At 41.7% G+C, this 117610-nt stretch overlaps 3 protein-coding genes and 1 pseudogene across 12 annotated transcripts; 2 read left to right on the top strand and 2 right to left on the bottom strand.

The window, feature by feature from the left end:
- Positions 1-9826: 9826 nt before the first annotated feature.
- On the top strand, positions 9827-63457 carry Stt3a (STT3 oligosaccharyltransferase complex catalytic subunit A). 5 transcript variants are annotated; one of them, XM_045145553.1, is made up of 19 exons: positions 9853-9924; positions 10606-10712; positions 14059-14185; positions 15657-15717; positions 28795-28916; positions 29244-29389; positions 33336-33426; positions 37876-37982; positions 40486-40650; positions 43460-43640; positions 45665-45820; positions 50599-50690; positions 52692-52847; positions 53058-53246; positions 55963-56079; positions 56176-56278; positions 60698-60886; positions 61795-61910; positions 62910-63457. In XM_045145553.1, exons 3-19 carry the CDS (start codon positions 14098-14100, stop codon positions 62946-62948), a joined length of 2118 nt encoding a protein of 705 aa, XP_045001488.1. In that variant the 5' UTR covers positions 9853-9924; positions 10606-10712; positions 14059-14097; the 3' UTR covers positions 62949-63457. The 5 variants fall into 5 exon arrangements, with proteins under 5 accessions (XP_045001487.1, XP_045001488.1, XP_045001485.1 ...); XM_045145550.1 differs by having other exon boundaries at positions 10606-10716; XM_045145551.1 differs by having other exon boundaries at positions 10606-10763.
- A 7276-nt stretch (positions 63458-70733) lies between these two features.
- Positions 70734-103145, top strand: Chek1 (checkpoint kinase 1). Of its 6 annotated transcripts, none has more exons than XM_045146389.1 (13): positions 70734-70971; positions 71620-71709; positions 73237-73460; positions 76248-76312; positions 76428-76497; positions 85193-85276; positions 86520-86624; positions 90185-90280; positions 92966-93074; positions 93967-94144; positions 94366-94497; positions 98314-98415; positions 102296-103145. In XM_045146389.1, the coding sequence occupies exons 2-13, from the start codon at positions 71645-71647 to the stop codon at positions 102389-102391; spliced, it is 1326 nt and encodes a 441-aa protein (XP_045002324.1). In that variant the 5' UTR covers positions 70734-70971; positions 71620-71644; the 3' UTR covers positions 102392-103145. The 6 variants fall into 6 exon arrangements, with proteins under 6 accessions (XP_045002324.1, XP_045002322.1, XP_045002320.1 ...); XM_045146387.1 differs by having other exon boundaries at positions 70737-70971; positions 71604-71709; positions 85088-85276; XM_045146385.1 differs by having other exon boundaries at positions 70737-71057; positions 71604-71709; positions 85088-85276.
- LOC123459542 lies at positions 99895-100439 on the bottom strand (annotated as a pseudogene).
- Positions 103146-107037: 3892 nt separating the features above from the next.
- Positions 107038-116017, bottom strand: Acrv1 (acrosomal vesicle protein 1). The gene is made up of 4 exons (XM_004670576.2): positions 115969-116017; positions 112309-112842; positions 110356-110475; positions 107038-107162 (listed from the first exon to the last, which is right to left on the bottom strand). Exons 1-4 carry the CDS (start codon positions 116015-116017, stop codon positions 107038-107040), a joined length of 828 nt encoding a protein of 275 aa, XP_004670633.2.
- Between the last annotated feature and the right edge of the window lie 1593 nt (positions 116018-117610).

Here is a 117610-nt window from a genome sequence, read left to right as displayed (position 1 = left end):
GAGGGAATTACCATGGGATATATTTTATAATCATGGAAAATGTTAATAAAAATTAAAAAAAAAGAAATAAAGAAATGAACTGGTGTGTACAGAGGGATATGGCACAGAAAGAAAAATCTTTGGGTGAACTGTTGCCCGTTCAGCTGCAACTGAGAGATAACAACCTTTGAGACTGGGCTAGCTGACCTGCGCTGGGGCAACAGGAAGAATGTCAGCTCTTTTGAAGGGGTCTGGGTGCTCAAGGAGTGCCCTGTTCTTCAAAGTCTGCTTTATTCCCCCCTGGATTAACAAATTGGCACCTACCTGGTATCGTGGAGTATAAAATGCTGGAAAGAGGGTCATTGAGTTTGCAACATGGTCTTGTGTTTTGGAAATGGCCATGGGCAGTGTGAAGCGGGTTTGCTGGTTGCCTGCATAGAGACCCCATGGGGCCATGAGGATGAACCGTGGCTTGCAGTGGAGACCCAGTGGAGATGCCGGGACCATGAGATGGCTGCCGAGGAGCTGCCGGCCCTGATGAAGTTTTCCAGGACTGTGAGTAGCCTAGCTGGAGGGGCGGAATTGGAATGCCAGAGACTTGTTGCTGGTTAGAATTATCGGACTTGAAGATTTGTCACTGGTTTGAGTTGCTGGACTTGAAACTACAGAGTTTGATGTTTGCCCTGGTTGTTTTAAATCTTGCATTGGTTGAATGTTTCTTTACTATGCCCAATGCCATCTTTTGCAGTGTGAATATTTATTCTGTGTCATTATGGGTTTTTTTGAGGTTATATTTTGGTATTATGGCTCAGTTAAAAGATCTTGAACTATGGAGATGTATGGACATCATTGGGATTGATAAAAAAACTATGGGGACTTTTAAAGTCAGACTGAATGCATTGTATTTTACATCATGCACAGATATCAGTTTATGGGGGCCAGGGGAGGAATGTGGTGGTTTGATTCAGTTGTCCCCCATAAACTTAGGTGTTCTGAATGCTAGGTTCCCAGCTGATGGATATTTGGGAATTAAGGTCTCCTGGAGGGAGTGTATTGTTGGGGGCAGGCTTATGGGCTTTATAGCCAGTTTCCCCATGCCAGTGTTTGGCACACCCTCCTGTTGCTGTGGTCCACCTTCTGTTGGCCAGGGGGTGATGTCCACCCTCTGCTCATGCCATCGTTTTCCCCTGCCATTGTGGAGCTTTCCCTTGAGCCTGTGAGCCAAAATAAATCTCTTTTTCCCAGAAGCTGCTTTTGGTTGGGTGATTTCTAACAGCAATGCGAACCGGACTGCAACACTGAGTCACTGTAAGTGCTGAGGATCTGAGCTAATAATCTCTGTCAGCAGTTGGGAAAATCTCAAGGATTTGTCTAGAAAAAAACCCAGAGAGTTGATGAGGAAGGACTTTTTAGACTGAAGCAGAGTAAAGAAACTCATGGTTAGGGCCACCCAAGTACAGGAATGATTGATATGCATGTTTTAAAAAAATGCTTTGAGAGCCGGGAATGGTGGTACATGCCTTTAATCCCAGCACTAGGGAGGCAGAGGTAGGAGGATAGTCATGAGCTCAAGGCCACCCTGAGACTACATAATGAATTCCAGGTCAGCCTGGGCTGGAGTGAGACCCTACCTCGAAAAACCAAAACAAAACAAAAAAAGTTTTGAAACCAATATAGTTCCCACAAGCTAGCTCAGCTAATTGCTACTTCTCGCTTTTATAAAACCCAGCTACTCTGTTCACCCCTGCCCACTGCTATAAACACCATAAAATGAAAGTAAAATCTCAACTCTGGGCCTGAGCTTCTTTTCTTCTCAAGCTTTTCGGGCCCAGGGTAAATAAACTCCTACTTTCCCTCATACTGGCATTGGAGTGATCTTTTCAGAGAAGTTCCCCAACAGCCCCAGGGCCTCAACCTTCACAAGCACCTCCAGCCTTTCATATCTGGATCCTTAGCATTACTGGAACAGCCCCTCAGATTGACCGCATGAACCTCAAAGTGACAGGAGAAGGGACCCAGAAGTGGCCAAAGAGGTTCTCATTCAGCCCAGGCAAGCCTCGTGAGAAGTGTGGCCTGCAGACACAACACTCTACCCTCACCTTTTCTGTGCCATATCGAGGCCTTCTTCTGGGAGGGAATGGTTGGCAGTGGCACTCTTTCTTAAGCCTTCTTGGAGAACCACAGGGGCGCCCAGCGTGATTCTGGCAACTGAAGAGAGAGCCTTTGATGTTGACAGAGGAGGGCAGGACCTGAGAAACTAATTGCCAGAAGGTAGGCGTGCCATCCCCACCTACTACCCTAGGACAGTTTCCCTTTTTAACTTTCCTTTTAGCACTCCCTCCCCTAGCACTTTTGTATGGGGGCAGAGAGGGAAACCCAGGGCAGAACTTTTCATGCCCCTTTTCTTGAGCTAGCCTACTTACTATTGGAATCTCGCTTCTAAGTACACACACACACAGACAGTTCAAGATCGTCCTTAACTATACACCATATTTGAGACCAGTTTGTGCTACATGAGACTGCCTCAAAAAATAAGAGGAGGGCTGGAGAGATGGCTTAGCAGTTAAGCGCTTGCCTGTGAAGCCTAAGGACCCCATTTCAAGGCTTGATTCCCCGATTCCCCAGGACCCACGTTAGCCAGATGCCCAAGGGGGCTCTGTTTTCAGTGGCTGGAGGCCCTGGCACGCCCAATCTCTCTCTATCTGCCTCTTTTTCTGTCACTCTCAAATAAATAAATAAAAACAAACAAAAAAATTAAAACAAATAAAGAGGAAAATAAAAAGAGGAAATATCAATAACAATACAACTTTGAAAACACACTTAGAAGAAAACAGATACCAATATCCCAGGGTATTATAGATGAGATGGAGGTTTGAGCTTCTTTTGATCCATGATGATATTATAGCCTCCCTCCTTACCTCCTTCACTCCCATCTTCTTTCCAGTTATTTTATTTCATTTTATTTTTCCAGAGGTAGGGTCTCACTCTAGCCCAGGTTGACCTGGAATTCACTATGTAGTCTCAGGGTGGCCTCGAACTCATGGCGATCCTCCTACCTCTGCCTGCTGGGTGGGATTAAAGGCGTGTGTCATCACACCAGGCCTCCAATTTTGAGGATCACATTCAGGGCCTTACACATGCTAAGCTACCACTGAATTATACCTCAAAGTCCCTGCAGTTTGAATAGTAAATTGCAAAATATCCCTTAAAGATACACATGTTGACAGTTTAATTCACAGCCCCTGACCCTATTGGGAGTGGAGGAACCTTTAGTAGGGAGGCCAGTAGAAGGAAGTTGGGTAATGGGAGTATGCCATTGATGAAGAGGATATTAGCTCCTCTTCCTCCCTCTTTAGTTTTCAGCTGTCATCATCAGGTGAACAGGTCTCTACCTTGGGCTCTTGCCATGATGTACTGAGCCACCACTGGCCAAAGAAACAGATTCAAGTGATGAAGTGATGATGGACTGAAATCATAAGCCCAAATAAGTCTTTCCTCCTCTTAAGTTGATTGTTACAGGCATTTTGTCATAGTAATCAAAATCTGGGCCAGGCATTCTGGCACATGCCTTTACTCCCAGCACTTGGGAGGCAGAAGTAGGAGGATCACCATGAGTTCAAGACCACTCTGAGACTACATAGTGAGTTCTAAGTCAGCCTGGGCTAGAGCGAGACCCTGCCTTAAAAATGAAAACAAAAACAAAACAAAAATCAGAGTCATAACTCCTACAAAACATTTTTTTACTTCTGTCATTTTATTTTGAGAGAGAGAGAGAGAATGGGCATGCCAGGGCCACTAGACACTGCCAAGGAACTCCAGCCACATCCACCACCTTGTGCATTTGGTTTAAATGGGACCTGGAGGGTTCTTAGGCTTCACAGGCAAGCACCTTAACAGCTAAGCCATCTCTCCAGTCTTACTTCTGTCATTTTTATTATAATTATGTCATATGAATTATATACCTTTAAGGACTCACTACATTTCCATACATGTGTACATCATGCATTGAGCACACCCATCCACTTTTGTACCTTCTCACTTTCTTCCCTCTTACCATTCTCTGGGTCCTAGATTTTTTCCTTTAATCACAAAATGACATTCAGTGCTTGTCTTTCTATTATTGGACTATTTAATTTGACATGATGGTCTTCAAAAAAAAACATTTAATAAAAAAAAGTTGGGCTGGAAAGATGGCTTAGCAGTTAAGGCACTTGCCTGGGAAGACTAAGGACCCAGGTTCCACTCCCCAGCACCCACAAAAGCCAGTTTCATAAAGTAGTGGATGCATCTGGAGTTTTTGTACAGTGGCTGGAGCCCCCGGCACTCCCATTCTCTTTATTTTCCTCTCTCTCTTCAAAAAATTAATAAATAAAGCGTTTAAAGCTGGACATGGTGGCGCACACCTTTAATCCCAGCACTTGAGAAGCAGAGGTGGGAGGATTGCCATGAGATTGAGGCCACCCTGAGACTACATAGTGAATTCCAGATCAGCCTGGAGAAAAAAAATTAATTACCTTGAGAAAAAAAAATTAATAACATGACGGTCTTCAGTTCCATTCATTTTTCATTTTCTTTTTTTCTTTTGAGTTAGGGTCTCACTCTAACCCAGGCTGACAGAAAACTCTGTAGTCCAGGCTGGCCTCAAAATCATGGTGATCCTCATATCTCTGTCTCTTGAGTGCTGGGATTAAAGGTGTGAGCCACCATACCTGGCCTTCTATTCTTTTTTTTTTTTTTTTTTTTCGGATTTTAGAGATAGAGTCTCACTCTAGCTCAGGCTGACCTGGAATTCACTCTGTATTCTCAGGATGACCTTGAACTCACTGTGATCCTCCTACCTCTGCCTCCTGAGTGCTGGGATTAAAGGCATGCACCACCATGCCTGGCCCATTCATTTTTTTGAATGATAGGATTTGTTTGAATAATACTTCTCTCTATATTTCATATTTTCTTTGTCCATTTATCTTTTGTTGCACACTTAGGTGGTTCTTAATCTTGGCTATAGTCAACAGTGCTGCCAAAAATTACTTTGGTTTGTGTATATGTGTGTTTATATGTGAGCATACATGTGGAAGCCAAAGGACATCCTTGGGTGTACTTTTTTTTTAAAATTTTTATTAGCATTTTCCATGATCATAAAAAAATATCCCATGGTAATTCCCTCCCTACCCCCCCACACTTTCCCCTTTGAAATTCCATTCTCCATCATATTACCTCCCTATCACAATCATTGTACTTACATATATACAATATCAACCAGGTGTCCTTTCTTATAGGTTTTGTCCACCTTTAAAAAAAATTATTTATTTATTTATTTATTTATTTATTTATTTATTTATTTATTTATTTGAGAGAGCAAGAGAGAAAGGCAGAGAGAGAATGGGTGCACCAGGGCCTCCAGCCATTGCAAACGAACTCAAGATGCATACACCCCCTTGTGCATCTGGCTTATGTGGGTCCTGGGGAGTTGAACTGAGGTCCTAATCACTAAGCTATCTCTCCAGCCTTTTTTTTTTTTTTTTTTTGAGATTAGGTGCCACCATGCTGGGCTTTTTTTGGGGGTTGGGGGGAGAAAGAGAAAGAGGGAAACTCCAGACACAAAATGGCCTGGATATCCATGGCCTCACAGTGCCTGACACCACCTGCATAAGATCATCATAAGAGGAGGAAAAGATCATGGCATCAAAAGTAAAAGAGATGATATTGTATATATGTAATTACAATGATTGTAATGGGGAGGTAATATGATGGAGAATGGAATTTCAAATGGGAAAGTGTGGGGGTGGGGAGGGAGGGAATTACCATGGGATATATTTTATAATCATGGAAAATGTTAATAAAAATTAAAAAAAAAAGTAAAAAGAGAGTGATTGAGATGAGGAGAGGGTATGATGGAGAATGGAGTTTCAAAGAGGTAAGTGGGGGGAGAGAGGGTATTACCATGGTGTATTTTTTTTTATAATCATGGAAGTTGTTAATTAAAAAAAAAAAAAGAAAGAGGGGGAGAGAGAGAGAGAGGGAGAGAGGGAGAGAGAGAATGGGCATGCCAGGGTCTCCAGCCACTGAAAATGAACTCCAGATGAATGCACTACCTTGTGCATTTGGTTTTATGTGGGTACTGGGGAGTCAAACATGGGTCCTTAGGCTTTATAGGCAAGTACCTTAAATGCTAAGCCATCTCTCCAGCCCCAGCCTTTTCTTTTTTTATATCAATTTTAATTTTATATAAATTGTAATACGTTATTCTCTTTTATCCCCTCACCCCTGCTTTTATTATCCTGGAGATCCTCCTCAGTAGGATTATGGTATTCACTGTAGGGTCATGAAGGCCTTAGTCAGTCCCTGTGGGGCAGCAGGGGACCGTGCCTCAGAATATTTCTACCCATTTTGAGGCTCTTGCACTTTTTGCTCTTCTGCAATGTTCCCTGAGCCATAGCAGGCCTGTTGGCAGTCTGATTTAGTGTTTTCTGTAGCCTCTGGACTTCCGTTTTGATACCGTTTGATTGATCACTGTGCTTGTCACCATCAACCTGGAGCTGGTTGTCAGGCTAGCAGTAAGCAGTGTTCATGTTATCACTTCTTCAATTATTCCTGGGCCATGCAGATGTGGTAGAGGTGGCATATCTCATGGTGGGCAGTTGGCTAACTTACTGATGGATTTTGGTTCTCCTCCATTTTCTCTGCCATCTATAAAATAAAGCAAGTTCTCCAAACAAGAGTGAGAACAGCTTTAGTTTAAAGGAAGTAAGCATATTTGAGGGTTTTTTTTGGGGGGGGTGTTGTTTTTTGGTGTGAAAACCATTCTTCTTTTCCAGAGAGCAGTGGGGGAGGGCTTCTCTTGAATCTATGAGTTACCTGACAATGTGATTCTAACTTGGTTTCCAGTACCAGATATAAGTTCTCTCCTACTGAGCAGGCCTCATGTATAATCAGAAAACAGTTGTATACTGCAGAGGCGTGCCACTATCGCACAACTGTGTACATTTTTAAAAGTATTTTATTTTTATTTATTATTTATTTGAGAAAGAGGGAGGGAGGAAGGGAGAGAAAGGGACGGAGGGAGAGAGAGAATGAATGGTGTGCCAGGGCCTCCAGCCACTGCAAACAAACTCCAGACATGTGCATCCCCTTGTGCATCTTGCTAACATGGGTCCTGGGGAATTGAACCTGGGTCCTTTGGCTTTGCAGGCAAATGCCTTAACCACTAAGCCGTTCCTCCAGCCCAAGTGTGTACTTCTTAACAGGGGCTGATTCTGTAGTCTGCCTGGTCTCCTGTTTATTCATGTTGTTGATGATCATTGTCTTCCAATGGCTCCTACAAGGCTTTCCAGTACTATGAGGGCTAAACAGGTGGGAGCTAGTTTCCCATTCCATTCCAGCATGATCCTCTGATGTCCTGTGAATGCAGCCAGTGGTGTCTTTGGCAATAGGGCCTTACCTTTTACCTCTGGCAGGTAATCAAGTGTTTTAGCAATTTTAACAATGGTTTGTATTGTTTGGGGGACTAATTAGTTTTTTCTTTAAAATATATTTTATTTATTTGCATGCAGAGAAAGACAGAGAGAAGGGGGGAAGGAAGGAGGAAGGGAGGGAGGGAGGGCAAATGGGTGCACCAGGCCTTCAGCTACTGCAGACAAACTCCACATGTGTGCACCATGTTGTGCACCATGCTGTACCTAGGTACTGGGGAATCAAAATCCGGTTAAGGCAAGCACCTTAACCGCTGAGCCCTGTCCAGCTCTAATTAGCTTTTCCTTTTTCTTAATTAACAGAGAAAGAGGGAGAGAGAGAAATGGGTGTGCAAGGGCCTTCAGACATTGCAAACAAACTCCAGACGTGTGTGCCCCCTTGTGCATCTGGATAACGTGGGTTCTGGGTAATGGAGCCTGGATCCTTTGGCTTTGCAGGCAAATGCCTTAACTGCTAAGCCATTCCTCCAGCCCGCTAATTAGCTTTTTCTTATGGCTTCATGCCACTCCACTCATGCCATTCTTTTTTGGTTTTTCGAGGTACTCTAGCTCAGGCTGACCTGGAATTCACTATGTGGTCTCAGGGTGGCCTCAAACTTTGGGTGATCTCCTACCTCTGCAACCCAAGAGCTGGGATTAAAGGCGTGCGCCACCACACCTGGCTTTATCCCATTCTTTAATTGTAGTAATTTATTTTTTAGTCACTTGATTTCTTTCTTTTCTTTTCTGTTCTTTCTTTCCTCTTTTCTCCTCTGCTCATGTAATCAAGAATGGCCAGGAACTGGAGTCCTCTCTCAGTCTGAGTGCTAGGTATAACAGGTGTACACTTCATGTTTCCTGTTGTTAAAGTAAAACTGCAGGGAAGGTTTATTATAAAAACAAAGGACATAACTGGGCGTGGTGGTGCATGCCTTTAATCCCAGCACTCGGGAGGCAGAGGTAGGAGGATTGCCGTGAGTTCAAGGCCACCCTGAGACTACAGAGCTAATTTCAGGTCAGCCTGGACCAGAGTGAGACCCTACCTAAAAAACAAAAACCAAAAAACAAAAAACCCTAAACTAAAAACAAAGGACAGGGCTGGAGAGATGGCTTAGCGGTTAAGTGCTTGCCTGTGAAGCCTAAGGACCCCGGTTCGAGGCTCGATTCGCCAGGACCCACGTTAGCCAAATGCACAAGGGGTGCACGCGTCTGGAGTTCGTTTGCAGTGGCCAGAGGCCCTGGCGCGCCCATTCTCTCTCTCTCTCTCTGTCTCTCTCAAATAAATAAATAACCAACCAAAAAACAAAACAAAGGACAGCTATTTAATTCTAAGGTCTTCGGGTAAAACTGGCCTTGGCAATCACTTGAGGAAAGACTTGTGGTTGTGGAACACTGATTTAAATAACGCGTTTTCTGTAAGGTTCGTTGGTTCCTTTTGATGAGTAAACGGGAAGATAAGGGTATTGGCACCACACCCAGCAGATGCTTCAATCTTCATGGTGTAGCATTTCCTCATGGGTGAAGTGCGAGGATGCATCCTTGTTTACTTTTACGTCTGTCACTGACCCCTCCCCATGCTCATAGGGGCAGTTTTTTGGGCATTTGTGTGTGTGTGTGTGTGTATGTCGGGAGGGGGGGAATCTTATGAAGGCGTGAATGCTTGAGAGGCAGCCTGCCCCTGAAGAATTTTGCCCTGATGCAGAGGGCTGTCCTTTGCCAGTCAACGGAAGTTTTTCTCGCCCAGCACCAGCACGCCTTTTAGGCCTAGGCACATTCACATAGAGCTGAAGGATGTGAAATATTTCGTGGAATCTGTCAAGACCACTTCATCGAAGTTACTAAAAAATGTAGTAAAAACAAACATACCAACAACAACCAAACAGAGCTAATTAGCTGACAAATCCTAAACAAGATGGATCTGTCTCGATCAGCCATGCCTAAGACTTCTGGGAATCAGAACATCCTTCCCTCTGCTCCTTCAACCGTACAGCGATCCAAGTCTACACTGAGCCCACGGAAAGAAGTAGCTTCACTGTCCAACTACGGGTTTCATAGAGGCGGCCGGTTTCTTGGCGTATTTCCGCTTCTGGTCACATGACCAGACAAACGGGCCACGCCTCCTTACCGTGACTCCTTCCCGGTCCGCATATCGACACGTCACTCCTCGGTCCTCAACCTAACACGCAGAGCTCGTTCCTTGGGCGCGCATCGCTCTCCGCGCCGGCCTATGACAGCTCGATGGAAGCTCGTCGTCCCGCCTCCCGGCTGCTAAGTGGCAGCTTCATTGACCAGTTAGAAGGCGGGAGCAAGCTTGGTCCACGCCTGCGGCCCTGACAGACAGTGCCAGGATCCTATCGTTCTTCTCAAGCGTTCTATTGGCCCGGAGCCAGCCAATGCTGAACGGCAGAGGAGGCCGAGCAGGCGGTTGCCAGGGTTGGGTGCGCCGCCGAACGGATGGCACGGGGAGCCTAGTGGGCTCCTGAGGACCGTCTGCCAGGTGAGCAGGCCGTGCAGTCGGACTCGGAATTAGCGGCCGGTGCAGTCCAGTTGTAGGCGGACCTGATCGAAGTGCGGGAGGCAGAGCTGTGCCAGGCGATGGGGAGCCGGGCTTACGGCATTGCAGAGGAGGGGGCGTGGGGTGCTGTGTGCTGTGGGGACCTCCAGGAGTGGTAGGATGTGACGGCGCGGGGCGGGCAGCTGGGGAGGGTCCCGGGCTTGCAGCGTGGGAAAAGGCTGGATCCTGGGGCTAGGGTGCAGGGGCAGCGCGTAGTGTGAGGTTGAGGGGGTGGGGAGCCCCCTCAGAGGTAGTCAGCCCCGTGAGGGTGCGGGGGAGAAGGTTGCAAGGACCTGCTGGAGGGGGAGGGCAGTGAAGCGGCGGCGGGAGAGGATGTGCAATCGCGTGCAGGAAAGAAAACCGGGCTGGGGAGGTCCAGTCTTGCTAACTACAGTTAGGGCGGGAGAAGGTGTCGCAGCCCGCCGGACACAGTTGTGGAGGGATGCCCACGAGTAGGAAGAGTGTCTTTCCCCTTACTTGCCTTGGCCGTGCGTGAAGATTAGCAGATAGCACATGATTAAAAAAAAAAAAAACCTCCTTCTACTGGACTTTAAATTACTGGCTTCTTTACTCAGTTTTCAAGTGCAGGTTCCAACATTCTCATTTTTTCTGCTTACTCTTTAGGTGGCTATTATATCGACTCAGAAGTGTCAAGTTCTTTTCTGTTTCAGCCAATTCCAGAAAACAGCTACACACCTGAGAGATGAGACTGCATTGTTGACTTCCTGGAGTTAGGTCTTTGCACGATAAGGCATCCCTCTGGAATTACAATTAAAACACATGTATCTAAAACTGCTCTTCTGGGACGGTTGACTATAGAAAAGATGTTTAACTTCTCAGTGTTAGGCCTAGGAATGTGAATGTTTTATATGTCGTTTAATGTAGTTTTTGTCCAACCCCCCCCGCAAAAAAAAGGCACAAGAGAGTAAAAAGATTAGGAGTAATGGTGGTTCTTTTTTCCCCTGCTTAGTTTTGAACAGTGCTACATGTCCTCTGTTAATTTCTTTATGCCTCAGTCCAACAGACGGCTTCCCTCAACTGTTTTTTGGTTTTTCCAGGTAGGGTGTCTCTTGCTCTAGCCCAGGCTGACCTGGAATTCACTATGTAGTGTCATGGTGGCCTTGAACTCATGGCGATCCTCCAACCTCTGCCTCCTAGTGCTGGGATTAGAGGCTCCATTCCTGACTCCCTCAACATTTTACTTTTAGTTTCCCCCCCCCCCCCTGACATTTTTGTGGCAGTTGGAAAATTTCAGTGTATCTTCCTTCCAGATGATCATCTGGTGAATTGACCCTGTGTCATGGAATCAGTTGCTTAAGTCTGAAGGGTCAGTTACAGAGATGCATGATTTGGAAGAAGAGATATGAGCATTGGTTATAGTGGAGTCCTTGGGTAGTTTGTAATTAATGTTTATCTCCTCTTGAGTACATGATTGCATTTGAATTAATGATCAGTGTGCTCTTCAGTTAGTCATGCAGCCCCACTAGAATTTAAGCAGAATCAGTTGAAGCTTAAATTTAAGGCTAAAAATTGTGCCTATTAGTCTTGATTTCTAGTTTCCCTTTTTACTTTCTCATCTGTATTTAATGTACATCCTCAGTCTCCACTTTGTTTTGAGGCAGGGTCTATTTTAGCCTAGCCCAGGCTGACCTGGAACAACTCAGGGTGATTCTCTTACTTCATATTCCAGAAGCATGCACACCATTGCATGCTTGTGCAACCCCTTGTGCGCATGTGCACCCTTGCATATGTGTCTCACTGCATCTGGCTTACCTGGGGCCTGGAGAGTTGAACATGAGTACTTAGCTGTGCAGGCACGTGCCTTAACTGCTAAGCCGTCTCTCCAGTCCTAAAAAAATATTGTGTTATACATATGGTATAGTGGCTCACAATCTCAGCACTCAGGGAGTTTGGTTGCAGTGGTTGGAGGCCCTAACATGCCAATTTTCTCTCCCTTTCTCCTATTCTCTTACTCTTGCATAAAAAAAAAAGGCAGTCTGGGCCAGTCATGGTGCCGCATACCTTTAATCCCACCACCGGGGAGGCAGAGGTAGGAGGAGCGCCAGGAGTTCGAGGCCACCCTGAGACTACATAGTGAATTCCAGGTCAGCCTGAGCCAGAGTGAAACCCTACCTCCCGGGGGTGGGGTGGTGGAGGAGGTAGTTAGGGGGGAAAGCAGTCTGCTGGGCTTACCTCAGAATAATAATAATGAAAAATTTCTCTTTGTATTTTTGTTGTTGTTGTTTATTTTCAGCAGAGAGAGCTGGAGAGAGGAAAGAGACAGATAGAGAATGGGCAAGCCAGGGCCTCTAGCCACTGCAAACGAACTTCAGATTCATGTGTCCCTTGTGCATCTGGCTTTCATGAGTCCTGGGAATCAAACTGGGGTCCTTTGGCTTTGCAGGCAAATGCCTTAACCGCCAAGCCATCTCTCCAGCTCTCCCTCCCATTTTTAATTATTTACTTGCAAGCGGAGAGTGAAAGAAGAGAAGAGAGAGAATGGGCATGCCAGGGCCCTCTTTCTGTCCCTCTCTCAAATAAAAATAAATATTTTTAAAAAGGCTTATTTTTATTTATTTATTTATTTGTTTATTTATTTATTAGAGGAAGAGAGGGAGAAAGTGAGAATGGGCATGCCAGGGCCTCTAGTCACTGCAAATGAACTCTAGATGTATGCACCACCATGTGTATCTGGGTAATCCCACCTGAACCCTTAGATTTTGTAGGCATGTGCCTTAACTGCTAAACCATCTCCCCAGGTCTTATTTTAGAGAGAGAATGAGAGGGAGGGAGGGATAGAGAATTGGTGTGCCAGGTCCTTAGCCACTGTAATTGGACTGTATACACTTTTGCCATCTAGTGGGCATGTGCTACCTTGTGCTTGCCTCACCAGTGTTTCTGGTTTATGTGGTGTCTGGAGAGTTGAACATGGGTCCTTAGGCTAAGCCATCTCTCCAACCCTATTTTTAATTTTTTTCTTAATTAAAAAAAATATTTATTTTTTTGAGAGAGAGAAGGAGGCAGAGAGAGAGAAAGAGAGAGAGCACACACACCAGGGCCTTTAGCCATTGCAAACACACTGCAGATGCATGCACCCCCTTGTACATCTCGCTTACGTGGGTCCTGGAGAGTCGAACTGAGATCTTTTGGCTTTGCAGGAAAATGCCTTAACCACTAAGCCATCTCTCCAGCTCCCTATTTTTTGTTTTTTAAAATATTTTATTTTTGTTTATTTCAGAGAGAGAGGCAGATAGAGATAATGGGTGTGCCAGGGCTTCTAGCTACTGCAAGTAAATTCCAGATGCATGCTCCACCATATGCATCTGGCTTAGTTTGGTACTGGGGAATCATACCTGGGTCCCTAGGCTTCTCAGGCAAGTGCCTTAATTGCTAAGCTGTCTCCAGCTCAGTTTTTAAATATTTTATTTATTTACTTATTTGTGAGCAGAGAGAAGAGAGACAGAGAATGGATGCACCAGGACCTCTAGCCATTGCAAATAAACTGTAGATTTACGTGCTACTTTGTGCATCTGGCTTTACGTGGGTACCAGGGAGTTGAACCTAGATCATTGGCTTTGCCTTAACTGCTGAGCCATTTCTCTAGCCTCCACTCTCTTTTTATTTTTGTTTTTTGAGGTAGGGTCTCAGTCTAGCCCAGGCTGACCTGAAATTCACTGTGTAGTCTCAGGACGGCCACAAACTCATGGTAATTCTCCTACCTCTGCCTCCTGAGTGCTGGGATTAAAGGTGTGTGCCACCATACCTCCTCTCCCCTGGTTTTTGGAGATAAGGTCTCTAGCTCATTCTGGCCTTGACCTCACAGCAATCCTCCTACTTCTGCCTGAGTGGTATAGTTTGATTACTCCTTTTATTATTGATACATAAACCTAATTATATTTGCTCCTTGCCAGTACATCCCACTTGAGATGAAGCTTGGATATTGGTATTAGCCTCTCTGGTGTTTAACTAGCACATACATACTTTATCATTCTTTCTTATGATAAAAAAAAATCAAAGTTAATTTAAGCAAATTGAAAGTGTTCAATATCCTATGGTCTTGATTTTTTTCCATTTCAGCTGTTTGAATATTGTCTGTTGCCACTCACTAATGTCAAGATGACTAAGCTGGGATTTTTGCGGTTGTCCTATGAGAAGCAGGACACACTTCTGAAGCTTCTCATTCTGTCAATGGCTGCAGTATTATGTGAGTACACATAGGGGCCACACTTAAGGGATTGAAAATCTTGAGAAGCACACACACCCATACGTACACATATATAAGTGTGTGTATGTGTATTTGTTTGAGAGAGAAAGGGGGGGAGAGAGAAAAGGAGGGAGAATATGAACATGCTAGTGCCTCTAGCCACTGCAAATGAACTCAAGATGCATGCACCACCTTGTACATCTGGCTTACATGGGTACTAGGGAATTAACCCTGGGTCCTTAGGTTTTGCAGACAAATGCCTTAACTGCTAAGCCATTTCTCCAGCCCCCTAAAAAATATTTTAAAGAACCAGGTGTGGTGGTACATGGAGGCAGAGATAGGAGGATTGCCGTAAATTTGAGGACAGCATGAGACTTTATAGGGAATTCCAGGTCAGCCTTGGTAGAGCAAAACCCTATCTTGAACAACCAAATAACCCCCCCACAACAAAAAATACTTATGTATGTATGTATGTACGTACGTATGTACGTATGTACGTACTTGTGTGTGTGTGTGTGTGTGTGTGTGTGTGTGTGTGTGTGTGGGAGAGAGAGAATGAGAATGAGAGATGGGTAAGCCAAAACCTCTTGCCAATGCAAATGAATTTATATGTGGTTGCTTGGGGGAGTTGAACCTGGGCTAACAGGCCTTGCAACCAAGTACCTTTAACCACTGTGCTATCTCAGCCCCCTAAAATGGCTTTCTTAAAATGTCATCGTCATCTTTTTTTTTTTTTTGTATGTGTATGTATATTATGTTGTGTGTATGTGTGGAAGCCAGTGGTCAAAATCTGATACCTTCCTCAATTGTGCTCCATTGTATTTTACTTAAATGTTTCTTTCTTTCTTTTTTTTTTTTGTCCCGAGGTAGGGTCTCACTCTAGCCCAGGCTGACCTGGAATTCACTATCTAGTCTCAGGGTGGCCTTGAACTCACGGCGATCCTCCTACCTCTGCCTCCCGAATGCTGGGATTAAAGGCGTGTGCCACCACACCCGGCTAGATTCAAATGTTTCTTAAAATTAATTATTTAGTTATTTGCAAGTAGAGACAGAGAGATAGAAGAGAGAGAGAGAGAGGATGGGTGTGTCTCTTTCTCAAATAAATAAGCAATATTTAAATAAAAGATGACCTAAAGCCAGGTACATACCTTTAATCCCTGGAACTATAGAGTGAGGTCTAGGTTGGGATGGGCCAGAGTAAGACTCTACCTCGAAACCTCCCCTTCCCCAAAACAAAGATGGACCTACCTTCAGTATTAGTAGGTAAATAAATGTATGTATAGTACCTAAGTGGAAAATGTAGATGCAGACTTGTTTCCCTTATGTGGGGAGAAGTGTATAAAGACTTTATTCAGGATTTATTTTGTATTTGCTGTGATTCCAGAATTAAATATTTCTGTAGTATTACTGTGTACCTTCTTCCCTTTGATGACACATTACCATTAAGATACTCATTTTCTGGATTTTACAGCTTTTTCTACTCGTCTCTTTGCTGTCCTGAGATTTGAAAGTGTTATCCATGAGTTTGATCCGTGAGTATTGTTTCTTGATTTGATATTTCCTTCTGGAAGCAGTCCAAGTTCAGGGTTTCACATTCAAATTCCTGTCAGTTCTCAGTGATGGGAATGTTCCTTAAGTGCATTTTAAAAAAGAACCCTTCAAGGTTTCCAAAGGAAACATCTGGAGGCACTGGCCAAAGTGAGTTTTCTGAACTCAAACAATGTGAAAGGCATGACTGTTATGCCTACCTCTTTAGATCTGGCTTGTCTCAGTTTGATCAAGAACAGCTAAGCAGATCAGATTGCAGGAAAGGGGCCTAGCATATATTCAAGGCTTTCACAAGAATCACAAGTCACAAATTTGAGATCTATGCTGCTTTTAACCCCTTCTAACCATTTATGTAGTAGAAATTGGGCTTATTGTTAAATCCTTCTTTTTTTGTGTGTGTTTTTTTTTGAGGTAGGTTCTCCCTCTAGCCCAGGCTGACCTGGAACTCACTATGTAGTCTTAGGGTGGCCTCAAACTCATGGCGATCCACCTACCTCTGCCTCCCAAGTGCTGGGATTAAAGGCGTGTACCACCACGCCCAGCTTTATTGTTACATTCTAAGACATATAGAAATATTAAGTGTATGAAAAAACTAAATGTATGAAAGCTGTACATGATGGGCACATGATTATAATCTCAGCACTCTGGAAGTAGAAGAAGAAGGGATAGCCAATTTGATAGCCTTGGCTACGTAGTAAGATTGATCTCAAAAATACTGAAAAACACAAGAGGCAACCAAAGGGACCCCCAAAACAAAAGCACCTTATGATTTTGATTAAAGATTTTATTGATTAGAATAAGAAAGATATGGTAGGACTGGAGAGATGGCTTAGTGGTTAAGGTGCTTACTAGCAAAGCCTAAGAACTCATGTTTGAATCTCCCGGTCCCACATAAGCCAGATGCACAGTGACGCAATGTTGCACATGTGCACAAGGGAGCACATGCATCTGGAGTTTGTTCACAGTGGCTGAAGGCCTTGGTGCACCCATTTTCTCTGTCTCTCTGAAATAAATAAATAAATAAATGGAAAGATATGGTCAAACCCTTAGTTGTAGTCATAACTAACATTAGCTGGACGTGGTAATCCTAGCTCTTCAGAGGCTGAGGTAGAAGGATTGCAGTGAGTTTGAGGCCAGCTTTGGCTACATAGCAAAGCAAGTAACAGATCATCCAAGGCTGTAAGACCCTGTTTCAAAAAAACAAAACAAACCCCAAAAAGGTCAGGTGTGGTGGTACATGCCTTTAATCCTAGCATTGGGGATGCTGAAGTAGGAGGATTGCCATGAGTTCAAGGCCAGCCTGGGACTGCAAAGTGAGTTTAAGGTCAGCCTGGGCTAGAGTGAGACTCTACTTTGCAAATAAAAGCAAAAACAAGTGCTGGGCAGGTAGCTTAGATGCATCTTGTCTAAAAAAACTCTATTTGTTTATTTATTCTGAAGGAGGGAGAGAGTCAGATAGAAAGAGAATGGACTTGCCACGGTCTCCAGTCACTGAAAACGAACTCCAGATGCAGGCACCACCTTGTGTATCTGTCTTACATGGGTACTGGAGAATCAAACTTGGGTCCTTAGATTTCATAGGCAAGCAAGCATTTTCACCACTAAGCCATCCATCTCTCCAGCCCTCAGTCAGGTTTCGTTTGTCTTGCAAGCGTTAGGATTTGAGTTTGATCCCTAGAACCCTAATTAAAAAAACAACCCAGGGCTGGAGAGATGGCTTAGCAGTTAAGCGCTTGCCTGTGAAGCCTAAGCCCCGGTTCGAGCCTCGGTTCCCCAGGTCCCACGTTAGCCAGATGCACAAGGGGGCGCATGCGTCTGGAGTTCGTTTGCAGAGGCTGGAAGCCCTGTCGCGCCCATTCTCTCTCCCTCCCTCTATCTGTCTTTCTCTCTGTCTCTGTCGCTCTCAAATAAGTTAAAAAAAAAAACCAAAAAACCCAAAAGAACTACCATTTACCGAGCATTGTTTTTTTCCTGGGTACTGTTTGTAGATTCTCTCTACATCCTTGCAACAACCTTATGCAGTATAGGTATTACCCTTTTTTTTGTTTGTTTACTTTATTTATTTATTTGAGAGTGACAGGCAGAGAGAGAGAGAGAGAGGGGGGGGGGGAGGGAGGGAGGGAGGGGAAGGAGGGGGAAAATGGGCTCACCAGGTTCTCCAGCCACTGAAAATGAACTCCAGATGTATGCGCCACCTTGTGCATCTGGCTTACATGGGTCCTAGGGAATTGAGCCTTGAACTGGGGTCCTTAGGCTTCACAGGCAAGCGCTTAGCTGCCAAGCCATCTCTCCAGCCCAGTATTATTACCCTTTTTGTACATGAAAAGACAAGCTGGGAGAGGTTGTCCAGGATAAGACATTTAGTAAGTGGAGGAGTCAAGATTTTTGAATGTCGGTTTGTCTAACGCCACAGATTTGAGTTACTCTGTTATACTGCCTTTCTGAAGTAAAGGCTTTTGAAATGTTGGGAACCAGAATCATAGGTTCTTGAGGGATCCACACCTTAAAGACAGCATCTTCACTTTGTGGAGATGCAAACATTTTGTGGATTGTGCTTGGTTTGCAGATTTCGAGCATTTCACATGTTTTTTGCATCTCCAGAAGTAATTTATATTTTAAAGTTTATACTTTTTTGTCATGAATGAGAAAACTGATAGCCTATTTTTTCCCCTGTTTTTTTTTTAACTTTTATTTATTTGTAATTTTTTTTAATTAAGTAGAAACATTAAAACTTTGTATGGATGCATCATGAGTTAGTACCATCATTTCCCTCCTTCCTGCCCCCATTCTGTTGAGGGCCTTCCTTAGTGGGTTGCTGGTATTCCCCCTGGGGTTGTGGGTTATGAGATACGAGAGCAGCAGTCAGTCATTGTAAGTGGGGGGACAATACCTCTGGATATTGTCTTCCACTCTGTAGCTCTTAAAACCTTTCCACCTCTCTTCTGCAATAGCCTGTTGTTTATTTCCTTCTTTTTTTGTGTGTGTGTGGGGGGGTGCATTTAAGCCTCACTGTAGCCCAGAAGTTTAGAACTCACTGTGGCCTTAAACTCACATCGATCCTCCTATCTTAGCCTCCCAAATACTGGGCAAGTGCTGGGGCTAAAGGAATGTGACACCATGCTTGACTATTTTCCCTTTTTATTTTTTTAAATATTTATTTATTGGTTTTTCAAGGTAAGGTTTCACTGTAGCTAGGCTGACCTGGAATCACTATGCAGTCTCAGGGTGGCCTTGAACTCATGCGATCCTTATATTTGTGGCTCCTGAGTGCTAGGATTAAAGGTGTGTGCCACCATGCCCAGCCTTATTATTTTTTATAAAGAGAACTTCATGTAGTTTAAACTGGCTTCCGTTAGTTAGCTGAGGATAACCTTGAATCATGATTCTTGTGCTTCCATCTCCTAAATGCTGGGATCATAGGCATTTACCACTATGCCTAGCTTTCTTTTGGTTTCTTTTTAAAATTTTTACTTGTGTGTGTGTATGGTTTTTGGACATGCCTAGGTCTTTTGCTGCTACAAACAAATTTTTTCAGACTCACACCACTTTTTGAATCTGGCTTTATGTGAGTGCTGGAAAATGGAATCACGGCTGGCAGACTTTACAATCAAGTCCCTTTAACCACTGAGCAATCCTTCCATCTCCTTTTTCAAAAAAATATTTTGGACTGGAGAGATGGCTTAGTGGTTAAGGCTTTTGCCTACAAAGCCAAAGGACCCGGGTTCAATTCCCTAGGGTCCATGTAAGCCAGATACACAAGGGGCACATTTGTCTGGAGTTTGTTTGCAGTGGCTAGAGGCCATGGCGTGCCCATTCTCTATCTGTCTCTCTTCTCTCTATCTCTCTCTGCTTGCAAATAAGTAAAATTAAAAAAAAAATTACATTTTTTTTTATTTGAGAGAGGGAAAGAGAGTGACTATGGACATACCATGGCCTCTTGCCATGGCAAATGAACTCCAGATGCATGCTTCAGTTTGTGTATCTGGCTTTATGTAGGTGCTGGGGGATTGAACCTGGGCCATCAGGCTTTTAGACTTTTAGGGCTGATCCATCTCTGGCCCCTACTTTTGTTTCTTTTCATTTTCTTTTTCTTTCTTTCTTTTTTTGGTTTTGAGAGATAGAGTTTTGCTGTAACCCAGGCTGACCTGAACTGGAATTTACTATGTAGACTCAAGGTAGCCTCAAACTCACAGCGATCCTCCTACCTCTCTGCCTCCTCAGTGCTGAGATTAAAGGCGTCCACTGCCATGCCCAGCCCTTCTCCTTCTCCTTCTCCTCTCCTCTCCTCTCCTCTCCTCTCCTCTCCTCTCCTCTCCTCTCCTCTCCTCTCCTCTCCTCTCCTCTCCTCTCCTCTCCTCTCCTCTCCTCTCCTCTCCTCTCCTCTCCTCTCCCCTCCCCTCCCCTCCCCTCCCCTCCCCTCCCCTCCCCTCCCCTCCCCTCCCCTCCCCTCCCCTCCCCTCCCCTCCCCTCCCCTCCCCTCCCCTCCCCTCCTTTCTCTCCTCTTCTCTCCTCTTCTCTCCTCTTTTCTCTTCTCTTCTCTTCTCTTCTCTTCTCTTCTCTTCTCTTCTCTTCTCTTCTCTTCTCTTCTCTTCTCTTCTCTTCTCTTCTCTTCTCTTCTCTTCTCTTCTCTTCTTCTTTCTTAGTTATTTGAGAATGAGAAAGGGGCAGAGAGAGAGAGAATGCCACACCAGGGTCTTTAGCTACTGCAAATGAACTCCCAAATGCCTACACCACCTTGTGCATCTGGCTTATGTGGGTACTGGGAATCAAATCTGTGTCTTTAGGCTTCACAGGCAAGTACCTTAACCACTAAGCCATCTCTCCAGCCCTTTTGTTTCTCTCTCTTTTTAAAATTATTTTGTCTTATTTTTGTTTATTAGAGATAGAGAGAAAGGGAGAGAGAAAGATGGAGAGAGTAAGAATGGGCACTCCAGGGCCTCTAGCCACTGCAAATGAACTCCAGGTGCATGCTCCATCATGTGCATCTGGCTTACATGGGACATGGAGAACCAAACCTGGGTTCTTAGGCTGTGTAGGCAAGCGCTTTAACTGCTAAGCCATTCCCCCAGCCCCTGTTTCTCTCCTTTTCTTAAAAAAATTTTTTTTTATTTATTTGAAAGAGGCAGAGAGAGAGAGATAGACATACAGACAGAGACAGACAAGAATTGGTGTACCAGGGCCTTCAGCCATTGCAGATGAACTCCAGACGTGTGTGCCACCTAGTGCATCTGTGTGACCTTGCACTTGTGTCACTTCGTGTGTCTGGCTTACATGGGGCCTGGAGAATTGAACATGGGTCCTTAGGCTTCACAGGCAAGTGCCTTAACCACTAAGCCACCTATCTGGCCCCTTCTTTTGTTTCTTTTTCTTTTTTTTTTTTTTAATATTTTTTTGTTCATTTTATATTTATTTATTTGAGAGTGACAGACACAGAGAGAAAGACAGATAGAGGGAGAGAGAGAGAATGGGCGCGCCAGGGCTTCCAGCCTCTGCAAACGAACTCCAGACGCGTGCGCCCCCTTGTGCATCTGGCTAACGTGGGACCTGGGGAACCGAGCCTTGAACTGGGGTCCATAGGCTTCACAGGCGAGCGCTTAACCGCTAAGCCATCTCTCCAGCCCTTTTGTTTCTTAATCAGACCATTAAAACTTCTATCTTACATCTTCTAGGTGAGCAAGTATTGACTGAGCCAGGCAAGGAAAACAAAGGTTTTCTCTGTAGTCATAGAACTAGAGGGTAACTGTAAAGGTGATGTGAATTAACCATTCCTTTAGCAGAGGAGGAAACAGGTCCATAGTGTGACCTCATTCCCACTTACACTTCTTTCTCACTCTGATTCCTATTGGTAGGCAAAGGACACATTTCTGACAGGTTAATTACCTTCTCCCCTCCTCCCTTCTGACTTGGACATTTAAAAAATAGCATTAATCACAAGGAACAGAAGGATAGAGATTTCTCCCATCTGCTGCTTCTCCTTACTTTAAACTTCCAAAGCTCACTGACCAAGAAAAAAATAGGGAGGTAGTCAGAGGCCTGCATATCTGAAGAAATAATCGAACTATTCCTGTTTTGAAACCTATTTGTTTATTTTTTTTTACATTTGCTTCATTACTTTTGTTTCTTTAAAATGAGAAACTTAGGGCAAGGGCTTATGAAGCTTGCTCTTATAGAACTGTGTCTTTCCGTGTTTGCTGTAAGCATTTTATACTATACATTTTTTTTTTTTTTTTTTTGTTGTTTTGAGGTAGGGTCTCACTCTAGTTCAGGCTGATCTGGAATTCACTATGGAGTCTCAGGGTGGCCTCGAACTCATGGTGATCCTCCTACCTCTGCCTCCCAAGTGCTGGGATTAAAGGCATGCACCACCATGCTTGGCTTCATACTATAAATTTTTATGTGATGCATAATTTTATGCTTCGATGTAGGTGGCATTCAGGCATTTTTGAAATAACAACATGAGTGGACCTTGTTAGAAGTTTAAAGACTCATTAAGAAATTCTTGCTGTGGTGTGGGCTAAAATTTTTCCATCCTGCATATGGTGTTATACCAACATCTTTAAAGATGTTCTTCACTTGAAATTACCCATGTGTTCTTATGTGGTATAGAAAGATAAAAAATGTCTTCCTCCCAGGCAGGCATGGTGGCACATACCTTTAATCACAGCACTCCGTAGGCAGAGGTGGGATGATTACTATGAATCTGAGGCCATCCTGAGACTACATATTGAATTCCAGATCAGCCTGGGCGAGTGTGAGACCCTACCTCAAATAAACAGAAAAACAAAGTCAAGCAATGGGAGATTCTGAGGTAGTGGGGACATCAGACCTCACACTTGGGTTGTGGCTTGTAGTATTGGAACCTTAGTTATACCACAGTACACCTATAATTACACTGACTGGTTTCATTTTGACAAGTGGCAAGTGTCAATAGTTTTTATTTATTTTTTGTTTCTAGTTAATATCTTATTTTGTTTTTCCCTTAGACATATTATTTATTTATTAATTTTTTTTTTTTTTTTTTTTTTTGGTCTGGAGAGATTGCTTAGTGGTTAAATGCTTGCCTGTGAAGCCTAGGGACCCTGGTTTGAGGTTCAATTCCTCAGGACCCATATAAGTCAGATGCACAAGATGGCACATGCATCTGGAGTTCATTTGCAGTAGCTGGAGCTCTGGTGCACCCATTCTCTCTCTCTCTCCCTCCTTTTCTTCCTCTTTCTCTCTGTTACATAAACAAATTTTCAAAAAAAATTTTTTAATTGACAGTGTCCATCCATATTTACAGACAATAAACCATGATAATTCTGTCCCCCACTTTCCCTTTCACAAATCCACACTCCGTCATATCCCCTCCCTGGCTCTACTAGTCTTGCTTTTATTTTGATGTCTTCGTCTTTTCTTCCTATTATGAGCACCTTGTGAAGTTAGTTCTAAGCTCTGTGAGATCAAGGATATGGAGGCCAATTTCTGTCTGGACGATTGCATTGTAAGCAGTCATACCCTTCCTTTGGCTCTTATATTCTTTCCACAACATCTACAATGGACCCTGAGCCTTGGAAGGTGTGATAGAGATGTTTCAGTGCTGAACACTCCACTCACTTCTCAGCACTGTGTTGCCTTTTCAGTCTTCCTAGTGGTCATCACTCTCTGAACAGAGAAGCTTCTCTAGCCAAAAGTGAGAGCAGCATTCATATATGGGTATGAATTTTAAGTAAAGTGCTTAAAGAGCAGTTTGTTGAGTATAATACATGTATTTAGTCAGACAACAGCAGGCATTATACCTTTAGGGCTCATGAACTACCTCCGCTATAGGCTTTTGATTTGATTTTCAGGCATGTATTCTGTCCCATACAGCGATCCTCTGGTCCAATTAGAGCTGGTTTCTCCCATTACAGACTTGCCACTATTGTACCTGTTCAGTCATTCAGCCTGGTTGGCCACACTTGAGGCTTGCAGTGCCAACTCTTTCACTGCTGATGACTTATGTTTCCCATAGGGCTGCATGCAGCATAGCCTTTCCAGCTTATGTCAGCTGGTCTACAGGTAGGTTTTCAGTTCAGCCTCAGCTTGATTTTTCAATGACCTTGCAGCCCAGGTGTGGGGAGTCTTCAGCAGTAGGGTCTTACCACCTATTTCTAGTAGGAAACCAAAGCCTTGGCAATGGCCTGTAATGTTTTGGGGGAATCAGGGACCTTCCTAGCCAACAACTCACTGGAAGGTATCCCATTCCTGGCACTGAAATTTTTCTAGTAATAGTCTTTGGTGTCTGGGTGTGCCATTGTCTAAAAGAGTAGGTTTGACTTACTGTGTTTTTCATTTCTACTATTCCTGATTGGTTTTTCTTCAGTATTCCTATTTCCTTACTCATGTCTTATATTGGCCTTCTTATTTCATTAAATTGGTTTTCTGTGTTTTTTTCAATTCCTTTGATTTCTTTGAACATAGTTATAATTACTCTTTAGAAATCTTTCTCAGGCATTTCATTTAAATCAGTCTCACTGGAGGTCATTTTTTTTTTTTTTAGACTTTTTAAAAAAATTATTTATTTATTTATTTATTTGAGAGCGACAGACACAGAGAGAAAGACAGATAGAGGGAGAGAGAGAGAATGGGCGCGCCAGGGCTTCCAGCCTCTGCAAACGAACTCCAGACGCGTGCGCCCCCTTGTGCATCTGGCTAACGTGGGACCTGGGGAACCGAGCTTCGAACCGGGGTCCTTAGGCTTCACAGGCAAGCACTTAACCGCTAAGCCATCTCTCCAGCCCTTTTTTAGACTTTTTTATTTAATTTTTTTATTAACAACTTCCATGTTTGTAGATAATATCTCATGGTAATGCCCTGCCTCCCCCCACTTTCCCCTTTGAAACTCCATTCTCCATCATAGCCCCTCACCATCTCAATCAGTTTCTCTTTTATTTTGAAGTCATGATCTTTTCCTCCTATTATGATAGTCTTGTGTAGGTAGTGTCAGGCACTGAGGTCATGGATATCCAGGCCATTTTGTGTCTGGGGGAGCACCTACCCTTCCTTTGGCTCTTACATTTTTTCCGCCTCCTCTTCTGTAATAGACCCTGAGCCTTGGAAGGTGTGATAGAGATATTACAGTGCTGAGCACTCCTGTCGTTTCTTTCCAGTACTATGATGCCTTCTGAGTCATCCCAAGGTCTCTGACATCTGAAAAGAGAAGGTTCTCTACCAAAAATGAGAGTAGCATTAATACATGGATATGCACATTAAGAGAAGTGCTTACTGAGCAATTTGATAAGCATAGTATATACATTTAGCCAGACAGCAGCAGATGTTACACCTCTAGGGCTCATGACTACCCCTGTTTTTTTTTTTTTTTTTTCCTGAGGTAAGGTCTCACTCTAGCCCATGCTGACCTGGAATTCACTATGGAGTCGCCTTGAACTCACGGCGATCCTCCTACCTCTGCCTCCCGGATGCTGGGATTAAAGGCGTGTGCCACCATGCCTGGCTACCCCTGTTTTAAGTTTTCAATATCAGGGAGGGAGCAGACCTCCAGTCCAATTAGAGTGCAGTTGGTTTCCACCATGACAGACTTGCCACTATAGCACCCATTGGCTCATTTGGCCTGGCTGGCAAAATATAAGGCTTGCAGTGTCCAATGCTGAGCATCTTCACTGGTGATTTCTCTCTCTCCCATTGAACTGCATGCAGAATGGCTTCTTGCAGCTTTCTGTCAGCTGGTCTACATGGAGGAGGTTATTAGCTCAGTTCCAGCAGGATTTCTCTGTGACCTTGTAGTCCAAGTATGTGGGGTCTTCAGCAATAGGGTATTACCATCTATTCCCGGTGGGAAACCAAGGGCCTCAGCAATGGCCTATAATGTTTTGGGGCATCAGGGACCTCCCTGACCAACAACTCACGGAAGGCATCCCATTCCTGGCACTGAACATTTTCTAGCAACAATATATGGCTCCGGAGTGTTCCATTGTCCAAAAAATTAGGTTTCCATATGATTTATTTATATCCTCAAAAAAATTTTTTTTTGAGGTAGGGTTTCACTCTAGTCTAGGCTGACTTGGAATTCACTATGGAGTCTCAGGGTGCCCTCAAACTCATGGTGATCCTCCTACCTCTGCCTCCTGAGTGCTGGTATTAAAAGGTGTGTGCCACTATGCCCGGCTATATCCTTTTAAATTTTGATTAGCCCTCCCTCCACCTTTCCCTTACTTAATCTCTTCCCCTGAACTGGAGGTCATTTCTGATGAATTTACAATTTTTGGTGGAACTATATTGTCTTGATTTTTTTGTGTTTCTTGCATCTTGGGTTAATTTGATGCTTGGGTTTCCTAATTATCTGCAATATTCTGAGATGTGTAAATCTGACATTATATATCTTCCGGGTGAGAGCTTAAGGTGCCACGTATGGGTCTTAAATGACTCTTAGAGTAATAGCAAAAATGACCCTAGGTGTTGGTTTTGCCTACTATGTGAGTATTCTAGTAAGCTGAGTGGAGTAAAATACAGACAAATTCTAAAATTAACTTGAACAATATATACATTCAATCAAAACTAGCATGGAGTATTTATGTAAGAGTGGGTATTAAAACAAACATCATCCAACATGGTCACAGTCCCTAAGGATGTGTGTTGCTCCACACTCTTAATCCTGCCAACTGGGATGCTGAGATTTTTGGTCTGTAATGGGTTCCGGGTCAACCAGTGATTGAGTGAAACCCTGCCCCCATGAATGACAGAAGAGACAAAGGTACTACAAATCAGGAAACCACAAGGGACAACCCCAAAATACAGCTTATTTAACAATGCAAATCCTACCATCCATCAGATTTAACATACAAATTGCTCAGACATGGAAGTTGTGATTAGCACTTCCAATGCAGGCCTATATACCAGGCTTTTTTGGCAGGTAGTAACCTGGTGCAGGTAGGCCCTATTACCTTTTGGGATGGCTTTGGTCTCAGCTATGTGACATGTCTGTTTGGGTCCCTCTTGACTGTGCTGTGGGCTCAGGTAGGCTGACTGGTCCTTTGCTGCTCTGATCACTTGTGCTGTGTGCTGTGTAGCTGAGTTCCCTTCTCCAGGTCTCTGGTGTTGGCAGGTGCTGGCAGCTGGGAGAGGAGGCTGTGGAGGGTGCCGGAAGTTGTACCGGAGCTGAGTGGCTGGTCCCTGCGATCTTCCTCACGAGTCGCTCAGCTGGTCCCTGTTGCCTTCTCCTTCAGCATTTTGAGTTTGGGAGGAGGCTGGTGTGAATGGAAAATCCCTTCACCTGGGTTCTCCTGAGGCTCAAGCAGAGCCTGGTGTCCGTCCGCGAGAGGCCACACTGTTGCTGGAGTGGCTTTTGCCTGTTTGTGAGGTCTCTAGAAGCTGTAGATCTCTCCTCTTTATCTGCTGTGGTTGATAATTTCTTGTACACCTTCACTTTTTGGTAGAAGAGTGTATTTTGTTGTTTTTCTGCTTATTTCCCCTCTAGTCTGGTTTGGTATGGCTTCTATGCTGCTGTCTTACCTGGAAGTCTTTTTTTTTTTTTTTGGTAGAAATGAATAAGCATGGTTTTCCCTGTTTTATTTGGTGCAATAAAGTACAGCAGATAACATGGGGATGTGTAAATTGTCACCTTTAACAAGATTTAATTTTTAAATGGTTTTGTATATTTGTTTTTTTTTTTAATTTTTTTTATTTTTATTTATTTATTTGATAGTGACAGAGAGAGAGAGAGAGAGAGAGAGAGAGAGGCAGATAGAGAGAGAGAGAGAATGGGCGCGCCAGGGCTTCCAGCCACTGTAAACGAACTCCAGATGCATGCGCCCCCTTGTGCATCTGGCTAACGTGGGTCCTGGGGAACTGAGCCTCGAACCGGGGTCCTTAGGCTTCACAGGCAAGCGCTTAACCGCTGAGCCATCTCTCCAGCCCTGGTTTTGTATATTTGGAATTGTTTAATTGGTTTTGCTGCAACAGAATTTTACTCTTGAGATACTATTGAATGCTAGTTTAAAGAAAGGTTCTTGAAATTGTTTTTTTTTTAAAAAAAAATCTGAGCTGGGCACGGTGGCACACACCTTTAATCCCAGCACTCAGGAGGCAGAGGGAGGAGGATTGCTGTGAGTTCGAGGCCACCGTGAGACTCCATAGTGAATTCCAGGTCAGGCTGGGCTAGAGTGAGACCCTACCTCAAAAAACCAAAAGATAAATAAATAAATAAAACCTGCCAGGTATGGTGGTGCACACCTTTAATCCCCAGCACTCGAGAGGCAGAGGTAGGAGAATCACCGTGAATTCAAGGCCACACTGAGATTACATAGTGAATTCCAGTCAGCCTGGGCTATAGTGAGACCCTACCTCAAAAAAAAAAATTTTTTTTTCTTCCCTTCACTTAAAAAGGGCCAAAATCAGGGCTGAAGAGATGGCTCAGCAGTTAAAGTACTTGCCTGCAAAGCCTAATCACCTGGGTTCAATTTCCCAGTACCTACATAAAGCCAGCTGTACAAAGTGGCACGTGTGTCTGGAGTTAGAGGTCCTGGTGCACCTATTCTTTTTCTTTCTCTCCTTGCAAATAATTTTTTTTTCTCTTTCTCTCTCTCTCTTTTTTTTTTTTTTTGGTTTTTCAAGGCAGAGTCTCACTCTAGCTCAGGCTGACCTGGAATTCACTATGTAGTCTGAGGGTGATTCTCCTAACTCTGCTTCCCGAGTGCTGGGATTAAAGGCGTGCGTCACCACACCCAGCTAGGTTTTTTTTTTTTTTTTTTTTAAGAAAAACGGGCCAAAATCCATTGGTGCCCACATCTCAGTGGTGGTGTCTTCTGGGTACTTGAGTTCCTTGATTGTTTTACTTCCACTTTGTGTTGACATTAGGCTTCAGACCATTTCTGTTATAGAAAAGCAATGCTTTAGTTGGAACAAGCATGGAATAAAAATGAGACTTAATATTGTAATTGTCATGGCGTAATTGTTACCAAACGTTAGTCAGGCACTGATACTTTTGTTATTGGCATAGTCTGAGGAGTAGTATTCATTGCAGGGTAGTATAAGTATTTGAGTAGGGAAAGGAAGAGACATAGTTCTGTTCTTTCTTGCTCTAGGTACTTTAATTACCGGACTACCCGGTTTCTGGCTGAAGAGGGGTTTTATAAATTCCATAACTGGTTTGATGACCGGGCCTGGTACCCTTTGGGACGAATCATTGGAGGAACAATTTACCCAGGTGAGGGGAACTGGATTTTCATTTCTTACAATAAGGTATATAGTATTTGTGTGCTATAAAACAGTTTTGTCTTGGAATTATCTATTGGATTATCTATTTCTGAAAGTGTATATAATACAGAAGAATATGTATGGAAAAGTGCAGATGGGTAATTTTTCATTCATTCTGGAATTTGAATCCTTAGGAGAGGTTTAGAGCCTTATTGTAGTTTCTGTATTAGTATTTCTGGTGCTTTGTCAAAACCACTTTACTGATTCTTGGATTGACCCTTTTCCCCTTAACTTGTCTTACCAGGGCAACTTAATGAATTTCCTTTTCCTGTTACAGGCTTAATGATCACTTCTGCTGCAATCTACCATGTGCTCCATTTCTTCCACATCACCATCGACATTCGGAATGTCTGTGTCTTCCTGGCCCCTCTCTTCTCCTCCTTCACCACCATCGTCACATACCACCTTACCAAAGAGCTCAAGGTGAAGGATTCAGGGTAACAGGAAGTTTGGGGTGAACGTTGTTGAGCTTCTCCAATAGATGGTGCAGGGGGTGGTTACTGAGAGGTTGCTTTTAAAGGTCAGGGAGCCAGAAACCAAGGACTGTACCTCCTGAGTATTAAAGAAAATTACTCCAAATCTTCCCTTAGCTATGTGTTTTCTTATCATTTGCAACAGTTTGCTCTTATGCGAGGACATTTGAAAGTCAAATGTAAATTGATAAATGAAGAAACCCTTAACCTGTAAAATGTGAGGTTTAAAATTTGAAATCCTCACTAAATGTAAGGAAGAGGGGAAAAAAACTGCATAAAGTTTTCTAAAGTGATTAGTTATTTGTACTGGAGATAGGTCCTTATCATTTATTTGGGTGTATGTTTATGTGGGGGTGTGTGTTAGAAAGAGGGAGAGAAAAGTTTATATATTTCTGTTTTTATGTATTGCGTACGTGTGTTTATGTGTATGATCGTGGATGTGTCAGGGTCTCTTGTCACTGCAAGCAAACACTAAATGCTTGTGTCACTTTTTTGTGTCTGTTTTACATGAGCAGCTTGAGAATTGAACCTGGGCCAGAAGCTTTGCAAACAAGTGCCTTCAACTGCTGAGCCATCTTCCCAGCACGTGTGTGCATGTGTGTGCGTCCCTTTTGTTTCAAAAAATTTTTTTTCTCATTTTTTTCCCCATAGGTTGGGTTTCACTTTAGTCCAAGCTGACCTGGAATTCACTATATAGCCACAGGGTGGCCTCAAATTCATGGTGATCCTCCTACCTCTGCCTTTCAAGTGCTGGGATTAAAGACACGCACCACCACGCCTGGCCAAATTTTTTTTCTAAAAAGTATTTTTATTTATTTATTTGCAAGTACAGAGAAAGAGGGAGAGAATGGGAATGCCAGCTCCTCTAGCCTCTACATATGAATTCCAGATGCATGTGCTACTTTGTACATCTTACTGGGGAATCAAACATGGGTTGCCAGGTCATTAGGCTTTGCAGGCAAGCACCTTGACTGCTAAGCCATCTTTCCAGCCTTATTTCGTTCATAAATATATATTGTTTGTTTGTTTTCTGAGGAAGAGGCTCACTCTAGCCCAGGCTGACCTGGAGTTCACTGTGTAGTCTCAGGGTGGCCTCAAACTCACAGTGATCCTCCTAACTCTGCCTCCCAAGTGCTGGAATTAAAGGCATGTGCCACCACGTCTGGCTTATTTCAAATATTTTATTTATTTATTTATTTGAGGGGGCAGATAGAGAGAGATAATGGGTGGACCAGAGCCTCCAGCCCCTGCAAATGAACTCCAGAGGCATGTGCCACCTTGTGCATCGGGCTTACATGGGTACTGGGGAATCAAGCCATCAAACCTGGGTCATTAGACTTCACAGGCAAGCACCTTAACTGCTAAGCTATCTCTCCAGGCCTGGTTTTTTTTTTTTTTTTTTTTTTTTTTTTTGAGGTAGGGTCTTGCTCTAACCCATGCTGACCTGAAATTCACAGTGTAGTGTCAGGCTGGCTTTGAAGTCACAGTGATCTTCCTACCTCTGCATCCTGAGTGCTGGGAGTCAAGGCATGCACCATCAGCCTGTTTTTTTTAATTTGCAAGCAGAGAGAGAAGAGAGTCAAAGAGAATGGGTACACCAGGGTCTCCAACCATTGCAAAGGAACTCCAGACACATGTGTGCCACTCTGTGCATCTGTCTTATGTGGGTCCAGGGAATTGAACCTGGGTCCTTAGGCTTCACAGGCAAGTGCCTTAACTGCTAACCCATGTCTCCAGCCCCCTGGTATTTTAAAAAAAATTTTTATTTATTTATTTGAGAGTGACAGAGAGAGAAAGAGACAGAGAAAGAGATAGAGAATGGGTGCGCCAGGGCCCCCATCTACTGCAAATGAACTCCAGATGGTGTACCCCCTTGTGCATCTGGCTAATGGTCCTGGTGAATCAAGCCTCGAACTGGGGTTCGGGCTTCACAGGCAAGCGCTTAATCACTAAGCCATCTCTCCAGCCCCTCCCGGTATTTTTAATTTAAATAATACTTTTCTCCCTTTTTAAGTATTGAATTTATTATTATTGTTATATTTGGTTTTCTGGGGTAGGGTCTCACTCTAGCTCAGGCTGACCTGGAATTCACTGTGTACTCTCAGGGTGGCTTTGAACTCACGGCAATCCTCCTACCTCTGCCCCAAGTGCTGGGATTAAAGGCATGGACTACCACGCTCGGCAAATATTTTAATTTTATTTATTTAGTTGAGACAGAGAAAGAGGCAGAGAGAGAGAGAGAGAAAGAGAGAGAGAGACAGAGAGAGAGAAGGGGAGGGAGAGAGAGAATGGGCTTGTCAGGGCCTCCAGCCATGGCTAACATATTCTAGATGCATGCACCACCCCTGTGCATCTGCCACCTTGTGCATCTGGCTTATGTAGGTCCTGAGAAATCGAACTGAGTTCCTTTGGCTTTGCAGGCAAGCTCCTTAACTACTAAGCCATCTCTCCAGCCACCCTTTTTAAAATTTATTTTTATTTTTATGTATTTATTTGAGAATGACAGAGAGAAAAAGAGGCAGATAGAGAGAGAATGGGAATGCCAGGGCTTCCAGCCTGTGCAAATGAACTCCAGATGCATGCTCTGGCTTACGTGGATACTGGGGAATCGAGTCTCGAACTGAGGTCCTTAGGCTTCACAGGCAAGTGCTTAACCGCTAAGCTATCTCTCAAGTCCCCCCTCCCTTGCTTTTCTTTTTCATTTTTTTATTTTTTTAAAAAATATATATTTTTTTTATTTATTTATTTGAGAGCGACAGACATAGAGAAAAAGACAGATAGAGGGAGAGAGAGAGAATGGGCGCGCCAGGGCTTCCAGCCTCTGCAAACGAACTCCAGATGCATGCGCCCCCTTGTGCATCTGGCTAACGTGGGACCTGGGCAACCGAGCCTCGAACCGGGGTCCTTAGGCTCCACAGGCAAGCGCTTAACCGCTAAGCCATCTCTCCAGCCCTCCCTTGCTTTTTTTGAGGTAGGTTTTCACTCTAGCTCAGGCTGACCTGGAACTCACTATGTAGTATCAGGGTAGCCTTGAGCTCATAGCGATCCTCGTACCTCTGCCTCCTGAGTGCTGGGATCACAGGTGTGCTTTACCATGCTGGCTCAATTTTTTCGCTTTGATTATTGTTATGTTTTGTTTATGTGTGAGTGCTATGAGTATGCATATGAGCAGATGTGTGTACTCTGTACATGCAAAGCCACAGAAAGACATCAAATGACCACTACTACTCTTCCACTTTACTTTTCTGGACAGTCACTGAACCCAGTGCTTCCTTTTGTTCTGGTTAGACTGTCTGACCAGGGAGTTCCAACCATCTTCTTGTCGCTGGTCCCCTCAGTGCTGGAGTTATGGGCATTGTGACTGCCTCACTTTTTATGTGGGTGCTGAGGATCAAACTCAGGTCTTGTGTGGACAAGAATTAACGTTTGCTGTGAAGTAGTCATTGTTAGGGGAAGAAACTGATAAGCCTGCATATACTTGTAGCTGTACAGCCCATCTGGAGGAAGCTCTGGTTTTGAGAAGCTCACATGACTTTTGTTGTGTGAAGGAGGTGGTATGTGTTTGTTTATTTTATTTAGAGACATGGTCTTGCTACACAGCCTAGGCTGGCCTTGCATTTGAAATCCTTTTGCCTCAACCTCCTGGGATTATAAACATGTGCCACTATGCCCAGCAGCTCCTATGGCATATCTTAATATCTGTGTTCACTTTTAGACCTGGTGTCCTCATGAAGAGTTAGTTGTGAAGTGTTTAGATTTTTTTGTGCTGTGTGCATTTCTAATGACTCACATCAACTTTGGAAACTGCTGGACTATCTTGTATTCTCATAAAAAGAGGGATCTAGTGGGTTTGTCAAAGGCATGTCAGTGTTAACTGCTTCTTACCTCTCTCATAGGATGCAGGAGCTGGGCTTCTTGCTGCTGCCATGATTGCTGTAGTTCCTGGATACATTTCTCGATCTGTAGCAGGTTCCTATGATAATGAAGGTAAGACTTAAGATGCTGAAGGGGATCTATTAACTTCATTATCCAGTAAAACTTCACAAAGTACAGGAGTTGGGTCCTGTTAACCCATCTAGAAAGGTAACCAGAACTTGTTACAAGCCTTTGTTTCATCTCCAGCTCATACTTAGCTGTTATTTTAACATTATCATAGTTTGCTTTATTTTCCTAGATGAGGAGGATTGGTGTCTTTAAAATTATAATGTCAACTTTTTTTTTTTTTTTGAGGTAGGGTCTCACTGTATCCCCAGGCTGAACTGAAATTCACTATGTAGTCTCAGACTGTCCTCAAACTCATAGCTATCCTCCTATCTCAGTCTCCCAAGCGTTGGAATTATAGGGAAGTACCATGTCCACCATGTCCAGCTATAAAGTAATTTTTTTAAAATTTACTTTTGAAAGAGAGAGGGAGAGAGGGAGGGAAAGAGAGAGTGGGTACACCGAAGCCTTTAGCTGCTGTGAATGCTGTGAACGAACTCCAGGCAGGTGTGCCCCTTTGTGTGCCCATGTGACATTGAGCTCTTGCATCACTGTGCATCTGGCTCTGTGGGTCCTGGAGATTCAAACATGAATTCTTAGGCTTCACAGGCATGCACCTTAACTGCTAAACCATCTCTCTAGCACTATAAAGTCATTTTTGACTTATTTTCAATTGTACATATATTTGTTGAATTTACTAGGAAAACATAGTGTTAAATGTTATAAAAATAAGTGATCTTGGGACGACTGAAGGTATCATGGTGCTGGAAAAGAAGTGACCCGAGTGCTCAGTACTGTAATATCTCTCACATCTTCCAAGGCTCAGGGTCTAATGTGGAAGAGGTGGCGGAAAGAATGTAAGAGCCAAAGGAAGGGTAGGACTCCTTACAACATGCTTCCCCCAGACACAAAATGGACTGGATATCCATGACCTCACAGTGCCTGACACTACCTACATAAGACTATCATAAGAGGAGGTTAAGATCATAACATCAAAAATAAAAGAGAGACTGATTGAGATAGGGAGGGGATATGATGGAGAATAGAGTTTCAAAGGGGAAAGTGGGGAGAGGGACGGTGTTACAATGGGATATTTTTTTATAATCATGGAAGTTGTTAATAAAAATTAAAAAAAATTAAAGTGTTGAAGCCTTAAAATAAATAGATAATGAATAATTTATTTTGTTCTATATTTTAAAAATGGGAGGGGAACCGGGGAGATAGCTCAGTGGATAAAGTGCTTGCCATGTAAACATGAGGAACTGAGATCGGATTTTTTTTGTATATTTGTTTTTAAGTTATTATTTAAATTTTTTTTGTTTATTTATTTATTTATTTGAAAGTGACAGAGAAAGAGGCAGAGAGAGAGAATGGGCACGCCAGGGCCTCCAGCCACTGCAAACAAACTCCAGACATGTGCGCCTCCTTGTGCATCTGGCTAATGTGGGTCCTGGGGAATTGAGCCTTGAACTGGGGTCCTTAGGCTTCACAGGCAAGCATTAAACCGCTAAGCCATCTCTCCAGCCCTAGATTATTTTTTTTATTAACAACTTCCATGATTATAAACAATATTCCATGGTAATGCCCTCTCTCCCACCACTTTCTCCTTTGCAACTCTATTCTCCATCATATCCCCTCCCCTTCTCAATCAGTCTTTTATTTTGATGTCATAATCTTTTCCTCCTATTATGATGGTCTTGTGTAGGTAGTGTCAGGCACTGTGAGGTCATGGATATCCAGGTCATTTTGTGTCTGGAGGAGCATGTTGTAAGGAGTCCTACCCTTCCTTTGGCTCTTACATTTTTTCTGCCACCTCTTCCATGATGGACCCTGAGCCTTGGAAGGTGTGATAGAAAAATTACAGTGCTAAGCATTCCTGTCACTTCTTCCCAGCACTGTGATGCCTTCTGAGTCATCCCAAGGTCACTGTCATCTGAAAAGAGAAGGTTCTCTACCAAAAGTGAGAATAGCATTAATATAAGGGTATGAACATTAAGAGAAGTGCTTTCTGGGCAGTTTGGTAAGCATAGTATATACATTTAGCCAGACAGCAGCATACATTACACCCCTAGGGCTCATGACTACCCCTGTTTTAAGTTTTCAGTAACAGTGATGTATTCCCTCCCATGGAGCGAGCCTCCAGTCTGATTAGAGGGCAGTTGGTTTCCACCATGAAAGACATGCCACTATTGCACCCATTGGCTCATTTGGCCTGGATGGCCAAATATAAGGCTTGCAGTGTTCACTGTTGAGTATCATTGCTGGTGATTTGAGATTGGATCTTTAGAACCCATGTAAAAGCTGGGCACTGGCAAGCAGGTGTAATCCCAAGCAAAGACAGGAGAATTTCCTGGAAGGTCATAGGCTACCTAGGCTATTTAATGCAGTGGTGAACAACAGTGAAATATCCTGACTATCAAATAAGGTAGAAAGCAGACTAAAATCTTTTCCTTTACCTCCTTCTACTCCCCTTTTTCTCCCTCCCCTTCTCCCCTTCCTCTTTCCTTTCCTCTCTCCCTCCCTCCCTCCCTTCCTTCCTTCCTTTCCCCTTTTCTATTCCTATTCCTGTTTCTTTCTTTTATGGTTTTTTTGAGGTAGGGTCTCACTCTAGCCTAGGCTGATCTGGAATTCATTATGTAGTCTCAGGGTGGCCTTGAACTTACAGCAATCTTTTACCTCTGTCTCCCAAGTGCTGGGATTAGAGGCCTGTGCCAACATACCTGGCTTCTGTTTTTAGTTTTTCGAGGTAGGGTCTCACTTCACCTCAGGCTGATCTGGAATTTACTATGTAGTCTCAGGCTGGCCTTGAACTCACAGCGATCCTCCTACTTCTGCCTTCCAAGTGCTGGCACCATCACGCCTGGCTTGTTTTGTTGTTTTGAGGCAGGGTCTCACTCTACCCCCCAGGCTGAACTGGAATTTACTATGTAGTCTTAGGCTGGCTTTGAACTCACAGTGATCTTCCTACTGCCTCCCATGTGCTGGGGACCAAGTCTAATGTTGGCCATCTTTTAAGGAAGATAAAATTGAACCAATAAAAATAATTTCAAGCTGGGCGTGGAGGCACACGCCTTTAATCCCAGCACTCAGGAGAAAGAGAGTGTTCTTGCCATTGCAGATGAACTTCAGATGCTTGCACCACTTTGTGTATCTGGTTTTACATAGGTACTAGGGAATTGAACCTTGGATGGCAGGTTTTGCAAGGAAACATCTTTAACAGCTGAGCTATATTTCAGCCTGAGAGAGATCTATTTTTTCACCCCCGAGGTAGGGTCTTGCTCTAGCCCAGGCCAAACTGGAATTTACTATGTAGACTCAGTGTGGCCTTGAACTCATGGAGTTCCTCCTACCTCAGCCTCCCAAGTGCTGGGATTAAAGGTGTGCGCTACTACTCTCAGCTCATTTTGGATTTGGGGATGAAGGAAGGCTTTTTAGAAGTAGTTGAAGATGATCTGGGTCTAAAGGTGGGAATTCATGAGACAGTTGTGTTTGTGCATGTGTGAACACAGTATTGAGGATTGAACCTGTGGTCTTGTGCATGTTAGGCAAGTGCTCTACCACTGATCTACAGCTCCAGGTCACTAGGGATATATTAAGGAGTGTAGCAATAAGAACAAAAGGGCTAGTTTGTGTTAACACAAGCATGATAACCTTGGATATGTTTAGAATTAGCAGTTAATTTGTGCCTGGAAAGAACATGTATGAAGTGCTTTTTGTTTACTAGGTACTAATCCAAGTGCTTTGTGTGCACTAATTATATTGGTTTTCACCATGGTATTAAGAGGTAGTACGGGGGCTGCAGAGATGGCTTAGCGGGTAAGACCTTTGCCTGCAAAGCCTAAGGACCCAAGTTCAATTCCCCAGTACCTGTGCAAACCAGATGCATAAGGTAGCAGATGTTTGAAGTTGCTAGAGGCCCTGGTGTGTGTATTCTTTCTCTGTTTCTCTTTCTCAAAAAAAAAAAAAAAGAGCCAGGTGTGGTGGTGCACGACTTTAATTCCAGCACTCGGGAGGCAGAAGTAGGAGGATCGTTGTGAGTTTGAGGCCACCCTGTGACTACATAGTTAATTCCAGGTCAACCTGGACCAGAGTGATACCCTACCTCGAAAAACCAGAAAAAAAAAAAAATAAATAAAAATTTTTAAAAAAAGGTAGTATGACTATGAACTCCATGGGCTGGGTATATAACATAGTGGTAGAGCATTTGCCTAGTGTACATGAGGCCCTAGGTTCAGTCCCCAGCACTGGAACATGAACAGATTTATACTCATTCTTTTTTTGTGGGAAACAGAGGCAAAGGGAAGTAAAATAACTTGGTGAAAATTATACTTTCACTGGGTAGCAGACCAAAGAATGTAGACATTGGGTTCCAAAATTGTTCTAAGCCCCTATGTTAGCAAGGCCTCGTTTTTTGAAATTTTGTGGTGTGTGTTTTTTTTTTTTTTTTTTCTGTAGGGATTGCCATCTTTTGTATGCTGCTTACTTACTACATGTGGATCAAGGCAGTGAAGACTGGTTCCATCTATTGGGCAGCCAAGTGTGCCCTTGCTTACTTCTACATGGTAACGTAAATGTCTTCTCACTTGCTTTCTGTCTCTTTGTGGTTTAGGGAATTGAGCTCCATGTCTCATGCATACTAGGAAACTGATGTGCCAGTGAGCTGCACCTCTAGCTCCTCTACATGTTTTGGTTTTTAAAAATATTTATTTATTTAGTTATTTGACAGGGAAAGAGGGAGAGACAGAGTGAGAGAGAGAGGGAGAGAGAGAGGGAGAATGGGCGCACCAGGGCCTCCAGCCACTGCAAATGAACTCCAGACGTGTGCGACCCCTTGTGCATCAGGCTAATGTGGGTTCTGGGGAATCAAACCAGGGTTCTTGGGCTTTGCAGGCCTTAACTGCTAAGCCATTTCCCCAGCCCTGTTTTTAGTTTTTATTTGTCCATGTCTTTATGGGTGAACCAGAGTCTCTTGCTACTGCAAATGAACACCAGATGCATATACCATTTTTTGCATCAGCCTTTATGTGGGTGCTGGGGAATTAAACCTGGGTTATAAGACCTTACAAGCCAGTGCCCCTAACTGGGCTATCCCCCCAGCCTCTCTCTCTCTCTTTTTTTTTTTTTTTTTTAAATTTATTTGAGAGCAACAGACACAGAGAGAAAGATAGAGGGAGAGAGAGAAAATGGGTGTGCCAGGGCTTCCAGCCTCTGCAAAGGAACTCCAGATGCATGCGCCCCCTTGTGCATCTGGCTAGCGTGGGACCTGGGGAACTGAGCCTCAAACCGGGGTCCTTAGGCTTCACAGGCAAGCGCTTAACCGCTAAGCCATCTCTCCAGCCCTCCACCCCCCAGCCTCTCTTTATATGTCCCTCCACTCCTAGGGACTCACTCTTATCCCCAGCTGACCTGGAATTGACTATATAGTCCCAGGCTGATCTCTAATTCTTGGTGATCCTTCTATCTCAGCCTCCTGAGTTCTGGAATTAAAAGTATGCACCACCATGCCTGTCCTTTTATGTTTTTTATTTTCTTTCAAGCTAGGGCTTCACTTTATCTCAGTCTGACCAGAAATTATTCTGTAGTCTCAAGCTGGCCTTGAACTTAGTTATATTCCTACCTCTGTCTCCCAAGTGCTGGCATTAAAGGCTTAAGCCACCATGCCAAGCTGTCTCTATTTTCTTTTTCTTGAGGTAGGGTCTCCCTTTATCCCAGGCTGACCTGGAATTCACATGCAATTTCAGGCTGGCCTCGAACTCCCAGCGATTTTCCTACCTCTGCCTCCCATGAGCTGAGATTAAAGGCATGTGGCTCCACACCTATCTCTTGTTTTTTTTTAGACAAGGTATCATGTGTCCTCGGTTAGCCTCAGACGCGTCATGTTGTACAAACTCACTTGAATTTCTGATCATCCTGCCTTCACTTCCCAAGTGCTGAGATTGCAGAAGTGTGCCACCATACCCAGTTTATACAGTACTGGGAATCAAACTCAGAGCTTTGTGCATGCAATGTAAAAACTCTGCCAACTGAACTACATTCCCAGCCTTTTTCTTTTTCCACAAAACATTTGTTCATAGTTTTTCAAGTACTGTACCCCCTGTGTGTACATGTTAATTTTCTTGCCTTCTTTTTTGCTCTGTGCCCTTGAAACATTTCCTTTTCCAATACATTTTTTTCTGTCAGTCTTACATGTGGACTTAGGCTTTGTTTGCTTAGTGCTTCTGCTTGCTCATATGTTCCTAGTGAGTGTGACACTACAGTTGCTGTTATCATATAGATGAACCCTGAAGCTTTGCTACATCTTGTTATGTGGTCATGTTGCAGTAGCCATAACAAGCCACAGGTTAACTTAACAGAGGATTTCAGTATGAGTTCTCTATGTGCAAAATCAGTTTTTTTTTTTTCTTTTTTCTTCAAGCAGAGTCAGAGAGAGAATGGACAGAAAATAGGCACTCCAGGGCCCCCAGCCACTGCATATGAACTCCAGATGCATGCACCACTGTGCATCTGGCTTTATGTGGGTACGGGGAAATTGAACCTTGATTGTTAGGCTTTGCAGAATTGTGCCTTAGCCACTGAGTTATCTCTCCAGCCCCCAAATCAGTTGTTTTTAAATATTTTAATTTATTTGTTAGAAGGAAAGGGAGAGAATGGGCACACCAAGGCCTGTATCCATTACATATAAACTCATGCATGAGCCACTGTGTGTATCTGGCTTACATGGGTTCTGGGGAATCAAACCTGGGTTCTTTTGCCTTGTATTCAAGTGCCTTAACCACTAAGCCATTTCTCCAGCTCCAAATTATTTTTTTTTAACCCTGTAAGCCACTTGGCATAAATAATAGTATAGTTGCTGTAAAGAGATGTGCTTTTAAAAGGTTACAGATCTGCAAAGCTTGGTGGTACTCATCTATAATCTCAACACTTGGTAGGCTCAGGCAGGAAGATTGAGGATTCAGGGTCTTCTCAGCAACATGACACTCTTGTCTGTAACATGGTGACAGGTGATATGCTAAGGAATGGTAGCAGTAATGATCATAGAGATTGATCTTTTCTGTCTTCTCACAGGTCTCTTCATGGGGAGGTTATGTATTCCTGATCAACTTGATTCCTCTCCATGTCCTGGTGCTGATGCTAACAGGCCGTTTCTCTCACCGGATCTATGTAGCCTACTGCACTGTGTACTGCTTGGGCACCATTCTTTCCATGCAGATCTCCTTTGTGGGTTTCCAGGTGAGTTGTAGATTTTGTTGTTTGTTTATTTTACTTTGTTTTGGTTTTTCGAGGTAGGGTCTTGATCTAGCCCAAGCTATCCTGGAATTCACTCTGAAATCTCTGGGTGGCCTCGAACTCATGGCTGTCCGCCTATCTCAGCCTCCTTAGAGCTGAATTTAAATGTATACACCACCATGCCCTGGTATTTATTTTATTCATTTGAGAGATAGTGAGAGAAAGAGCTAGATACAAAGAGAATGTGTGGACCAGGGCCTCTAGCCACTGCAAACGAACTCAAGATGCATGCAACCCTTGTGCATCTGCCTCTTTGTGAGTACTGGGGAATCAAACTTGGGTCATCTGGCTTTCCATGCTGAGCCATCTCAAGGCCAACCTTAGATTTTGTAGGAGTTTCATCTACTTTTTTCAGCCACCCCAATTAAGTTGATGTATCTGGGATTCTCTTTTAAGGAGAGTATGAATTACAGCTGTGCTCTTGGGCTTCTTTGTTAACTGAAACAATAGAATCATTGGTTATTAGAGTATACTTCCAATAGACTATTAATATTTGCTGCATGCATTTTGCTGCATGCATTTTGAAATAAATTGCTCATTGACTTAGGTTTGTGGGAGGAAGAGGGACAGTTTGATTGAACTGAGTTGATGTGAGTGATTAAAGTTAAAATTACCAGCCCTTCTAGTGTGGATTACATAATTTAGTAGTAATGAATCCCAGCCTGCTAAATGAGACCTTCAAGAAACAGCATGGACTGGAGAGATGGCTTAGCAGTCAAGGCACTTGCCTGCAAAGCCTAAAAACATTTGTTTGAATCTCTAGGTCCCATGTATAGCCAGACTCGAGAGTGATGTAAGTGTGCAGTATCGCACATGCACACAAGGGGGTGCACATGTATGGTGTGTGTTCACAGTAGCTGAAAGGCTCTGGCATGCCTATTTGCTCTCGCTATTTCCTTTTCCCTCTCTCTGTCTCAAAAATAAAATAAAAATAAAAAAGAATTTAAGGATTTGTAAAAGCTGGGTGTGGTGGTGCATGCCTTTAATCCCAGCAGTTGGGAGGCAGAGGCAAGAGGATCACTGTGAGTTCGAGGCCACCCTGAGACTACATAGTGAATTCCAGGTCAGCCTGAACTAGAGTGAGACCCTACCTCAAAAAAACAAAAAAACACAAAACAAAACAAAACAACAACAACTAAAAAAACAAAACAAAAAACACAGCACAAGGGCTGGAGAGATGGCTTAGTATTTAAGGTGCTTGCCTGCAAAGCCTAAGGCCTCATATTTGACTCTTTGGCTCCTGTGTAAGACACATGCACAGTGATGCTAGTGCACAAGGTTGCACATGTGTATAGGGGTACACATGTTTGTAATTCAGTTGCAGTGGCTGGAGGCCTTGGTGTGTCAATTCTCTCTTTTGCATTAGAAGAAAAAGAAGTCTGTTGGGCTTGGCTCAAAAAAAAAAAAAAAGAAAGAAAGAAAGAAAGAAAAGCAAACAAAAAGCAAAGTACAGGACAAATATTTTAACCTACATTATTGTGTAGGGTTAACAGACATATTTAATTACAGACTATTATGGTATTTTTTATTTTTTCTAATTTACGTATTTGAGAAAGAAAGAGAGAATGGTCACACCAAGGCCTCCAAACGAACTCCAGATGGGTGTATCTGGCTTACATGAGTATTGGAGAATTGAATCTGGGTGTTTAGGCTTTGCAGGCAAGTGCCTTACTGCTAAGTCATCTTTCTGCCCCCCCCCCCTTTCTTTTTTACTCTAGCCCAGGGTTGACATGGAATTCACTATGTAATCTCAGGCTGGCCTCAGACTCACAGCACTCTTATCTTTGCCATCCTAGTGCTAGGATTAAAGGTGTGCAACATCACACCTGGCTGGTACTTTTGATTTCTTGTGCAAAATTCTCTATTAAGGGATAAATACCTATTTTACTACTGATAATCTACTATATGTAATTTGCTAATGACTGAGAGGTATAAAGAGGATACAAATGTGTTATAGTTGTCCAAGAAAGTAGGAGAAAGAAGTACATACAGCTACCTGTAGCCTATAGTGTGGTGATTACTGAAGGTAGCTTCTAGACCAGTTGCATTAGCAGTGCCTGGAAACTTGTTAGAAGTGTACTTTCTATAGTGGCATCAGATTCAGAAGTTTAAGGCTAGCCTTGACTACATAGTGAGTTTGAGGTCAGTCTGGTGTATATAAGATCCCATCTCAAAACAAAAACAGAACCATATTAAAAAAAACAAGCTGGTGTAGTGGCACATGCACTCGGGAGGCAGAGGTAGGGCTATCACCATGAGTTTGAGGCCACCCTGAGACTACATAGTTAATTCATAGTGAATTCCAGGTCAGTCTGGGCCAGAGTGAGACCCTACCTCGAAAAAAACAAAACAAAAAAACAGACCTATAGAGTACAGAGTTGGGACTCAGCAACTAATTAATATTCCCACTGGTTCTGATGCCTACTAGAGTTGGAAAACCACTGATGTTTAAGGCAACAAGTGAGGAAATACTAAGAATCTCAAGTGCTATGGAATATAGAGGAGTGAGTGATTTGTCAGATTAGGAGATGGTATTTGCATTGGGTTTTGAATTATGAAAATTGCAGCTAATGTGAATTTAGGGAGTTTGCAGTCTATGCTGAGGCAGTAGCCTAAGCAGACAGCAGAATTATGACCTATAAGGGCCATCATTCCTTTGGGAACCTCTGAACGCATTTGATCCTTGGTCTGAAGTAGATAAGGATAATGCAGTCCTAGGCTGAACTCATTCTCCTCTGCCATCCCCCAACAGCCTGTCCTTTCATCAGAACATATGGCAGCCTTTGGAGTCTTTGGTCTCTGTCAGATCCATGCCTTTGTGGATTACCTGCGAAGCAAGTTGAATCCACAGCAATTTGAAGTTCTTTTCCGGAGTGTTATTTCCTTGGTCGGCTTTGTCCTGCTCACCGTGGGAGCTTTACTTATGCTGACAGGTACGGAATACTGCGTACTGTTGAAGCAAGTGGGTGCCGACGGAATAAATGGAGAAAACACAGAGTATACTTTTCTACTTTTAGTTCAAGCACTAAAATTCTATTTTTTTTAGGTTGAATTCACTTGTCTGTACAGGGTTGGGATTCAACATAGTAGAGAATGTATTCTTAGAGCTGCTCTTAATCAAAGCTGCTTAGAGGACTGTGACTCACCTTACTAATCATTTTCTTTCTTTTTAAAACTTAAAAAAATGTATTTTGGCACACATCTTTAAGCCCAGCCCTTTAAGCAGAGGTAGGAGGAGCGCCATGAGCTCAAGGCTGCCCTGAGACTACTGAGTGAATTCCAGGTCAGCCTGGGCTAGAGCAAGATCCTACCTCAAAAAACCAAACAAAAAAACTTATTTTGGAAGCAGAGACAGAGAAATAGAATGAATGGGTGAGCCAGGGACTCTTGCTACTGCAAATGAACTACAGATGCTTGTACTCCTTTGTGCATCTAGCTTTACAAGGGTTCTGGGGGAACCAGCCTAGACATATAGGCTTTGCAAGCAGCACCTTTAACCACTGAGCCACCTCCCCAGCTCATCTTTTTAAAAAAATGTAATTAATTAATGTGAGAAAGGCAGATAGAATGGGTGTGTCAGTAGCCACTACAAATGAACACGTGTACTACCTTGTGCATCTGGTTTACATGATACTAGGGAATTGAACTTGGGTCCTTAGGCTTCTCAGGTAAGTGCATTAACTGCTAAGCCATCTCTCCAGCTCCTAGCCCATCTTTTTCTTGTAACTTTTTTCTTTCCTATGGTTGCATAATAAAAATCCTTACACCATTCCTTGTTGTATCTTACCTTATGACACATGTTTAAGCCTAAATCATGGCTGTTGAGTTTAAGTGTATTCAACATTTTTATTCTTCTCCATTTTCTTCACTTACATTCCTCATAAGTTACTGCAGAGGGGAAGTTGGTCTTTTTTTAGATAGTTACAAACGTATTTTTATGTATGTAAACACATACACACAGTGTTTATATGAAATCCTTATAAGCATAAACATTCAACAGAAATTATAAGCAACATAATAAAGCTTACTTGAGCACATTGGCTTGCTTTTTTTGTGGGTGGGTGTATACGATTTATCAGGTAGGGTCTCTCTGTAGCCCAGGTTGACCTGGAATTCACTATGTAGTCTCAGAGTGGCCTCGAACTCATGACAGTCCTTCTGCCTCTGCCTCCCAAGTGCTGGGATCAAAGGCATGTGCCACCATGCCTGGTGGCCTGCTTTTTGAAACTAACTAAAACAGGGCTGGAGAAATGACACAGTGGTTAATAAGGCCTTGCAAATCCTGAAGGCTGAACCACCTGTCTCCCCCAATCAAATGAGCTCAAATCCTCCCTGAGCTTGCTTGAATACGTCAAAGATGGTGAAAGAGGTGTTGCTTTTGCTTTCCACAATGCACCATGCTGTCTTGCTAAGAGATTGGGAACAGAGCTCTTCCCCAGAGCTGAGCCCAAGGGCCCAGTGAGGCTCCTCCTGGAGGTGGGAAGTGATCATCATCTTTTTTTTTTTTTTTTTTTTTTTTTTGGTTTTTCAAGGTAGGGTCTCATTCTAGCCCAGATTGAAGTGGAATTTACTCTATATTCTCAGGGCGACCTTGAGCTCCTGGTAGTCCTTGTCCCTCTGCCTCCTGAGTACTGGGATTAATGGTATGTGCCACCACGCCTGGCTTGGAGGTGATCTTAATTTGATCAGATTAGATTTACAATCCTAACATGTAGCTTTGCTCCCTTGCTTCTCTCTGAATTGCTGTACAGCCAGTTTTACTCTCTTTGCTATATTAACAAAAATACTGTCAAGTAAGGAAAGAAAGAAGATGTGGAACTGGAAATGTTTATTGGTAGTGTTGTATCAAAAGTAGGTCCTTTCTTGGAATTTTATTAAAATGGGATGCCTTGGCTAGTTAGTATATTGGACTGCTTCAGGAATATATATAAAATCTTTATTACCTCTTTACTTCCAGGAAAAATATCTCCCTGGACGGGTCGTTTCTACTCACTCCTGGATCCTTCCTATGCTAAAAACAACATCCCCATCATTGCGTCTGTGTCTGAGCATCAGCCTACAACCTGGTCCTCCTACTACTTTGACCTGCAGCTCCTCGTATTCATGTTTCCAGGTCTGTCTCCTTTTTTTTTTTTTTTAATATTTTTTTATTTATTTGCAAGCAGAGAGAGAGAGAAGAGAGAGACAGACAGACACACAGACACACAGAAAAAGAATGAGAGAATGGGTGAGCCAAGGCCTTTAGCCAGTGCAAATGAGCTCCAGATGCATGTGCCACTGGCTTTACATAGGAACTGGGGAATTGAACCTGGCTAGGCTTTACAGGCAAGCACCTTAACCACTCAGCTACCTCTCTAGCCCTGCTTTGTGTTTTTCTTTTAACATTTGTATTCCATAATCCAACTTCCATAAGACAGTCAATCATAATTCCCTCCCACCACTTTCCCCTTTACAAATCCACTCTCCATCATATCCCCTCATCTCAATCTCTGTTCTATTTTGATGTATTCATCTTTTCCTCCTATTATGAGGGTCTTGTGTATTAGTGTCAGGAATTGCAAGGTCATGGATATCCAGGCCATTTTGTGTCTGGAATATTGCATTATAAGCAGTCCCATCCTTCCTTTGGCTTTAACATTCTTTCTGCCACCTCTTCCTCAATGGACCCCGAGCCTTGGAAGGTTGATAGATACGTTTCAGTAGTGAACACACTTCCTTCATTTCTTCTCAGCACTATGGTACCTTTTGAATCATCACAGAGGTCACCATTTGAAAAGAGAGCTTTCTCTAACCAAAAGTGAGAGTAGCATTAATATATGAGTATGAACGTTAAGAGAAGTGCTTACTGGACAGTTTAGTAAACATAACATATGCATTTAGCCAGATACCAACAGGTGTTACACCCCTAGGGTTCATGACCTCCCACATCATAGATTTTCAGTATCAGGCATGTGGGCCTTCAGTCCAATTAATGAGCATTTTGTTTCCCCCATAACAGATGTGCCACTATTGTACCTGTTGGCTCATTTGGCCTGGCTGGCAAAGCTTATGGCTTGCAGAGTCCACTGTTGTTTATCTCCACTGATGACTTCTGTCTCCTATAGGGCTGCATGCAGCATCACTTTTTCCAGATTTTTGTTAGCTGGTCTATAGAAAGGAGGTTTTTAGCTCAGTTCCACCTTGATTTCTCAGTGACCTTGTAGCTCAAGCTTGTGTAGTCTTCAGCAGCAGGGTCTTACCATCTATTATTAGTGGGAAACCAACAGCCTTGGCAATGACCTATAATGTTTTGAAAGTATCAGTAACCTCCCTGGCCAACAGCTCACTGGAAGATATCCCATCCCTGGTACTAAAAATTTTCTAGTAACAGTCTATGGCTTCTGAGTGCACCATTCTCCAAAAAAGTAGGTTTCCATACGACTTACTTATACCCTCTTAGATTTTGATTAACCCTTACCCTCACCCTTCCTTCACTCAATCTCTACCTGTCCCAGTTAGCCCATTCCACCCCTAGTGTACTTACATATATACAATACCATCCCCTTAAAGTCCTCGCCTCTCCTCCCTCTGTTATAGCCTCTTTCTAGTTTACTGGCCTCTGCTATGAAGTTTTACCCCAACTCACATACAAGTCTAAACATTTGTAGCTAGGATCCATGTATGAAAGAGAACATAGGACATTTGGCTTTCTGGGTCTGGGTTACCTCACTTAGTATAATCCTTTCCAGATTCACCCATTTCCATGCACATTTCATAATTTAGTTTTTCTTTAATGCTGAATAGAAAGAACTTCATTGTATAACTGTATCACATCTTCATTATCCGTTCATCAGTTGAGGGACTTCTAGGCTGGTTCCATTTCCTAGCTATTTTGAACAGAGTGGCAATATACATGGTTGAGCAAGTATCTCTAAGGTAGTAAGACAAGTCCTTAGGATATATGCCTAGGAGTGGTATAGCTGGGTCAAATGGTAGATCTGTTTTTAGATGTCTAAGGAACTGCCATGCTGATTTCCACAATGGCTGGACCAGCATTCCCACCAATGGTGTAGAAGGATTCCTCTTCTTCTGCATCCTCGCCAGCATTTATTGTCATTTGTTTTCTGGATGGTAGTCATTCTGACAGGAGTGAGATGGGGTTTCAAAGTAGTTTTAATTTGCATTTCCCTGATGGCTAAGGATGTAGAACATTTTTTTTTAGATGGATATGGGCCATCTGTATTTCTTCTTTTGAGAACTCTATTTAGTTTCATATCCCATTTTAAAATTTGTTTGGTTGATTTCTTCTCATTTAGTTTTTTAAAAAAATAATTTGTTTTTAAGCTGGGGGTGTTAGTACACACCTTTAGTCCCAGAACTCAGAAGGCAGAGGTAGGTGGATTGCCTTGAGTTTGAGGCCACCCTAAGACTACATAGTGAATTCCAGGTCAGCCTTGGCTAGATTGAGATCCTACCTCAAAAAACAAGAAAACAAAACAATAATTTATTGATTTAAGAGAGAGAGAGAGAGAGAGAGAGAGAGAGAGAGAGAGAGAATAGGCACACTAGGGCCTCCTCCAGCCACTGCAGAAGAACCTTGGATGTATGTGCCCCCTTGTGCATCCGGCTTACATGGGTCCTAGGGAGTTGAACCTGGTTCTTTGGCTTTGCAGGCAAGTGACTTAATTAGCTAAGTCATCTCTAGCCCATTATTTAGTTTCTTGAGTTCTTTGTATATCCTGGATCTTAGTACTCTGTCAGATGTATAGCTGGCAGAGATTTTCTCCCGTTCTGTAGGTTGCCTCTTTGCTTTATACACAGTGTCCTTCCCTCCCTCTCCCCCAGCCCAGGTAGGATTTTGCTCTAGCCAAGGCTGACCTGGAATTCATGATGTAGTCTCAGGGGTCCTCAAACTCATGGTGATCCTCCTACTTCTGCTTCTTGAGTGCTGGGATTAAAGGTGAGCATCACCATGCCTGGCTCACAGTGTCTTTTGTTGTACAAAGCTTTTTAATTTCATGAGGTTGATTTCATGGTTGATTGGAATTTTTTAAAATTTAATTATTTTTATTTTAGTTTAAATTTTAATTAATTAATTTGATGGTGAACGAGGGAGAGAGAGACAGAAAGAGAGAGAATGGGTACTCCAGGGCCTTCAGCCACTGCAAATGAACTCCAGGCAAGTGCGCCCTCTTGTGCATCTGGCTAACGTGGGTCCTGGGGAATCGAACCTGGGTCCTTTGGCCTTGCAGGGAAATGCCTTAACTGCTAAGCCATCTCTCCAGCCCAAATTACTATTTTTTTTTAGAGAGTGAGAGACCCAGCGAGGTGGGGGGGATTGGCGCACCAGGGCCTCAGCCACTGCAATCGAACTTCAGATGCTAGTGTCACCTAGTGGTCATGTGCAACCTTGTGCTTGCCTCACCTTTGTGTGTCTGGCTAACGTGGGATCTGGAGAGTAGAACATGTGTCCTTTGGCTTTGCAGGCAAGCACCTTAACTGTTAAGGAACTGGGGTTCCTGCTTTGTTATTTGAAGTGACTTCATAAGAACCATCCTCTAGTTCCAAATAAAACTATCCTGTCCTTTTTGAATTTTTTTTTTCAAGTTAGGGTCTCACTCTAGCCCAGGCTGACCTGGAATCCACTCTGTATTCTCAGGGTGGCCTCAAATTCATGGTGATCCTTCTATCTCTGCCTTCTGAGTGTTGGGCTAAAGGCATGTGCCACCACACCTGGCTTAAATTTTTTTGTTTTTTTGAGGTAGGGTCTTGCTCTAGCCCGGGCTGACCTGGAATTTACTCGGTAGTCTCAGGGTGTCCTCGAACTCAAGGCAATCTTTCTGCCTCTGCCTCTGAGTGCTGGGATTAAAGGCGTGCGCCACCACGCCTGCCATTAAATTTTTTAAAAAGATTTATTTATTTTTATTTGAGAGAGAAAAATGCATGCACTAAGGCCTCCAGCTGCTACAAACAAACTCCAGATGCATGTGCCATCTTGTGCATCTGGCTGAAGTAATAAATACTAACAAGCTCAGAACCCTAAAATTTAATGTTCATTTGTGTTCTTGTTAAAATTCAACTTTAATTTTTATTTGGTTCTTTAACCAATGAACCATTTCGCCAGCCCTAATTTTTACTGAGTTCTTTTTTTTTCTTTTTTTTCGAGGTAGGGTCTCACTCTAGTCCAGGCTGACCTCAAACTCACGGTGATCCTCCTACCTCTGCCTCCCGAGTGCTGGGATTAAAGGCATGCGCCACCATGCCCGGCTACTGAGTTCTTTTTTTTTCTTTCAATTTGTAATTTTTTTTATTTTTCAAAGTAGGGTCTCTTTCTAGCCCAGGCTGATCTGGAATTCACTAATTCACTATGTAGTCACAGGGTGGACTTGAACTCACAGCAATCTTTCTATCCCTGAGTGCGGGGATTAAAGATGTGTGCCAGCATGCCCTGCTACATTGTGGGCTTTTTTTGTGTGTGTGTGTGAAAGCAATTTGTATATTGTTTAAAAAAAAAAAAGCGCTGGAGCACAATTCCCCAGCACCAGAAAAAAAAAATTCTGTTTAATCTTTATGGAAATATTTACAATATATCATTAGGTTTTTTTTTTTTTTCATTTGCAGAGATGTACACAGACGTGGAAGAGGGCAAATGGTGTATAACATGTATTTTAATGTATTCCATATTTAAAATACACTCTACTTAACTACCTCCTTTTAGTTTGTGTTTTCTGTATTTAACAAAGAATGCTATAGTAAACATCTTCACATTTCTGTGATTTTTAATTTTTTTTTTTTAGGATAAATTGCTGGGTTAAATGAGTGGAATTGCCCAGTCATAAAGTGAACATATTTTCCCTTCTAGGTTTCTGCCTACAGGGCTCAGCTGCTTACTTCTCCTTCCCTCTTTTGTAGTTGGCCTCTATTACTGCTTTAGCAACCTGTCTGATGCCCGGATTTTTATCATCATGTATGGTGTGACCAGCATGTACTTTTCAGCTGTAATGGTGAGGATCCCCTCAGCCCTAGCCAAACTTTCACCACTAACTGTGAGGTGCTCATTTGTTTTTGCCTGGCACGATTCAGAAAGTGTTGATAATTGTGCAGGTGCTCCCTGCTGAACATTTGAGGGGCTGTTGGTTCTTCCTAGGCATTCAGTTCTGCCTGTGGGATCTGACTTTCTTGGGTTCATAACTGTGTATTAGGCTCAATTTTTACATATTTTTATTTATTTATTTGAGAGAGAGAGAGAGGAAGAAAGAGGCAGAGGGAGAGAGAATGGGTGCACCAGGGCCTCTAGCCATTGCAGACAAACTCCAGCTGCATGTGCCACCTTGTGCATCTGGCTTAAGTGGGTACTGGGGAATTGGATCTGGGTCCTTAGGCTTTGCAGGCAAGGGCCTTAACCGCTAAGCCATCTCTCCAGCCCCCACCTTTTTTTAAGTTTTTTTATTTTTATTTATTTATTTGAGAGATAGAGAATGTGCACGCCAGGGCCTCTAGCCACTAGAAATGAACTCCAGATGCATGCACCTCCTTGTGCATGTGGGTTACGTGGGTACTGGAGAATTGAACTGGGTTCCTTTGGCTTTGTAGACAAATGCCTTAAAACCACTAAGCCATCTCTCCAATCCTAGCCCCCACCCTTTTAAAAAAGTTTTATTTATTTATTTGAGATAGAGGGAGAAAGAGGCAGATAGAGCGAGAGGTGTTAGGCTCTTTTTTACTTCAGTGGAGAATTTGAACCTTGGTAATTTTAAATGGGAGATGATATTTTGTTTTCTTAAACTCCTGGAGATATTACTGCTATTTTGTTAAAAGAGGAAGGATTTTATATAATATATGAATACAATGATTCTCATGCTGTTTTGGTCCCAAATAGTAGTTAAAGTAATATATTTCAGGGCTGGGGATATATGTCTGTTGGTAGAGTGCTTACCTAGCATACATATAGTCCCGAGTACAGTCCTCAGTGCTTTATAAACCTGATGTGCTATACCTGAAATCCCAGCACTAATGAGGTGGTGGCAGGAAGATCAGAAGTTCAAGGCCAAGGTCACCCTCAGATATATAACAAGGGTGAGACCAGTCTGGATACATGAGACCTTATTGTTAAAATACATATGTGTGTGTGTGTGTGTGTGTGTGTGTGTGTGTGTGTGTGTGTGTGTGTATGTAACCAAATAAGATGGGGCACATTTGTAGTTCCAGTACTTGGAAAATGTAGTGGCAGGAGGATCATTAGCTCTGAGCTGGAGCCTAATCTGAGCTCATAGCTAGTCCGTGTCTCAAAAACAAATAAACAAAAGTAAAGAAGTAAAAAATTAAAAAGTTGCTGGGTGTGATGGTATACACCTTTAATCCCAGCACTGGGAAGGCACAGGTAGGAGGATTGCCGTGAGTTTGAGGCCACCTTAATAGTGAATTCCAGAGTGAGAGACTACTTTGAAAAACCAAACAACAAAAAAAATTAAAAAGTGGTAGTTTATATCATTACTTAAAGACACACACATGCATACATACCAAGAGAAGAGTTTGTTTTTAAAAATATTTATTTATTTATATGTGTGTGTGTTTGTGTGCGTTGCACCAGGGTCTCTTGATGCTACAAACAAACACCAGATGCATGTGCTACTTGTTGCATATGGCTTTACATGGATGATGAGAAACTGAACCCTGGCTGGTATGCTTTGCAAACAAATTCCTTTAACTGCTGAGCCATCTCTCCAGCCCATATTGGTGGTGGTGAGGGGTGTTTATTTTGGGAGACAAAATCTTACTACTATATATATATAGCTCAGTCTGGCCTTGAATTTTTGATTCTACTACCTCAGCCTTCTGTGTGCTGAGATACAGGCCCATAGCATCACACCTGGAAGAAATTAATGCTTCTGTTACAGCTGTACCAAGTATTTCCTTTCATTGAAATGCCATGTTTGATGCCATAGTCTCTAGTGGGTTATAGTCTGCTATTTGTTTGGACTGGCCATAATTCCTGTCTCTTTTAGGTGCGCCTAATGCTAGTGTTGGCACCTGTTATGTGCATTCTTTCTGGAATCGGTGTCTCCCAGGTGCTGTCCACATATATGAAGAACCTGGACATAAGTCGCCCAGACAAGAAGAATAAGAAGCAGCAGGACTCTACTTACCCTATTAAGAATGAAGTGAGAATTAAACAACATTAGTATAGGTTTGGGAAATGCGTGTGTATGTATGTGCACATGCTCATATTTGAGTGGGGTAGTAGACCACTGTTAGAGGACGTCAGCCTCACTTTCATGCATTTCATTTATATTCCTGACTGCATGTATACAAAGCTGTTCAGTGTTGTATACATTTAGTTTGACTTAACTGCACAATTCTTTCTTGTATAGGTGGCAAGTGGGATGATACTGGTCATGGCTTTCTTTCTCATCACCTACACTTTTCATTCGACCTGGGTGACCAGCGAAGCTTACTCTTCTCCCTCCATTGTTCTGTCTGCCCGTGGTGGGGATGGCAGCAGGATCATTTTTGATGACTTCCGGGAAGCATATTACTGGCTTCGTCATAATACTCCAGAGGTGAAAATTTGGGAGGAGTGGGATTGTGGAAGTGGTGGGGACATTTGATACTGGAGTAAATCTTTAGATGGGGAGGAATTTTGAAGACATTGGAAATTTAGAAACTTAGCCTTTTTTAAAAATGTTTTATTTTATATTTGAGTTTAGAGAGAAAGGCAGAGAGAGAGAGAGAGAGAGAGGGAGGGAGGGAGGGAGGGAGGGAATGAATAGGTGTGCCACAGCCTCTGGCCACTGCAAACAAACTCCAGATGCCTGTGCCACCTTGTGCATCTGGCTTATGTAGGTCCTGGGGGATCGAATCTGGGTCCTTTGGTTTTGCAGGCAAGGGTCTTAACCGCTTAGTAATTTCTCCAGCCTGAAACTTAGTCTTAAATAAGTTTTAAAGATGAGCAGCCAGTTAATCCAGCTGTTTTTTTCTGTAGTGACTCTTAGTGAAGTACCTAGAAATTGCTTGGATCACTTTCATTGATATAATGGTGGTGGTTTTAATGAGGTAGACAATCTCAGTTAAGTACATGTCACTGTAAAAGAACACAGATTCAAGGAAAACAGCTATCACCTATAACTATTTCAAACATTTTGGGTTGTATCTTTTGAGGATTGACAGTGATCTTTTGCAATAGCTATAGAGAATAGCATTTCTGAGTAAGATATGTTGAGCCAAAAGTATCTTAACCAATAATCCCACTGAGGAAGGCCCTCAGCAGAATTGGAGTAGGGGAGAGGGGATATAAAGGTACAACCTTTATATCAAAAAAATTAAAATAAGAAATTTAAAAAAAAAACCTATCTTTTAGTATTCACCATGGAGTCATGAATTCATCAGTGAGTCTCTGTGGGGAGAGAAGGGCCGGAACAGTGCTTCAGGATACTCCTTCCCACCCTGTAGCTCTCACAGTCTTTCTGGCCCCTCTTCCACATTGTTCCTTCAGCCTTGGCGAGTATGCTATAAGTCTGTTTTTAGTATGTAGCTCTCTGTAACCTCTGGCTTTCTGCTTTGATGAGTTTTGAGTTTCCTCAGTGTTTATCTCCATCTCCAGGGGAGAGGGGATACAGGAGGGTAACACAAGTGTAATGTGACCAATATGTGATTTATTTGTACAGTAAAGTTCATAATTAGGGGCTGGGGTGGGTGATGGCTCAGAAATCAAAGGTGCTTGCTTGTACCTAGCTACCCATATAAATCCGGATGGGCACTTATTTGCAGAAGCCAGATGTCCTGGTGTACCATAAACACACACACACACAAATAAATAATTTTTTAAAAACTGTTTTAAGTGCTGGGCATGGTAGCTCACGCCTTTAATCCCAGCACTCAGGAGGCAGAGGTAGGAGGATCGCTGTGAGTTTGAGGCCACCCTGAAACTCCATAGTGAATTCCAGGTCAGCTTGAGCTAGAGTGGGGGTAGGGGGGTAGTATGTTTTTAAAAATATTTTAAGCTGGACATGTTGGCACACATCTTTAATCCTAGCACTCTGGAGGCAGAGGTAGGAAGATCAACATGAGTTTGAGGCCACCCTGAGACTACATAGTGAATTTTAGATCAATCTAGGCTATAGCGAGACCCTATCTCGAAAAATCACACAAAAAGTTTTCTTAAAGGTTTTTTGTTTGAAAAAAAAAAAAAGATTTTTTGTTTGTTTGTGTTTCAAGGTAGGGTCTCGCTGGTCTCACTAGCCCAGGCTGACCTGGAATTCACTATGTAGTCTCAGGGTGGCCTCAAACTCATGACGCTCTCCTGCCTCCCGACTGCTGGGATTAAGCACCACCAGGCCTGGCAAGCCTTTTTTTTTTTCAAAGCAGTGCTGAGAATTTGAACCCAGGGCCTTGCATGTGCTAGGCAAACACTCGACCACTGAGCCATCACCCTAGATCCCAAATTAACAATCTCTTTAATCCTTAACTAGTTTTGTAATATCACTAAAGGATGTTTAATTACTTAATGATGTTGCTGGGCATGGTTGCACACACCTTTAATCCCAGCATTTAGGAGGCTGAAGGAGGTGGATTATTGTGAGTAGAGTGAGATCCCACCTCAGAAAAATAAACAATTGCCAATTAATGATACTGCCAGGCCTATCCAACTGAAATTTAATGAAAATCAAAAGCTGGAAAATCCTCCAAATGTCAGGGCAACCATGGTTAAGATTTTGGCCAGCATCCAAATAAGAGCAAGATAGGAAAAGTTACATATTTTGAATTGGAGCTGAGAGAAGTATGTGGGCCTAGAAGTGAGGATCTGAGAACAATGGCCTCTATACCCACAACATTCCCATTAACAGTCTATACTTAAGAACCGTGCAATTGCATTACAACAAAATCTCTTTAATTAAGTGTATGATTTTTGTGTTTAGCTGCATTCATAGCTACACGTGGCACATGTGACTGCATGTAGCCCATAAACCATGGGTTGCATATGCTTGCAAGTTAGTTATTTGGCTATATTGCATTGTCCACTGGCCCTCCTGTTCCTGCATGTTTCTTTCTGTGGTCTTGGACTGAGGAATTGAGCATGCTGGGCTGTACATAGTTTGTTCTGTTTATTATATAAATGGAGGAGCAGTGCTTCAGGTTGTCTTCTTGTTAGGAGTGCATTACTGTGTAAAGAAAGGATTTATTTTTCTGGGTCTCACTCCAAACAGATTTGTACTCCTTGCATTTGATTTCTGCAAGTAAAGAAATAACTGTTGCTTCCATTTTTCATTGTTATTTCAGGATGCAAAGGTCATGTCATGGTGGGATTATGGCTACCAAATCACAGCAATGGCAAATCGGACGATTTTAGTGGACAATAATACATGGAATAATACTCACATTTCTCGTGTAGGGCAGGTAAGGTAAAGGGATCTTTTGAACGTTTGTTATGCAAGGTCTGCTGTCCATGTGGAGTCACGTGGCTTGAGGTTCTGCTTTTATTTATTTTTCTAGGCAATGGCTTCTACAGAAGAAAAGGCCTATGAGATCATGAGAGAACTTGATGTCAGCTATGTGTTGGTCATTTTTGGAGGTCTCACTGGTTATTCCTCTGATGGTAAGATACTTAATTCTATTTTTAGCTGTAGGGCATAGATTCCAAGAAAACTTGCTATCTTTCTCTGGTATTTAGAGACAGGTTCTCATGTGGCCTAAGTTGGCTTTGAACTTGTTATGTTGCCTAGGATAGACCTTGAATTCTCATCCTCCTTCCTCTGCCTCACAAGTGCTGAGACAACAAGCAAATATACCATATGTCCTTCTTCTTCTTCTTCTTATTTTGTTTGTTTTCCAAGGTAGGGTCTTACTCTAGCTCAGACTGACCTGGAATTCACTATGTAGTCTCAGGGTGGCTTTAAACTCACAGCAATTCTCCTACCTTTGCTTCCCAAGTGCTGGGATTAAATGGCTATGTCACCACGCCCATCTTTTATTATTATTATTATTATTATTATTATTATTATTATTATTTGTTCATTTTTATTTATTTGAGAGTAACAGAGAAAGAAAGAGGCAGAGAGAGAGAGAGAAAGAATGGGCGCGCCAGGGCCTCCAGCCACTGCAAATGAACTCCAGACACGTGTGCCCCTTGTGCATCTGGCTAACGTGGGTCCTGGGGAATTGAGCCTCGAACTGGGGTCCTTAGGCTTCACAGGCAAGCGCTTAACCACTAAGCCATCTCTCCAGCCCAGCTTTTGTTTTTAAATGTATAAATTTTTTGTTGACAACTTCTGTATTTATAGGCAGTAAACCATGATAATTCCCTCCCCTTACCCACTTTCCCCTTCACATCTCCACTCTCCGTCATATCCCCCTACCCCTTTGATTAGTCTCTTGTTTTGATGTCATTGTCTTTTCCTCCTAATATGACAATCTTGTGAAGGTATTGCTAGGCACTATGAGGTTGTAGATATTGAGGCCAGTTTCTCTCTCTGGACAGTTGGATTGTAAGGAGTGCTGCCCTTCCGTTGGCTTTTACTTTCTTTCCACCACCTCTCTGCAATAGACCCTGAGCCTTGGAGGGTTTGATAGAGATGTTTCAGTGCTGAGCACTCCTGTGTCACTTCTTAGCACTATGTTGCCTTTTGGGTCATCCCAGTGGTCACTGCCATCTGAAAAGAGAAACTTCTCTATCCAAAAGTGAGAGTAACATTAATATATGAATATGAACAGTAAGTGTAGTGCTTATAGGGCAATTTGATGAGCATAATACATGCATTTAGCCAGACCAGAGCAGGCTTTATACCCCTAAGGCACATGACCTTCCCTGCCATAGGCTTTTAGGTTTTCAGTACATGTATTCCCTCCCAATGAGCACGCCTCCAGTCCAGTTAGAGAGCAGTTGGTTTCCCCCAGAGCAGACATGCCACTATTGCACCTGTTTGATCATTTGTCCTAACTGGCCAAACTTGAGGCTTTAGTGTTCACTGTATTCACTGCTTATGATTTCTGTCTCCCAAAGGCTACATGCTTTCCCCAAGTTGCAGTCGGATGGTCTACAGGGAGGAGGTTTTCAGCTCAGCCCCACCTTGATTTCTTAGTGACCTTGCAACCCAGGCATGTGGAGTCTTCAGCAGTAGGGCCTTACCATTTGTTTCTGCTGGAAAACCAAAGGCTTTGGCAATAGCCTGTAATGTTTTGGAGGTAACAGGGACTTCCCTGGCCAACAACTCACTGGAAGGTATCCCATCCTTTGCATTGAAAATTTTCTAGTAACAATCTATGGCTTCTGGATGTGCCATTATCTAAAAAAGTAGGCTTTCATGTGAAAATATGTCTGGCTTCAGTTTATTAAAAATATATATATTTGTTGGTGTTATTTATTTCTTGGAGAGAATGGGTATGCTAGGGCCTCTAGCCACTGCAAGCAAACCCCAGAGGCATGTGCCATTTTGTGCATCTGGCTTACATAGGTTCTGGGGAATTGAACCTGGGTCCTTTGGCCACCTGAGACTCCATAGTGAATTCCAAGTCAGCCTGGGCTAGAGAAAGACCCTACCTTAGAAAAATAAAAACAAGCAAAAAAAAAAAAAAAACAAAAACAAAAACAAAAAAAATCACAAAAAACAAGAAAAGTTCTAAAACAATAAAAGTTAGGCTGGGCATGGTAGCACACATCTTTAGTCCCAGCACTCGGAAGGCAGAGGTAGGAGGATTGCTGTGAGTTCAAGGTTATCCTGAGACTACATAGTTAGCCTGGTTAGAGAGAGACACTACCTGGAAAAAACAACCAAACAAACAAAAGTTCAGCTGGGCATGGTGGCACACACCTTTAATTCCAGCACTCAAGAGGTTGATACAGGATAATTGCTGGGTACTAGGGAATCAAATTTGGTTAACAGCTGTGCCATCTCTCCAGCCCCCCAGTTTCATTTTTTTAAATACTTTATTTTTATTTGTTTATTTGACAGAGAAAAAACGAGCACGGTAGGGCCTCCAGCCACTGCAAATGAGCTCCAGACATGTTTGCCCCCTGTACATCTGGCTAATGTGGATCCTGGGGAATCGAACCTTGGTCCTTTGGCTTTGCAGGCAAACGCCTTAACCGCTAAGCCATCCTTACAGCCCCCCAGTTTCATTTTCTATGGACATATCTCTTTATTTGTCACAATTTTTTTTTTTTTTTTTAAGATTAAAGTGTTCTTAATTTGCCAGGTGTGGTACTGGATGTCTTTAACCCCAGCACTGGGGAGGCAAAGGTAGGAGGAGCACCATGAGTTCGAGGCCACCCAGAGAATACATAGTGAATTCCAGGTCAGCCTGGGATAGAGTAAGACCCTATTAAAACAAAACAAAACAAAACAAAACAAAATCTTTAAATTAAGAGCCTTTTTGTTGTTGTTGTTGTTTTTGAGGTAGGGTTTTACTCTAGTTCAGGCTGACCTGGAATTCATTATGTAGTCCCTGGGTGGTCTCGAACTCAGCTATCCTCTTCCCTTTGCTTCCTGAGTGCTAAGGTTAAAGGCATGAACCACCACGCCTGGAAATTTAAAATTCTTTTAAACGTTAATGTCACGGACAATATTTTTCTCTTTTGCAAGTTTTTTTTAAACGTTTTGTTTATTTCTTGTTCACTTCCTATTGAATAATTATGGAGGCCTAAAATAGATTTGATCATAATACAGATTCTCTTGTATTAAGTGTTTGATGCTTTAGCCCAAGCTAGCCATGAATGCACAAAACTCCTACCTCTGCCACAGGTATGTGCCAGTACATCTAACACTCATTGTATATTTTACTCTTAATTGCCTTAATTGGGACTAGCCATATTTGAAGGCCTTACTTAGCTACATGTCTATTGGATACTGTGTGCAATAGCTCAGTCCCAGCTAATATCTACAAATAATTTCATTTGTGACTTATGTCTGTACCAATAGCATACTTCTATCAGTTAATGATTTCTAATAAAAATGGCATGTTTTATTTTTTTTCAAGGTAGGGTCTCACTATAGCCCACACTGACCTAGGACTCACTGTGTAGTCCCAGACTGGCATTGAATTTACAGCAATCCTCCTACCTCCTTCAACCGAGTGCTGGGATTAAAGGTGTGCACCACCATGCCTTGCTCAAAAATTACATGTTTTAAGGAAAAATATTTAAAAAGATTTTTTTGTTTATTTTTATTTATTTATTTGAGAGCAACAAGCAGAGAAAGAGGCAGACAGAGAGATAGAATGGGCCAGGGCCTCCAGCCATTGCAAACGAACTCTGCCCCCTTGTGCATCTGACTAATGTGGGTCCTGGGGAATCGAGCCTCAAACTGGGGTCCTTAGGCTTCACAGGCAAGTGCTTAGCCACTACGCCATCTCTCCAATATTTTGTTCACACATTGTTTTTCCTGTTTTTTTAAAAAATATTTTTATGTATTTATTTGACAGAAAAAGAGGAAGAGAGAGAATGGGCACATCAGGGCCTCTAGCCACTTCAGACGAACTCCAGATGTGTGTACCTTGTGTATCTGGCTTATGCGGGTCCTGGAGAATCAAGCCTGGGTCCTTTGGCTTTATAGGCAAATAAATGCCTTAACTGCTAAGCCATCCCTCAGGCGCCCCACCCTTCCTTTTTTTAAAGATAGACTTTTGCTCTAGCCAGGCTAACCGACCTGGAATTCACTATGTAGTTTCTGGGTGACCTTGAACTCATGGCAGTCCTCCTACCTCTGCCTCCTGAGTGCTGGGATTAAAGGCATGTGCCACCATGCCCAGCTTTTCCCTGGTTTTAAAGTTACATGGTATAATTCTCCCTCAGTAAAATATGATAGAAAATTTCTTTTGATCCTTTCATTAGATTATTTAGATCCAGCTATATTTATGATGCAGCAGTCTTATTTTATGGTTTTTCGGGGCAGTGTCTCACTGTAGCCCAGGTTGACCTGGAAGTTACTCTATAGTCTCAAAGTGGCCTTGAACTAAGGTGTACGCCACCACGCCTAGCTCCTGATGCAACAGACTTAAGCTTTTATTTGTTTTTCTCCAGATATTAACAAGTTTCTTTGGATGGTCCGAATTGGAGGGAGCACAGATACAGGAAAACATATCAAGGAGAATGACTACTACACTCCAACTGGGGAATTCCGTGTGGACCGTGAGGGTTCTCCCGTGCTGCTCAACTGCCTCATGTACAAAATGTGTTACTACCGCTTTGGGCAGGTCTACACAGAAGCCAGTGAGTGATTCATAGTGTTAACAACATAGTGATGGTGATAGCGGTAGCTCATACAAATACCTGGACACTGCTCTATGTACCCTACATCTTAATTCATTTAACCCCCATAGCAACCCAGGAGAAACTAATATATGGTATCATCCTTTTATATTAGGAAATTAAAGTAATAATGGACTGGCTAAAATCACATGACCATTGGTAGAGTCAGGATTCAAAATTGGGTAGTCTGGCTCCAAATTCTGCACTTTAAAACATTATTTATTATGTTTCAGGAAAATTCCTGTAGAAAGGAAAGGAATAAATGGATAGAGAAAAGGGACTTTAAATTTCTTCAGGTGAATACATTGAGAGGGATTTGATCAGTTTAATTTTTTTCCTTTGGATTTTAGTTTGTTCTTCTGCCCTAGGGAGATTCTGAAGTAGGTATAGGTCTTTGGCTTCTGATAGGTTTTCTCTGGTCTCTGGAAGGCTCATTTACTAGTGTGATACAGAGGCTTAGCAGTCAGCTTGCAGGCTTAGGAGTTAGGGTGACACTTGATTTCCCTCTACCAAATGCTCTTTTCTGCAGTTGAATTAAATTGGCTGAGAAATAATAATTGATATAGAAGTGATACATGGAATTACTCTTCTGTCTTTACGAAATCAGCAAGTAGAAGTATTCTTTTTTTTTTAAGTATTTTAATTTTATGTATTTACTTATTAGAGTGGGGGTGAGGGAGAAAGAATGGATTGCCAGGGCCTCTGCCCACTGCAAATGAACTCCAGATACATGTGCCACCATGTGCATCTGGCTTACATGGGTTCTGGAGGATCAAACCTGGGTCCTCAGGCTTTGTAGGAAAGTGCCTTATGTTCTAAGCCATTTTTCCAGCCCAAGAAGTGTTCTTTTTTTTTAAAATCTCTTCTAGAGCGCCCTCCAGGCTTTGACCGTGTCCGAAATGCTGAGATTGGGAATAAAGACTTTGAGCTTGATGTTCTGGAGGAAGCCTATACCACAGAGCATTGGCTGGTCAGGATATACAAGGTGAGTGGATGTTGCTATCTTAGAAACCCAGCTTTTCTTTTTGGAGATTGGTTCTTTTGCTTCAAAAATGGACCATAACTTTCTCAAATACAGACATTTCTAGTGGCACCTGTATCTGACAAATTGCAACTGACTCAGAATTTTATGTATTTTAGATTATTTTTAGAGAGGCAGCATCCTAGTTGGCTTCCATTTTGGCAATACCTTTGTTTGTTTAGAGATGGGGTCTCAATATATAGTCTAAGGCTGGTCACTGCTTATCCCAGCTTTAAACTCATGATTCCATTTCTGTAGTTTCTGGAGTGCTGGCGTTCCAGATGTGAGCACCACATGAGGTGTAACAATACTTTTCTAGGGGGTCTTGACTGATGTTTCAGTATTAATCTGGCTTTGAAGAATAAAAGAAAAATATGTTAATATGTTTGTGTTTTTGAACTACATTTTCTGTTTACTGAGGATTTTTTTTCTTTCAGTTTTTTGAGGTAGGGTTTCACTCTAGTCCTGGCTGAGCTGGAATTCACTATGTAGTCTAAGGGTGCCCTCAAACTCATGGTAATTCTCCTACCTCTGTCTCTTAAGTGCTGAGATTAAAGGTGTGCTCCACCACGCCTGGCTGTACTGAAGAATTTTTGACAAAGCCACATGATGTTATGGAGTGTGTTACATGAGAAAATATTGAGCAGGTGTAATCCTGCATTCTCAGACTTGGGTGGCAGAGTAGGAGGATTGGAAGTTTGAAGCCAGCCTGGGCTGCATAGCAAAACCTGTCTTAAGATTGAAGCTGTTTGGGCCCTGTGAAGGATTGTTTATACTGTTTACCAGAGGTACTTTAAAAGGCTCAGCAGATACTAGCTAGTCTCTAATACGTGAAGATTTAGACACAGTGCCAAACTAGGCAACAGAACCTATTATAATCCTCCCTGCCCCAAATGAACCAGTACAAGAGCTTTCCAAAGTTGGCTTGATGGTAAATTCTAAATTGACATCTTTATGTTGCAGGTAAAGGACCTGGATAATCGAGGCTTGTCAAGGACGTAAATGTCATGCTGAGCTCTGATTTGCTTCGCACTGAGCGCGTCATATTTAGGACGCTGAAGATTTTTTTATATACAGTTGATAAGAACAGAGCCGGATAGGATTAGAATTGTCTGGAAGTTTTGCCCTAGACAGTATGGGGCTGGGTCAAATGGAATGATTTTTATAATTCTGAGCAGGTTACCAAATGAAATGCCATGGCTTTAATTTGGCCAATTAAAGGGGGGATTTTTTTTTTTAAATGTGCCTTATTTGTTTTGACTTAAACTGGCTGAGTTGAGGCATGAAAAAAATTGTGCTGGGCTGGTAGACCTTATCCATGTTCTAGTTCTATAAATGAACCAAATAGGGGCATTCTTTCTCTTCCCTATCAGGCTATCAGGAAAACTCAAGGACTAGCTCTGATTCTACATATATAAAAAACTTTGTCATACTTTCTGTATTGTGGTACCCAGTACAATGCTTTGCACATATTGGGTGCTTAATAAATTTTTATTAAATGAATAAATGTTTATGGGACCAGAGAAGTGCTATTTCTGGGAAAGGAAGGCAGCCTTCTTGTTACTATGTCTCTGTTCGTAATGTCTCTTGTTTTTAGAGGTAACTTGATTTTATAAGGACAGGAAATTGCTAGGTAGTCCTGATCTCCCAAGTATTCTTTAAAATTTTTTTTTTTAATTATTCATTGGAGGGAGGGAGGGAAGGAGAAAGAGAGAGAATGAGAATGGGTGTACCAGGGTCTCCTTCAAATGTACTCCAGACACATGTGCCACCTTGTGTATCTGTCTTACATGGATTCTGGGGTCTTTAGGCTTTGAAGGCAAATGCCTTAACTGCCCAGCCCATAAGTACTCTTGAATTAGTGAGGGTTTTAATTTTTTCAGAGCAGTAGTAAACCAAATGTTATTAAACCAGTAATTCTGAAGACTTAGTGAAATTAATACCAGTTGAGAGGAAGACACACCTCCAACATTAAGTGTACAGGTTGATGGTCTGGAGATGTCTCTGAACCAGCTTAAATGTCATTGTGTACACCTATATGAAATTTAAGTTTTCAGTACTCACACTTAACCCATGTCACAGTAGATGCCTCTTACTTCCTTCAGGCCTTGTACTAAAACTTCTGGGGCTATTCTTTTCTTTCTTGGTCTCAGCCTATTTGTTGTGTTTATATTCCACTTTAAGTTTGATTATTTGGTTTTGAAGCCTTGCTAAATATACAAATTAGAAGGGAGATGCGTTGCCATCAATAGTACCTTGACATCATTGCCAGTTTGCAAGAAAAGAGAAGCTTAAACAACTTTTAACTCCAGTGCACAAAAGTTCCATAGCTATTTCTCCCATGTCAAGATAAAGAGCTTACTTTTCAGCACAGTAGGACATTTCATGTCAACACTGATGTATATAAACTGTAAATCTTTTTTATCAAATAGTTTTATTTATTATTTGTAAGCAGAGAGAGGGAATGGACATGTCAGGGCCACCAGCCATTGCAAATGAACTCCAAATCATGCACCACTGCACATCTGGCTTTACGTGGGTCCTGGAGAATCAAACCAGGGTCGTTAGACTTTGCAGGCAAGTGCCTTAACTGTTGAGCCATCTCTCCAGCCCTGTAAATCTTTGTAAGGAGTCTTGTGTTACCTGTTTAAGAAAGCAGGAGGAATTACTTTGTTTTTAGATAGTCAAAATGATATTCAGATATGCTTGGATATACTTGATACCCTAAGGATTTACTTTCCAAGCCTATTTCTTTTCCATGTACTTCAACCATGGTTGAGGTTTATATTTAATAGATTTGATTTCCTTGTGGTAAATATGTTACTTAGTTTATACAGAATTATTCCCTAGTGGAAAGTTTATTCTGAAACTAAACATAATTAAATTAGAAATAACTAGAGTTTTCTCTGTGTTAGAAACAGGATCAGCCTTGAAGGTTTTTTTTTTTTTTTTTTTTTAATTCTGAGGGAAGATTTTGTTACTTTCCAGTCTACATGTAGCTGTGTTGAAAAAAGTGACTCACTTTTTTTTTTTGTTTGTTTGTTTTTTGTTTTTTGAAGTAGGGTGTCACTCTAACCCAGGTGACCTAGCACTTACCCTTTAATCCCAGCCGGCCTTGAACTGACAGTGATCCTCCTACCTCTGTCTCTGGAGTGCTGGGTTTTAAAGATGTATGCCACCACACTCTGCTCACTTTTAGTTATAATGCACAATATTTAAAAAAAAAATTCAGAGACCAACAATGGCTTCCATTCACCCTTTTCCCCCAGGACTGTTCTCAGTTTTACTGCTTGCCTCTTAGTCATTAAATTGCTTGCTTGGTTTAGTTACATCTTGTAGTACATTTGGTGTTTCTGTTTTTGTCATCATTTTTTTTTTTGAGTTCTGGGGATAGAAATGGGACTTAGGACTTTATCACCATTTTTTTTATCTTGGGACACATTTATTTATTTTAAATATTTGCATACATGTTTGTATGGGTGTGCCAGGTTTTCATGCTTCTGCAAATGAACATTAGATACCTGGGCCATTTTTCCATCTGGCTTTACATGGGTCCTGAGAAAATAAATGTAGGCCTGCAGACTTTGTAGGCAAGTACCTTTACCTGCTGGGACATCACAGCCCCTACGGTATTAATTTATGTATTTAGTTGGCTTTTTGAGGTAGTGTCTTTCTTACTCTACTCCAGACTGACCTGGAATTCACTGTGTAGTCTCAGGGTAGTCTCACAGTCTCCTACCTCTGCCTCCACAGTGCTGGGATTAAAGGCATGCACCACGACTGGCATTTTTTTTTTTTTCTTTTCCCAATTTATTTGAGAGAGTGAGAGCAAGAGAAAGAGGCAGATAGATGGATAGATAGAAAATGGGTGCACCTGGGCCTTCAGCCACTGCAAATGAAGCGCAGATGCATGCGCTGCTACCTTGTGCATCTGGCTTTATGTGGGATCTGGGGGATTGATTATGGGTCCTCTGGCTTTGCCAGCAAGTGCCTTAACCATTAAGCCATTTCACCAGCCCTCATTTTGTTTATTTACTTAATAATTTTATTTTTAAATTAATATATATTTAACTTTTTAAATTACAACTTCAATAATTGTAAACAATATCCCATGGTAATTCGCTCCCTCCCCCCACTTTCTCTTTTGAAAAAAATATGTTTTTTGGTTTTTTGAGGTACGGTCTCACTCTAGCTCAGGCTGACCTGGAATTCACTATGTAGTCTCAGGGTAGCCTTGAACTCATGGTGATCCTCCTACCTCTGCCTCCCAAATGCTGGGATTAAAGGCATGTGCCACCACACCTGGCCTGAAAAAAAAAAAAAAAGTGTGTGTGTGTGTGTGTGTGTGTGTGTGTGTGTGTGTATTTATTTATTTCTGAAAAGAGAAAGTTCTGTAGCCAAAAGTGAGAATAGCATTAATACATGGGTATGAACATTAAGAGAAGTGCTTACTGGGAAGTATGGTGAGCATAGTATATACTTGTAGCCAGACAGCAGCAGATGCTACACTCCTATGGTTCTTGACTACCCCTGTTGTAGGTTTTCATTATCAGGGATATATTCCCTCCCATGGCTTCCCCCATAACAGACGTGCCACTATAGCACCTGTTGGCTCATTTGGCCTGGCTGGCCAAATATAAGGCTTGCAGTGTCCACTGTTGAACTGTATGCAGCATGGCATTTTCCAGCTTTCTGTCAGCTGGTCTACATAGAAGAGGTTTTCAGCTCTGCAGCAGTGTTTCTCAGCCCAAGTATGCACAGTCTTCAGCAATAGGATCTTATCATCTATTCTTGGTGGGAAACCAAAGGCCTTGTCAATGGCCTGTAACATTTGGGGGGCATTAGGGACCTCCCTGGCCAACAACTCACTGGAAGGTATCCCATCCATGGCCCTGAAAATTTTCTAGTAACAATCTATGGCTCCTGTGTGTTCCATTGGGGTCTGGACTTTTTTAGTTGGGAGATTTTTATAACTACTTGGATCTCTCTACTTGTTATAGGTTTATTTAAATGGTTTTTCTCATGTTGATTTAATTTTGGTAGGTCATATTAACCAAGGATATCATCCATTTCTTTCAGATTTTCAAACTTCGAGGCATATATATTCTTAAAGTATGTCCTTATAATTTTCTGAATTTCTTTGGTATCTGTTATAATGGTGCCTTTTTCCTCTCTGGTTTTATTAATTTTTGTCTTTTTCTCTTCTGGTCAGATTTGCTAAGTGTTTATCAATGTTGTCTATCCTTTCAAAGAACCAATTCTTTGTTTCATTGATTCTTTGGATTGTTTCTTCTTCTTCTTCTTCTTTTTTTTTTTTAAGGTAGGGTCTCACTATTCCAAGCTGACCTGGAATTCACTGTGTAGTTTCAGGGTGGTCTTGAACCCTATCTCTGCCTCCCAAGTGCTGGGATTAAAGGTGTGCGTCACCACACCTGGCTTGGATTGTTTTTTGTTTTGATTTCTATTTCATTAATTTCTGCCCAAATCTTTACTGGTTCTTCCCATCTATTAATTTTTGGTTTGCCTTGTTTTTCTTTTCCCAAGTCCTTAAGATGAAGCATTAAAGTGTTTACTTGTGAACTCTCTTAATTTCCTTTTTTTTAAAAATAGAATTATCTTTGTTTTTTCAGTTATCCTATACTTTTTGAGGTTTGCTTTGTGTCCTAATATATGGTCTGTTTTAGAGAATGTTCCATGGGCTGCTGAGAAAAATGTATATTCTGCAGCATTTGGATGGAATGTTCTGTAGATATTTGTTAGATCCATTTGTTCCATGACATCATTTAATTCAGATGTCTCTGTGTTTATTTTTTGCTGGGATGACCTGTCAAAGCTAACCACGGAGCTTTACTGCGGAAGCCCCCTGCACCGGATGGAGGCGCCCCCATCCGCCTATGCCTTGCGCACTGCCACATTATTATTACTTTTTACTTTTTTCCTTTTTTTTTTTGTTTTTTCGAGGTACGGTATCACTCTGGTCCAGGCTGATCTGGAATTAACTCTGTAGTCTCAGGGTGGCCTTGAACTCACGGCGATCCTCCTACCTCTGCCTCCTGAGTGCTGGGATTAAAGGCATGTGCCACCATGCCTGGCAACTTTTTTCCTTTTCTTGAGCTAGGGTTTCGTGTGGCTTTTAAACTGGCCTTGATATTGATAATGTGGCCATGAATCAATCCTCCTGCTTCCATCTGAATACTAGGATGGTTTTTCATCAGTCATACAGGAACTGCATGATCTAAAAAACTTTCATTACAGAATTCTAAACTGACATCAAGGTTTAAAAACCACATGTAGGCTGGAGAGATGGCTTAGCAGTTAAGGCGCTTTCCTGCAAAGCCTAAGGACCCAGATTTGGTTCTCCAGGTCCCATATAAGCCAGATGCACATGGTGGCGCATGCCTCTGGAGTTTGCAGTGGCTAAGAGCCCTGACGTATCCATTCTTACTCTCTCCCTGTCTCTAATAAGAAAATAAAATGAATCTTTAAAAACTACACATAGGCATTTGTAGGTGTTTCACTCTTGATTTTTAAATTTTTTAAAAATACTATATTTTTTATTTGAGAGAGAGAGGAAGAGGCAGAGAGAAATAGAAAATGGGCGCACCAGGGTCTCCAGCCATTGCCAATGAACTCCAGACACATGCACCCCCTTGTGCATCTGTCTTACGTGGGTCTTGAGGAATTGAACCAGGGTCCTTAGGCTTTGCAGGCCAGCACCTTAACCAGTAAGCCTTTTCCCCAGCCCTAAAATATTTTATTTCTATTTATTTATTTGAGAGAGAAAAAGGAAGGGGGGAGAGGGAGAAAATGAGAATGAATGGGCTTGCCAGGGCCTCCAGCCACTACAAAAGAACTCTACATGTGTATCACCTTGTGCATCTGGCTTACGTGGGTCCTGGGGAATCAAACTGTGGTCCTTTAGATTTGCAGGCAAGCGCCTTAACCACTAAGCCATCTGTCCAGCCCTCACACTTGATTTTTTTTTTTTTAAAGCATTTTTATTTATTTATTTGAGAGCGACAGACACAGAGAGAAAGACAGATAGAGGGAGAGAGAGAGAATGGGCGCGCCAGGGCTTCCAGCCTCTGCAAACGAACTCCAGACACGTGCGCCCCCTTGTGCATCTGGCTAACGTGGGACCTGGGGAACCGAGCCTCGAACCGGGGTCCTTAGGCTTCACAGGCAAGCGCTTAACCGCTAAGCCATCTCTCCAGCCCTCACACTTGATTTTTGACCCTTTGCATTTTTTAGTATTTTATTTATTACAGAGAGAGATCGAGAGAGAGAGAGAGAGAGAGAGAGAGAGAGAGCAAGCAAGCGAATGGGCTGAGCACGCCACAGCTTCCAGCCACTGCAAACGAACTCCAGATGCATGTGCCTCCTTGTGCATCTGGCTTATGTGGGTCCTGGGGAATCAAACCAGGTCCTTTAGCTTTGCAGGCAAACGCCTTAACCGCTAAGCCTCTTCTCCAGACCTTATTTTGCATTTTTAAAACAGATGTGTTGGTGGTATGAATGTAGCTCAGTGGTAGAGCACCTGGCTAGCATGCCCTAGGTTTGATTCTCAGCATTGCAAAACAAAACCCTGATGTGTCTCTGTAACCCGTATTACTTTTATTAGTACCACAGTAGTAATGCTGAATATATATGCCCATTTTGACGACAACATTTAATGGAGGTGGCCTTGCCTTATATCCCAGTCCTGTTTACCTATGGCAGTTTTTCCTTTTTCGAGGGGAGGGGAAGGGGAGCTGTGTACATACTAGGCAAGCACTCTGCCATTGAACCACATCCCTAGCCCACTTACACCAGCATTTAACACCCCTCTCCTTTTTAAATGCAAGGCCACACTAGCCCAGACTAACCTGCAACCAGTTATATAGCTTATGGTAGGCCCCAATAAGCATTCCCAGCTTTTATTTTATGGAGATAAGGTCTTGCTATGTAGCCTAGGGTAGCCTCAAACTCCGTTGCTCCTGCTTCAGCCTCCTGAGTTCTGGGAGTACAGGTGTGGGACATACACTTTAAGAATGAGAAAGCTGGGCGTGAAAGATGGCTTAGCGGTTAAGTGCTTGCCTGTGAAGCCTAAGAACCCAGGTTCGAGGCTCGGTTCCCCAGGTCCCACGTTAGCCAGATACACAAGGGGGCGCACGCGTCTGGAGTTCGTTTGCAGAGGCTGGAAGCCCTGGCGCGCCCATTCTCTCTCCCTCTGTCTTTCTCTCTGTGTCTGTCGCTCTCAAATAAATAAAAAGAATGAGAAAGCTGGTAGACCTAAGTTCGACAGAGCTGCTCTTCTTTCTGAAGGCTAAGGCTGAACCAGTATTTTGGAACAAACAAAATTGGTAACCCTGGCATGACCTCGACTTAAAAAAAAACATGTATTCTGGAGATCTGCTTGTCTGGTGGTGTGGTCATTTTTGAATCCCCTTTTTAGATTTTTATTCAAGGGTCTTGGTCTCCCTTTGAAGATCAGAGCCCAGCTGGTCTTTAACTTGCCTATCCTCCTGCCTTTCAAGTGCTGGGATCACAGGCTCTGCTCTCCTTCCATCCTTTTAACAGGATCAATTACCAACAGCTGCGGCCACCTCCTCAGCTCGTCTTCAGGTGCAGCATACTGTTTGCCGACCACTTTGCGGCTTTTACTGGGCTTGAGCATCACAACCCTGCCAGGCAGCTGAGCTCACGGGCTGGAGGGTTTATGTAGATCGTGCAGCCTTTTCCTGCTAACACGTTCCCAGCAACCCAGTCCGCTGGAGCTTCGGCTTCGCCAGGGATGATAATTTACAAATCTCTTCGGGCAGTATCTGTCCGGACCACAAAGGAAGCCCATGTCCGGAACTGCTCAGTATGGAGCTGGTGGGGGAGGGGAAGGTCGCCTCAATGCGCAGGTCCGCTGGATATTCGGTACCGCGCGACGCTTCGCTTTACGGCAAGGGTGAGAACTTGCGACATCATGACGCAAGCAAGTTTTGGCGGGAAAAGCGCTTCATTTGGATTCCTGTGGTGGTGCACAAAGGATAGCCAGGTGAGAAGAATAGCCAGGACGGTCGGTACGGTGGGATGGGACAGTGGCGGAGGACGTGGAGGTCTATATTGGCTTGGAGGAGCACGGTAAGGGGTCATCATAGCGAGCGGAGAGGGGAGGCCCTCCGGCAGAGCGGCAGTTTTGGAGTGTGGGATAGTAGAGTCAGGGTCTCCTTTGTAAAGCGACGACCCGAGAAAGGACCTGTTGCTGGCCTGTAAGCCTTCGAGGTCCCAGGCTCTTCTTCCGCTTCTCGGGGCATCTTGGCCCCGCCCCGTTCCTCCGGGCAGTCGGGGCGCGGGGCGGTGGGGTTGGAACTGGAAATGAGTCAGTGGGAGGAGGGGCTGGGAGGCCGGCGCCCTCGGTTGCCCGCTGGTCACCTCCCCTCTCCTCCGCAGCCCTTCACCTGGCTGCCCTGGGATGCCGGCTCCTTACTAGTGTTACATTTCGCGGGAGGGCAGATTAAGTCCTCGGTGTGCGTGGGCATGCCACTGTGACTTACCGCTACAAAATGACTCAATTTAGGCATGTGATTTAGACTTGTATGAATATGGAACTAAAGTTTTGGGGAATCATGGCAAGTGGGTTTACAGGTGATCGGAGTTGACACATACCCCTCACTCGTATTTTCTGAGATCTTGCCTCTTACAGCCTAGCCTCTGTGCTTGGTGGAGCCATGGCAGTGCCCTTTGTGCAGGACTGGGACTTGGTGCAAACCTTGGGAGAAGGCGCCTATGGAGAGTGAGTTCGAGCCCTAGTTTTATCTTTCCTTCTTGCTTGCTTTAGTTTTTCTGTTGTTGCCCAAGTATGCATTTTGAATTGGTAAGCCAAGACTGATAGCACATAAATTTAAATATTCCCCACCCGCCTTTTTTTTCTCCCCCTGTTGTTATGATACTGGGAATCAGGACCTTGCACATACTAAGCAAATACTGACCTATATTTTCAGCCCCTATTAAAACAGATGTCTGTTCTTTTTCTTTTGTTTTGATACAGGGTCTTGTTAAGTTGCCTAGGTTGGCCTAGAATTTGTTAGTCTCCCAAGTAGCTGAGATTATAGGCCTGAACCACCAGGCACTTGCTTTTATTTTATTGATTGATTGTAAAGAATTAATAAAGACGTTTCTCCAACAAAACACTTAGCCTTGTGATTTAAGCCTAGTGACTAAATGAGCAAATGAATAGTCTTTGGAGACATTCTAACCTGGTTTCTGATCTTCACTTTATCAGATACTGGCTTGTTTTGTGATCTTGGGCACATAGTCTAATGTCATAGTGTGCCTCCTTATCTGTAGGATAGTGATGATGGTACCTACTCAGAGGTGCTTAAAATAATTACCATAGGCATATATATAGTGTGAGATTAATAAATGAAAGTGGGGAAATGCTGTTGAATGAGTAGATTATGTGTGTAAGTGATGTGATCTAGGATTGCTGTTATCTCAGTTTGGTTAATTTTATCAAGCACTTGTTAAATGTCTTAGATGCACAAGATAACTACATTTTTGGAGTATAAGCTATAGTTCTCATTTCCTTTTCTTTGAGAACATAGTAGAAATGATTTCCTTTTCCTTGGTGGAGAAATTAGTAAAGGTAAAACAGTTTTGGATATGTCATATTTACTTAGTTTTTTTTTTTTTTTTTGTGGTAGGGTTTTGCTCTAGCCCAGGCTGACCTGGAATTCCCTATGTAGTCTCAGGCTGGCCTTGAACTCATGGTGATCCTCTTACCTCTGCCTTCCAAGTGCTGGGATTAAAGGCATGCACTACCATGCCTGGCTTGAATTTACTTTATTATTTACTTATGAGAATGCAAATAAACTCCAGATGCATGTGCCACTTTCTGCATCTGACTTTATGTGGGGATGGGGAAATTGAACCTGGGTCCGTTGGCTTTGCAGGCAAACGCCTTAAGTGCTAAGCCATCTCCCTAGTCCTGAAGTTTTTTGTTGCTTGTTTTTGTGGTAGTTTCTCACTTTGTAGCCCAGGGTGCCCTTGGCCTTGGATACTGCTGTGCAAATGCTTCCATCTTGCTGTCATTACAGACATAAGCCACTTATCTTTTGAAGTTTTAAGAGAAGTAGACTTCAGATGTCAGTGTTATAACTCTTCCTTTTTCTTTTTCTACTTTTTTTCTTTCTTTCTTTATTTTATTTATTTTAAATTTTTATTAGCATTTTCCATGATTATAAAAAAATATCCCATGGTAATTCCTACCCCCCCCCCCACTTTCCCCTTTGAAATTCCATTCTCTTCCTTTTTCTTTTAGAGTTCAGCTTGCTGTGAATAGGATAACCGAAGAAGCAGTTGCAGTGAAGATTGTAGACATGAAGCGTGCCATAGATTGTCCGGAAAATATTAAGAAGGAGATCTGCATCAATAAAATGTTAAATCATGAGAATGTAGTGAAATTCTATGGTCATAGGAGAGAAGGCAATATCCAGTATCTATTTCTGGAGTACTGTAGTGGAGGAGAACTTTTTGATAGAATAGGTATGGAAAACATTTAAGATACTTATTTCAAACAAGTTTCTTTTATTTTTCTTGTGACATTGGGAATCAAACCTAGGACCTTTGCATTGGTTAGTCAAGTGCTCTACTGTCAAACCATATTCCAAACTATATTTTCAATCCTACTTATTTATTTGAGAGAGAGTAAATGAGAGAGAGAGAGGAAGAGGCAGATAGAATGGGCACATCAGGGCCTCTAGCCACTTCAAACAGACTCCAGATGCATGTACCACATTGTGCTTCTGGCTTTCATGAGTACTCAGGAATCAAACCTGGGTCCTTTGGGCTTTGCAGGCAAGTTCCTTAACTGCTAAACCATCTCTCTAACCCTGTATTTTCAATTTTAGTTAAGCAATTAGTTCTTTTGTGTATGTATATGTGTGTGTATATATATATATATATATTTTTTTTTTTTTTTTTTTTTTTTTGAGGTAGAGTCTCGCTGTGGCCCAGGCTGACCTGGAATTCACTATTTAGTGGTTCTCCTCAATCCTAACTGCCTCCCAAGTGCTGGGATTAAAGGCATGTACCACCACTCCTGGCTTAGGCTTTTGCTTGTTTTGAGTTGATTATGCAACAGTGTAATTAGAATAATTATCTTTTTATTTACAACTTGTACTAATTCATGAAATAGAATCACTGAAAGAAATTCAAGTTATATTAGTAATAAATTTTTTTTTGGTGGTTTTTCGAGGTAGGGTTTTACTCTTGTCCAGGCTGACCTGGAATTAACTATGTAGTCTCAGGGTGGCCTCAAACTCACGGCAATCCTCCTATGTCTGCCTCCTGAGTGCTTGGATTAAAGGCATGTGTCACTACGCCCGTCCCAGTAATAATTTTTTGAGGTAGGGTCTCACTCCAGCCCAGGCTGATCTGGAATTCACTATGTTGTCTCATGGTGGCCTTGAACTCATAATGATCCTCCTACCTCTGCCTCCTGAGTGCTGGGATTAAAGGTGTACACCACCATGCTTGTGATTTTGTTTTATAAGCTAGTTTTGTGAGAAAGTCTCATAAATGTAATACATCATTTGCCTATGTACTTTTTTCATTTTAGATGTTCTAGTTACATGCACTTATTGCATGTGTTTACAGATAAAATAATAGACTTTTATTTTTCCTTTAAGAAAAATAATTTTGAATTTCCTAGGGTTGCCCATATATAATTAAGTAAACTCTGTAGGTTTACTAATTATTCTGTATAGATTTAAAAGCATGACAGACTGAATAGTACTGAACAGTAATAATGATACCATGGATCTAAGTTTATTGTTATTAACATTTTTTATTTTATTTTATTATTTGAGAGAGAGAGAATGAATAAATGTGCATGCTTGGGCCGCCAGCCATTGCAAATGAACTCCAGATACATCTTGTGCATCTGGCTTACATGGGTCCTGTGGAATTGTACCTGGGTCATTAGGCTTCATAAGAAAGTGCCTTAACCTGCTAAGTCATCTCTCCAGCTCAACATATATATACACACCTAGTTCAGGCTGACCTGGAATTCACCATGTAGTCTCAAGGTGGCCTCAAACTCACAGTGGTCCTCCTACCTCTGCCTCCCGAGTGCTGGGATTAAAGGTGTGCACCACCATGCCTGGCTTCAACATATTTAAAAAATATATATTTATTTATTTGTATGCAGAAAGGAGATAGAGAAAATGGGCATGCCCGGGCCTGTAGCCACTGCAAACAAACTCCAGACACATGGGCCACCTTGGGCATCTGGTTTACATGGATACAGGGGAGTTGAAACTGGGTCCTTATGCTTCCCAGGCAAGTGTCTTAACCAGTAAGCCATCTCCAGCCCCAACATACTGTTTTGAGACAGAGTCTTGGTATGTAGCCCAGGCTGTTCTCAAACTTGTAATCTTCCTGCCTCAGCCTCCTGAGTCCTAGAATTATAGCTGTGTACCACTACATGTGCTTGGCTATGAATTTTTTATTTAAACAGGATTTTACTATTAAATAGTAACCACTAGAATCTCTAATGCTGATTTTTGAGTTGAGGAATGAAAGGAATCAATAATTGAGGGTTAGAAAGATGGCTTAGCTGTTAAGATGCTTACCTACAAAGCTGAAGGATCCAGGTTTGATTCTCCAGTACTTATAAGCCAGATGCACATGGTGGCACACGCATCTGGAGTGTGTTTGCAGTGACTAGAGGCCCTGGCATGCCCATTCTCTCGCTCACTGCTTCTTTTTTTTCTTTCTCAAATAAATAAATGAAAATAATTTTTTTTTAAAAAAAGAATGAATGAGAGACCAAAAGATAACTGACAGTAGAGCACTTCTAAATAAAATGTTTCCTGAAGGAATTGAAAAGGCACTCATGTCTTTGTAGTCTGAATATGATTTAAATCTGATAAAATACTGAAATTGGCTTAGGCAGTAATAGACTTTTTCATTGATACTAATATTTTAGCACTGGGAAGGATAGGGTTGTGAAGAATTGTAAGAAAGGAAACCCAAGTAGGTTAGGGTTAATATAAGCAAAATAGAAGTTTCCAAGGCATACTTTGTATTCTTGGTTTGGATGATAATTTTTATTTTTAAAATTTTCCTGTTACGTTAGTTTTTTTTTTTTATATATAAGGAATGGGAAAATGTGAGTTATTAAGTAATGTATTGCTATTGAACTTGAGTCTTGTCTATAGTATAAGTTTCTGTTTGATTAAGTACCATTATAGGTGTCTAGACAGGAATTGTTATATGGTTGGTGCCTGATTATATTTTTCAACAAACTATTATAATTAATTCTTACAGAGCCAGACATAGGCATGCCTGAACAAGATGCACAGAGGTTCTTCCATCAACTCATGGCTGGGGTGGTAGGTACAGTCTGAGCCATCTGCCCAGCTCCTGAGCTGCCTCTTTTCATTTTACTTAAAATCCTTAACTATAAATAAAGTGTCAAATTCTTGTGGGTCTCTGTCCTCCCCTTAGGTTTATCTGCATGATATGGGAATAACTCACAGGGATATTAAGCCAGAAAATCTTCTCTTGGATGAAAGGGGTAAGTTTAGCATTTTGTTACTGTTTTCATATAGGTCTGATCAACATTTTCATTTTATTGAAATTTCAGGACAGAAAGATCTGAGAAGTCAAGGAAGTTTGGGAGCTTCAGTATACTTGGACTTCACAGGGTTTTCATGATGTAGTTGTGGATGAGGTAGAGAAATCTGACTTAAAACAATGGAAGTTCATTTGGCCTCGAACTCATAGCAATCCTCTTGCCTCTGCCTCCTGAGTGCTGGGATTAAAGGTGTGTGCCACCATACCTGGCTAGAACAACTTTGTGTATACATGTATGTGGGTATTCATGTGTATGCATGCACATATGCCATCGCATACATTTGGAGGTCAAAAGAGAACTGTGTGGTGCTGGTTCTTGCCTTCTACTTTGTTGAAGGCAAGGTCTCATTGTTTACATTGTTCATTGCCATGTTCACTAGACTACTTGGCCCAGGAGCTTCCAGGTGATTCTCCTGTCTCAACCTTCCTTCTTGCCCTAGGCATGCTGGGATTACAGGTACTAGTGCTACTGTGTCCATCTTTACATGGGATCTGGGGAATCCAAACTCAGGTATACACACTTGCACAGCAGGGACTTTATCCGCTGAGCCAGTTTCTAAATATAAGAATTTTTTTAAAAGTCTTTTCCCAAACAATCATTATCTATAAAACATTATCTATTTTATTTTTTCAAGGTAGGGTCTCACTCTAGCCCAGGCTATCCTGGAATTCACTATGTAGTCTCAGGCTGGCCTCAAATTTATGGCAATCCTCCTATCTCTGTCTCCCAAGTGCTGGGAATAAAGTATACTACCCCGCCCGGCTCACTATCTTTTTAAACTAGGGCTTGGATACCCGAAGTTTAATTTAGGGTCTCATGTATTGCTGGCTAGCCTTGAACTTGCTATGTTACTGAAGATGACTTAAATTTCTTATTCTCCTGTTTCTCCCTCCTGAGTGCTGGGATTGCAAGGCATGTGCCACCATGCTCAGTTTCATGTATTAGTGGGATCAAATCAATCCAGGGCTGTGCAGTCTGGGTAAGTAACCTACTGACTGAACTTCATCCCAGCACCTAGGTTCTTTAAGATGGTGCCTGTCCACAGCCCTCTGAGTCATGTGGGGTGACAAAATGGGATTCCTTTCCATGGCTGAGCTCTCCTGCTGGAGGACTGTTACCACTAGCCATGATTGGATTTGAGGCTTGAGCTAAGGAGACATTTGAAGTTCAGTATAATTTAGATCATCTCATTTTTTTAAATAATTTTTTTAAACTTTATTTTTATTTATTTATTTGAGAGAGAGAGAAAAAGAGGGAGAGAGAGAATGGGTGCGCCAGGGCCTCTAGCCACTGCAAACAAACTCCAGATGCATGCACCTCCTTGTTCATCTAGCTTACATGGGTCCCAGAGAATCGAACCAAGTCCTTTAGCTTTGCAGGCAAATGCCTTAACTACTAAGCCATCTCTCCAGCCCCCACTTTTTCCCCCCAGGTAGGTTCTCACTCTACCTGTAGTCTCGGAGTGGCCTTCAACTCAGAGCAGTCCTCCTACCTCTGCCTCCCAAGTGCTGTGATTAAAGATGTATCCCACCATACATGACTTAATTAAAGAAAATTATTATTTGAGAGAGAAGGAGAGAGAATGAGTGTGTCAGGGTCTCTATCCACTGCAAACAAATTTCAGATGAATGTGCTACCTTGTGTATCTGACTTATGTGGGTACTGGAGAATCGAACCTGGGCCCTTAGGCTTTGTGGACAACTGCCTTAACCAGTAAGCCCTCTCTCTAGCCCAGGTCATCTCATTCTTGATGCGTGGCATTGAGTAAGCTGCCTAATTTGTTAAATTTTTCATAGTTTGTACCTGGCATTTAGCAAAAAGATATTTATATTCACAGATACATGATGTATTTTTGACAAAGTTGGCACATAGGAGGAAAATGGTAGGTATATGAAATTCAAGGTAAATTAGATATAGAACAATGTCCCCTGGCACTGGGTATTTATATACATACATATACATGCATGTATATATGTATATATATTTTTTAATTTTTTTGTTCATTTTTTTATTTACCTATTTGAGAGCAACAGACACAGAGAGAAAGGCAGGGAGAGAGAGAGAGAGAGAGAGAGAGAGAGAGAGAGAGGGAGGGAGGGAGGGAGGGAGGGAGGGAGGGAGGGAGGGAGGATGGGCACGCCAGGGCCTCCAGCCACTGCAAACGAACTCCAGATGCGTGCACTCCCTTGTGCATCTGGCTAACGTGGGTCCTGGGGAATCGAGCCTTGAACCGGGGTTCTTAGGCTTCACAGGCAAGCACTTAACTGCTAAGCTATCTTTCCAGCCCTTTTTTTTTGAGAGAGAAAGAGGCAGAGAGAAAGAGGGAAATAATGGGTGCCCCAGGGCCTTCAGCCACTGCAAATGAACTCCAGATTTGTGCATCTGGCTAACATGGATCCTGGGGAATTGAGCCTCGAACTGCAGTCCTTAGGCTTCACAGGCAAGCACTCAACTGCTAAGCCTTCATTCCAGCCCCTGGCACTGGATATTTAATGCAAGTGACATTCTACTGAGCTATATCCCTGGCCTCTTTTTTTTTTTTTTGCATGTGTGTGTGGCTGTGTATGGGTGTATGTGCATGTGGAACCAGGGTTTGGTATAGAGGATATTCCTTAATTTCTCTCCACTTTATTTTCTGAGACAGGGTCTCACACTGATCGTGGAGCTCACCATGTGGCTAGCAGTATGCCCTAGGGATATTTCACCTTATCAGTACTGGATTATAAGCACACAATACCATACCTAGCTTTTATGTGGGTGCTAGGATCCAAATTCAGGTCTTCATGCTTTTCCAGCAAGCACCTTACAGCCTCAACTTCAGTCCTGCCCTCCAGCTTCTATATACTTTTTCTTAAGTATATTGAGCATTTGCTATTTGCTGTCCTAAATTTTTCTTCTTTTTTTTCAAGGTAGGGTCTCCCCCTAGCCCAGGCTGACCTGGAATTCACTACTTTGCCTCAGGGTGGCCTTGAGCTTACAGTGATCCTCCTACCTCTATCTCCTGAGTGCTGGGATTAAAGGCGTGTGCCACCACGCCCAGTGCTGTCCTAAATTTCTGTCTGTTTTTCTGCTTATTTACTTTATTTTGAGACAGGGTCTTACTCTGTAACCCAGGCTGGTCTTGAAATTGTGGCAATCCTCCTGCCTCAACCTCCTGCTTGCTTGGATTATAAACATGAACAACCATGACTAGTTTATAGATTTGTTTTTGTCTTTGAGACCAGGTCTCATTATATAGATCATACTTGTCATGGTCCTCTATCTCCTGAGTGCTGTGATTACAGCACACCCAGTGTTCTTTACTTTTATTTAAAATTTAAGAAAATGTAATGACACATGAAAATGCCCTAATGAAACCTGTTACTTTATATGGTAACCCAAAATGCTCATTTAAAAAAAAAACACAAAAAACTTATTGCCTGCTGTGGTGGCACACATATTTAGTCCAAGCACGTGGGAAGCAGTGGTAGGAGGATTGCCATGAGTTCAAGGCTACCCTGAGACTATATAGTGAATTCCAGGTCAGCTTGGGCTAGAATGAGACTGTACCTCAAAAACAAAACAAACAAAAAAGATACCTATTACTCTGTACAGTTTTTTAAAAAAGGAAAAAGGCTCTTGAAATTTAGCATGCAATTTTTTTTTGGTATGTGTAGAGTATGTGTGGTATGGTTTGTGATATATGTGTAGGGTGTGAAAGTGTGTGTACAGATGCATGTACCTTAGGTGTGTGTGTGTGAAGGCCAGAGGTAAATGTCATGTGTCCTCTGTTGCTTATCTATATTTTCTTGAGACAGAATCTCTTATTCAACCTAGAGCTGGCATTTTTTTTTTTTTTTTTTTTTTTTTTTTTTTTGTCTCTGTAGTGTCCTCTTCTCCCCTTGCCCTGATTTGTGTGAACTTGAGTTATAGATGTGAGGGCCATACCTACTTTTTATGTGAGTACTGGGGAATAAAAGAACTTGGGCATTTCATGTAAGCTCATTCCTTCTTAGGACCTCATACTCACATGGCAAAGCACTTTTAACTGCTGACCCATCTCCTTGTCTCAATCACATGAAGTTTTAAAAAAAGAAAAAATATATAAATTTTTATTGATAACGTCAATACTTACAGACAACAAACCATGGCATTTCCCTCCCCTCCCCCACTTTTCCCCTCATAACTCTACTCTCCATCATATCCCCTCTCTCTCTCCATTAGTCTCTCCTTTAATTTGATGTCATCTTTTTCTACTATTATGAGGGTCTTGTATGTGTATTGCTAGGTACTGTGAGATATCGAGGCCAAATTCTGTCCAGACTGTTGTATGTAAGGAGTGGTATCCTTCCTTTGGCTCTTACATTCTTTCTGCCACCTCTTCCATAATGGACCCTAAGCCTTGAGGGTGTAAGGTGTTTCAGTGCTGGACACTCCTCCTTCCCTTCTTCTCAGCACTGTGTTGCCTTTTAGGTCATCTCAGTGGTCATTACCATCTGAAAAGAGAAGCTTCTTTAACCAGAAGTGAGAGTAGCATTAATATATGAGTATGATCGTGAAGTATAGTGCTTTCAGGGCAATTTGGTGAGAGTAATATATGCATTTATCCAGACAAGAGCAGGCCTTATACCCCTAAGGCTCATGACCTCCCCTAGCATAGGCTTTTGATTAGGTTTTCAGTACCAGGCATGTATTCCCTCTCATAGAATGGGCCTTCAGTCCAATTAGAGAGCATTGGTTTCCCCCAGAGCAGATATGCCACTGTTGTACTCGTTCAGTCATTTGGCCTGTCTGGCCAAAAGTGAGGCTTCCAGTGTCCACTGTTTTCACCACTGATGACTTCTGTCTCCCAAAAGGCTGCAGACTGTGCCGCTGTAGCATGTGTAGTCTTCATCAATAGGGTCTTACCATCTCTTTATCATGGGAAACCAGGGGCCTTGGCAATAGCCTATAATGAACAGGGACCTCCCTGGCCAACAACTCATTGGATGGTATCCAGTCCCTGGCACTGAAAATTTTCTAGTAACAATCTATGACTTCTGGATGTGCCATTATTCAAGAGAGTAGATTTTCATATGTCTTATTCAGAATATTTTGAATCTTGATTGAACACCCCCTTTTATACAAAGCCAGGGTCTCATTCTAGTTCAAGCTGACCTGGAATTCACTATGTAATCTCAGGGTGGCCTCGAACTCTCAGCGATCCTCCTACCTCTGCCTCCCGAGTGCTGGGATTAAAGGCATGTGCTACCATGCCTGGCTTATTTTATTTATTTATTGTGACTTTTTAAATTAATTTTTTATTAACAACTTCCATGATTGTAAACAATATCCCATGGTAATATCCTCCCCCCCCCCCCTTTCCCCTTTTAAACTCCATTGTCCATCATATACCCTCCCCATCTTAATCAGTCTCTCTTATTTTGATATGATCTTTTTCCTTCTATTATGATGGTCTTGTGTAGGTAGTGTCAGGCACTGTGAGGTTATGGATTTCCAGGCCTTTTTGTGTCTGGAGGAGCACGTTGTAAGGAGACCTACCCTTCCTTTGGCTCTTAATTTCTTTCTGCCACCTCTTCCACTGTGGACCCTGAGCCTTGGAAGGTGTGATAGAGACATTTCAGTGCTGAGCACTCCTCTGTCACTTCTTCCCAGCATCATGATGCCTTCTGAGTCATCCCAAAGTCAAAAAGAGAAGGTCCTCTACCAAAAGTGAGAGTAGCATTAATATATGGGTATGAACATTAAGAGAAGTGCTTTTGATGAGTATAGTATATACATTTAGCCACACAGCAGCAGATGTTTCCCCCTTAGGGCTGATGGCTACACCTGTTTTAGACTTTCAGTGTCAGGGATGTATTCCTTCCCATGGAGTGGGCCTCCAGTCCAGTTAGAGGGCAGTTGGTTTCCATCATGACAGATGTGCCACTATTGCACCCATTGGCTCATTTGGCCTGGCTGGCCAAATATAAGGCTTGCAGTGTCCACTGTTGAGTATCTTCACTGGTGATTTCTTTCTCTCCCATTGAACTGCATGAAGAATGCCATCCTCCAGCTTTCTGTCAGCTGGTCTACATGGAGGAGGTTATCAGCTCAGTTCCAGCAGGATTTCTCAGTGGCCTTGCAGCCCAAGTATGTGGATTCTTCAGCAATATGGTCTTGCCATCTATTCCTGGTGGGAAACTAAGGGCCTTGGCAATGGCCTGTAATGTTTTGGGGGCATGAGGGACCTCTCTGGCCAACAACTCACTGGAAGTTATACCATCCATGGCACTGAAAATTTTCTAGCAACAATCTGCAGCTCCTGAGTGTTTCATTGTCCGAAAAAGTAGAATTCCGTATGACTTATTTATATCCTCTTAGATTTTGATTAGTCCTCTCTCTATCTTTCCCTTACTCAGTCTCTTCCCCTGACCTCACTTAGGCCTTTTCACCCCCATTAATCTATTCTTCTACTTACATATATACAATACCATTCTATTAAGTACCCCCTTCCATTTCTTTCTATTCCCTTTATATCTCTTTTCTAGTTTACTGGCTTTTGCTACTGAGTTTTCTGTCTGCTCACACAGAAGTCCAATCATCTATAGCTAGGATCTACACATGAGAGAGTACATGTGATGTTTTACTTTCTGGGCCTGGGTTACCTCAGTATAGTCCTTTCCATATCCATCCATTTTCCTGCAACTTTCATAACTTCATTTTTCTTTACCATTGTGTAAATGTGCCTCATCTTCATTATCTACTCATCAGTTGAGGGACATCTAGGCTGGGCCTATTTCCCAGCTATTGTGAATAGAGTGGCAATAAACATGGTTGAGCAAGTATGTCTAAGGTAGTGAGATGAGTCCTTAGAATATATGTCTAGGATTGCTATAGCTGGGTCATATGGTAGATCAATATTTAGCTGTCTTAGGAACCTCCACACTGATTTCCACAATGACTGGACCAGATTGCATTCCCACCAACAGTGTGGAAGGGTTCCTCTTTTTCTGCATCCTCACTAGCATTTATGTTCATTTGTTTTCATGATGGTAGCCAATCTGACAGGAGTGAGATGGAATCTCAATGTAGTTTTAATCTGCATTTCCCTGATGACTAGGGATATCGAACATTTTTTTAGATGTTTATATGCCATCTGTATTATTTCTTTTGAGAACTCTATTTGGTTTCATAGCCCATTTTTTTTCACATGAAGTTTTTATGCATATTATAATATAGCATATTAAACACTGATAAGTATTTCATACATAGTTATGATATAATAAGCATATTATAATAAAGTATAATAAACACTGATGACTACCTGCCTTAAAAATACGTAACAGAATGCCTACAGTTGTGACCCTTACAAATGGAAATAACCCAGATATCTTTTAGCAATAAGATAGTTATAAAATGAATAAGTTATAGTCAACAAGCAATGATGGATAGATTTTAGGAATAAAATGATGTAGAGAAAAAGGTTTTTTTCTCCTTTTGGTTTATGTTTAGGTTTTTCAAGGCAGGGTCTTGCTTTAGCCCAGGCTGACCTGGAATTCACAATGTAGTCTCACAGTGGCCTTAAATTTGTGGCAGTCTTCCTACTTCTTCCTCCCAAGTTCTGGGATTAAAGGCGTGTGCCACCATGCCCAAGGAGAAAAAAAATGTTTTGTTTTTTTGTTTGTTTGTTTTGTTTTTTCAAGTAGGGTCTCACTCTAGCCCAGGCTGACCTGGAATTCCCTATGTAGTCTGAAGGTGGCCTTGAACTCACAGCAATCCTTCTACCTCTGTCTCCCGAGTGCTGAGATTAAAAGGGTGCGTCACCACGCCTGGCTTAAAAAACTTTTTTTTTTTTTTTTTGTTTGTTTTTTTCGAGGTAGGGTCTCACTCTGGCTCAGGCTGACCTGGAATTCACTATGTAGTCTCAGGGTGGCCTCGAACTCTCGGAGATCCTCCTACCTCTGCCTCCCGAGTGCTGGGATTAAAGGCGTGTGCCACCACGCCTGGCTTAAAAAATGTTTTTGAATGAACAATGTGATCTACTTATATGAAATTCAAGAACATATGAAATCAAATATATTTTTGAGGAATGGTGGATATCTTTGAAAGGGCAAGATAGGGATATCAAATACCTTTAACCATGGAACTATTTTCTCAGCCCCCCAATCGTTCGTTCTTCTTTTTTTTGGCTTGTTGAGGTAGGGTTTCACTCTCGTCCATGCTGACCTGGAATTCACTGTGTACTCTCAGAGTCGTCTTGAACTCACAGTGATCCACCTATGTCTGCCTCCCAAGTTCGGGGATTAAAGGCATGTGCTACCACACCTGGCTTCCCCAGATTTTTTTTTTATTTGATATTTAGAGAAGATGAAGTCTTTTCTAAGTCCTAATATGAATGACAGTGTCTTTTAATTGTTCTTGTGGAAAATTTCTTATTTATGCTTATCATTTACAATAGAAAATGTGTACAAACCTTTAAGTAAAACCAGTGATATTTTCAGTAAAATTTAATTTCTGTATCTGTTTGCAAATTGTTTTAATCTAATGATGGCCTTTTCTTTTGAATTAGATAACTTGAAAATCTCTGACTTTGGTTTGGCTACAGTATTTCGACATAATAACCGTGAACGCTTACTGAACAAGATGTGTGGTACTTTGCCTTATGTTGCTCCAGAGCTACTAAAAAGAAAGGAATTTCATGCAGAACCAGTTGATGTTTGGTCCTGTGGAATAGTACTTACTGCAATGCTGGCAGGAGGTAAGAGCTATTGAATTATAAGAAAAGTCCTGATTTATGAAGCGAAATTTCCTATATCAAAATAAAAGTGAAATTAATCGGAGAAGTCCGTATATCCATACTACTAGTATGTATATGTACTTTATTTATTTATTTTAGTTTTTTGAGGTAGGGTTTTGCTTTAGCCCAGGTCGACCTGGAATTCACTATGTAGTCTCATGCTGGCTTCAAACTGACATTGATCCTCCTACCTCAGCCTCCTGTGTGTTGGTATTGAAGGCATGTACCACCACACCTGGCCATATTAGTATTTTTTTTTAGTATCGTACTAATTTTTTTGGCTGCTATAAGAAAGTACCTGTGGCTGAGTGGCTTGGAATAACAAATTTGTTTCTCTGAAATATGGGGTTTGGAAATATGAAATCAAAGTGCAAGTATGGTCATATTCTAGGCCCTCTTCCTGGCTTCCAGATGGCTATCTTATTGTGTCCACACATGTCATACAGCAGAGCATTTATAAGACTCTTTAGTGTCTTCATAAGGACACATATTCCACATATGAGGGCTCACACACTCATGGAACCTATCATCTCAGAGGCCATGCCTTAAAACAGCTTCCCATTGTGGGTTAGGATTTCAATTTGAATTTTGGAGGGGGAACAAACATTCAGCCTGTTGTAAGTAATATTTATATCTAAATAATGATGATTGTAACTTTTATTTTTATTTTATTTTATTTTTTTGGTTTTTTGAGGCATGGTGGCCTTGAAATGATGATTGCAACTTTAAAGGTCTTTAAAAATGAGGTACATATAGCTACTAAGTGAATTTTTTTTTTTTTTGAGGTAGGGTTTCAGTCTAGCCCAGGCTGACCTGGAATTCACTATGAAGTCTCAGGGTGGCCTTGAACTCAAGATGATTCTCCTACCTCTGCCTCCCGAGTGCTGGCATTAAAGGTGTGCGCCACTACATCCGGCCCTAAGTGAAAAATCTCAACACTTTGTATATAGTGCTGGGGATCAAATTCAGGGTCTCCTACCTGGTAAGCAAAAATTCTAGCACTGAGTTCAGTATCTCCAGCCTTCTTGTAAGTGCTTTTGAAAAGAAATGGTTCATCTGTCTTCGGAGTACTTCTATAAAGCTTTAGTGTGAAAGCCATACTGAATTTCTTTAGAAGAAGCTTCTTTGGATTTGTGTGCTTGTCCTTGAAATCTTCATTGCATAATACATGACTCAGAAAAACTGTAACTTGTTTCACTTATAGAATTGCCATGGGACCAGCCTAGTGACAGTTGTCAGGAGTATTCTGATTGGAAAGAAAAAAAAACATACCTCAACCCTTGGAAAAAAATTGATTCTGCTCCTCTAGGTAACTGGGTTGGCTCTCTTGGTTGGATGTATTGATTGTGTGGATACTAACATTTTTTTTTCTTATTTAACTTTTAAATAATTACACAAACCATGGTTCTTATAGATAAATTAAAATAAATAAAAAATTAAGAAAAAAAACCAACTCTATAATTCTGACACTCAGAAATAGTCATTAAAAATATTTCTTAAATTTTTTATTGTTTGGGTTTTTGGGTCTGGGGTCATCTCACTCTAGCCCAGGCTGACCTGGAATTCACTAGTCTCAGAGTAGCCATGAACTCAACATGATCCTCCTGGTCATACATATCCAGGCCATTTTGTGTTTGGGGGGAGCACTTTGTAAACAGTCCTACCCTTTCTTTGGCTCTTACATTCTTTCTGCCACCTCTTCTGCAATAGACCCTGAGCCTTGGAAGGTGTGATAGAGATATTGCAGTACTGAGTACTCCGGTCACTTCTTTCTGGCACCATGCTGCCTTCTGAGTCATCCCAAGGTCACTGCCATCTGAAAAGAGAAGATTCTCTACTAGAAGTGAGAGTAGCAGTAATATAAGGCTATGAACATTAAGAGAAGTGCTCTCTGGGCAGTTTGATAAACATAGTACATACATTTAGCCAGACAGCAGCAGACATTACACCCCTAGGGCTCATGACTACTCCTCAGGGATGTATTCCCTCCCATGGAGCGGGCCTCCAGTCCAGTTAGAGAGCAGTTGGTTTATACCATGACAGATGTGCCACTATTGTACTCATTGGCTCATTTGGCCTGGCTGGTCAAATAAAAGTCTTGCAGTGTCCATTGTATCTTCACTGTTGTTTTCTTTCTCCCATTGAACTGCATGTAAAATGCCTTCTTCCAGCTTTCTGACAGCTGGTCTATCTCTCTTTCCTTTTAACATATACTATTAGTGAAAAAGTAGGTTTCCATATGGCTTACTTATAACTTTTTTTTTTTTTCCCCCGAGGTAGGGTCTTGCTCTAGCCCAGGGTGACCTAGAATTCACTATGTAGTCTCAGGGTGGCCTCAAACTCACAGAGATCCTCCTACCTCTGCTTCCCAAGTGCTGGGATTAAAGGTATGTGCCACCACACTGAGCTAACATCTTTTTTGTTGTTGTTGTTCCCATCCTTCCTCTCCTTCAGCTCCTCCCCTGAGATTATTTTCACAGTTTTTGTTGTTGTTAGTGTTTTATTTTCGAGAGATTCTTATATAACCTAGGATGGTACTGAACTTGCTATGCAGCCAAGTGTGACTGTGAGGTCCTCCTTGCCTCCACCTTTAAGGTCTGAGATTATGGGCATGTACCACTATGCCCAGCTTGTTTATTTATTTTATTATATATATATATATATATATATATATATATATATATGTATATATATATATATATATATTTTTTTTTTTTTTTTTTTTTTTTTTGAGGTAGGGTCATGCTGTAGCCCAGGCTGACCTGGAATTCACTATGTAGTCTCAGGATGGCCTAGAATTTGTGGCAATTCTACCTCTGCTTCCCAAGTGCTGGGATTAAAGACATGTGCCACCATGCCTGGCCAGCATTTTAATTTTCTCAATGTTTATTAGCGTTTTTGATGATTATAAAAAATATCCTATGGTAATACCCACCCTCTCCCCCGCCTTTCCCCTTTGAAATTCCATTCTTCATCATATCCCCTCCTCATCTCAATCATTCTATGTACATATATACAATACCAACCTATTAAGTACCCTCCTCCCTTCCTTTCTCTTCCCTTTATGTCTCCTTTTTAACTTACTGGCCTCTGCTACTGAGTTTTTTCCTTCTCATGCAGGAGCCTAATCATCTGTAGCTAGGATCCACATATGAGGGAGAACATGTGGAACTTGGCTTTCTGGGCCTAGGTTACCTCACTTAGTATAATCCTTTCCAGGTCCATCCATTTTTCTGCAAATTTTATAACTTCATTTTTCTTTACCGCTGAGTAGAACTCCATTGTATAAATGTGCCAAATCTTCATTATCCACCTATCAGTGGAGCTAAGCCTCAGTGTACCCCAGGCTGGCCTGGGGCTCAGTATGTAGTAACATAGTCTTCTTGTCTTAGCCTCTCAAGTGCTGTGATTATAGACATGAGTCACTAGGCCTTTCTAAAAATTTATTCACTTATTTGCACACGTGTTTACATGCCTACGGGGGGCTCTTGCCTCGGCAAACAAATACCTGTATGGCTTTATATGAGTAACTAAAGAATTGAGCCCAAGCTGATAGGCTCTGGAAGCAAGTGCCTGTAACCACTGAGCCCTTTCTTCAGACCCTCATCATTTCGCTTAAATCAGTGATCCAGTAGAAACTAATTTTGGTGTTGGTATTGTATGGTTTATTTTTGAAAATTAATTTTTAAAGCATTTTTTGTTTTATTTTTATTTATTTGAGAGCAACAGAGAGAGAAAGAGGCAGATAGATAGAGAGAGAATGGGCGCATCAGGACCTCCAGCCACTGCAAATGAGCTCCAGATGCATGCACCACCTTGTGCATCTGGTTTACACGGGTCCTGGGGAATCGAACCTCAAACGGGGGTCCTTAGGCTTGACAGGCAAGTGCTTAACCACTAAGCAATTTCTCTACCTTGAAAATTACTTTTTTAAAATTTATTTATTTATGTATTTATTTATTTGACAGAGAAAGGGGGGGAAGAGAGAGAGAGAGAGAGAGAGAGAGAGAGAGAGAGAGAGAGAGAGGTGTGTGTGCCAGGGCCTCCAGCCACTGCAAACAAATTCCAGATGCGTTTACCCCCTTGTGCATCTGGCTAATGTGGTTCTTGGGGAATTGAACCTGGGTCCTTTGACTTTGCAGGCAAAAGCCTTAACTGCTAAGCCATCCCTTCAGCCCGAAAATTAAATTTTGAGACAGTCTGATGTGTCCCAGGCCAGCCTCCTATTCAAAATCATCCTGCTTAGGCTTTTCAAGCATTGGGATTACAGTTCATCACATACCTGGCTTTACTTTTTTATAAAGAGCTATCAGTAAGTAAACTCCTCACCAAACTGAGGAGGTAGCATGGGATCTTAACCTATTAAAGTAATGGAATTTGGTGTGACAGATGGTAAGAAGGTGATGGTTGGTAAGCAGTTAAAGGTGCTAGCTTGCAAAGCCTGCCTGCCTGGGTTCAGTTCCCCAGCACCTATGTAAAGCCAGACATGTAAGGTGGTACAAAGCATGTGGAGTCCATTTGCAGTGGCAAAAGGCCCTGGTATGCCCATACTCTCTTTGTGTCAAATAAATAAAAACATTTATATGATAAGATGACTAGGGATTTATATCTTTTTGTTATTATTACATAGGGAGAAACATTTTTACCTCTCCTGCTCTTTTTCCAAAAATTGAGCATTATATCTAAGAAAATATTTTAAAGTACAGACTGTAGTGATGAAATTAGAGCAATAATATAGCTTTGTTATTTCCCTTCTCAAGAAGTGACATTTAGAGTCAAGGCAGTCAAGAGAGAATGTGTTCCTTAAGCCATAAGCCATAGTGTTACCTAATCTACATGTCTGTTTTGTACATCATATTTTGTTTTTAGCTCTGCTTCATAAGATTCTAGTGGAGAATCCATCATTAAGGATTACCATTCCAGACATCAAAAAAGATAGATGGTACAACAAACCACTCAAGAAAGGTAATTGTCTTAAAGAAGCATTTTTTCTCTATGAAACAAAGATTCTTACAAAGTATCACAAATGAACAATTTAAGGTATAGCTATATTTATCCACATAGAGATTTAAATGTCCAATAGGAAAAATAAATATGAAAAATAATTTTGTTCTTTAATAAGTAAAAGGGGGTAGTTCTATAGTTACATATTTGACAATGTCTTAATAGACAGAGGAAATTTCATGTGAAATAACATGAAATTTAAAATTTGAAGATTAAAGGAAAGCTAACCAGGCAAGGCAAGAAGCAGGCTTGATTCTGAGCAGTGAAAGCAGTATTTGGAAAGTCTTAGATTTATGAAAATTTGTCATTGTACATTTTTTTTTTTCAAAGCAGGGACTCACTCTAGCCCAGGCTGCCCTGGAATTCACTATGTAGTCTCAGGCTGCCCTCAAACTCATGACAATCCTCTTACCGATGCCTCCCAGAAGTGCTGGAGTTAAAGGCGTGTACCACATACCTGGCCATTTGAAGAATTTGAAAGTTACAGAAGCTGGGCACACTTTTAGCCTTTAATCCCAGCACTTTGGAGGCTGAGGACTTAGGAGGATTGCCATTAGTTTGTAGCCAGCATGGACTACAGAGTTCTAGCTCAGCCTGGGCTAGAGTGAGACCCTGCCTGAATTTTTTTTTTTAAATTACAAATAAATAAGTAGTCATTTCTATAACATGGACTTTGTCTATCTTGTACATCATTATCACTAGTGACTTGCTAACACAGTATATAGTATATCATAGATACTCAGTAAATGTTTGATGAGTGAGTGGATAGAGAAGCAGGAGAGGCAGGGAGATTTGAGAAGATAGCCAGGTTACAAGGAGAGCCTTATGATCTGTCCTAAGGATTCATGTTCAAGCTTAATGCCAGTAGAAGTTTTGACAGATTTTAAGCAGGAAAATCACATGTTGATATATGTGGTTTTAAAAGATCTTTCTGGATAGTACTCTTTTTTTTTTTTTTAATAGTTTATTTATTTATTTGAAAGAGAGAAAGAGGGAGTGAGAGAATTGGTATGCTAGGGCCTCTAGCCACTGAAATTGAGCTCCAGATGTGTGTACCATCTTGTGTGCATGTGCGACCCTGCATGCTTGTGTCACTGTGTGCCTGGCTTCCGTAGGACCTGGAGAGTTGAACATGAGTCCTTAGGCTTTGCAGGCAAGCACCTTAACCACTAAGCCATCTCCCCAGCCCCCCCTTTTTTCCTTTCTTAGCATTTTTGTAAATAGTGGTATGGGTTTTATATTAGTTGTTTAGATATGAGAAGATCGTAACATAGTAGATTAATGGTAATGGAATTTGAGAAAAGAGATGGGTTTGGAAGCAATTTAAGAATTTGTGTCAAAGGGGAAAGTGTGGTGGGGGGGAGAGGGAGGGAATTCCATGGGATGTTTTTTTATAATCATGGAAAATGCTAATAAAAATTTTAAAAAAATGTGAAATTATAAAGCAAAAAACCAACAACAACAAAAAAGAATTTGTGGAAGTTTGAGGACAACTTTCGAGTCTGTCCACCCTTCTACCTCACTTGAGGGGGGTTTCTATTGAAACTCACTCTGCTGTTATTCTTTTTGCTGTTCTTGATTAGAGAACTTCCCAGAAATTGGAAAATTCTGTCTCCATCTCCCATCTCACTATCAGTATGCTGGAGTCACAGAAGCCTGTCATGACTTCCAGCTTTTTACATGGAGTGTAAGGATTGAGTCAAGTACTGAGGCTTGAGTGGCGAGCACTTTATCCACTGAGCCAGACTCTAGTGGTATCATCATTTTCTATATAATGATTACCCCCCTTTTTTTTTTCTTTTTCTTTTGGAGGTAGGGTTTCACTCCAGTCCAGGCTGAATTGGAATTCACTATGTAGTCTCAGGGTAGCCTTGAACTCATGGTGATTCTCTTACCTCTGCCTCCCAAGTACTGGGATTAGAGGCATGTGCTACCACGCCCAGCATTTTTTTTTTTTTTTTTTTTTTGAGGTAGGGTCTCAACTCTAGCCTAGGCTGACCTGGAATTCTCTCTGTAGTCTCAGGGTGGCCTCAAACTCATGATACTCCCACCTCTTCTCCCTAATGCTAGAATTGAGGGTATACATCAACACGCCCAGCTTATAATGATAAATCTTTTTTGGGGGGGGCTTGAGGAAGGGTCTCACTCTGGTCCAGGCTGACTTGGAATTAACTAGGTACTCTCGGTTGCCTTGAACTCATGGTGATCCTCCTACATCTGCACCACCATGCCCAGCCTTATAATGATAATTCTTGATTAAAGTTTCTTCAGAGGTTCATAGTATTGGATAGAGCAGATTCATAGTGTTTATTGCATTTATCACAAACTTTCTAAAATTCTGGTTATTTAGCTAGATTTCTTGTTGAGCATTAAGTTATATATAAACAATAACATTAAAATTGTGACCTTAGGATGATACTCCCCACTTGAAACTTATGTACAGGTCACAACCTGTGAAGTACTAATTTGACAATAAGTCTTAAGTAGGTTTATAACTTAACCACATTTCTTATAAAATCAAGTGAGAAAAACTGCTGTTTGAATGTTCAATAAATGGAAGTAAATATGGCTTTATTTATTTAAGCTACCAGTTTTGTTAACTAAAAGCTATCATCTACAGAGATTGGTGTTTATTTTCTTTTTTAGGGGCAAAGAGGCCCCGTGCCACATCAGGTGGTATGCCAGAGTCTCCTGGTGGTTTCTCAAAGCACATTCACTCCAATTTGGACTTTTCTCCAGTAAATGGTGCTACTAGGTAAGACTAATAACAAGTAATTTTTAATTATTACTAGTTTTTTTGAGGCAGGGTCTCAGTCTAGCCCAGGCTAACCTAAAACTCATGGCAATCCTCTTCCTCTGCTTCCCAAGTCCTGGGATTGAAGGCATACACCATCATGCCAGGCTAATTGATATTTTGAGACAGGCTCTCACTATGTAACCCTGGCTGGCCTTGAACTAGCAGTGATTCTCTTGCCTTTGCCTCCTGAGTTTTGGAATTATAGGCATGCACCACAATTAGCCAGATAAGGAGTTATTGGATGTAGTATTCTACATGAAGAGTAATTCATGTTCTTCTTAATCAGATAACTTTATAAACATGAGAATGACTGTAATGTAGGGAAGGTTGGTGGGGGCTAGAAGGATTGCTTTGCAGTTAAGATGCTTGCCTGCCAATCCTAAGGACCCATGTTTGACTCTCCAGATCCCAAAGATCACAAAGGTGAGGCAGGCATGAGGTTGCACATGCCCACTAGGTGGCACAAGCATCTGGAGTTTGATTGCAGTGGCTGAGGCCCTGGTGGGCCAATTCTCTCGCTGTCTCTTTATTTTTATTTTATTTTTTATTTTTATTAACATTTTCCATGATTATAAAATATATCCCATGGTAATTCCATCCCGCTGTCTCTTTAAAAAAGAAAAAGAAAAAGCCCTGTGGATTTTATTTAATGCAATGTGTTTAGCCCAGGATTGTGGTACACATCTTTTGTCCGTGCTATTTGAGAGGCTAAAGCAGGAGGATTGCCAGTTGTCTATTTCCAACCAGCCTGAACAATATGATGCAATACTGTCTCAAAAAAAAAAAAAAAAGTCAAACACTTTACAAAAAGCGAATTAAAGAAATTTTTTTCTCTGTCTTAATGTCTCAGTGAAGAACATGTGCAGTACTCCAGTTCCCAGCCAGAACCACGGACAGGTCTCTCCTTATGGGACACTAGTCCCTCGTACATTGACAAACTTGTACAAGGGATCAGTTTCTCACAACCCACATGTCCTGAACATATGCTTCTAAATAGTCAGTTTCTTGGCACTCCTGGATCTTCACAGGTAAGGAATTTAATTTTTCAAATAAATAATGGTTGCTTTATTGCCATAAGTTTTAGGTATATAGTACTGATGCTTTTAATTGATACATACTTTTTGGACAAAGAAGAATTAGAGGAGCTTTTTATGGGAAAGAATCCTAAGTCATGGGAAAGAATTGTCAGACTAAATTGCTATGATATTGGTCATTGTGGATTTACTCAGCTTTCCTTTCTGTCATGTAGAACCCCTGGCAGCGCTTGGTCAAAAGAATGACACGATTCTTCACTAAACTGGATGCAGACAAATCTTACCAATGCTTGAAAGAGACTTGTGAGAAGCTGGGCTATCAGTGGAAGAAGAGTTGTATGAATCAGGTATGTTTCATTATGTCTTTTCCTATGAAAAATAAAATATTTGAGTAAGAATTATCCATGGTTTTATATATATATATATATATATATTTTTTTTTTTTCTTTTTTAAAACAAAGTCATATTAAAAAGAAACAATTGGAACTGGGTGTGGTAGTGCATGCCTTTATTCCCAGCACTTGGAAGGCAGAGATAGGAGGATCACCAGGAGTTCGAGGGCACCCTGAGACTACATGGTGAATTGTAGGTCAGCCTGAGCTAGAGTAAAACCCTACCTTGACAAGAATAAAAAAAAAGAGGGGGCTGGAGAGATGGCTTAGTGGTTAAGGTGCTTGCCTGCAAAGCCAAAAGAGCCAGGTTCGATTCCCCAGGACTCACATAAGCCAGATGCACAAGGTGGCACATACATCTGGAGTTCCTTTGCAGTGGCTAGAGGCCCTGGTGCGTCCATTTTCTCTATCTGCCTCTCTCCCTTTCCCTCTTTTTGTCAAATACATGCAACATACATAAAATATTTTTTACAAAAGAGACAGCTGAAAAAATTTATCATTCTAAATCTTCTTTTTCAAAAAAAATCTTAATACTTCAGAAACCTCTCTGAGGTTAATATTTTTTTATTTTTTGTTTTTCGAGATAGGGTCTTCCCCAGGCTGACCTGGAATTCCCTATTGTGTCTCAGGGTGGCCTCAAACTCACAGCATTCCTCCTACCTCAGCCTCCTGAGTGCTAGAATTAAAGGCATGTGCCACCATGCCTGGTGGGTTAGTATTTTTATATTGAATGTTAAGTAAAACTATGGTTCAGTTACAGACAGTAACAAATGACTATTTTCTATGAAGAATATGTCTGCAATCTCATCCTTCTTCCCATTTAGCAATTGTTTATATTATTGTAGCATAGCTATAACACTGACATTCTAATCTATCTTTAGGCTTTTAAAAAATGTTAATGAGGAAAACAATGTTAGTGAGGGCTGGAGCAATGGCTTAGTGGTTAAGGTGCTTGCCCGTGAAGCCTAAGGATACAGGCTCAACTCCCCAGCACCCACGCAAGCCATATGCACAAGGTGGTACATGTGTCTGGAGTTTGTTTTCAGGGGCTGGAGGCCCTAGTGCAGCCATTCTCTTTCTGCCTCTTTCTCTCAAATAAATAAACTATTTTAAAAATGTTAATGTTATGGAAGAATACAATACAAATAGAGAGGATCACTTTGTAATAGAGACTAGAATAATGCCTATAACTAAATCATAGATTTAGAAACAAAATATTAAAGGATGTTATTGGTACATCAGGGGAAATTAGAATGCGGCCTATACAAAGTGTTTTTGGATTACTGATAAGTTTGGTGAGAATATTGTGGTATGTAGATTTTTTTTTTGGAGGTAGAGTCTCACTCTGGCTCAGGCTGACCTGGAATTAACTATGTAGTCTCAGGGTGGCGTCAAACTCACAGCACTCCTATCTCTTCTTCCCTAGTGCTGGGATTAAAGGTGTGTGCCACCACGCCTGGCTTAGATTTTTTTTTTTTTCAAGGTAGGGTCTCCCTCCTATAATTCACTATGTAGTCTAATCATGGCCTTGAACTCCCATTCCCTGTATCTGTCTCTTTCCTTTCCCTTTCCCTCTCTCTGTCAAATACATACATAGAAAAAATTATCATTTTAAAACTTTTTACTTAAAAAAAAATCTTAATACTTCAGAAACCTAAGGTTAATAATATTTTTGTTTGTTTATTTTTGAGGTAGGGTTTCACTCTAGTCTTGGCTGACCTGGAATTCACTATATAGTCTCAGGGTGGCCGTGATCTCATGTTGATCCTTCTACCTCTGCCTCCTGACTTCTGGGATTAAAGGTATGTGCCATCATACCTGGCTTAAGGTTAATATTTATTTATTTATTTAACTTTTTTGTTTATTTTTTTATTTATCTGAGAACAACAGACAGAAAGAGGCAGATAGACAATGGGTGTGCCAGGGCCTCCAGCCACTGCAAACAAACTCCAGACACGTGCGCCCCCTTGTGCATCTGGCTAACATGAGCCCTGGGGAATCGAGCCTTGAACCAGGGTCCTTAGGTTTCACAGGCAAGCGCTTAACTGCTAAGCCACCTCTCCAGTCCTAAATTTTTTGTTTTTCAAGGTAGGGTCTTGCCCAGGCTGACCTGGGATTCCCTAGGTGGCCTCAAACTCAGTGATCCTTCTACCTCTTCCTCCCCAGGGCTTGGATTAAAGGTGTGAGCTGCTATGCTTGGCTAGATCTTTTTTTTTTTTTTTTTTTTTTTTTGAGATAGGGTCTCACTCTATCCTGGGCTGACCTGGAACTCACTCTGGAGCTCCAGGCTGGTATTGAACTCCTGGCAGTCCTCCTACCTCAGTCTCCCCAGTGCTGGGATTAAAGGTGTGCACCAACATGCACAGCTAGATGTCTTTTTATATAGCACAGATATTGAAGTAAAGTTGCAGTAATGGGGCTGAGAATAGAACTCAGTTGGTATGGTGCTTTTGTAACATTCATAAAGTTCTGAGCTTGATTCCCAGTGTCCCCTAAACTGTGTGGTGTCGTCACATGCTTGCAATCCTAGCTCTTGACAGGTGGAGACAGGAAGATCAGAAGTTCAAGAACATATTTGCTTATATAGCAAGTTTGAGGTCAGCCTGAGTATATTAGACATTGTCTCAATTTTTAAAAAGTTAAAATGAGAGCCAGACAAGGTGGCTCACGCCTTTAATCCCAGCACTCGGGAGGCAGAGGTAGGAGGATTGTCGTGAGTTTGAGGCCAGCCACTCTGAGACTCCATAGTGAATTCCAGGTCAGCCTGAGCTAGAGTGAGACCCTACCTTGAAAAACAAAACAAAACAAAAAGTTAAGATGATATCTGTAAATTAATTTAAAAATTTGGAAAGAGGTAAACAGCTATACAAAAATAAGTAAGCACATATCTAAATAGGTAAGAAAGATTAAGGTGATATGGTTATTTATTGTACAAATGTTTTTGTAATTTGGGCTGGGCTGGGCTGAGCTTGGCACAAGAGAAGCACACCTTCATGTTTGGAATTTTGATGCTGGCTATTGGCTAGGCCTATTATATTACTCATCTGCCCTAAGTTTCTTGCAGTCTTTAGAAACATAAAAGCCCCAAAGTGGAAGTTGTAAGACTTGACCATCTTCTGATTGCTACTCTAGCTTTCTAGCCACAAATGTAGCCTCTTTTCTTTCATGTAATAATCTTCCTTCCCTTCTCATTTCAATTTTTTTCTTTCTTTTTAAGTTTTAGGTCATTTTTTTCTTAATCTTTTAAAAATTTATTGGAGAGGAAGGAAGAGAGATAGAGAATGGGCATGCCAGTGCCTTTTGCCTTTGCAAACAAACTAAGCACATGTGCCACTTTACACATCTGGCAGGCTTTGCAAGCAAGCACCATTAACAACTGAGTCATCTCCTCTGCCCTCATTTAAAATTTTTAGTTATTTTTGTAGTATTGGGCCTTATGCATGCTAGGCAAGTTCTGTACCAATGAGTTCCATCCAGAGTCCTCATTAAAATTTTATTGCTGGTTTTTCTTTCAGTTACATTTTGGTAAAATACTAAATTTCTTGTGTTAGTACGAGCTCATGTAGAGTTAAGTGATGTTCCAGGTTGGTTTGGGTTGGACACACACGTGTACACTGGGATAAGTTGATACAGAGTATACTTGATACCACTCCTGTTATGGAAAAGTCATAAAAATTTATGTCTCAGAAATGTTACTAGCCTGAAAACAAGGTTTTGTTTAGAGTGTGTCCTACTCATAAATGTGGCTTGACCTTGTTTTTATTGACTTAGGTTACTGTATCAACAACTGATAGAAGAAACAATAAATTGATTTTCAAAGTAAATTTGGTAGAAATGGATGAGAAGATACTGGTTGACTTCCGGCTTTCGAAGGTATTTTTGATATTTATTAATAGTATTTTTATGTGGAAATATTTATGAGTGGATTTTTAAGACATATTTGCATACAGTAGTCTCTCCATCTGCACTTTTACTTTCTGAGATTTCAGTTAACTGAGGTCAACTGCAGTCCAAAATATTAAATATAAACATAACAACTCCTTATTTATTTATTTTATTTTATTTCTAAATCTATAGTTTTTTTTAAGACAAAAACTGACAGTATGGTATGAAATTTACATTTAAACAAAATTTTCAGACATCTAACACATGCCTAAAATGATTTAACAATGTAGCTCTAGATGTAGGTCTAGACAATACCAAGAATTGATGGGTCTTATGTTTCAAGACAGAGCATTTTGGGTTTGTTAATCTGAAGGTTTTATTTTGTGTTTTCAAGTCAATCTATGCCCCAATATGAAAACTATTTGTCTCCTGTGACCAGTGCTTTTTTGAAGTATTCAACCCTTGAATTGACTCTGAATTTTGTGCTGTTAGTTACTGTACACTGCCACTAAATTTCAGAGTTCAAGGTTGAAAAAAACAGGCTCCAAGTGTTTTCCTATCTCCTGTGCCACCCTCCGCCCTTCCCACAATGCTTCAGCCAGTGGTTTAAAAACTGCTATTTATAACTCCATGATTGGAAATGAAGGGCCTTTTTGTTTTTTCCTCCTAACTTCCATATTAGCACCTCTGAGGCAAAATGATCTGCCTGAATAATACTCTCCAATTAAAAGACTTTTCCTGCTTTAGTTTCCATCTTTAAAATGTCAGCTTTGGTTAATGTAGGAACTGGCTTTCTCCTTTATGGGCAACATGATGCTCAGGAAGGAAACATCACAAGTTTGAAGCAGTCTCCCACTGTCCACCTTTCTGGTACCAGTGAAATATTTTGAAAAGGTAAAGTATTCTGAACCTAGAACCAAATCATCAGTTAGCTGTTCTTTCCATTGCTTCACCATTTCCCCAATCAGGCCCCTAATTTTAACCACAATCATCCTGTCCATCACCTCCCTGTCCCATCCCCCCCACCATTAATACACCAGTAATAGCCAAAAACTACACACATGCTACTCTGTAAAAATGCAGTTAACACTATTGGGAAGAAGGCTGTGGGTTGTGGAGATGCTCTCTGAAGATCAACAGTATCTTTTTTTGCTCTCCCACACACCCAGTTCTGCAGCTTTTGTCCTTCATAGAAGGCCCTTTACCTTTCTCGGCAAAGTGCAGAATGGGTTGCCTTGAAACATGTACCCTTTCCCCTCCACTGGGACAGGCGTACAAACTACACAGCTTGGAACAGCTTTAAAGCTCTTGGGCTGTTGCGTGGCACAGAAACTGTGCTGGCTCTTGAAACAACATCTTCTCAAGCCACCTTTATGGTGTGAAGACAAGTAGAATTCCTTCCCTCCCCCCTCTAAGCCCACAGTCAAGAGGTGACAGGGGCTGATACTCAAGAGAGTTAATTCTTGTCATCTTTTTTGTCATCATCCTCTGAGGGCTAGGAATGCCCTGTCAGCCTTTCTTCATAGAAGGATATGACAACCTGTGGGCACTTGACATTGGCTTCCTTGGCAGGGACCAGGTCAGCCTCATCAGAGTTTTTCCATTTCATCAGAAACATGAGCTCTTCACTGGAGTCTGTAGCTCCAATAATCCGCTCTGGCTCCAAACCTCGGGCAAAGCCTCGTGGCTTTTCTGACTTCTTTTTTCTTCTTTGGTTTTCTCTCCTCTCCCTTATCTTCAGAATCAGAGTCAGCTTTTTGCTTGCCTCCCTCTGATGTATCTGTCTCATGTGCTGTTTTCTGTGACTGTAGAAACTCAGCGATCAGGTCAGGGCAATCTGGGTTCTCTTCTGGCTCCCACGTGTTGTCCTCCTCTGAGAAACCCTTCCACTTTGGAAGATATTCTACTTTTCCCTTGACAACTCGTCGATTGAGAACTTTTTCCACCACATATTCCTCTTCCTCTTCTTCAAGCATTTCCTCCACTTTCTTCTTGTTTTGTTTTTTCCCCATACTGCCCGCCAGCACTAAGGGTGACGCTGCTCTCAGCAGCACCCGCGTCCCTGGAGAATTGGGGCTGCACTCACTAGCGTGTTGTGTAGGGTGGACAGAGGGAGTGGCACCCAGGAAAGCCACCAGTGGAGTCACAACTCCTTTTTTAGATGGTGTGCATTCTGGGTAGCACCGTGAATTCTTGCACTGTCTCAATCATCCCATTCTCACCCAGGATGTGAATTGTCCTTTTACCTAGAGTAAAAAATGTTGTGCATATATTTCTGTCATGCTGTATATAATACTTGTGTATTAACTTACTTAGCTATTTGGTTTCCATATTGATTCATAATATTACAGTGCTTTTATGTTAAGCAACACATATTTTACTTCCAAATCTCAATGAAAATGATGCTGGTAAGTTTATTATAGCATATTGCTATAATTGTCTTATTTTATTAGTAGTTGCTGTTAATTTCTAACTATGCCAAATTTTCAAATTAAACTGTGTTGTATTTATGTATATGTAGGACTATAAATGGTTTATCTAGTATAAGGCTTCATACCATATGTAGTTTCAGGCATCCACAGAAGGTGTTGGGGATATATTCCACATGAATAAAAGAATAACTGCTTATTTGACATTTATAAATTAATGTTAACTTGCTTTTTTCATTTAATATTATGAGTTTTTGCTTGTGTCATTATTTTTCCCAAGCATACACATGTGTGCACACACACATTTTACTGATATCTTGCTTAACATGCAATATTTGAGAGGCTGGGGATGTAGCTCAGTTGGTAGAATGATTGTCTGATATGCACAATGCTTTGGGTCAATCCCCAATACCACATAACAGTAGGCAGCATGGCACTTGGAAGGTAGAGGCAAGAATATCAGAAGTTCAAGGCCATCCTCAGCTACATAGTAAGTTTTAGGTCACCCTTTGCTACATGAGACTGTTAAAAATTGTTGTAGGGGCCAGGTGTGGTGGTGTACACCTTTAATCCCAGCACTTACCAGAGGTATGAGGATCATTGTGAGTTCAAAGCCACCCTGAGACTACATACTGTATTCCAGGACAGCTTGGGCTAGAGTGAGACTCTACCTCAAACACACATACACACATATACACACACAAAATCTTGGGCTGAAGAGATGACTCAGTGGTTAAGATGCTTACTTATAAAACCTAACAACCTGAGTTTGATTCCTCAGTACTCACATAAGTGAAATCTTTTTTGCAAATAATATTTATTTACTATAGGAGAAAAAGAGGAAGATAGAGAGAATGGGAGTGTCAGGGCCACTAGCCACTGCTAGTGAATTCCAGATGCATCCACCACCTTGTGTATCTGGCTTTACAAAGGCACTGGGGAATTGAACCCAGGTCCTTAGGCAAGCACTTTTCTGAGCCATCTCTTTAGCCCTGAAGTCTTTCTCATAACTAAATTTATCAACTTTGTCAGTGTGGCTTGTTACTAACATAAACAGTAATGTAGTTCCAGAAATGCAGAGATGCAATACTGTTAACAGATAGGATGCCATTTGTCTGCCCTGAGTTCAGTGTGGTAACAAATTGAGGTCAGGATTATTTATGTAGCAGTTTCCTCCACCAAGTGGACTTGAATCCAGTTTAGATTTAACAATTAATTAGTGAGGAAACCAGTAAAATGTCATGATTAAAAGAGACGCCAAATCCCCAAGATTTATATGGAATGAAAATCTAAGCTGCATGTGGTGTGTATACCTGTCATACCAGGACTCTCAGTAAAGCAAAAGAAGGAAAAATGAGAAGACTGAAAGGTGTTGTTGCTGGACATTTCTGTGGATGCCCCTTTCTTCTTGACATTTTTATGTATTATTCCTAATGTAGGGTGATGGATTGGAGTTCAAGAGACACTTCCTAAAGATTAAAGGGAAGCTCAGTGACGTTGTGAGCAGCCAGAAGGTTTGGTTTCCTGCCACATGATCACCCACTACCTCTGGGGATTCCTTGCTGATGTAGTGCTGCTACATTGACATTATTCTTCCTAGAGAAGATCATCATATTCTGCACACTGCAAACAATAGTCCTGAAGAATTCTCTTCCTTTTATCCAAATACCTTCTAGTGCTTTGTATGTTTTGCATACAAATACCTACATCTTACTTGTAAGTAATACTTTGGGGAAGAGATGGATCAAATTCATTAGGTGCTTCTTCAGCTGTGTTGTCTGAATTTGAAACTCATCTGGTGGACACCCAAGTTTTAGGGCACATGAGCTTGCCAGATTTTATATCAATGTAATATCTCATTTTTTTAACCAGAACATTTTGTTTCATCTAAAACATTACATTTCTTCACTGTTTATTTAACTGTAAGGATTAATTAACAAAAGACCTTGTAACTTTTGGATAGTAGGTTTATTAATCTGTGAAATGGTTCCAGCTTAAAAAAAGTATTTCCAAGATCTGTACTCTACTTTCCATTTTGGTATGTTTGCCACAGAATGCTTGACCAATTATATAAAACTGTTTTTGAGTCATAACGATTAAAATTTTTTTTTTTCTGGTATAGCTAGTGAAATCTAAAATGCTGCTTCTTTCAAGAAGTTGAGCATAAACTGTAATGCTTAACTGACTTTACACTCTAAAATTTACTGTTGCACATTTTCCTATACTTCCTATACTCACGACCAAATTTTAATTCTTTCTTACAGAAATAAATTCTATTTTGAAAATAAATACCTCTTTGTACTTATTGGTGACCAAACTTTTCCATGATAAGGAATAAAAAGAGGAGGAAGGAAACACAGAAATGGGTCTCAGTTTTGTTCATTTAATCTATTCGTCTTATTAAAACTTTTTCTCATAATTTTTTTTTTTTTGGAAACATTGTCATAGTCTAGCCCAGGCATGCCTGGATCTCATTGTGTAGCCCAGGTGGGACTTGAACTCTGGTCCTGATGCCTCAGCTTCCTGAGTGCAGGGATTATAGGCATGAGCTATAATTTATAATTGTGTTTTTTAAAAATTATTTATTTATTTGCAAGTACAGAAAGAGAGAATGGCATACCAGGGTCTCTAGCCTCTGCAAACACACTCCAGAATCATGCACCACATTGTGCATCCTGTTTTATGTAGGCACTGGAGAATCAAACCCAGGTTGTTAGGCTATGCAGGCAAGCTGCTTAACTGCTGAGCCATTTTCTAACCTTGTGTTTTTGTTTTTAATATTTTAATTGCTATTAGAGAAGGGAGAGAGAGAATGTGTATAGCAGGGCCTCTTGATACTGCAAACAAACTCCAGATGCATGTACTACTTTGTGCATATGGCTTTAAGTGGATACTGGGGAATTGAACCCTAGCCAGCGGGCTTTGCAAGCAAGTGCTTCCATTAACCACTGAGCCAGCTTCTATATTGGTATTATATATATGGTTTGGGATCTTGTATTCCTTTTCCAGATAAATTACAAAATTAATTAGCTGTCTTAGGGCTGGAGAAATGGATTAGCCATTAAAGGTGCTTACAAAGCCTGAAGGCCAGGATTGATTCCCCAGTACCTACATGAGTCAGATGCACAAAGTGGCGCATGTGTCTTGAGTGTATTTGTAGGGGCAGGAGGCCTTGAAATGTCCATAGTCTCTCTCAAATAAAAACATTTTCTTTCCTTTTTTGTCCCAGGTAGGGTTTCATTCCAGTCCAGACTGACCTGGAATTCACTATGTAGTCTCAGGGTGGCCTCAAACTCATGGCAATCCTCCTACCTCTGCCTCCTGAGTGCTAGGATTAAAGGTGTGCACCTCCATGCCTGGCTCAACATTAAAAAAAATTTTTTATCTTGGGCTGGAAAGATGGCTTAGCAGTTAAGGCACTTGCCTGCAAAGCCTAAGGACCCAGGTTTGATTTCCCAGTATCCATATAAGTCAGATGTATGAAGTTGTACATGTGTCTGGAGTTTGCATTGGCTGGAGGCTCTGGCATGCCCATTCTCTCTATCTGTCTCTTCCTCTTTCTAAAATAAATAAAATCTTTTTTTAAAAAATAAGTTATCTTAGTCTGAAGAACATGTACAATTTTATGGCTAAAGTTGCTCATGTATTACTGTACACTAGCCCTCTTTGTTACCCCAGTGGAGAAGCAGTTTATCATGTATTCCTGTGTACTAGCACACTGACTTCTAAGGACAAATTTGAACCTGCTTTATTTTATTTCTTTAGGAGGCTATTAGAATTGAGTAAAATAAGCAAGTATGTAAAAAGTTTTATTTAGAACAAAAGCAAACACACTCTACAATCATGCGCCACTTTGTGCATCCTGTTCACTAAGGGGGATCCTGTGCATCTTGATCATTAAGGGGGATCCTGTGCATCCCCCTTAATGATCACAGAGGACTTGACTTTTCCATTTGAACTGCTTTGGCATCTCAGAACCCAGAGCAGCCTTTGGTTCCTATGCTCTAGCTTGTTTCCCTTCCAGTTTCCCTCCATCTCAGTAAATGTTGCTTTTAGCTCCCCACTTTTTTTTTTTTTAATTTTTAAAAAAATTTTTATTTATTTATTTGAGAGTGACAGACACAGAGAGAAAGACAGATAGAGGGAGAGAGAGAGAATGGGCGCACCAGGGCTTCCAGCCTCTGCAAACGAACTCCAGACGCGTGCGCCCCCTTGTGCATCTGGCTAATATGGGACCTGGGGAACCGAGCCTTGAACCGTGGTCCTTAGGTTTCACAGGCAAGCGCTTAACCGCTAAGCCATCTCTTCAGCCCAACTCCCCACTTCTTTAAGTCAATGCTTTTGAAATTACCGTTTTTCTTATTCTACATTTAATTCAGGAGATCTTACTCAATTCAGTAAACATGTTCAAAATATATCCCATTTCTCACTTGATTCATATCACTCTAGTCAGAGTCAATCATCTCTCTTTACATGTTACCTACCTTTAAAACAGGTTATTTTCCAGAAAAGCAGTTAAAATGGCACTTTTAAAATGCGAATCACTTCTGTTTTGTGATTAAAAGTGCTCACTATGCTAGCCTGACAACCAAGTTTAGATCCTCAGAACCCACATAAAACCAGACTCAATTAACTCTGTAATCCCAAACTTGCCTATAGAAATGGGAGGTGGTATTAGGAGAATCATGAAGCTCTCAGGCTAGCTAGTCTGGTGTTTGTAGCTGAAAACAACAAAAGAGAACCCCCCCAAAAAAGGAAAGAGTCAAAACAAGGGGTAAGGCAAGGACTGAAACCCCAAGGTTGTCATCTGACCTACACACTCACAAATTGAGACTTGTGTCTGCCTTGTATAGATTGAAGTGATTGTTCTCATCTGATGGGTATGTGGTAATAGTTCCACCATCCACTCTCAGAATTTTGTCTTTTCAAACTCAAACTGTCCATTAAATTAATTTTCTTCCTCCTGATAGACCTTGTCACTCACAATCTTTTTGTCTCTGAATCTGAATACTTCAGATGAGACCATGCATGTGAAAACACCTTGAGGTAGGGACTATTTAGTGTTATACTTGTCCCTCTGCTGAGCAGGTGATCCAGTGACATTGTATTTGAAAACAAACAAGCAAAAACAAAACAAAACAAAACAAAAAAACTTAGTGGGCTGGAGAGAGAGCAGTTTAAGTGCTTGCCTGCAAAGCCAAAGGAACCAGGTTCAGTTCCCCAGGACCCACATAAACCAGATGCACAAGTTGGCACATGCCTCTGTAGTTTCATTTGCAGCTGCCAAAGGCCCTGGTGTGCCCATTCTCCCTATCTGCCTCTTTCCCTTTCTCTCTGTCTCTCAAATAAATAAATAAAATAAATTATAAAAGAAAAGGCCTTATGAATTGCTACATATTTATACAGAGCAAAAAGGAATCATTTTGTTCCCATTAAGAGTGGTCTATTGAAGACTGAAAACTCAGCCAAAGAAGGGTTGAGTTCTATATAGTAGTGGAAGGTTTGGGGACAGAGAGAAATACCTACAATATTTTGTTTATGCCTCTTAAAAGGTAAGTATCTACTTGCATTGTTATATTTTTTCTTCTTTATTATTAATCTTTTTATTTATTAGAGTGAGAGAGAAAGAGGCAGATAGAGAATGGGTGCACCAGGGCCTTCAGCCCCCCCTGCAAATGAATTCCAGATGCATGCACCACCTTGTGCATCTGGCTTACATGGGTCCTGGGGAATCAAACCTGGGTCCTTTGGCTTTGCTGGCAAGCGCCTTAACCTCTAAGCCATTCTCCAGCCCACATTCTTCTTCATGTATCTGCCCTGGGAGACCCCTTTCACAAATACAGAAATATTCGTAAAAAGCATCCACTTTACTGGGGATGGGAGAAAGCTCTGGTTGATTCGGCGTCTGTACAACAAGACAGATAAGTCTGTCTTTAGCTTGTGTTCTTTAACCATGGGAATTTATTGAAAAATTAACTGGCAGGGTGGGAAGAGTGGAACAAGGAAGACTGGACACAAGAATGGGTAATGGGGTATTAGTAGAGGAAAGGTACTGAGTATCTTGACTGACTCAGGCAGAGGCAGATGTGATTAGTTGTTGAAGCCAAATTTAGATAGAGCCAAATAGGGTGGTGGAGGCTTTTTGCTGCCTGTGTCAGAACAAGAAGAGGGGCTCAGGCTTCTAGACTGCGTTGCAGAAGTGTTTGTTCCGACAGCATACAATTTGCATCCTTGTTCCATGGGAGAGGAGATTCATAGAAGGGCACATGTTCTCACACGCCTGAACCATGAATTGGAGGTTTCCCCCTGAAAGAAGCAGAGACATATTGACATTAGCAGACAGCTTACACCTCCACCCTTATCCTTTATCCATAATCCCCAGCTTCCCCATGAAGGGATAAACTAGACTTCATGTGTATATTTTTCCTGTCCCTTCCCTGTGCTCCCTTTCTTTCAGTTCTCATTCCTCATATACATTTTTAAATTTTTTTTAAAAAAATTTATTATTTGAGAGAGCGAGAGAAGGAAAGAAGCAGACAGAGAAGAGAGAGAATGGGCACGCCAGGGCCTTCAGTCACAGCAAATGAACTCCAGATGCATGTGCCACCTTGTGCATCTGGCTTATGTGGGTCCTGGGGAATCCAACCAAGGTCATTTGGCTTTGCAGGCAAATGCCTTAACTGCTAAGCCATCTCTCCAGCCCCCCTCATGCACATTTTCAGCCTTCCTCTGTATTGTTTTTTTTTTTTATTAAAAAAATATTTGAGAAAGAGAGAGAAGCAGATGGAAAGAGAATGGGCACTCCAGGGTCTCCAGCTGCTGCAAACGAACTCCAGACATGTGCCACCTTGTGCCTCTGGCTTACGTGGGTCCTAGGTCCTTTGACTTTGCAGGCAAGTGTCTTAACAGCTAAGCCATCTCTCCAGCCCCTACTGGTTTCTTTTTATTTTACAAATAAGTTTCCCCAAGCTCACTAGTACTTTCTCCTCATGCCCCTCTCCTATGGTTGTCCTCTGAGACCACTGCAGAGAGCTGCTGTCCTCACCTTAACTTCCTTCCTAGTCCAATCAGCTGACGCCCATCTTCATGTCAGTATTGCAAAACAGCTAAGATTTTCCCTGCCCAAAATGAAACTCATTCCCATTTTTCCCATACTGAAGTGAAATCCCCTATATGTTTTCTGTACCTGTCCTTTCAAGCCCTCTGTCAGTGTCATCAGAGCTTCTCCTTAGCCTTGACCATTCAGTTGGCTGTTAAGGTCTATCAGTTCTATTCATGCATTGTACGCTGTTTCTGTCAGCATTTCCATTCATCAAACTTTTTTTGTTTTGTTTTTGTTTTTTTGAGGTAAGGTCTAACTCTGGCCCAGGCTGACCTGGAATTAACTATGTAGTCTCAGGGTGGCCTTGAACTCATGGCAATCCTTCTACCTCTGCCTCCCAAGTGCTGGGACTAAAGGCATGTGCCATCACCTCTGCTTCCATTCATCAAACATTTAAGGCACCTTTACTCTAGGGAACTATACCAGCCAGACATTGGCTGGTGAGTACTAATACCATCAAGGTTTTTTTTGTCAGTAGCTAAAAGCTACTTAAGTTTTCTCAATTTCTGATTTTCTGTTAACAGAAACTTGGGAGGATTAAATGAGATAGTATTTAACGAAATGTATCTCTCGGTGTCTGGCGTATGGAGCAGGGTACATAAAAGAGAACTGTTAGATCTTAAAATCAAGTCACTCCCAAATTTTAAATTCAGGGCTTTTAAGATGCAATTGAAGGTATTGTATTATCTGGCTGCAGCCAACCAACTTACACAAAGGTACATTTTCTTTTCTGGCCACCTCTACAAGACTGCTGTTTTCCCCCCTGGCATTCTGGGCTGTGCTGGCTGCTTCTGCAATTCCCCGTCTTTGGCATATCGTTCAGTGTCCATTGAGACAAATGGGCAAATCCCTAGTTGTCTTTATTTCTGGCTGTGGAAGAATTGCTAAGGGGCTTCAGATAATACTGATGTTTGGATGCCATCTCAGAGATTCTGACTTAATTGGTATAGCCTGAGCATGAGGAGTGTTAAAAGCTGATCAGGTGATTGTAATGTGCAGTCAAAACTGGGAAGTACTAGTTCATATCTCTCATCTTTCTGAATGCTCACTTCTCTCCAGACTTCCCTGCTTTCTTACACATGTGATAAGCTTTCCTCTCCTGAGCACTTCTCAATACTTCATGTGCTATTTTTTATTTATTAATTTATTTTAACCTTTTATTGCCAACTTTCAGAAATATAGACAATATGGCATGATCATAATCTTCCACAACCCTCCTTTACCCCCCTCCCAAATATCCCCTCCACAGAATCCCTTGTTTCCAGCCAGTCTATTCTATTTTGATGTCATTTTTTCCCCCTCCAGTTATGCAGGTCTTATGTAGGTAGTGTCAGCCACTGTGAGGGTGTAAATATCAAGGCTACTTGTGTCTGGAAAGCAGTATTATACACATTCCTCCCCTTTGTTTGGCTCAATTTTATTTTATTATGTTTCGTCTTTCAGAAAAGAGCTTGCTGTGTAGCCCAGGCTATACAGGCCTCTTGAATTCTTAATCCTCCTACCTCAGCCTCCCAAGTACTATGCAGGGATGTGCCACCATATCCAGCTTGTACTTTTCTTAGGACACCATATTTCTACTTTGTAATATTTTTTTTTTTTTTTGAGGTAAGATGCAGGCTGACCTGGATTTCACTCTGTAGTTCTAAACTAGCCTTGAACTCACAGTGATCCTCTTACCTCTGCCTCCCTAATGCTGTGATTACAAGTACACACCACCATGCCCAGCCCAATATTTATTATTCCTTACATAAGATTACAGTCTCTTTGGACACAGTCTATATTTGATTCATCTTTGTGTAAGGCTCCTGGTATGTGTTGTTTATTGAATGATGGTGGTGAATGTATACTTATACAAATATAAAGAAAATTACTTTTTTTTGTGTGAGAGACCAAACAGACTAAACAGTCAGGAAGTTCATGGTATGGAAATTATCAAGATTCCTTATTTTGTAGGATGAAGAATAAGTATAAGGGTAGAGAGATGTAGAAGTATATTTTAGGTCCTACAACCTGTGCCTATAGGTTTGTACATAATTGTTTATTAGTTTATTCATTCAGTATGTAGTAAATACTTACCATATGCTTATACATTCTGCAAGGTCCCAGGAAGACATAACCCTATATAAGCCTTGGGTATCCAGTCTATACCAGTAAATTATGGGGCAACTCCTTTAATAGGAAGAGAGCCAGTCTCACTGTCTCCTTTTTTAGGGGGCCTGCTGGGAATGTTTTATACCTTTCCATCTGTACCTGAGACTCTACTTTTAATCCTTGAAAGATCAGTTGAATTCTTCTGATTGTCTAAGTTTCTTCATCCTTCCTGCCCCCCTGACAGCCATTATTAAAAGATACTAATGTGCTTTTTGGCAAAGATTGCCTCAGAAAGTTCCTACCTACCTTCAAAGATCTTCTTTAACATGCACTGTTGGGAGCTCTGAGCAGCGCAGATTCCTTCACCACGAAGACATTTTCCCTGATTGGTCATGTAAGCACATGTGTGGCAATTTAATGATGTACCTGAAATTTTAAGGTAAGCCTGATGAAATAAATCCAAGCGTTATGGATCAATTCTGTTTATGTGAGTTATACATCTGATGAGGGATGATGTGCAGTCAGTGGATTGCATACATTTATTTCTTAGTCTTTATTGGGCATCTAAGGGTCTTGTGCCTTGATAGAGTTCTTCTCTTTCTCTCTACCTCCCCCTCTGTCTCTCCGTGTTTTTATCTCTCTCTTTAGATAGGGTCTCACTTGCCAAGACTTGTTTCAAACTCATCTTCTTGCCTTAGTTTCTGTAAGTGCTGGGTGTACAGATATTCTCCACCACATTCTGTCTTCTGAGCCTGCAGAACTATCTTCATTCTTATCTCTTTGTTTTTATTTATTGCTGACAAATCCCAAATTGATCAAAAAGAGACTTTTGCTTTAGTCCATATTCCCTTTGGCTTCTTGGACTTTTCTAAGTAAATGCCCTTCTGACATGTCTTCCTAAGAGAAGAATGTCATATAACTGATTCCCTGCTGTACTGTCACATGCCCACAGGGCAAAAAATACTAGGGGTCAAATTTGACTGATAAATAAACCATAAGAGAATACTCTAGCTAGGGCTGTAGCTCAATTGGTCGAGTGCTTGCCTAGTATGCATGAGGCCTGGGTTTCATACTCAGCAATGCGAAATAAATATAACAAAAAGATTGAAAAACAAACCACTACAAACTCCAGATGCATGCACTACTTTGTGCATCTGGCCTTATGTGGGTACTGGGGAATCAAACCCAGGTCGTTAGGTTTTGCAGTTAACCTCTGAGCCATCTCTCCAGCCCCATGGCTCCCATTTTTAAATTGACCTTATTGAAGATTGACATCCATATCCTCTCACTGTTTCTAATGCTATTTCTCTATCAGGAATAATAAAGAGATGAAAAAAAAAATTAAGCCAGGGGAAGTGAGGAGTATGAGCTTTCAACCTAAACCCAAGGTTTGCTATTTTCTAGCCATGTGACTGATGTTGGGGATAATACTTTTGCTACACTTTTCTCACCTAAAAATTTAGAATAATGTATCTTCTGCAATAGAGTAAGTATGCAGTGTCTATATCTGATAGTAACTTGAGGCATCAAACTTTGGGTCTCATTTTCTTTCCTTGAACAACTCCAATGAGATATGAACCACAGAACTGCAGTTTCTTGGGAACTTGCTCTTAGATCTAACCACTGGGAGTGTGCTTTACATACCACATTTGTCTTTAGAACACTGCACCTTCATGTGCCCCTTCCAAATCTATTGCAGCTGTATTCGTAGCTTTTGTGTATGTGTAGGCCAGGGGTTGACATTGGTGTCTTCCTCTGTCCCTCTCCACTTTACTGTTTGAAACAGGCTCTCTCACTGAACCTGGAGCTCACTGGTTAGGGTAAATAAGTCAGCCAGCAAGCTTTGGGGATAGCTGTGTCTGCTTCCTCGGCCTTGGGATTACAATTACAAGCTGCTGTGCCTGGTTTTTACGTGAGTACCAGGGATCTAAAGTCAGATCCTCATGTTGGTGCACCAAGTGCTTTACCCAAAGAGCCATGTCCATCTCCCCTTTCTTATGGATAGTGGAATCAGAGAGTCTACTGGTATTTTGTATTTGTGGGTTTTTTTTCTTTGTAAAAGAGGGTCCTTCAAATTTCATTGCCTTTAGGTCTCCAAAACCTGGAAATGCCTCTGGATATTATTGTGAAGAAACAGAGTCTAAGAGTCTGTTGATACAGTGTTAATGATCCTTCTACATTCCTCCCCTAAAATTGGGTTTTCCTTGTGTGGTTCCCCACTTCCCACCTGAAATCAAAGACCCACACAACATGGCTCACCTGGAGATGTGCTTGAAAATGTTGTACTTGAAGGCTGTTCACCAGTAGCCTGCTCAACTGCAGGCTGCTCGGCAGAAACCTGGTCAGCTGAAGGCTGCTCACCTGCAGGCTGCTCAGCAGCAGCCAGCTCACCTGAAGGCTGTTGGTGTTCACCTTCACCAGAAGCATGTTCCCCTGTGGACTTTTCTTCTGCAGCTTGCTCACCTGCAGACTGGTCTGAAGAGTGTTCTCCTGAAGCCTCTTCTCCTAGAGCCTGTTCACCTGAAGGTTGTTCACCTGAAGGCTGTTCCCCTGACATGTGCTCACCTGCGTTTTCAGTTGCAACGTGCTCACCTGCAGCATGTTCACTCGCAGCGTGCTCGCTGGAGTCGTGTTCACTTGAACTGCGCTCAGTCAGAATTTTCTCACCTGAACTCTCCTCTAAAGCCTCAATGTCTGAAGGGTTGGCAAGTGAAAAGTACTCGCTTGACAGTTGCTGAACTGAAGCATGGTTATTTATAAACTCAAGAGGTTTATCAGGCTGACCTGGTGCTCCTGGGTAGAGAAGAAATAGAACACAGATGGTGAAGGTGACTGGGGTAAAAACCACTTTGCTGTGGAGCCAGACAAATGGGGAACTCTAGGTTTTTTGGGTGTCTAGATCAGGCACTTGAACACAGTGCCGATGTTGGGGGAAGTTATATAATTACTTCAAGGGACCAGGAAGAATAATTTTTAAAAATACAGAGACTACATTTGAGGTTTTTTTTTTTTTTTTTTTTTTTCCCAAACTAGGGTCCCAACTGTAGCTCAGGCTGACCTGGAATTCATTCTAGTCTCAGGGTGGCCTTGAACTTTGAGGGATCCTCCTACCTCTGCCTCCCGAGTGCTGGGATTAAAGACATGCACCACCATGCCTGGGTACCTTTGAGATTTTAAGGTACATAATATTAAGAAACTGCATAGGCCGGGCCTGGGTACCTTTGAGATTTTAAGATACATAATATTAAGAAACTGCATAGGCCGGGCCTGGGTACCTTTGAGATTTTAAGATACATAATAAGAAACTGCATAGGCCGGGTGTGGTGGTGCATATCTTTAATCTCAGCACTCGGGAGGCAGAGGTAGGAGGATCCCTCAAAGTTCGAGGCCACCCTGAGACTACAGAGTGAATTCCAGGTCAGCCTGAGCTACAGTTGAGACCCTACCTTGGAAAACCAAAAAAACAAAAGACTGCATAGGGGCTGGATGGATGGCTTAGTGGTTAAAGCATTTGCCTGCAAAGCCAAAGGAACCAGGTTTGATTCCCCAGGACCCACGTTAGCCAGATGCACAAGGGGGCACAAGCATCTGGAGTTTATTTACAGTGGCTGGAAACCCTGGCACACCCGTTCTTTCTCTCTCTTCTTCTTTCTCTGATAAATAAATATTTAAAAAGTTAAAAAAGAAACTGCATAGGACTCAAAGTATCCTCATTCCTGTCATCGTGAGTCAGCTCCTAACCCTTTCTCCAGTTCCTCTATGGGTGAAAGACAAGAAGAACAGAGACATGAAAGGGAGAGAGAAAGCAAATATCCCCCTGCTCCCCATATCCATAGTCTTGCTATGTGGCCCTAGCTGGCCACATACTTGCTATGTAGATCGAGCTGGCCTCAAAGCTGTAGTGATTTTCTTGCCTCTGCCTCCTGAGTGTTCAGATTAGAGGTATGTGGCACTATATCTGGTATAATCTATCAATAGCTAAATAATTATAAATTGAGGGTTAACAAGTTTTTTTGTTTGTTTTCCTTTTGGTGCTGGTGATTAGGGTCTTACTCAATAGTAGAAGATTTAAATCTATAGATAAAATAAACTTTAAAATAAAAGATGTACCAGGCATGGTGGTGGTGCCTTTAATCCCAGCACTCGGGAGACAGAAGTAGGAGGATCACCATGAGTTCAAGGCCACCCTGAGACTATATAGTGAATTTTAGGCCAGCCTGGACTAGAGTGAAACTCTACCTCAAAAAATCAAAATAAATAAATGAAGTAGAATATGGCAGTACCTAAAGGGCCCACAAAAATTATTAGAAGAAATAAAACTCACATTTGGTAAGGTCAAGTTGTTTCTCACATGCCCAAATCCATGTGGGTTGGACACTCAGCAAAATTGCTATCAATTGTTAGGTTAAAAAATCCTGTTACACACACACACACACACACACACACACACACACACACACATCTCAGTTGGGATTCCCATGATACACCATTTCCAACTACTTCATGAGTTTGTTATCCACTGAACTAAATAGTGAAGTGCCTTGTCTATTACATAGGCACTTGAGTAATTTTGGTTTCCTCTCTTCTGTGCCTTTTACTAGACAATTTCTTCTACCCTTAATCTATCTCATTAGTGATTATCAAATATTCCCTCAGTATGACTTCCATCTTTAATATGTTTTATTCATTTATTTATTTGAGAGAAAGAGAGAGAGAGAATGGGAACACCAGGGCTTTCAGCCACTGTAAATGAACTCCAGATGCATACACCACCTTGTGCAGCTGGCTTACATGGGTCCTGGGGAATCAAACTGGGATCCTTTGGCTTCGCAGGCAAACACCTTAACGCTAAGCCATCTCTCCAGCCCTGACTTCCATCTTAATTGAATATAAGCACCAAACAGACCATTTGATTATTATTCTTTGGTTAGACTGAACAGCCTAGAAGAGAGCAGAAGACTACAGCAACTGAGTTACTAGTGCTAGCCAAAAGTTAAGTGTCATTACAGGATTGTTAGTCAGTACATCTCTTTAGGTAGCTATAAAGCCACCACTCTGCAAGACTCCTGTAAGAGATGTATTTATAGTAAGTTACTTGTTCAATGACTAGAATTAGAATATGTTGATGAAACAAAGGTAAGAGTTGAGTCTTTTCGTATATTTGTTATGTATTTGCTTGATTGATAGCTAACAAAAAGAAGTTTAAGAATGAGATGTTTCTGATATAGAAGAGAGGTTTGTAAAAACATGCTACAGCCTATTACTTCATGGTGTGACTTGCACATGTATCATTCAGTAGCTATGTAACTGTGGTTCTGAGGCAAGTTTTTGAAAAACTTAAACAAAAAGCAAAGTCACTGAAAGCCAACATTGCTGCAAAGACACTTTTTTACACCAAGAGCTCATAGCCTTTTTTCATTTTTAGGTAGAGGAGAGAACACAGATCTCCATGAACAGACAATCCCAAAAGGGAAGATACAGATCACTAGTGGGATGGATGAATACAGCCATGAAAGAGAAGCTTATAAGGTCTCTAGTCCCTAGTCCTGCTATGTTAAGATGACTTTCTAGTCACCTTACACCTTCTGTCTTTCCTTGGCACATTAATTACATTCAAGTGGTAGGCACAAGCCTTCACTGGGCTGTTACTGATTCCTAGGTCTATTGTCTGATTTCGTAGAACATCACATTGAGTGGCCAAAAGAAGTAGGACTAGGTACACACCAGGTCAGTAGACTCCTTTAAATGTACAGCCATAACTAGGAGAGATCAGTTGGTTAGAAACTCTCAAAGTTAATCTTGCTTAGTTACTCTTGAGTCAGCTTGGTTTGCTTAACTGGTCTCTTCAAGGGCAGAACCACTGAAGAAGGCTATCTTTGATATCCACCCAGAGTTAAGCTGTCTAGATAGCAGACTCACCTCTGACAGACCCAAGCAGATAAAGACTCAGTAGTAAGATGAACTCCATCTGAATTTAAGGCAGGAGGATCCTTACTGTGGAGCTCCCAAGCTGTGAAGAAACCAAGTGGAAATGCCCTCCCAGCACTGAGTCTGGAAATTCTAGAACCTAGAACCTGAGAAACAGTTCATGTCTGTCACAATGGATTGTATTCTGAGGTCCTCAGAGCCTGTTCAGGAAGGTGGCCCTTAGCTCATGCCAAATGCCACTAGTGAAGGACAATGAGTATTTTCTAAAAGTCGAGCAATGTGTTATTGCTATCTTTAAAAACTTGCCAAAGTACATTGTTGGTAGTAAAGTTTAAGATAGTGCCTGTTTTTAGAGTGCTATTAATAGTGCTGTAGTAGCCTTGTTATTTTCTGTTAGGCTTTTGAAATGAGCATTTGCTAGCTTTTTGGTGTTGGCTTTATATCTGAATCCTGGTTGAGTTTGGACTCAGATTAAGTTTAGCCAGCAAAAAGATAGGAGGGCAGAGAGTTTGAGGTATTTCTTCCTTTTCTGTCACAGTTGCCAAAAACTGTGTCTTTACACTACAGAGGTCCTTTTCACTTTTTGTCATCCTTCTGCAAAAATTTCTGTATTTCTGTGCTAAGTCATAGGCCTTTTCTAAAATAATGGAGACCAAAGTGGAAGGGCTGTGTGATACCTAACATGGTCATCTATGTGGAGAAACTTAGTGAAAGGGCCACAGATGTGTAAACATTGTGAGGCTTCTCATGGATCATGGAGGGGGACAGTAGAACTGGACAGCATGGTAATGCAGAACGTATTGCCATAGCCAGGGCAAAGCTTCACAGTGGTCACAGTTTATCCCTCCATTTTTCCCCCTAGTCACATCTTTCTGCTCTTAGTCTTTCCTTTTCTCCATCCTCATCCCAGATTGTATGCCAAGCCACATCCATATACCACTTACAGTTTATTCTCTGAGTGTGTAATACTATGCATGTGTGCATTTTCTCCTTTTTTCCTGAAAGTATTTATTTCATCTCTGATGATAACATTATTTTCTCATACCACCTGAGAACTCTTTTTATTCTATTTTATTGTTTTCAGTTTTCAAGGTAGGGTTTCTCTCTAGCTCAGGCTGACTGGAATTCACTATGTAGTCTCAGGGTGGCCTCGAACTCATGGTGATCCACCTACTCTGTCTCCCTAGTGCTGGGATTAAAGGTGTGTACCACCACACCCAGCCAGAGAACTCTTTTTTAAGCTTATAATAAATTTATTTCTAGGGGCTAGAGAGATGGCTTAGCAGTTAAAGTGCTTGCCTACAAAGTCAAAGGACCCAGGTTCAATTCCCCAGGACCTATGTAAGCCAGATGCACAAAGTAGTGCATGCGTCTGGAGTTCGTTTTCAGTGGCTGGAGGCCCTGGTGTGCCCATCCTCTCTCTTTTTCTCTGTTTGTCTCTTTCTCTTTCTCTCTCCCCCTCAGATAAATGAATTAATTGAATAAATAAATAAAGTGAAAAAAAGGTGGTGACAGCCAGGTGTGATGGTGCACTCCTTTAAAGAAATAAAGAAATTTATTTCTCATACTAGGAAGTCCAAAAGCCAAGCCCCCACTATGTATTGAAGGCATTCTTTCTTGGCCCTCATATGGC

Source organism: Jaculus jaculus, chromosome 3 (assembly GCF_020740685.1).
Source record: "Jaculus jaculus isolate mJacJac1 chromosome 3, mJacJac1.mat.Y.cur, whole genome shotgun sequence".
Taxonomy (NCBI): Eukaryota; Metazoa; Chordata; class Mammalia; order Rodentia; family Dipodidae; genus Jaculus; species Jaculus jaculus.
The sequence above is the reverse complement of the archived record's forward strand: the minus strand, read 5'-3'. Positions and strand labels throughout refer to the sequence as shown.

Bases quoted from the DNA above. Each gene is read 5' to 3' on its own strand.
- Stt3a (XM_045145552.1), top strand. From the start codon at position 14,098: ATGACTAAGCTGGGATTTTTGCGGTTGTCCTATGAGAAGCAGGACACA. The intron at 40,651-43,459 runs GTGAGTTGTAGA...ATCCCCCAACAG, and splicing joins TCTCCTTTGTGGGTTTCCAG to CCTGTCCTTTCATCAGAACA. The intron at 60,887-61,794 runs GTGAGTGATTCA...AATCTCTTCTAG, and splicing joins GCAGGTCTACACAGAAGCCA to AGCGCCCTCCAGGCTTTGAC.
- Chek1 (XM_045146387.1), top strand. From the start codon at position 71,645: ATGGCAGTGCCCTTTGTGCAGGACTGGGACTTGGTGCAAACCTTGGGA. The intron at 85,277-86,519 runs GTAAGAGCTATT...TTTCACTTATAG, and splicing joins TACTGCAATGCTGGCAGGAG to AATTGCCATGGGACCAGCCT. The intron at 94,145-94,365 runs GTAAGGAATTTA...TCTGTCATGTAG, and splicing joins GCACTCCTGGATCTTCACAG to AACCCCTGGCAGCGCTTGGT.
- Acrv1 (XM_004670576.2), bottom strand. From the start codon at position 116,017: ATGGAGTTCATCTTACTACTGAGTCTTTATCTGCTTGGGTCTGTCAGA. The intron at 112,843-115,968 runs GTGAGTCTGCTA...TTCTCTACCCAG, and splicing joins TCTGCTTGGGTCTGTCAGAG to GAGCACCAGGTCAGCCTGAT. The intron at 110,476-112,308 runs GTGAGCCATGTT...TTAAAATTTCAG, and splicing joins ATTTTCAAGCACATCTCCAG to GTACATCATTAAATTGCCAC.